A 121,896-nucleotide genomic window follows, 5' to 3' on the forward strand; every position below is an offset into this window, starting at 1 on the left:
GAAAAGTAGTAGGGGGTATTGGATCCTTCCATTTAAGCAAAATGGATCATTTGGCCATTAATGTAACAAAGGCAATCATACAGTTAGCGGAGGCAAATAGATGGCCAGACTCTATCCTTGGTAAACCAAAAATTGCAGTGATAGGATGAGGTTGTAAATCAATCTTCAATACATTTGAAATAATGTTAAAAATATCTTTCCAATATTTTTCCAAAAGAGGACAGGACCAAAACATATGTGTCAAAGAAGCCACATTCGATTTACATCTGTCACATATAGGATTTATATGTTGATAAAAACGAGCTAGCTTATCTTTTGACATATGGGTCCTGTGAACTACCTTAAACTGTATCAAAGAATGTCTGGCACACATTGAAGATGTATTAACTAAATGAAGAATTTTCTTCCAAGTCTCTGTAGGTAAAGATGTCTGGAGTTCACTTTCCCATTCATTCTTAATTTTGTCCAGTGGTTCTGGACGAATTTTCATAATTAGATCATAAATTATTGCTGTCAAGCCCTTCTGACAAGGATTAAAACCAAAATTTTTTTCCGTAATTTCAGTTTTGTAAGGTGTGGGAAAAGAGGGTATAGTAGCTTTTAAAAAATTTCTAATTTGCAAATATCGAAAAAAGTGTGATCTAGGCAAATTGTATTTGTTAGACAATTGTTCAAAGGATGAAAAACAGTTATCAATGAATAGATCCCGAAAACATACTATTCCCTTCCTTTTCCATATGGAAAAAGCTGAGTCAACTCTGGATGGATGAAAGAAAAAATTAGATTGAATGGGACTTGACAGGTTAAATTTATTCAATCCAAAAAATTTACGAAATTGAAACCATATTCGTATTGTATGTTTAACAATTGGGTTAATCATATGTTTACTTAATTTGGTAAGTGCAAAAGGGAGTGGAGCTCCTAAAATAGAAACTAATGAAAATTCAAGTACTGATTGGGATTTAAGGTGTACCCATTTGGGGCATTGAATTACATCTGAATCTTGTGTCCAAAAAATTAAAAATCTAATATTGATTGCCCAATAATACAACCATCCTTTTTTTAGTTTTTGTAAATATTTCTTACTTAGCCTTGGTTTTTTATTCTGCCAAATATATGAAGGAATTTTAGAATCAACAGTGTCAAAAAAAGATTTTGGGACAAAAGTTGGAATCGCTTGAAATAAATATAAAAATTTTGGTAAGATAGTCATCTTAACCACATTAATTCGGCCTACCAATGATAGAGACAGTGGGGACCATTTAGTAAATAATTGTTTAACATGGTCAATTAAAGGCAGTAGATTAGCTTTAAAGCAATTAAATTATCATCCACATATTGCAAAATGCTGCTACTGGTATCTGCCAAGGGGATTTGGGCAACTATCTTAGCCACACATGAAAGGAAAATGGCAGGGCTGTTATGGAAACCCTGGGGCAGCCTTCTCCAAGTGTACTGCTGTCCCTGGACAGTAAGAGCTAGCTTATCCTGGCTATCGGGATGTACCCGAATCGACCAAAGACCATTTGCAATATCTAGGACAGTAAAAATGGAATTGGAATTGGTTTATTATTGTCACTTGTACCGAGGTACAGTGAAAACTTCTCTTGCATACCGTTCACACAGATCAATTCATTACACAGTGCATTGACATAGTACAAGGTAAAATAATAAGAAGACCATTATCATCCTGGTACCAAAGAAAATCAAGGTAACATGCCTCAATGACTACCGACCAGTGGCTCTGACATTCACCATCATGAAGTGCTTTGAGAGGTTGGTCATGGCTCACATCAACTCCAGCCTACCAGACAACCTGGACCTACTGCAATTCGCCTATCGTCGAAACAGGTCTACAGCGGATGCCATCTCCCTGGCCCTTCACTTAGCTCAGGATAATCTGGACAGTAAAGACACCTACGTGAGACTATTGTTTATTGACTACAGCTCTGCCTTCAATACAATAATCCCAAGCAAGCTTGTCACCAAACTCCGAGACCTAGGACTCAACACCTCCGTCTGTAACTGGATCCTTGACTTTCTAACAAACAGACCGCAATCAGTGAGGATAGGCAGCAATACCTCCGGCACGATTATTCTCAACACTCTACTCCCTATACACTCATGACTGTGTGGCCAGATTCTGCTCTAACTCCATCTACAAGTTTGCAGATGATACCACCGTTGTAGACTGTATCTCAAACAGCGATGAGTCAGAGTACAGGAAGGAGATAGAGAGCTTAGTGGAATGGTGGCATGACAACAACCTTTCCCTCAAAGTCAACAAAACAAGAGAGCTGGTCATTGACGTCAGGAAAGGGGGCGGTGCACATGCACCTGTCTACATCAATGGTGCTGAGGTCGAGAGGGTTGAGAGCTTCAAGTTCCTGGGAGTGAACATCACCAACAGCTTGTCCTGGTCAAATCACATAGATGCCAAGGCCAAGAAAGCTCACCAGCGCCTCTACTTCCTCAGGAGGCTAAAGAAATTTGGTTTGTCCTCTTTGACTCTCACCAACTTTTACCGATGCACCATAGAAAGCATCCTATCTGGATGTATCACGGGTTGGTACGGCAACTGTTCTGCCCAGGACCGTAAGAGACTGCAGAGAGTTGTGGACACAGCCCAGCGCATCATGGACACCAGCCTCCCCTCCTTGGACTCTGTCTTTACCTCTCATTGTCTTGGTGAAGCAGCCAGCATAATCAAAGACCCCACCCACCAGGAACATTCTCTCTTCTCTCCTCTTCTATCGGGTAGAAGATACAGGTGCCTGAGGGCACGTACCACCAGACTTAAGGACAGCTTCTACCCCACTGTGATAAAACTATTGAACGGATCCTTTATACAATGAGATGGACTATGACCTCACAATCTACCTTGTTGTGACCTTGCACCTTATTGCACTGCACTTTCTCTGTAGCTGTGACACTTTACTCTGTACTGTTACTGTTTTTACCTGTACTACATCAATGCACTTTGTACTAACCCAATGTAACTGCACTGTGTCATGAATTGACCTGTATGATCGGTTTGTAAGACAAGCTTTTCACTGTACCTCGGTACAAGTGACAATAATAAACCAATACCAATACAGAATGCAGAGTAAAGTGTCACAGCTACAGAGAAAGTGCAGTGCAGGTAGACAATAAGGTGCAAGGTCATAACGAGGTAGATTGTGAGGTCAAGAGTCCATCTTATTGTACGAGGGAACCGTTCAATAGTCTTAGAACAGCGGGATAGAGCTGTCCTTGAGCCTGGTGGTATGTGCTTTCAGGCTTTTGTATTTTCTGCCTGATGGGAGGGGAGAGAAGAAAGAATGACCTGAGTGGGTGGGGTCTTTGATTATGCTGGCTGCTTCACCAAGGCAGCAAGAAGTATAAACAGAGTCCATGGAAGGGAGGCTGGTTTCTGTGATGCGCTGAACTGTGTCCACAACTCTCCGCAATTTCTTGTGGTCCCGGGCAGAGCAGTTGCCATACCAAGCCGTGATGCATCCTAATAGTATAGTTTCTATGGTGCATTGATAAAAATTGGTGAGTGTCAAAGGGGTCATGCCAAATTTCTTTAGCCTCCTGAGGAAGTAGAGGCACTGGTGAGCTTTCTTGGCCGTGGCGTCTACGTGGTTGGACTCGGACAGGCTATTGGTGATGTTCACTCCTAGGAACTTGAAGCTCTCAACCCTCTCAGCCTCAAATGTCCTGTTCTGGCCTCAGGCCATTCAAAACGATAGATGGATTCACCACTATGGGATAATCTTGAGTGACATACTTGTTCAAGGAGGAGATTGATTTGTGTTCGGCTTTTTTCAGCATTCCCCTGACAAAGCAATGTCAGTATTTGTTTGCTTTCACTTATAGAGGTAACCAGTATACTTATACTAGGATGCCGCAGGGGTTTAAGCATTCACCGCACATTTTTAACCAGGTATTGAAGGCAGACCTAGAGGGTATACCATTGGAAAGTGCACTGATACAGTATGTAGATGATTTGTTAGTTTGCTCCGAAAGCGAGGAACAGTGTGAGCGAGATAACTTGGCCCTATTGGAAAGATTGGCATATGGAGGTCATAAGGTATCCAGAAAGAAGCTGCAATTTTGAAAATGGCAAGCAGAATATTTGGGTAGATTAATATCTAAGGGGGCAAAGTCAATAGTGCCGGATCAAATTGCGGCAATAACTAAGGCTCCTAAACCTCAGACAGTAGGACAGATGATGACATTTTTGGGACTGGTAGGATACATTTCAGCCTGGATTGGAGAATATGCTGAAATTGTGACGCCATTGAGGAAAATGATGAAGGAAGCTGGACATACAGACCTGAAGGGTGTTCTGCAGTGGAATGAAGTGGCAGAAATAGTCTTTAACACTCTTAAGCAGGAATTGCAGTCAGCCCCAGCACTAGCTTTGCCTGATTATGAAAAGGACTTTCACCTCTATGTGTCTAACAGACAGGAAGGTTATGCTGCAGCAGTGCTGACACAGGAGATGGGCATAGGGAGAACAAAACAGCCAATAGCATATTACAGTGTGAAATTGGATGAGGTGGCCCAGGGATATCCGCCTTGTTACCAGGGACTGGCAGCATTGCACTATGCTTATGAGAAAGCAACATCTGTGACCATGGGTTATCCTGTAATTCTGTACACGCATCATAAGGTAGCAGAATTATTGGAAAAGGGAAAGTTTGTAATGACACCAGCCAGGATAGTTGCGTTTCAGATGTTATTGACATTCCCAGAGATAACTATACAAAGGTGTACTGCAAATAACATAGCTGATTATGTTCCACTGGGATATGAAGGAGAGCTCCATGATTGTGTGAGGGAAACGATGATATTTGCCAAATTAGGAGTAGACTTACAGTCAGAGCCGTTGGATGATGTAGATAAAAAGATTTTGTTTGTGGACGGCTCCTGTTACAGGGACCACGATGGGAACCACGCAGGGTTCTCGGTGGTGCGACAGGATCAGCCTCAGTTTAAAACCATTAGGCTGGAAGCTTGTCCGCAACCCTGTTCAGCCCAATTAGCGGAGATTAAGGCTCTGACAGCAGCATATGAGATGATGGAGGGTGAGAAAGTTGATATCTATACAGATTCAGCATATGCTCATGGAGTATGTCATTTGTTTGGAGCAGTATGGAAACAAAGAGGGTTCAAGAAAAGCACTGGAGACCCTATACAGCATTGTCAGCAAATTCTAGATTTAATAACAGCGATGATGAAACCTAGAGCGTTGGCTATTATAAAGTTCCAGGGGCATAAGAAGGGAAATGACATGGTGACAAAGGGAAATCAGGCTGCAGATGAAGCAGCCAGGAGAGCCTCTGGATGTTGTTCGGCTGTCATTGCACCTCAGGTAAGTCTGAGCCGAGAACCCGTAATGGAGGACGTAATTGAAATACAAGGTAAGGCAACTCTAGCAGAACAAACAATGTGGAGACAAAGAGGAGCCAAGTAACCAGGAAGGCTTATGGAGCACAGATGACAGTTTGTTGATAGCGCCCACCCCCTTGTTGACTACCCTCATTTCAGAGGCACCTGGGCTGGACCATTGTGCAAGGGGGGGAAGTGATGAGAAAGATAAAAAAGGATGGTTTCTGGTCACCCTACTTACAGGCTTTGGTAGATCACATCTTGTTGCAATGTGAGGTGTGCGCACAAAGCAACATTAGGAAAGGAATTACGACTCCTATAGGTCATATACCCGTACCCAAAGGACCATTCAAACATTTAGTGATTGACTATGTGGATATGATAAAGGCAGTAAGAGGAAAGAGATACTTGCTGGTGGTGATTGATAGATTTAGTAGCTGGGTAGAGGCAGTGCCCTCTAAAGACTTAGGAGCAGGAACTGTAGTGAAATTTTTGACAAACGAAGTAATTCCAAGATTTGGAATACCTTCAGAGATCAGTTCTGACAATGGGTCAGCCTTTATCCAAAAAGTGGTTAAATTGGTCTTGCAAGCTCTGAGGATAAAACAGAGATTTGGATGTGTATATCATCCCCAGTCAAAGGGTATGGTGGAAAGAATTAATGGGACTTTGAAAACTAAGCTGAATAAGATCTGTGTAAGCACTAAGCTTAACTGGGTTGATGCTCTGCCGTTAGCCCTGATGAGCTATTGCATGCAGACTAATCGTACAACGTGCCTGACACCACATGAGATGTTCACCGGCAGACCCATGCCAGTGCCCCAATGGAGAGGCCCATACAAAGGACCTAGTTTGGAACAATTAGAAATGGAACTAAAACAGTATATGCAACAACTAACTATGATACACGAGTCTATCTATACACAGGAAAAACAAAAGGGGCCAAGGACAGATCTGGAAGAAGGACCTGTTAAACCCGGAGACCAGGTTTATGTGCGGATATTCTGAAGAGAGTGGAACGAGCCAAGAAGGGAAGGGTCCTTTATGGTAACCAAGGCATCGTCCACCGCAGTTCAAGTGGAAGGACGGTCCACCTGGTATCATCTTAACCACTGCACCAAGGCTGTTCCTGTGGAACAGCCTGATGTTGAGCCCGCGGTAAGTGAGTGGGGAAAGGGTAGTGGAAGACAAGCAGGAAAAGTAGAGAATCACTACCCCGCCGCAAGACTTTGACCAGCTAGTAGGTGAGATCTTTGGACACACTGATGATTCTGAGAATGATAGTAATGAGCCTGTGGAGCATCACCCTTCTCCAGATAGTGGGGATGGGGATGAGTTGGGGACGACCAGTCCCACCCCCTTTGATAACGAGCTTGTCAACTCCTGTGCAGACTTGGAAACCATCAATTTGGCAGTTGGCAGACCTGGCATGGTAATACCAGGGATTTGCGAGACCTAAGAGGGAGAGCTAAGAGAAGTGCAACATTTACTTCCTTACCATGGCTCCAGGCACACACTAATTATTGGTATCAATGGGCAAATTATACAGCAGCAATAATGAACAGAACAAGCTGCTACCTCTGTGTCATGGCAAAGCCAATACACCATATAGTGCCTGTGCCACATAACTCCTCCACTTGCAGGCAATGGATACGAGAGCATGGGGAACTATGTGAGCGACGGTGTAATGTGAATTGGACCTGTGTATGAAAAAACCCGTGTGCTTAAAAATACATGCTACCAGTCGTGTACTGAGGCAGTACCATACTGTCCTTTCTATTGTATGTTGTACCGGGGATCCTCCCAATATGACCACTCACTAAAAGATGTAATTACAGTAGGCCCTGGGCAACCATCCATAATAATCAGACGCTTCTAGTTGATAGGGGACATCTAACAGAGGGGTTGAAGTTTGAATGTTTTACGTGAAAGGGAAATGTCCCAGTTGGTAATTTTACGGGCTTCTGCAGTATTACTTGGAATGTAAGCACAAGATATACAAGTAGTACCCCGCCACCTGATGGCGCACTGGATGACCTGGATGACCAGAATGTCCCATTGGCCGACACCTGGTGGTTGTGCGGTCCAGGGGAGGGGTTGCGACCGACACTTCTGTTTGGATGGGATGGTAGTTGCACTCGTGTCATGCTACTGCAGCTGCTTACTTTATGCCCAAGTATAGAACTGGACACAACACCGCAACAGACACTACAATGTAACAAGATAGAGCATACCCCTGACCCAGCAACTCGCATTGATAGTATAGGCCAACCTAGGGGTATCCCCAATGAATTTAAGGCAAGGAACGAGATTGTGGCTGGATGGGAATCGATAATCCCTGCTATTGGGGTCAGTAAAAACGCGGAGTGGATAAATTATATTTATTATAATCAACAGCAATTTATCAATTACACTGATGGTGCCCTCTCCACATTAGGAAAGCAATTGGACGCAGCCAGCGAAATGGCTTGGCAAAACAGACAAATGTTAGACTGGTTACTGGCAGAAAAAGGTGTCTGCGTACTGTTTGGAGAACATTGTTGTACTTTTATACCACATAACACCAGCCCAGAGGGATCCTTTGCTAAGGCGATGGATAAACTGAAAAATTTAAGGAAAGAGATTAAACAGAATGCCGGGTTTGGACATCAGTTTTTTGATTGGCTGGAGAGTAAATTAGGTGGTTGGGGGGCCTGGCTAACTAAAACTGCAATGGTTGTGGGTACTGTTCTGCTTGTCTTTACAATTGTGTTGTGCTGCTTCCTTCCATGTCTTAAGTCCCTTTTAGTGCGGGCCACGGCGAAACAGTTTCTGATGCCTCTGGCACTGGCTGAGATGAACCCCCCCCCCCGAGAAGGAAGTCACAACAACATACTTCCATGATCTGAGTCAGGGCGATGTGCCAAATGATTATGATAGCACTGCAGAAGACAACTATGCTTATGTTGGAAGTGGTTTGTGAGGGCCTTGGGGTCTTTTTTCCTGTCTCCATTGTGGAGGGGTGGGTTTTTGGCCCTCTGGCCCAGGAAATAGAAGGTGAATCCATGGGGCCCATGCACGAAAAAGTGTATTATACCCAGTTTTTTGGGATGATTGGCTTTAGTCTTTAGGTGCCGTGCCCTTGGAATTCCCTCTCTATGTGAGACCGTTAGGTCTCAAAGGGGGGAATATAGAATATACCGAAAATAGAGGCTGCACACATGTTTATTTATAACCAGTTCTGTGCCTAATATGGCGCTGGCGCTCAAATTTATAGATGGTGTTTGAGCTGTGCCTAACCATGCAGTCATGAGTGTAGAAAGAGTAGAGCATTGGGCTAAGCATGCATCCTTGAGGTGTACCTGTGCTGATTGCCAGCAAGGAGGAGATGTTACTACCGATCCGCACTGACTGTGGTTTCCCAATGAGCAAGTTGAGGATCCAGTTGCAGAGGGAGGTACAGAGGCCCAGGTTTTGAAGTTTGTTGATTAGTACTGAGGGGATGATGGTGTTGGACGCTGAGCTGTAATCGATAAACAGCAGCCTAACGTATGTTTTGTTTATTCTTTTGTATATATTTTTTATTATGAATAAAATTTATTTTTGAAATAAAAAAGGACCTACATCTAAACTATCTACTGTCCCTAACTGGCTAGCTGCAAGGCTTTTGCAATAAAATGTTGTTCCAGGCCTTTGACCACACCCTGTTCTTGGATACATATATCCTTGCAATGATTTCAATGTTTAAAGATTGTGGCTTTGTCATTCTTGACACTGCTTTCTGCCTCCTTCCCTGCTGGCCCACTGTGGTATACACCGCACCCTTCTCCTCAGTCAATCTCTGTATAACTGAAACTATCAGACATGGCTGTCAGTAGTTACTGTGTGGGCAAGGGGGAACCAGCTGGGTAACTTGTCTCAGGATCACAGGCAACAGGTCATGTTCTATACCATGACAGAAGATTGTCAGAGTAATCACATCTCTCAGTCCCTTTGATCCATCTACAGGAGAGTTTGGGGTGGTCTCTATTTGAATGTCTGTAAGGACCCCACCCCAATGGCACTCCCTCCTGGAGTGTCCTTCCGCTCGCTGGCCCCACCACTGTAAGGGCCGAGCTCATTTGGTTCACTCCCATCCAGGCTGGAGTGACTGCCTTCTGACACTGCACTTACCTTCTCTCTCTCTCTCCCTCTCTTGACTTGGTTTGCCTGGCCTTCGAGGTTGTGGAACTTATTGCCTCTGCCATTAACTCAGATCCCTTCCAGTCTATTTTCCCAATACCTTTCTATTCTGATTTATATTGTTAAATATCTAATTCCCAGAATCAGCCTTCACTACAGAGTATATTTGTACTTTAATGCTTTAATCACTACTTGCTGATCTGTGCTCCGTGTCTTCAGCATTCATGTTCCCATTCCCTCTCATTCGTAGGTCTGCTTCCATCAGGAGCGGTCCGATGTGAAGCAGCAGGCTGGTGTTCATTTAAATTCTCTGTAATGACCTTGTTCGTGGGCGGACTTGGCCGCTCGGTCTGCCTGTGTGGATGAGAAGAAGGCAAGTCACACCGTTTGACCCGAGTCCAGTGTTCTCACTGGCTGTCTCGCCGGGTCTGCACACAGACACAGGTGTCATTTGTCAGTAGCACCTCCTATGGTCCCATCCACCTGGGAGCAAACCCTGCCTTTTCGGGCAACTATCTTACCCTGACTTGGTCACCCGGCTTGGGAGGATGACCTTCTCTCCCTCTGGCTCTCCCTGGACAGCTATGTGTTGCTGCTTTCTTGCTCGGTCCCTCAACATTTTATGCTGGTCACAAAGGTCCTTCACATCTCCACATAATCTCACTAAACTGGCTTCAGTAGTTTCTTTTCAACACTTGCGATTTCTGTTGTTTCCTGTTCTTCTGCTGCTCTTTTTGCCCCGAGATCTGTGTGCCTTGGTGTGTGCCCCTGAGAACAGCCCATAGATCAGAGAGCCCTCTGTCATTGCAGCTTCTGGGGATGAACTGAGACAAGGACCCTTGCATCCTTCTCCGCACCCTCTTAGCAAATTCAGTCTGCAAAGAGGTGGGTGACCGTCTCTTCCCCACTACAGCTGTCCCGAGGGCAGCAGGCATTGGGGATGATATTTCATCTGTTCAGGAAGGATCTGTGAGGGCCCATCTCACTGCCAGCCAGGCGAGTGTTTCGGTGCTTGTTGGTGGATTGGTCGGGCCAGTTGCCGAAGGCCATGGCCTTGCTTTTACAACAGCTGACTCTGGCCCCTAATGCCAACTCAAACTGGTCGCAGATGCTGATCAATCTGCGAACTGACCATGGATCCGAGCGGAAGACGGTGACGTCATCAATGTGCAGGGATGATTTAACCTGGGTGCCTCTCCTGCTGGGAATGTCACCCCTCTTGTGCACTCGTCCTTCCTGATGGATTCAGAGATATAAAAGTTCTTTATTCAAACCAGCAGAGCTTCTGGAGAGAATCTAGTTTTCCCTCCACACAATGTTTTGGACTTTTTAAACACAAAGACAAAAATAAATGAATAACCACAGTTTCAATGGCTATAATTACCTACTTAACTTTAACATTTTGAATACAGACAGGTAGCTTTGTAGAATTACATATTTACAATGGTAACACATTCCAACTAGCAGAACCGCTTTGAATATTCAAATACTGGTGGCTGGTCCAGGAGCATCTGAGCATAAACTCCAGACATCCAAAATATACCCCTTTTGTTGCAGTGTTGAGGGATGGCTCCTTGAATAAATTGATGGCCAGAATATTAAGTGACCAAACAGATAAGTCCTGAACTGTGCATTATTGCCAGAGATAAGCCTTTAACAATGTGCTAATACAAGAGATGTCCACTTAATGCCTTCCCTGATCTCATTCTGAAGGCATCAAATGATCATCAATTATCATGACCTATTGTTTTCCCCTGCATAGTTTCTATGGGACAGAATCAGAACGTCCCACACCCAATGATTGGTTTCAACACCCTTAAAGTATCAGTTGAAGTTAAATCGTGAACAGGTTTTATTTCCAGAAGACTGGTTTTCATTTTAATTAATATCCACTATCCATAATTTCATAACTCCAGAATAACCCTTAACAGTTGTTTAACTAGCAAATAGATTAACAATAGCACCTTCATTTGATAATATTTGCGGAACACTTTTAGAGAGTAGCTTTATCTAGCAAATAAATTAGGATAAGATGCTATCTCACAAGGGGGAGAGCTTGAACCGTCTAATAGTTTTAATGTCAAAGCTAGTCCATCTAGAATCTAGAGAATCATAACGTCACTCCGAAGACTAGAACAAAAACAATACTAAAGAAAAGCAATGGGATCTATAGATTTTTAAAATATGACATTTGTGCAAGGGCAAATGGGTGGTGTAGTGGTTAAGTTACTGGACTGGCAGTGAGAGTGCTGGACCATGAATCCACAGTAATGAGTTCAAATCCCAACATTTAAATTTGTACAATAAAGGAAAAAAAATATCCGGAACCTTTCAAAACAAAAATAACCAGTCCCTGTGACAATAACTATGAAATTGCTGGATTGTTGTCAGAGCCCACTTAGTTCACTAGTGTCCTTCAGGTCAGAAAATCAGTCATCCTTTCCTGCTCTGATCTGAAGGTGACTCCAGTCCCATCAAAATGGTTGACTCTCTTCAAGGTCAGTTAAGGGCTCGAGAATAAATGCTTACATTCCTAGTAATGTTCATGGGAAGTAGAACTAATTGAAGGGCAATCCACACAGACTTTTCTTATGTTCATCTTCCTTTCAGTTGGTGGTTGGGAAACTCATATTAGGTCAGGAACCGGAACAGGCTGTTTAGCCCTCCAACACTATTCTGTCATTCAATGAGTTCATGACTAATCTGTAATCTAACTCCATCTCCGTGTCTCCATCCGATTCCATATCCTTCAATAGCTAACAAATACCCACGGTTGTTTCTGGATGGGGCGGGGGATCTGGGTTGGGAACATGGAAGAGGTGCTGTTAACCCACTGATAGTTGTTAAGTGATCACTCTTCATGTACGAGGCTCAGGTGTGGTAATGACGTGGGGTGGGGTGGGGTGGTAGAGGAAGGAGTTCAACAATTGATGCAGATTCTCCTGTAAGGGCAGAGGAGAGGGGAACAGGGGGAAAGAGGACATGACCAGAGACTCTGGCATCTTCTATCTCCCACCAGTACCTCCTCTACTTTCCCTCTACCATACTGAATTGGCAGAGTGCGCCCACGGATGCAACGTGACCACTAGCAGGCTGCTGCAGGATAGTTCCAGGCCGACAGAGTGCAGTGTTAAGGCAGCACTACACCACCAGAAGATGCCATCTTTTGGAGGAGATGTTAAATGAAAGTCCTATCTGCTCGCTAAGGTCTATATAACTTTCTAAATGAAGAGCAGGTGAGTTACCTGCGGAGCGCAGACTTATGCCAGTCCTCAAATCAACTTCACCCACACCGCTCCTTGTGGAAATATCCCGCTGTGTGCCCTAAGGCAACAAATTGACATGATTTCAATTTTCATTTTTCAATAAAAAATTCTTTTCTTAAGAAGCTAGCAAGAGAGGATCGCAAGGTATGTGGAGATGGAGCAGGTTTACAATAATCCAAACCACAGCTCCACAAGTTCCCCAATGGATGCCGTCTGTACTGTGCAGTGCAGAAAGTGGTTGCTTCCATCGCACAGTCCGATCCCGATCCACAGAGGTCCTATCCTAAGGTGGAAGGCCTCTGGCCCATTGGGTTTACGCCGTTCTCTGACCAAAAGATCTCACTGACAGCCCCATTAACCCCACTTCACTCCCAACCTCCTCACCCACTCCTCTCTTCAAACCACAAACCCTCACCCACGCCCCACCCCTCAACAACCTCCCCATCCCTGCGCTCTTCACCCCACACATTCCTTCCTTCCCTCCCTCCTCTCCTCCTCCCCTCCCTCCACTCCTCCTCCTCCTCCCCCTCCTCCCTCCCCCCTCCTCCTCCCTCCCCCCTCCCTCTCCTCCTCTTTTTCCTCCTCCTCTCTCCCTCCCTCTCCTCTCCACCCCCTCCTCCTCCCTCCCTCCTCCTCTCCCCCTCCTTACTCCCTCCCTCCTCCTGCCCTCCTCCCTCTTCTTCCTCATCCCTCCCCCTCCTCTTTTTCCTCTCCCTCCCTCCCCTCCTCTTTTTCCTCTCCCTCCCTCCCCTCCTCTTTTTCCTCTCCCTCCCTCCCCTCCTCTTTTTCCTCTCCCTCCCTCCCCTCCTCTTTTTCCTCCTCCTCTCTCCCTCCCTCCCCCCTCCTCTCCACCCCTCCTCCCTCCCTCTCCTCTCCACCCCCTCCTCCCTCCCTCCCCCTCCTCTCCACCCCCTCCTCCCTCCCTCCCCCCTCCTCTCCACTCCCGCCCCCTCCCTCCCCCCTCCTCTCCACTCCCTCCCCCCTCCTCCCTCCCCCTCCCCCCTCCTCTCCCCCCCTCCTCCCTCCCCCCCCCTCTCCACCCCCTCCTCCCTCCCTCCCCCTCCTCTCCACCCCTCCTCCTCCTCCATCCCTCCCTCCCCCCTCCTCTCCACCCCCTCCTCCTCCTCCTCCTCCTCCTCCCCCCCTCCTCCTCCTCCTCCTCCCTCCTCCTCCTCCTCCCCCCCTCCTCCCCCTCCTCCCTCCTCCTCCCCCCCCTCCTCCCCTCCTCCCCCCCCCTCCTCCTCCTCCCCCCCCCTCCTCCTCCTCCCCCCCTCCTCCTCCTCCCCCCCTCCTCCTCCTCCCCCCCCCTCCTCCTCCTCCTCCCCCCCCTCCTCCTCCTCCTCCATCCCTCCCTCCCCCCTCCTCTCCACCCCCTCCTCCTCCTCCTCCTCCCCCCCCCTCCTCCTCCTCCTCCCCCCCTCCTCCTCCTCCTCCCCCCCCTCCTCCTCCTCCTCCCCCCCTCCTCCTCCTCCTCCTCCTCCCCTCCTCCTCCTCCTCCTCCCCCCCCTCCTCCTCCTCCTCCTCCCCCCCCTCCTCCTCCTCCCCCCCCCTCCTCCTCCTCCTCCTCCCCCCCCTCCTCCTCCTCCTCCTCCCCCCCTCCTCCTCCTCCCCCCTCCTCCTCCTCCTCCCCCCCCCTCCTCCTCCTCCTCCCCCCCCCTCCTCCTCCTCCTCCCCCCCCCCCTCCTCCTCCTCCTCCCCCCCCTCCTCCTCCTCCTCCTCCCCCCCCTCCTCCTCCTCCTCCTCCTCCCCCCCCTCCTCCTCCTCCTCCTCCCCCCCTCCTCCTCCTCCTCCCCTCCTCCTCCTCCTCCCCCCCTCCTCCTCCTCCTCCTCCTCCTCCCCCCCCTCCTCCTCCTCCTCCCCCCCCTCCTCCTCCTCCTCCCCCCCTCCTCCTCCTCCTCCTCCCCCCCCTCCTCCTCCTCCTCCCCCCTCCTCCTCCTCCTCCTCCTCCCTCCTCCTCCTCCTCCTCCCCCCCCTCCTCCTCCTCCTCCTCCTCCTCCCCCCCCTCCTCCTCCTCCTCCCCCCCCTCCTCCTCCTCCTCCTCCTCCTCCTCCTCCCCCCCCTCCTCCTGCTCCTCCTCCTCCTCCCCCCCCTCCTCCTCCCTCCTCCGCCTCCTCCTCCTCCTCCCCCTCCTCCTCCTCCTCCTCCTCCTCCTTCTCTTCTCCACCCCACCCCACACCACCCCACACACCACCATGGACACCGGTGGCGATGGGCCGCAGCCGCCTATGCTCAGACAGACAGCTTCCGCAGCCAATGGCAGGGGTCCGGAACGTGGCAAGCGCCCAATGGGCGGCGGCGCGGGCGAAGGACGGTGCCGCCCATGGGTTGTATCTATTTAAAAAGCCGGGGCCGCGACTTCTGTTGGGTTTGTGATTGTGAAAGGTCCTCGCATGGGGAGCTTTCTGCCGCCTTTACCGCTGTGATAGAGGCTGGGCTGGGTTCAGGGCGCTGCTAGCGGCTCGGGCTGAGCCGATGGTGTTTGATCTGCAGCCGGGACGCAGCTGAGACATGAGCGAGAGCCTGGAGACAGGATCCGGGGGTCAGCACCAAGGGGAGGGAAGCGACGGCGTGTCGGCCCGTCAGCCTCTGTCAGAGAGCAAGGAGCCGCTGAACGGCGAGGCGGGGGCGGACCCGGAGACCCGGCTGTGTCTGACGGGGGGAGAGTCCGCACACAACCATGACCCCGGTGGCGGGCCTCCCTCTGCCCCCGACCCGGCGACGGTTCCCGGGCAGTTCGTGCCTCCCGAGGGGGGCTGGGGTTGGGTGGTGATGTTTGCTTCCATGTGGTGTAACGGCTCGGTCTTCGGCATCCAGAACGCTTTCGGGCTGCTGTTCGTGTCCCTGCTGGAAAATTTCGGGGACAAAGAGGACAAACACCTGCAGTTTAAGACTGGTAAGAGACGGGGAGCAGCTCTTTCTGTATGACCATCACCAATACCCCCAGCCTACCCCTGTGCGGGGAGCACGCATTTCCTCAGCCGGTGCGCGTTCCCGTAACCCGCCTCACACTTTTATATCTGCCGCTCTTTCCGATGTGTTGGCACCTTTTATTGCAAGGCTCTGGGCCCGCTCCTCTGGCAGGGTGCCCGCGGTGTTTGTGGGGCCGCTGAGCCGGGCAGCGGATAGCATCATAGGCGTGCATGCTCGGGGTTCGCCTGCCGTTGGGGATATGACCCCCCCCCCCTCCACTTTCCTGAGGTCGATATTACAATTAATAATGGAATAGGAGTTCAACCTATATTTTTCAAGAGCTTTACTTTCATGCCTGAGGCTATCATCCGAGTTTCGTCGGTGGTTCACATTGCCGGCACCACATTATCCGTGAAGATATTGGCGTTAATCCATTTAGTTAAATATTAATGGTTTCCCTCTCCCTGGGCACTAGTAGGGTAGGAATAACTAGTGGGATTGGCATTTGTGTATTGGCATAACTGACTGGGAATACAACCTGACTGGCTTGGTACAGTTACAGCATTTGAGATTAGGAAACCCAGCCCTGTGGTTCCTCTGTCATCTGTATGATGTTGCTAATTGAACTGATTTGAAGAGGCATCCACTAATGTGGATTTATTTTAAAGAATCATGCAGGAAAACAGATCGTGGCCACTGTTAGTCTGAATCTAGTGATAATGAAGGGAAAATTCAACCTTGTGGTGTAGTATTGGCAGTCCCACAATCTGATTGTGAACACCTTTGGCCTCTTGTAGGTGTGACCAGTGTGTGTGAAGCTCCAAAGTGGCTTCTGTAGGCACGAGACTGCAGATGCTAGGATCTGGGGCAAACTGCTGCAGGAATTCATTGGGTCAAGTGCAGCATCAGTGGTGGCAAAAGAGGATCAATGTTTCTGGTGGGGACACTGGTGACTGATGCAGGGTTTTGACCTGAAACCATGATCATCCCTTTTGCTTCTGCAGTTTGTTTGGATTCTGGTGGTGTAACTTGCATCATATACAAATTGGTGGTGGCACATGAGCCACATGAGTGGTGAACACTTGTCAGAAGTCAGCAGAACAGGCACTGTGTGATTCAGTGTCCATCTTGATGCCAGTACTGACAATTTAGAGCTCTGGTTTACAGCTGGTGCTGCATGGGTTTTATGTGCTTTGCAGCACCCCACCCACTTGGGTCTTAAAGGGTGATCATTGACTTGCAGTTGCTGATTTTCCTGCCACTACTTGTCATGATTTTACAAATGGTCGAAGCTTTCTGTAACAATCTCAAGTTGCAGAGTGGTGAATGTTTTTTCTTTGGTTTACTGACTTCAAGGCTTCTGCATGAACCAGTGGATGCATTGGGAGACTAAAACGTTGCTTGTAGCAGGATGAGCTGCTGAAAGAGAAGATTTCAGTCGTCCACATCTATCCAGGTTTTTCAGAAGTGATTCTCTCAGCTGACTCTTGCCAAGGAACAATCTGAGCTGTTGATGCTCTATGGATGTCCTCACTGAAACAAGCTGCAGCTGTAACTGCAACTTCTGAGCAAGCAAGGGACTGTGCAAACAGTTACATTAGAACTGTTCTGACAAAGTGTCTTCAACTTGAAACATTTACCTTTTTTCTCTTTCCACAGATGCTGTCTGACCTGAGTGTTTTCAGCATTTTCTGTTTTTATCCCAGATTTTCTGCATCTGCATCTTGATTTTTTTCCCCAGCAAGGGACTGCAGTGCCAGGAGCTGTCAAGGCCATCACTGCAGTGGACCTCTGGCTCCTTCAAGCCTGTTTATAGAAAATACCCAGTGTTTTGCCACTGCTCCACATTATGCCAATTGCTGATTAACCTTTGAGTACTGAATGTCTCTTTGCTGGGGAGGTTTGTGAGTTCTCACAGTTTGCTGTTCATTGTTGTGTATGAAAAGTTCCCATTGCTGTTTTTCTTCTACAGAGTGGTGGGTGTGTGGAATGCACTGCCGGGAGAGGTTGTGGGGGCAGATGCATCAGGGGCATTTAAGAGACTCCTTAGGTAGCCACAAGAATGATAGAAAAATGAGGGGCTATGTGGGAAGGAAGGGTTAGATAGATCTTGGAGCAGGATAAAATGTTGGTACAACATCATGGGCTGAAGGGCCTGTACTGTGCTGTTTTGTTTTATGAGAAAGTGTAGAATATGTTTCCATTCTCGTTGAGCTGAGCAGAAGAAAGAACTTGTGGCTTTATTAGGATTGTAGGCATACCCATGATGCACCTTACCATTGGCCAAACACAACCCTGTGCCCCTTGTGTGGCCATAGGTAAGGTGTCAGCAGTTCAATGCCCACAATCATGGTGCCACTGTGCCTTGGCAATCTCATGTGCCAGCTGCAGATTGTACAACTTCAGCATGGATGGTGGCTGGATGGCTGCCCAGTAATAGCAAGGGCATTGGTGGGAGAACATGAGGCATGAGTAAGTTCACGGCTAATCCTTTACCTCAACTCCACTTTCCTACATTAACCCAATTTCCTTAATACCTTGGTCTCTTTCATGAATATTCTCAGCAACTGATCATCCACTCATCTCTTGGTTAGAAAATTCCAGAAGTTTACCAGCTTCTGAAGTAGTTTCTCAGCTGTCCTGAATGGCTAATCCTTTGATCTGAAGCTGTGACCCCCTGGTTCTCAACACCTCAGCCTGGGGAAAGATTATCCTTGCATTTATCCTGTCAGGTCCCACTGGGCAAGAGGACAAGGTGTATTTAGGAGAAATTACACAAGGGCTATGTTGAGTGGAACTGCTGCCATTTAGATTATTGGTAGTGGGTGTAGATTTTTTATAATAAAATCATTCCAATTTTTTTCTCAACTATCACGTGATTAATTTAGAGTATTGTGATCTCAAGTATGATTTAACACAATGTATTCAGTAGTATTTTTACTCTTTTGATGCATGTACTCTGTATATTTTTTGTAGCATTAATAAAAGAACATAGTACAGTACAGCAGTGGACAGCCCACAATGTCTGTGCTGACTATGTCAGTAGATCCCACCATCCCCTGCCTGTTCATGTGCTTCCTTAAATTTGCTATTGCACCTGCTATCATTTCTGGAACGGACTCTGGAAGCACTGACACCTTGCCAACCACTTGCATGCTGTAACTCAGCCTTAATGGCAGACATTTGGTGTTGTGTGACAGTGGTTTGAGCCTCCAGTGCAGCACCTGGATATTTGGGTGGTGGCTGCAGTGGAAACTGCAATATTAGCTGTAGTTTTATTCATGGATGTGATAGTAGTCCACTCCTCAACCTTGCAGTCTGAAACCCAAGCTATCTCAAACATTATGACCTCCATGTTTGCTCATACCAGCTCCAAGCTTTTCAACCAAAACTTTGCCGATTATCCTGTTTGCTGGTCCAAACGAGCTCCCAGAGAAGTATTGGACTTTTTTTGTTTCCAATCGAACTGCAGTCTTGCCCTTCCTATCTCTGTGATCTGCATTGCAAGTGGGGCTCCTTTGTTATTCCTGAATTTAACTTTCAACATTGACTATTTTTCACCTGAAAAGGATTTGAACTGGAATTGCTGATCTAAACTCATTCTCTGTGATTCCTCCTTTTAGATTTTTTTCTCTTTAAAACCTGCCCCTTTGTCTAGGCTCTTGATCCAGTGCACTCATCTTTTGTGGGGGGATACCAGTTTTATAATTCACATTCTTGAGTAGAATAGAGCACTGCCTAGCAGAAGAGTTGAGCAAGAAGGAGCTGTGGGTGGTACTGGTAGCAATAATGACCTTTGTCAATGAACTGCAAATATGCAGGCAGCACTTGCATATGCACACACTAGGAGGTGAGCTCCAAATCATCATAGACTTGTCAGCAAGTGCATGAAAGAATGGGCTTCATGCTAAATATCCACATAACAAAGGTCCTTGGTCAACCTGTCACTGGTGTATAACACTTCCGGCATCCTTCCAGGGTAACAAATATCCTCCATGAAACTTTGGAAAACCCCATTTCTCAGGGGGTCATCTGTCAGTGAAGGTGGACATCAGTGACAAATTCAGCACTCTTCAGTATGCCAGCTCAGGTATTATTTATCTGGGCAAAAGAGTTTGAAGATCAAGACCTCAATCCTAGCACAAAAATGGGGGGGGGGGGGGAAATAAGGTGGTACCTTTTCCTATTTAATCAAGTGATCGGCCTTTGCATCTAGTTATTGTAAACTTATTGCAGGTACAGATACCTCCCAAACAAAAATAAAATGCTGTCCTTGTGCTTTTTATTTGGTGTGGGGCAGATAGCAGTATCTCACCATTCCCATGCACCATTTTGACATGAACTAGACTGTGTGCAGAGAATGGCTCCCTATCATCTCTAATAGACCATCAGAAGATAAAGTCTGCAACCCAGCAACAACGTGTCTGAAATAAAATGTGAATGATATAGTGGAGGAGGCAATGCACAGCACAGAACTGTAATATACCAACTGTTGTGCTTTTTCACTGAGTTGACAGTTCTATGACATGAGGTTAGGGCAGGCACAGTAGTGTAGCAGTTAACATAATGCTATTACAGCACCGGTGACCTGGGTTCAATTCCAGCCACTGTCTGTAAGGAGTTTGTATGTTCTCTCTGTGCCTGTGTGGGTTTCCTCCGGGTGCTCAGGTTTTCTCCTACATTCCAAAGATGTACCGGTTAGGAAGTTGTGGGCATGCTACGTTGGTACTGGAAGTATGGTGACACTTGTGGGCTGCCCCCGGAACACTGCACAAAAAGTCCATTTCACTGTGTTTCAATGTACATGTGGCTAATAAAGATCTTATCATGCGCAACTAGATTGTTCTTCATGCTCCCATCCTTCAAACATTACTCAAAAGCTGACTAGCCAGTTCTTGGAATGCTGTCACTTTTGCATCACGTGTAAAGTAGATAAAATAACTTTATTTGTATCCTGTATAACTTGCTGATGGAAAATAATTACAAAAAACTTGTAGATTGTTGGAAATCTGAAATAAAAACAAAATACTGGAAATACTCATCAGGTCAGGCAGCATCTGAGGAAAGAGAAACAAGAGTTGCCATTTCTGGATGCAAGTTCTCAGACCAGAAATATTAATGGAGATTTTAAGAGGTGTCCTTGCCTGTTTATGTCTGCCAACCTAGAAAACTTGAAAGTTGGAGAGTAACTTGATTTTTAAAAAAACCTTGGCCTTGCTCCAAAACTTAGTAGTAATTTAAATGAGGGCAAAATGAAGAAAAACAGTGAAAGAACATGTATACTTGTCCTTCATGTTCAGGATGTTCCAAGGGGAAAATACTGCAGATGCTGGAAATCTAAAATAAAAAAAACAGAATTTTGGAAATAATCAGAGGTTCTGAAGAAAGACCTTTTGATCCATTGGGTAGAAGATACAGGAGCCTGAAGGCATGTACCACCAGACTTGAGGACAGCTTCTACCCCACTGATAAGACTATTGAACAGTTCCCTTATATGATGAGATGGATTATGACCTCCTGATCTACCTTGTTGTGACCCTTGCACCTTATTACACTACACTTTCTCTGTAGCTGTGACACTTTACTCTGTGCTGTTATTGTTTTTACCTGTACTACATCAATACATTCTGTACTAACTCAATGTAACTGCACTGTGTAATGAATTGACTTGTACGATCAGTTTGTACGACAAGCTTTTCACTGTACCTCGGTACAAGTGACAATAATAAACCAATACCTTGAATCATTAACTCTTTTCCTCACCACTGAGGCTGCCTGGTCTGTTGAGTGTTTCCAAAATTTTGCTTAATTTTGTGAAATTCCAAGTCAAGACAAAAGTCTTGAGGTAAACGAGCACGGCTTCTGCCTTGCTCATGGTGAGTGAAGTGTGTGTGCAGCTCATTGTTCTGCTGAAAGCAGCTGACAGTAGAATGTCAGCTAGGATGCATGGGGAATGTGTTCTTATTCTAGTTTTGCAGAGTAGAACAAAAAAAATCTCTGACCAGGTTAATTTTCATGCATGATCTATCAGTATTCATCAGTTACTGAGTCTTTGCAGTTTATGCAATTTATAACAATAGTTATGAAGTTGTATAGCACAGAAATGGGCCCTTCAGTGTGTGCTGTTAAGCACCCATTTATACTACTTGGGTCCCATTTTTATTCTCCCCACATTCCCATCCACTCACCCCAGATCCTATCACTCGCCTACTCACCAGGGGCAATTTCCAGTGGCTAATTAACCGACCAACAAGCATGCCTTTGGGATGTGTGACCTGGGTCACTGGAGCTGCTCTTGTCAGGCGATGTGGAATTTGGAATGTGCTTTGGAGTTATAGATATGAAGTGTTATAAGACAGAAATTGCTCATTGAAGTTGGAAAGCTCTGACCATTTTTTGGTTGCCATGTATAATCTGCAGACTAATGGGTTTCTTGACAATGTTACCTCGTTTTAATTAGGCAGATGGTGGGTTATCAATCACTCTGCTTGCTTTATGCAAATGTATTGGGCTGTGCCTTATGATTAAGACTGGAATGCAGATCATGAAGTTGTGGGAAAATCCATGGTTTTTATTGGCTGTCTACCTGGAAACTTGGTAGTTGTTTATTGGTGACAATTATATACAACATCTGGAGCAAGACACACGATGCTGGAAGAACTCAGTGGGTCAGGCAGCATCCATGGAGAGAAATGGACAGTCACCATTTTGGGTTGAGACCCTTCACCTGCAATCAGGATGAAGGGTCTCGACGCCAACTATCCATTTCTCTCCGTAGATGCTGCCTGACCCGCTGAGTTCTTCCAGCGTCTTGTGTCTTGCTCCAGACTCCAGCATCTGCAGTCTCCTGTGTCTCCATATACAACACCTGACCCCACCTGTCCCTCTCCCTCTGAGTGGCAATATGCCATGTCAGCCCTTTTCCGTATGAAAACATATTGCTACGTGATTACGCAGTGTGATACTCCAGAGATGGGTGTACCAACTTTATGTAAGAGTTTGGTTCCAGAAGCCATTCCATAAGGCAAATTTTAAGCAAGCTTGATTTCACTGGAACTGTGTGTGCATTTGTTTTTTTTTATTCTATACTTTGGCCATGGGTTCCTTTCCTATCATATTCTGTGCACTGCAAGAGTACGTGGTATTCTTCGGTAAAATGAAGATAATCTATTATGGTGAAATAAAATTAAATAGTAATAAAACATTAATCTTGCATGTCTTAATTCCTGGTGTTGGCTAGCTTGTACAAAGGGGTTGTGGTGCTGGAAGGATGCTGACCAGATTACTCAGATGAGGAGGAAGGAGTGGTGGGTAGTTGGTGCTGCCAAAGCTGAAGGTGTTGGTGCTGTTGAACCTTCATTATGAACTTGTCCAGGGTGGCCTTTATTCCCATTAGATGGACTTGTAGTGGGACATATCATCTTGGATGATCCTCCTGATCTCCTTGACCCTTGTAGTATTGGGGTCCATCTTTTCAAAACATTGCAGTCCTGCATCAAAGTGCCTGAATGCCTTGGCTAAATCTTTTGGTGGTTCAATCTCAGGTGATTCATCAGTTTGGGTCCCTACACTGACCTCCTGAGTCTCCAACTCCATTGCTTTCTCATTCATCAATTCTTTGAGAATGGGATTCCAGCAATGTTTTGACATTGTCATCTTCCATGACAAGCTCGAGTTGATGAGTTGGCTTTAACATTATTGGATACTTCAACTATTTCCTTGAAGCCCTTGAAACTGGACAGACCAAGGGTATGCTTTATTTCCAAAACTCATTCATCTTTGACTTGACCACTGCCCAGAATGCTGCAATATTCTGGTTGATTTTGTGGAATATCCTTGTAGATATTGAGGAATTCCTCAAGACTTCCCAATTGCCCCTTCCTGGATAGCTTAAGCAAACCTCCTAGATGGTTAATAGGACTTGAAGGTTGCAAAACCCCCATGATCAATCAGTTGCAATAGTGAGGTTGGATGTGGCATGGATGTGACTTTAGTGACTGATTGGTAGTTAGCCAAATGTGGGGTCCCCAGGGGGAGTATCAGTCAGCAAGATTTCCACATTCCCCCTGGGCACCCCACATATTTGGATATCTTTTGTCCTTGTAATGCTTTTCACCTGAGGGATTAGGTGGTGCCTTTGAGTATGATGATAGTAACCCAAGCCCTCCGGTGAGATGTCCATACAAATGGGTAGAGAGCAATTACTAGTTCCTTTCAGTGCCTGAGGGTTTTGGCCTGGTACACCAGAAGGGGTCTCATTGCCCTCCCATGGCAACAGAGTTGGCTGATTCTTCAAATCTGGACATTGATTTCTCCTCCTTTGTTTATATGTGAGCTGGCATGTTCTCCCAAAGTAAGTCTTGTCACAACTAAACACTTGTACAGGGAAATGTCCCCCTCACAAATGATTTCGGCAAACACTTTTGGAAATTCCTTCAGGAGGCCTCCTTGGTGCCGAGAGTACCACCACTGATTTTTTTCACATGATGTAATGTGTGTAAGCTTAAACTGAGGGAACCACCCATGACTGCCCTCCTTGTCTTTCAAGCCTTTTAGCCTTGTCCTGTCTAAGCAGCAGATGTGTTGATTTTGATCCTCTAGCCACATAATTTTTTTCCACTTTGGAAAACAGTTGCTGCTCTGTAATCTCTTCATTGGCGTTTGAGCTTTTCATGAGTTTAATCCATTTTTTGTTCTTCACTATGGTGTTCACCATGGATATGGCCAACCAAGGAGTCCGCAACACAGGTGTCCCCACGTTACGGGGGGTGGGGGGAGATTCCATTCCTAGAAAATGGGCTGTAATGCAGCTTTGCCGTAACCTGGGGAGGATCAGCATTCTGTTCTGTTTCCATTTGCCCTCAGGTAATACACACACAACTAGTTTCAATCTGACACCAAATCGATCTTATTTTCCTATCTCCCTTGGAGCAATTCAATCCTGACCTCGGGTGGTGTCTGTGTAGTTTGCACATTCTCTCTGTGACTCTGTATGGACCCACCCCTAGAATCACTGACAATTTTTAAGCCAAGTTATGCTCTAGGGCAAATGTGTTAACGTGGCCTCTTGCTTTCACAAACATTGACAAAAGAATTCCAAAAGTAAATGCTGTTTAAATAAATAATTATAAACTTTAAAGTTGAAAACTAAAAGAAAATAATTAAAACTACAAAGGTACATTGACCCTGACAATTCAGTACATTTAAATTGATTCAATTAATGAAAATGTAAATTATCTGAAACTTGCCTATCTCCCTTGGAGCAATTCAATCCTGACCTTGAGTGGTGTCTGTGTAGTTTGCACATTCTCTCTGTGACTCTGTATGGACTTCCCGGGTGCTCTTGTTTTCTCGCACAACACAAAGATGTGCTTTGTATGTTAATTGGCCACTGTAAATTGCCCCAATGTAGATGGGTGGCAGGAGGTTAGTGCTTTGCTGCTGAGTGCCCATGTAGTCTGAATGCCAGAGGAAAGGATCCCTGAAAGTTTGGACCGTCAAGTATCCCTGAAAGTGGCCCTCAAGTGACTCGTGTTGTGAATCTTGTCTCCCCCACAAAAGGTGGTTCATTGATATAGGAACTCATCACTTTGGACATCCTACCTTTTAGGTACAGGCAACCCCTGAGTTACGGGGGATTGCATTTCCTGAAAACAGTCCAAATCATGATATTCTATAGTGTGAAGCAGCGGTGTCTGTGTGCTCCAAGATACGCAAGTTGAAAAAAACATTGTTTCTATTTACTTTTTTTCCACAAATCTCATGAGCAAATTTTATTCTGTATCTCAATTTTGGGTAGTGATTTGTGAATTTCATAAAGGTGAACTTTTGTATCCTGAACAGTCTTAATGCAGGGGTCGTCTGAATGTACCCTCTGAATCACTTGCTGAATCATAGCAAATATAATTAAAGTGAATCTGTATGCTACAGTGTTGCTATACTTTGCACCACTTGTTAGAACTGCAAGCAGCAACATTTGTGAACTGGAAGCTCCTTTTTGTGGAGATCTTAAATGTGAAATTTGATGCAAGTATTTTATAATGGAGGGATTTGAAGATTTGATCAATCAAAATTAAAAACATTCAAATTATTTTTTCTCAAACTGAAATTTCTAATGTCTTGTATTATCAAAAAAGATTTTTCACAATTTCCATAATTTTGAAATTATAAATTGTTAGGAATTTCAAGAGTTTAATGGTAGTAGTTTAATTATGGTGGTGAATTGTATTCACCAGGATATAGCCTGGGATTGGAGAGTATTAGCTATAAGGAAAGATTGGACAAACTTGATTGTTTTCTTTGGAGTGTCAGAGCCTAAGGGGTGACCTGATAGAAATGTATAAAATTATGAGATTTAGATAGTCAGCTTCCCTGCCCCCCCCCCATAGCTTTAAGATGAGAAGGAGAAAGTTTAAAGGAGATTTACAAGGCAGGTTTTTTTTGCACACAGTGGCAGGTGCCTGGAACATGCTGCCAAGGGAACTGGTAGAAGCAGATACAATAGTGACATTTAAGGGGTATTTAGACAGGCACCTGAACAGGTCGGGAATGGAGGGATGCAGAGCATGTACAGACAGGTGTGCAGTTTAAATTGGCATCATGGTTGAAGGGCCTGTTCCTGTGCTGTACTGTTCTATAAAATCTGTTAAAATGTAAGTGTAACTGTGTGTGATGGAAAGTGGGGGTAAAAAAAATCACATGGTTGACTGCATACACAGTGTAACTGTAGTTGGTGCTTGACTTGTAAACACAATAATGTAGTAAGCTGTGACCTCCAAACTAAAACTCTGTAAGTTTGGCATGCTTGGGACTTCTGGTGGTGCTGGACTAGCAGATTTTCTGGACTTTTGGATATTGTCCCCATGAAATGCCCCAACACTTTTAATTAGTTTTTTATATAGTGTCAGACAGCTTGGAAACTGGCCATTCAGCCTACAGTATGTCCCTTCTTTATAATCCTCCTTCATAATCCATTCTTCAAGTACCTGGCTCCTGCTGAGTTCCTCCAGCATCATAGTGTTTTTCATTGTAGCCTTCTATGCCTGAGCAATTCAAGTGCTTGTCAAGACACCTTTTTAAGACGTGGCACAGGTTTATAATAACTTCTCCAGTGAACCTTGAGTCTTTGGGGAGCATGGGAACAGGGGTCCCTGTGAGTCTTGGGCAAGTGTAGGCTGGTGAATCGAGTGCAGGGACTAGTGAGTTTCAGAAACGTTACTTGGTAAGTCAGATGCTGAATCATCATTAGGATTTCTGAATGGTTGGATAGTGGATTATTGGAGTTTTACTCTTAACACCTCTCCAGTACTGGTGCTACCATGCCCCTGCCAACCCTTCCAGGTTCTTGCAACCTATGCTTCTTTCTCCATGGGTGAATCCACACCAGAATGATGAAGGTCAAAGCATCTGCTTGGTGCCCCTGTGGCTCCAGCAGCCTCACCCCGTTGATAATAAATTCCTAGACCCCATCTCCACCCCCTCCCCTACCAAATATTCCTGGTGGTGTTAAATTTTGTCGCCAGCAACATACTCTGAGATGCAAGATATCTAATGGTGGCTCATATACTAGTATGGAGAGTTGTGCATTCAATCTCTGAAACCTCAGAGCAACCCCCACAATACTATGCAATAAATCATCTAATTTGATTTATTCAGTAGTGTCAATCAATAGATCTGGTTTTCCCCATGGCATGACTGTCACTTGCCACATGTAACGCTGCGGGGGGACTTGCTTGTAATTATTTTGTATTGAAAGCTTGGTTTGAGGAAAACAGAAATTAAGAGCATATTCTTTAAATGATTGTGTAAATATTTTGGTTATGTCATTGCACTGTTAGGCATCAAAGGTTGTTTTTCAGGAATTCTGTTTACCATCTGTGTTAAGAATGTGGATATCAAAGTTCCTGAAAGCCACTGACATTGGAATCTCTCTGCTGTGTGCGTGAAAAATATTAGGCATGAGATGATCTGTTTGGTATTGTGATGTTTGTTATTCAAACAACAGTGACATGGGGGGGTGAATGTAACTTTACTGGATGGGTGTAAATGTGTGTAAATTGGCCAGAATCTTCTGGTGTTCTAGAGATTTCGCTGTCTAACTGGTTTAGAGCTCAACCAAAAGTGAAGATGTGAACTTGATTTGGAATGGTGCTGGAGGGATCTGAGGTCTGGGGGGAAATAGGTAAAGATGGGGCCATTGTAGTGCATTGTGTAATTTAAGTTGTGCAATGTGGCCATGATGCATGAAGGTCATATATTGAAATCCCTAGTGTCACTGAACGTCCAGCTTTGCATCCCTCTTTTTTTTACCCCATATATATTTCCTTTCCTGCCCTGTGCCCTGAGTGATGTGCAGGGATGGATTGTGTGGATGCTGGCTACCTTGGTCATTCTTCACATGTGAATCTAGTCTTACAAGACCTGCCATTGGACTGGACCCAAGATCCCAAAGTGAAGTCGTGCACTTCTCTTTGGTGTCCTGGCCAGTGTTTACTTTTGAACCATTGAAACATTATGATCACATTTGTGAAAGGTGTTAGCTAAATGTCTATCTTTTGATCTTGTTGCTTGGCTCTGTGAGGTGGCATAGACTCAGTGGGATGAATGGCTCCTATTTCATACAGAAACATGAAAACATTATTTATTTTATATCATATAATCAGCATGGACATGGTGGGCTGAAAGGCCTGTTTCCATGACTCTTATACACAGCAACCATTTCCTTATCTCATTATTCCCTTAGTGCCCCAAGTCTTTCCATCTTAGTTCTCAAAATACTTGATGACTGAGCATCCATAACTCTCTGGGGTTTGAAGACCTTACTGCCTGCCTTGTGCAGAAAATGTTTTCTTCATCCATTTCCTGAGACCCATGGAACCTCTCCCCTTGCATGCTGCCCCCCTCACCTCAAAACCCAGTTCAAGGCTGTCTAACCATTGGAACAACCTCTCACTATTTACTCTTTTCAAGTCTTCTCAGAATTGTATACATTTCAATGAGATTGCTTTTCCACTTCTTTTAACTCTGGAATGTACATCTTTTAGTTGGACAATATTAAAGTAATGCAAGAAGACAGAACCTCTAAAGCATTACTTGAGTTAAATTTATTTGCATGTGTAATTTTATCAGGAGGGTTGTGAGGATACCAAATCACTTCTGATATCTCCTGCAGTTGTTTGTGTTCAAACTGTAAGCAATCCTTTTCCTCAAATGAGATGTAAAATGTGACTAACCGGTGGGTCAATTTGACTGTTTATGGAAATCCACTCGTATGCAAGTTGAAAGTTGAATTTCACTAGGTTTTCACTAGAAGGATTTTGTTCTGAGTCAGATCAGAATCATGTTTATTATCACTGACATGTTGTGAAATTTGTTGTTTTGCAGCAGCAGTACAGTGTAAGACATAAAAATTACTATATAAAATAGGGCAAAAGGGGCTTAAGACTGATAAGTCTCCCGGACCGGATGAGGTGCATCCCCGGGTTCACAAGGAGGTGGCTGTAGAGATAGCGGAGGCATTGGCGATTATTTTCCAGGAATCGATAGATTCTGGCATGGTTCCGGAGGACTGGAGGGTAGCGAATGTAGTTCCATTGTATAAGAAAGGTGGGAGGCAGCACAAAGGAAATTACAGACCTATTAGTCTGACGTCAGTGGTGGGAAAATTATTGGAATCTATCCTCAAGGAGGAGGTTACCGAATACCTAGAGGCGCAAGGCAAGATTGGACCTAGTCAACATGGTTTTGTGAAGGGGAGGTCCTGTCTGACCAACCTATTGGAGTTTTTTGAAGAAATCACAGGTAGGGTGGATAAGGGAGAGGCGGTAGACGTTGTGTATTTAGACTTTCAAAAGGCCTTCGATAAGGTGCCTCACAAGAGACTGATTAATAAGATGAGAGGTCATGGAATTATGGGTAGGGTAGCAAAATGGGTGGAGCATTGGCTGGTTGGCAGGAAGCAAAGGGTGGAAATAAAAGGATCTCGTTCTGGTTGGTTACCGGTTACTAGTGGTGTGCCGCAGGGGTCGGTGTTGGGGCCGCTCCTTTTTACCTTGTACGTCAATGATTTGGATGATGGAATAAATGGTTGTGTGGCTAAGTTTGCGGATGACACCAAGATAAGTGGAGGAGTAGGGAGCATAGAGGAAATAGAAAGGATGCAGAGGGACCTAGACAGTTTAGGAGAATGGGCAAGGAAATGGCAGATGAGATTCAATGTTGAGAAATGTGCAGTTGTACACTTTGGAAGCAGAAATAAGCGGGTAGATTATTATCTAGAAGGAGAGAAGATTGAAAGTACGGTAGTACAAAGGGACTTGGGGGTACTCGTACAAGATACCTTAAAAGTTAACCACCAGGTTGGATCGGTGGTTAAGAAAGCGAATGCTATGTGGCATTCATCTCAAGAGATATAGTGTGTAAAAGTAAGGAAGTGTTGATGAGGCTCTACGGGGCACTAGTGAGGCCTCATTTGGAATACTGTGCGCAGTTTTGGGCCCCACATCTTAGGAAGGATGTGCTGACGTTGGAGAGGGTTCAGAGGAGATTTACGAGAATGATTCCGGGAATGAAAGGGCTTACGTATGATGAGCGTTTGTCGGCTCTTGGACTGTACTCACTGGAGTACAGAAGGATGAGAGGGGACCTCGTAGCGACATTTAAAATGTTGACAGGTAAGGATAGAGTAGATGTGGCTAGGCTGTTTCCCTTGGTGGGTGAGTCCAGGACCAGAGGGCACAATCTTAGAATTAGAGGGTACAGTTTCAAGACAGAGATGAGGAGAAATTTCTTTACCCAGAGGGTGGTGAAATTGTGGAACTCCTTGCCACGCACAGCAGTGGAGGCCAGATCAGTGGGGGTGTTCAAGGAGGAGATAGACAGATATCTAAATAGTCAGGGTATCAAGGGATATGGGGATAAGGCTGGAAAATGGGATTAGAATAGTTTTTTTTTCCCCACCCCATTTCTTTTTCCCTTTTCCTTGGAGCAGACACGATGGGCCAAATGGCCTGCTTCTGCTCCCTTGTCTTGTGATCTTGTGAATAATGAGGTAGTGTTCATGGACTGTTCAGAAATCTGATGGCGGAAGGGAAGAATCTGTTTAAAACGTTGTGTGGGTCTTCAGGCTCTTGTACCTCCTCCCTGATGGCAGTAATATGAAGAGGTCGTGTCCCATACCTGTGATTGTCAGTGAGGAGGAGATGTTATCACCGATCTGTTCTGACTGTGGTCTCCCGATAAGAAAGTTGCAGAAGGAGGATTGGTTATAGGAAAAACGAATTGTTTCTGAGTTTTAAAATTAATCATTTCACAATATAAGACCAACTATGTCACCAGTTATTACTGTTTTTTGAGAAAATAATTAGTTCCTCTATTATGCACTTAAGCACTTTGAATAATTGCAGCTACTGTTCTTGTAGAGTAAGAATACAACATTAAGGTGCTGTTTACATTTAAACCAAGGTTGAGATCTGGAATTGAGTCAATAATAGGGTTTGCCCATGTTACCCTGGTCCCCTCTTCTAAAGCTGTGTGGTCCCAACATCAAGTTCTGTTATGCCTTAGCTCAGTGGTGCCAGTTTAAGCCAGGCTCTTGTTCCCCTCCTACTTGCAAGCCCCATGCAGCTCCACTCACCTATCCTCCCCCCACTTTCTCTTGTCTTCACCACCCTGTACAACCCTAATCCTACCTCAGCAATGGAACACTGCAGATCACCTCTTGTACTACCATGGACTTGTCTCTGTTTTTTATTTTGCATGAATGTCTTGTTTTTCAGTATTTTTTCTTCACTGTCTTGCATAATCTATGTTCTGTGTGTTGTCTGAATCTATGCCTGTGATGCTGCTACAAGCAAGTTTCTCATTGTACCTGTACATGTGCATACAACAATAAACTTTATTCTGCATCTTCCTTCTCTGTGCTCTGCAGTTCACCCTTTTCATAAGCTTGGGGTGTAGATACCAACACCTTTGAGCCTCTCAGGAGCCAGGCCAATGCTATTGTGCTCCAGCAAAATCTCCAGTACCTTCCCCAGCCTATAGTTGGTGACTGGGATGATGCTGGTGTACCTCCATCACTACTAAAGGTACTAATTAATGCCAAGGCTCTATACATGAGTGCTGCCGATAATAACAAAAACAAGGGGTGTGTGAATACAGGAGAACAAAAGCTGGGTCTTACAGGGTATTTTAGAGGCAGATGAAGTCTGCTGCCTCTGCTGAATCTAAATTGATCTCTTCATAACTTTTAACAATGACTGGCAGTATATGTGATGGGAAATTTAATGCAAAAATATCAGTGGGTTCTGTTGCTTTATTTCTTCAAATACACATTAGCATTTTGTCTATCTCATTACCATCTTGAGTGTGCTTATAAACAGTGGGATCCCATAAGCAAGTGTTATGTGGTGAATATTCTAAATTCATCTATAGTAGAAGATGAAAAGTGAGTCAAAATCTAACTTCAAAACTTGAGTTTGGCTGGAATTTGTAAATGTTGCCTTGTTATTTCTAACAGCAACTGCTCAGGATCAGTCAGCCAGCAGCATTGACTCAATAGGGTTGTGCTTTAAAAACCAGGTTGTGCTGTGGAAGCACCAGGACTGTTTGGAGAAGAGCACAAACTGTAACTGTCCTTTGCTCTGCATTTATTACAAAACACATGTATATCTGGGTGATTTAATCTGGATGGAAATAATCTATCGAGATAACTGTTGCAATTGAGGAAGTATTCTCGTTCAATGAGGAGATAAGTGAATTATCTCGGAACTAAGCAGTGGATTTTTGCACGGCTGTCAGGTGGTGTAAGAATATTCACAAAAGTACCATCCTCCTCGCAACTGACAGGTCTTGGAGGAATGGAAAGTTTGCTGTGCTAGCTGTGTACACACAACAGGAAAGATGTCTAAAGAAGACCCATAAGATTTCTCCAGCTTTGAGTATTTCAAAGAAAAGCTCAGCCCTTTAGAATTATCTTTCCCAAACATAACTGGTGGAATTGAGTCACAATGAGTACATGAGCAACGCCTCTGGAGCCAGGAACCTATCATGGCAGATTAATAACCTCATTGATTTTGTAATTTTTCAATTCACCCCATTTTCATTCCAGTTTTTTGGCCAGAGTCCCTGTAATCTCAATGCCACACTTCATTATTATGGTGACTACTGGCGGTGCTGCTGTTTCTCCTCTAGAACCAAGCAACATGGACTGAGTTGTATTGTATATGGTTTGCCTGCAGTGGCTGAGGAACAGGGAAAAGAATGAGTAAGATTACAACTGATCTGTGAATCTGTCATGGAGGTCATTTCCCAAGATCCTTTGAATCTCAAATTTCAAACCAGTTGCTGTTTGCAGAAGAATTCTGAGCTTCCTCAAGGTACTTAGTGGTCAGTGTGGACGTGGTGAGCTGAAGGACCTGTGTGATTCTGACATCCTTGGTGTTTGGAAGTCTTTCCTGATGTCTCCTCCAGAAATGCTTGGCTCCCATTTATAATGGCTCTAATTTTTAATCTATGCACTTAGTCCTGGACTTGAGCTTGATGTTTAAATTTATTGTCACGGGCATATATATTGGATTCCCCAGCCAGTGGAAAGAACTTCTGTGTCCCTCCACATTTAAATCAGCCCTTTTTAATTCTTTAACTCCCAGGGTATATGAGACTTTTTGTGTAATCTCTCAGCATTATTTCAAGATATCTTTCTGGTATATTTATGCTGTGCTCATTCAAAGCCCAATGCATTCTTCCTAAGGTGCAACTAAAACAGTACACCTGGTGTGTTGTAACAAGGGCTTTGAATAGCTGTGCTATCAACTAATGTCCCCTTACATTCTACTTCTGCAGCTATAAAGACTAGTATTCCAGTGTTATAATTATCATCTGTCCCTGTCTGACTATTTAATGCTTTGTGTACGTGACCTCCAGATCTCTTTGGACATCCTGTGCTTCTAGCTCTTCACCATTTTGGGGTGCTTTGTCCCAAGCAATGACCACACATTTGCTTAACTTGCAGTAATTTGTCATTGTTATAACCATTTGCTCAGTTTATTAATGCATCTCTGTAATTTCTGTCTTACACCACTTGCAAGGCTGTCTGGTTACCTTGGATTGTCTCATTTGCATTAAGTCAGCCTTGAATAAATGTACAATCTTGGTATTTGTTTAGCATTTCTCAACTTTAAACACTGCATTGAACTTGATGATTGCTATTAGATAAATATTCATACACCATTAGACTACTAACTAAATCTAGCTCCTTAGTCATTGTGAAATTTAATATAGCCTGTTCTCTTGTCGACTTGAAAGAGGCTTTGTAGTTGAAAACTATCCTCTTCAGAAATTCACCACTTGAGACATGATATAGCCTGCTTTTCTCACTATCTATGAAAGTTAAAAATCCTGTCCTTTTAAAACCGCCTTGACTTTGCTACACGTTTGTCTACCTCCATTGAGGTAGTAAAAGGGAAAAATAATAGAATGCAGAATAAAGTGTACTGTTACAGGGAAAGCACAGTGCAGGTGCAAGGCTAAAACAAGGGCTGCTCAAAGCACTTTATAGGCAATGAAATAGTCTTGTGTATATAGCACAATAACTGTCATCTTCAACCAGTCTTTCCCACCCCACCAAATGTCTATTTCAACTATCAAGTATTCATCTGTACTAATCCCATTTACCAACAGTTTGTGTGCAGCCATCTATGCCTTGGCCATTCAAGTGCCAAGATATTTAAATGAGACAGTACTGGCATCCATCACTCACTCAGGTAATGTCTCCAGATTTCAACGGCCCTCTGTGTGGAAAAAATTCTTCCTCAAATCTTTTCTAAATTTTCTCGCTCTCTCGCTCACACACACTTACTTTTCCAACCCATGCTCTCTGGTGATAGAAACATCTGCCATGGGGAAAAGTTTCATGCTGTCAGCCCTAATTATGTCCCTCCATAATTTTGTACACCTCAGTCAGGTTTCCCCCCCCCCCCCCCCCCCCCCGCCGAGCCTTTTGAAGTGTAATTACTGATGTAGGAGTTGCAGCAAGAGGGTAGTGTGCCTCCTGACTCCTGAAGTGAGAGTGCCTCTACACCCAGCAGAGCTGAGGCCACTGTTTGTGCCAGAATGTTGGATTATGTCGGGACTGGAGCCCGGTTAATGATCGGGGCTTGTTTGGCCCCAAATATGTTGGCTTTTGCTCTCCTCTGGTAGAGTGTTTGGGTTGGGACTTGACATGTTAGTCAACTTGGCATTTTGTCTAGTCAGGATTATTCACTTAGTATTACTGTATCTCTGTCTCGGACTGTTACCACTGCATGCACGTGGTGGCAAGTACTTTATTCTCACCCCCCCCCCCCCCCCCGCGCACACACACTTATCTGCAATTTCCACCAGGTTGGGAATGGGGAAAATTAATTTCTCAGTTTGGGCTAATGGGTGACTTTGTGCTTAAGCAGGCCTCTAATTGGGATCCTAATTCTCTCGTTTCTTTTTGAGGTTAATTCCCTCCTTTTCATTAACTTTCTGAGTAGTGTAGTCACTAAAAATCAGACTGTGGTGATTTTTTTTCCGAGCAAGATCAGCATTTTTCTAAGCCAAGATTGTGTTTCACTTTGTCACACAGCCCTTCATTGTGAATGTGTCTTGACATTGGATCGGTCACTCAACTGTGAAACCTTCTCAAAGCATTTACCCCACAACCAGGCTACAAAGTTGTTATTCTGAATGAAGCCTGAAGCAGTTTCCTGCATTAAGCATGCAGTTTAAATCATTGAGGCTATTGGGTATAGAGTGTGACTGTGTTAGAGTTTAGCATCTGTTTAAAGTCTGGCTATAAAAGAACACCTCTGACATTCATGAGAGGAGAAATTTCACTTGATGCTCGCCAATTATTCTGCCCTGAGTGGGTGTCCCACTGTAGCCTACTGGCTGTGAGCCAGCCAGATATATCAAAAGGTCAGGACTGGGACGGATGTGGAAGGGGATGAGAGAATTCAACATAGTTGAAGTAAGGTCATAGCAGAGACAGAAGGGCTGAGGGGGCGGTGTGGGCAAAAGAGTTAGAACTCTGTGGAACTTTTGAAGAACACTTATTGACTGCAACCTACTTTTAAGTTCGTAATCATAACAACAAGGAACCAGGTACTAGGGCACACCGACTAACCACCCATTTACAATAACCCTGTTTTATTCTCCTCGCACTCAACTCTCCCCGGATTCCACCACTTGCCTACACCCTAGGGGCAACTTGCAGTGGCCAATTAACCCACCAACTGCATGTCTTTGGGATTTGAGAGGAGACCGGAGCACTCCGGTGGGGAACCCATGCAGTCACAGGGAGAACTCCGCACAGATAGTACCAGCGGTCACAGTTGAACCTGGGTCGCTGGAGCTGTGAGGCAGCAGCTCGGCTGGCTATGCCACTGTGCTGTCCTTCCTCGTTATGAGGAATCATGAATCAGTATTCTTGCTCTTCTGCCCAGTTCCATAAAACTGAATTATTTTTTGCAGCAAACACCAATGGACCATCTGAAGTCATGCTGAACATTGGACATACATTGGGGCTATGCAGAATGTGTGCCTAGCCCATGTGTGCCTGAGGATTGCAGTCAAGATCTTAGTTACTCATTCAAATTAGATTCCATTTTGCAATGGCCTCCTGCGTTGGACACAAACAGGCAGTCTTATTGCCCAAGAGAAAGTTCCTCCTAAGAATAGTGTCAGCTGGAATCTTGACAATATTGGGATGGTTATTTTCTCCTTCCTTCAGCAATAACGCTCTTTTGATACAGTGAAAATTAGCCATGTGGTAGCCTTGCACTGCAGGATGGTCTGAGCGAGAACCCAGAATCTATATACTGGTAAAACAACTGCTGCATCACTGAGATAGAAATGAACAAACATTTAACTCAAGAAATGGTGCAGAAAAACTGATCTATTAATGCTCAGAAAAGATCCATTCCACAAAAGCCTCTCATAAAACCTTCTGCTACCTCTTGGTGACTTGCAAGTCCAGTACTTTACCAAGGGGCTATCACAATTTGTTGCATACAATGAAACCTGCATACGGGGTGGTTCCTGCAGCACTTATTGGGAGACTAGAGACCATCCAATGCATCAACCTTTACACTTAGATTTTTAACTGGTACTATGATCTGCATTTTGCAGCCTTTAGACTTCGGTTGTAATGTGAAATCATATACTACAGCAATGTGGTTGAACCTATTTAAATTGGCTCTCAATTGTAAGTCCATACCATCAGCAGTGAATGTAACTACCAAAGTCAGGTCTGGGTTACAGAAGCAAAGGGCAGTCAATGTGCTCAACCCATCATAGCAGCTAATTCCCTGTATAATTTGTATTTTCCTCCATGGGCTGTTGATGGTTGATTTCATTTTTTTGCCGTGCCTACATAATCAAAGTTCATAGTAACTTGTTGATCCATGTGGTAAGACAAGTTTTAGTTGTATTGAACCTTTTTATTGGTTTACTGCTTGTGTAATTTCTCATCTATATGCAAATCTGCTTACTATGCATTTCATTCTGGATTCCAGCCTTGCTGATTATAACCAGAGACGTAATGTCAAAATCATAAAAAATGTAATAAAAATAAAATAATGCTGGAAATTTTCAGTTGGTCGGGCAGCTTTTTGTAGAGAGAAACAGTTAACCTTTCGGGTCCATGACTTTTCATCAGAACTGGAAAAGTGAGGAAAATCTTCTCTGGTGATGTGCTGATTAATGCTGCCAGTTCTGATGAAGTGTCATTGACCTGAGACATTGGATCTGTTTCTGATGTTTCACAGCTAGTACCTGACCTACTGAGCATTTCTAGCCTCTGCAGTTTTTTTCCATTTTCAATTATAGAAAATTGTGCTTTGTGTAGTTTGTGAATCAGATGGCTGGGGGCTTGCATAATGAGCTGTATGCTGAATCTTTTTTAAAAATACATTTGTTATCTTTCAAAGGCACAAGATGTTAGAGTGAAGTTAAAGATGACTAAATTGCAGTTGGCTTCAAATTAACCTTGTCTTGTAAGACTGAATACTTGGCAGACAAATGTTAATCATTTCATTCTAAGTAAGTTGTAGACTGCTAATGTAATAAACTGCTCCACAAGACAGACCTTGAGTTTGGGTGACAATCAGTAGCTCACGTTAATATGTGCTACCCCACCCTTTCATTAAGGATTTGCTGACGTTTTAACTGCAACTTTTATTACAGTTGCTGCTTGAACTTTTTCACCCATGAGATAATGTTGGAGCATTAAGAGCAAATTGCGTGTGCGTTGTGCCTTTTTTGAAGTGGTAAGCTGTCATTAAGCTTTGCAGGAGTATTATGAAACAATTCACAAGCTGAATGGCTGTATGTAAATATGAGACTCTCTGGCTTTTACAGAAGACAGATTGTGAACAGGTGGTGTATTCACTGGCTTGAAACTTGCCTGATGCTGGAAGTCTTTCTACTGTGTATTTGTGGTGAACTTCCTACAAGGCCATGGATAAATCCCACACCCAGCTGGTGCTTATTTGGGAGCTTCCCTCGGTGTAATGCATCACTTATTTGGTAACACTTTTGCCTTTTGAGTCTGAGGGTTGAGAGTTCAAGTCACACTCTGATAGTTCAAGTGCAGGTTTCTGGTCCAGCACCAAGGTAGTGTGGCACTGTCAGAAAATCATCACTTAAATTGCTGCCTCCACTCTCAAAAGGATGTTAAAAATTCCACAGAATTATTTTAAAGGAGCATATTGACCTGGCCAATATTCCATTATTTATCAGACAACTAATTGTCGGTTGTGGGACTTTGCATTGAGTTGGCCCCTATGGTGCTTGCACTACTGCAGTGACAACAGTGAGGAAAGAACTTTACTGGCTGTAAGTGGCTTGGGTTGTGGAAGGCACAATAGAAATAGTTCTTTTGTGGTTGGCGTTGGAAAAAGAGAATGCAGCCATAAAGGTTGCTTTGTCATTCCCTTCTTAGTATGTTTCTTTCCACCGATTGCTTGAAGGCAACGTTTTCTTCAATTTGATTCCATAGATATTGCAGCAGCCCAAATACCATGCCATCAAGTAGCATCCTCCATGTGACTGTTGACAAGCGTATAAACTGAGGACATCACAGGGCCCGATCTGTTTGGACTTTTCCCCTCTTATTTCCTACTCCCTCTCCCTTCAGCAGCTCAAGGGTCCTCAGGAGAGCTTGGGTGTCCCATTATCTGCTTGAGCTAAAATCAACATCCACCCACACAATCTGGAACCAAGATCTGTATGTCTCAGTACTGCAGTTTATTCACTTATTGGTGAGGTAAATCATGATATTCTGACATGGGGAACCAGAAGCCCATTTCTGCTCTGTGAAAGAAGCCACAGCTTGGGGACACTTCTGGGCATGACTTTTTTTTTCTGATCATTGCACATGACAACCCAGCTAGCATTCAATAATTCCAAAAGTGCTAGTAGTCCTGTCTCATTGACCCTGTGAAACTTGCTTCCCGTTTACAATTTGTTTTCGGGGAATTGGCAAGATACTGCACTGTTATACAAGCCAATTAATATCATGTTTCTTTAAAAAAAATGATTGTTGCATTGCTGTTGATGGGAGCTTGCAGTGCACAAATTAGCCAAGTTTTCCACATCACAATAGTGGCTAATCTTCAGAAGTATTGCTTTACCTTTGGGATGTCTTGGATGTTGTAAAAAGCATCCTAAGGGCAAAGTATAATACTATTGTGAGGTGCATGTCTATACTAGTTTCAGCAGCTGCTGGAATTTATTGCGTTTTATACAAGTAGCTCCAAACTGCTTGTATTTTTGTTCTGCCAAAATCTTTGGTCAAATGACCCAGAACCAAGTTGACTAATTGAACAGTTGATTTGATCCATCAGTATTCTATGCTGGGGGTAAATTTGTGTGGCCTCTCAAGGGAGTGGAGGGCCTAGCTTTCTGGAACAGGATCTGTAAGACTGAAATATTGATGTGCTGAGAAACTCTTGAAATTTTGCAGGAGACCTTAAACGGCCAGTTTTAGCCTGACTTGCCCCGCAGGTATAGGGTGGTAGTCAGCCGGGACCAGAGTGACTTGGGACAACCACAAGATCGGTGCACATGGGTTGTGATCTTGCCCTGTTCCTCTGCTTCAGGGAAGGATACCTATTGGAAGGCAGCTGGGTCCTTCATCAAATATGGTCATCAGACTTCGATCAACGTTGTCAGGGTCTGGCTGCAACTTTAACTGTCGAGGCTCCTGTGGAGTTCTAAACTAGTCTGAGTGTGTGGCTGCGTGATCTGCCTGCTGTTTGACCGATATTGCGGCTGTGCCTCAACCACTGGGCAGAACTCTTTGCGCAGTTAAATTGGCCCCAGTCTTGTTGGGCCACTGTCACATATGCCTGAGGGACCTGTAGCAGGCTTGTGGCAGGGACCATGTACAAGACCTGGGCCCAGAAATTGATGTTGCACTTGTTTACAGGGGCAGCATGTAATAGTCCCCCTTCCATCACTCCTCTGTGGTGGAGGAAACGTGACAACTAATAGCTGGAGGAAGATGACTGAACTATCTGCCCTGGATGCTGTTGAACTGCACTCATCCAGAAAAGTGGATAGTATGTCTTTATGTTATCCTCCATGTTCTAGCCAATGAACATTGCCAAAACAAAGCGCGCTGATTGATTGGCACCTTATTCACCATCCTGAACATTCATTCCCTCCACTTCTGATACAGAGTGGCTGCAGTGTGCACCATCCACATAAAAGAATTCTAAATGCTCTGGCACCTCCCAAAATCTGATCTTTTGCAGGAATGACAAGGGTGGTGTGTGCATGGAAACAGCACAACTTCCAGATTCCCCTCAGAGTCTGGCAGGACTGATGAATGAGGAGAGGTTGGTTCAATTGGGCTTAAAGCCACTAGAATTTAGAACCATTGGGATCTCAAAACAAACAAAATTTAAGATATCTTTATTAGTCATGTGTACATCGAAACACACAGTGAAATGCACCTTTTGTGTAGAGTGTTCTGGGGGCAGCCCGCAAGTGTCGCCACACTTCTGGCACCAACATAGCATGCCCACAACTTCTTAATCTGTATGACTTTGGAATGTGGGAGGAAACCAGAGCACCCAGAGGAAACCCACGTAGGAGAATTTGGGGGAATTGAACCTGGGTCACTGGTGCTGTAATAACGTTATGCCAACCGCTATGCTACCGGGACTGGAATGATTGTATTCAGGATGGATGTTTAGACTGAGTTGGAGACGTTTCCCAGAGACTGAACTTGTGGAATTCTGACACAGAGTGGAATTGAAGCCAAATCAGTAAACATATTCTAGAAGAAATTGAATATTTTTCTTAGAGGGAGCTAGGGATTTGGAGAAAGCTGAAACGTGGTACTGAATTGAGATGATCACTATGATCAAATTAAATGGCAGAGCAGATCTGATGGTCCAACTGCTATTGTTCTATCTTTCTAAGTCGCACACTTTCTGACCTAGAAATGTATCGCTAATCCTTCGTGTCACTAGGTCTAAATCCTAGAACTCTCCATTCAATAGCACTGGGACTATCTTCACCACAAGGATTGTGGTTCACAAAGGGAGATCACCATCTTGAGGGCATTGAGAAATGGACAGTAACTGCTGGTGTTGCCAGCGACTGCCATATTCCAAAAACTTTAAAAAAAACCCTTGTTCATCTTCCCTTGGAGCCATTTGAAAGAGCAGGACCTAGGTTTAACATCACATCTGAAAGACTGCACTTTCAACAGTGAACCTACAGTACAGATGTAATGTGGCAATCTCCTGTCTTGGTGAGAGAAATACACAAACACAAGAGACTGTAGATGCTGGAATTTGGAGCAAAAATCAAACTGCTGGTGGAACTCAGTGGGCTGAGCAGCTTCAAGACCCTGTATCAGGACTGGGTGAAATACATACCTGGCCACAGCTGAAAGTTGTGCAGGAGCCTGGGTGCATCTTTGAGAGGAGTTAATTTTTCTTGATTATGGAGCAGATCTTTCCAAACCTGTTCAGGAGTTGGGATATGCTCAGTCACTGCAACTAATTTTAACTGATTATTAACAAAGCAAAGAATGGCAAGTGTGTAAAAACTTGCCACACTATTAAACAGTGATGTTTGGATTGCTGCATAAAGGAACGTCATGCACCATTGATGCTGTTGCATGACTGGTGGGAGTGAGCTGGTTGCATTTTCCAGGAGCAGTCCCGAGGAGGGTGGAAATTGGCTGGAGCAGCTCCCGTATCATATGGGGAGAAGTGCAGGAGGGAGAAATGACTGGGATCAAAATGGTAAAGCAAGAGTTGGAGGGTGATTCTGACAACTTCAGGATGGACGGGAGAAGGTAAGTTAAGGGTGGGTTGGTTAAGTGTTAAGTTTGAGGTGCTCACAAGGGAGGGGGGAATTTGATGAGAGGATGAGTTTAGGAGGCTGTGGGCATTAAGTGAAAGGAGAGAACAGTTCACAAGTTGGGGTTGTAGGCTGCAATTTTTGGTAGCAGCTGCCAAAAGGCATTGAAAATAAGCTTTCAAGATGGTCATCTGAAAGCAAATACGGGGCACAACAGGCAGTTTAAAATGCACACTCGTTGGCAATACACTAATTTATATCAAAAGTCATGATTGTAGCTGCCTGAAGCCGGGTGGGACCTTGTTGTGCCATCAGGACCTGGCATCACCCAGAGCTGATGTAGTGATGTGGCAGCACAACACTCTACTGAGAATATTGTTTCCCTCTGTGGCTGGTGTTAGCAGTGGGAAGGAAGTCTGAGATGTACCACTGCATTTGGGAAGTGGACTTTGACCTTTCCAAAGATATTAAAACTTCCTTAGCCACAAGTGAGGCGCTGGAGGACTGGAAGATAGCTAATGTTGTTCAAGAAAGGCTCTAAGAATAAGCTGGGAAATTATAGGCCAGTGAACCTGACGTCAGTTGTGGGTAAATTATTGGAAAGTATTCTAAGGGACAGGATGTATAAATATTTGGATAAACAGGGCCTGATTAGGGATAGTCAACATGGCTTTATGTATGGTAGATCACGTCTAACCAATCTTGTAGAGTTTTTCGAGGAGGTTACCAAGAAGGTTGATGAAGGAAAGGCAGCAGGGGTTGTCTACGTGGACCTTAGCAAGGCCTTTGAAAAAGTGCTGCATGAGAGACTACTCCAGGGGGTTAAGTCACTTGGCATTTGGGGCGATGTAGTCAATTGAATTCAACATTGGCTTCGTGGGAGAAGCCAGAGTGGTAGTAGATGGTTGGCTCTGACTGGAGGCCTGTGACTTGTGGTGTGCTGCAGGGATCAGTGCTGGTTTGTTGTTGTTTATCATCTATATCAATGATTTAGATGATAACATGGTGTCATCATAAATTTGCTGATCCAGTTTACCAAGATTGGGGGCGTAGTGGACAGCAAGGAAGGCTAACAAAGCTTGCAGCGTGATCTTGACCAGTTACGAAAATGGGCTGAAAAATGGCAGATGGAATTTAATGCAGGCAAATGTGAGGTGGTGCACTTTGGGAGGACAAACCAGGGTAATATGTGCACAGTGAATGGTAGGTCTTTGGGGGTGTGTGGTAGAACAAAGGGACCTGGGAATACAGATCCATAATTCCTTAAATGACATCATGGGTAGATAGGGTCATAAAGGGAGCTTTTGGCACTTTGGTCTTCATGAATCAGGGCACTGAGTACAGGAGTTGGAATGTTATGTTGAAATTGTACAAGATGTTGGTGAGGCTGAATCTGGAGTGTTGTGTGCAGTTCTGGTCACCTACCTACGGGAAAAATATCAATAAGCTTGAAAGAGTGCAGAGAAAATTTACAAGGATGTTGCTGGGACTTGAGGACCTGAGTTGTAGGGGAAAAGTTGAATAGGTTAGGACTTTTATTCCCTGGAGCGCAGGAGAATGAGGGGTGATCTTGGAGGTATACAAAATTGATGGGTACAGATAGGTCTTTCCCCTCAGGTTAGGTGAGACTAGAACTAGGACATGGGTTTAGGGTGAAAGGTGAAATATTTAAGGGGAATCTGAGGGGAAACTTCACCACTTAGGTGGTGCAATTGTGGAACGAGCTGCCAGCGGAAGTGGTAGATGCAGGTTCAATTGTAACATTTAAGAGAGGTTTGGATAGGTATGTGGATGGGTGGGGTTTGGAGGGATGTGGTCTGGAGGGATGTGGTCTGTGTGCAGATAGATGGGACTAGGCAGAAGATCAGGTTGGCATGGACTAGATGGGCCTCTTTCTGTGACTGACCTGGGCCTCGCATCAATTTCAAGTGCACGTCCTGGATAGCCTTGGGGCACCCAGACCAGCTTGACATGCGGAGGTAACCCAGCAGGACTTGGACCCAACAGTTCCTATTTTATCAAACCCTCTGTCCCACCCTCAGTGAAATGTTTGCTGTATGATCCAAATTCTTAACTGATAAGATCAGATTGAAATTATCACAGCATGAACTTTCAGAAATCAAGCTTGTCAATATTATTTGATTTGTTTTACATTGTCCTCCCTGTTTGTTTATTATTTTAAACTCGCCAGGTGACTGAAGTGTTGTTCTTGAAAGGGGTTTGCATTACGTGCGTCCTGTGAAAGAGATGAACATCTCTGGGCACAGTGGTGCAACATAACCACACATGACTTTTCAGACTCAGTACTGTAAGGATTTTTGTTTATTTGTTTTCAGTGTTCCAAGGGACAGCAGAATCTATTGAACTGGGTTTGGCAGTGCACTAGCTACAAAAGGGAAATAGTTTGTTTTCCCCCACCACTGGCCTCTCCCCTTCCTGCTGGAACCAGCTAGAGCCCCTTTCATCTGTATAAAACCAAAACAAAGTGAAGCTGTATTTTGTCACTTTCTGGAAGAAAACACAGCCCTTGAAGTTAGCCACAGTGAGCTTGGAGTGGAGTGCTTGTTTCTGGGGTCTGGTGTTGCGTCGGTATGGATGATCTGACCTGCCCGTGGGAATGGACTGGATGTGCTCAGAGCCTCAATGCTGGTGGTAATGGTCTGGACAAGGCTGTTGATGATGGTTTGCCTCTCTTGCCATTGGATTTGAAGGACTTCACAGAGATGGTGTTGGTGATACCTATTCAGTGCTTTGCCCAACGACTATGTGTTGTCCACCTCTCTGAAGTTTCCAGAAAGCCCAGACTAACTGCTGCTCAATAGACTGTTTGTGGGTTTATGTGATGACACAGCTTTGCATGACTCCTTTGGGATTGAGCCTTTTGACAGCTGTTGGTTAGGGGCATGGTTTGTGTGATATATGTATATATACATATGTGTGTGTGTGTGTGTGTATATGTATGTGTATGTATATATGTATAGCAGATATAGAATAGTTCTGAGGAGATATGATGAGATATTAGTCGCAACACACCGTGAAATGAGTCCTTTTGGGTTACTGAGAATGTGCTGAGGGCAGCCTGCAAGTGTCGACAAGCTTGAGGAGGATTTCCCATAATCCCACAGTCGAAGGCTCTTATGATTTTAATGAAGACTCCCTGCAATTCTCTTGTATCTGTTGCATGGTCCATTGTGCCACCTTGGTGGGTGAATGTGAATCTGCGAGGAGCTCTTTCCAATTGGAGGAGGTGGTTGAAGAGATTTTCGGTGTCATCAGCAGGGAAATTTTTCCGTAATTATCACAATTGGAGGTTCCCATTCTGAATATGGTCATGATTCTAGCATTTCTGAGGTCAGTGGAATGTTCCCTTCTTCCCACATGAAGGAAAGAAGGGCATGAATTTGCATCGGGAATACTTCTGTTGTGCTTTAGTACTTCAGGGGTTTCTCTTGCTCTGGAGTTTTGTTTTGCAGCTGGTTGGTGGCCTATTCAGTTTCTTGGGTTGGGTAGTGTGGGATTGGTGGGGGCAGAGTTCTGTGAATGGAGGCGAGGTCCTCCAAGTCAAAGATGGTCTCAATTGAGGCCTTTTGAAAGTGATCCTTCCAGTGGATTTTGACTGTCATAGGTTGTACGGCATGGAAACTTGGCCTTTTGGCCCAACTCATCTATGCTGACCAGGTACCTTCCTGCGCTAGTCCCATATCCCTCTCAACCTTTCCTATCCATGTTCCTGTCCAAACGTCTTTTAAATATTGTAATTGCACCTGCCTCAACAACATCCTCTGGAAGCTCATTCCACATACATTTTGCCCTTTGTGTGGAAAAACCTGCCCCTCAAATCCCCTTTTAAATCTGTCACCTCACCTTCAATCTATGCCGGTTAGTTTTAGACTCCCCTTCCCTGGGGAAAAAGACTGACTGTCCACTTCATCTATGCCTGTCATGATTTTGTAACCTCTATATGGTTAGCCCTTTGCATCCTTTGCTGCAGGGAAAACCAGTCCCAACCTATCCAATCTCTTCTCATAACTCAAGGCAACATCCTTGTGAAATGTCTCTGCATTTTGTGCTTTTGTTCTTGAGCTCTCCTGCATTCTTTTCTCTTCTCTCAGCAGCACAGGCTTTTGGGTGTTTGGCTTACAGGTGGTCTTGACATTAAGAATTACCACAAATTGCTGAATCACTCTTTCTGTCCACCATCTAATCTTTTGATCACAACTTTTTTGGACCTCCTACCACCCCAATGGATTGTGGACTTGTTCTTTTCTCCCTTGAGACACGATGGTCTTCCTTGTAAGAGTGCCTTGTTTTTGCAGTAAATTAGTTCCTGGAGCTGCTTGTCATTCTTAAACCATTCTTGGTGTTTTCTGGGAGGGAATCAGTAGAAAGAGTCGAACCCATGCAAATTACGGTGAACCTAGACAGTGCAGGGACTCTGCTGCCTGTTGCTTGGAAGACTGAAGTTCTGACTAAGTTGAGCTTTCTTTGTGCAGGGGCCTTGAATCATTTGACATCTATCTTTTTCCCTCTGGCAATTTTTTGCGTTGCCATCATTGTTTAGGAACTAAGCTGAGGGAGATGACATTGGATAATGAGGTGGGTGGTCCAATTGTCAACTGCACTTCTCATGGTGCAAGTAATGGAGATGTTTCAGTAGTCCCTTCACCTGAGGATGACTATCTTGCAGGATTAAGGCCATTGCAAAATGCCTTGCACTTGGTAATGAGGATCAGCTTGAGTCCATGTGGGACTTGGGCCAGAGGTTGCTCAAGGTTGGAAAAGAATTCTTCATTGGGCTTGTCTATTGATTCCAGGATTGGGCTATATTTGCATTTAGCAAGTGTCCTCTAATTGTATTATGGTAACAGCCAAGAATTCTGTTTCAACGATGTTGGTTGAGGAATTGATACTGGGCTAACAAATCTTCATATTCTGCCATGGGACTTGCCTGTGGCAGTATGTGAAGGCAGATTGAGTGTCTGTCAACTTCTCATCCAAAAGATGGTGTTCCTGCCAGTGTAGCTCTCCCTCAGTACTGCAGTAGGGTAGCATCAGGCCTATGAGGAGACTCTGTGCCTCTGCAGACATTGGGGTTGATCTTGACCCATGTGACTGTGTTAATTAGATGACAGCAAGGCAGAAGCTTGTTTTGCATCTTTGGGTTTTTGTTCAACTTCACTCAAGGAGGAAGGACCCACCTCAGTGCCCATAAATCACAATGTGTGACCCTTGATACAGGAGGCCTGTGTTTTGCAGGGTTTCTCGAATGGTGTGACCCAATCACTAGGTAACCCATTAAGTTCACCACCTGCAGCAGAAAGAGGGGTTCACGAGAGAAGAAAGTAGAAAAGTTGTATTTTTTTTAATGTTTTAATTGTTAAAATTTCACAGCGTTTGTATATTCTGAATAGATAAACTATTTTTCCTTTTAGTTTCTTTGGGGAATCTTGACTATAGTGATTGGGTCCACTGACATATTAAAGTACAGTATCTGCTCTTTCCCTCCATCTCCAGCACAATTTGCGCAATGTTTGCATATTGCCTGTCGACAGTTGCTCAGTTTTGCTGGCTCTAAGGAACTGACACCTGGCCTCGTTTGCACACAGCTGCTGCGGTGGCCAATTGCTAAGTTCAACGAACAGAAGCCCAGTCATGTGAGGCAGTTCAGTGCTGCTATCCGCTTGAAAAGTGCAGTAACTTATCTTGCTTAAGATGCATCTTTTCTGTGTTTGAACTGGTGCTTTGTGAATATACCTTGTGCTATTATATGCACATGAACTGTACTGGCCTATGCCTATCAGTGGCCATGTGCAAGATCTTTGTTCAAATGCTAATCATTGCCTACTGACTCTGGCCTCAAAGTAGCACTCCAAGCCACAAAAGCATGTTTGCATTAGGTTATATAATAGCTGTCTGGCTTTCACAATTCCTTTTGCTGGACATGAGTGTCACTGGCAAGGCCAGTGTTTATTGCCCTTGAACTGATTGACTTGGTAGTTAAGAGGCAACTCCACTGCTGTGGCGACACTAGAGACTGCAGATGCTGGAATCTGGAGCAACAAACAATCTGCTGAAGGAACTCAGCGGGCTGAGCAGTATCTGTGGGAGAAGAGGAACTGTCAACTTTACAGGTCGAAACCAGAAAGGGCAACAATTCCTCGCCTCCCACAGATGCTGCTTGACCCGCTGAGTTCCTCCAGCAGATGGTTTGCTGTTCCATTGCTGTGGCTCTGGAAGTTGCACAAAGGCCAAGTTGACTAAAGACAGGAAAACCAAATGTTTCTGTTAGTCCCATGGTCACAATTACTGAGACTGTCTACTTTTATTCCAGCTTTATTCAATTAATTTTGCACAGTCGTTGCCTGTTTGCCCTACTCAGGACTTGGTCACAATGCTGTGGTTTGTATATACATTACTACAAGGAACTACTCATTTATGAAACAGTGAATCCATACTTCTCCAAGCAGTTTCACATAACATTGGGTCTGGTTGTTTGTGCCTGGGTTTTTAAAGTGATGATTTAGTTTTATTGGCAAGCAGCCCACTGTCACTAGTTCACCAAGTTCAATCTTTTGGCTTATTTACATTTCCAGTGATGATTTTGATGTCCATTTTCAAAATGGGTGCAATATGGTTGTAACGTATGAGGAGCATTTGACCTCTCTGGGCCTGTACTTGGAATTTGCAGGATGGCGGGGGGGGGGGGGGGGGGGGGGGGGGAGGGGGGGGGGGGGGGGGGGGGGGGGGGGGGGGGGGGGGGGGGGGGGGGGGGGGGGGGTGTGTGTGGTGGTGGTGGATCTCATTGAAACCTCCTGAATACTGAAAGGCCTGGATAGTGGACATGGAGAGGATGTTTCCAGTAGTAGCAGTCTGGGATTAGAGGGCACAGCCTCAGAATAAAGAGGTGTCCCTTTAAAATTGAAACTGAAAAAAATTTCATCAGCCAGAAGATGGTTAAATCTGTGGAATTCATTGTCACAGAGGGTAGTGGAGGCCAAGTCATTAGGTGTATTTAAGGCAGATTGATAGGCTTTTGATAAATTAAATTTTTTTTAAATTTTAAATTTTACTTACAGCGTGGTAACAGGCCCCTCCAGCCTAACGAGTCCACACCGCCCACTTTTTTTTAAACCCAATTAACCTACCCGTACATCTTTGCAATGTGGGAGGAAACAGGAGCATCTGGTGGAAACCCACGCAGACACGGGATAACGTACAAACTCCTTACAGACAGCGGGAATCGAACCCCGATCGCTGGCGTTGTAATAGCGTCGCGCTAACCGCTATGCTACCGTGCCGCCCCACTGCTAAGGCGGGAGAAAAGGGTTGAAAAAGAAATCCACAATGATTGGATGGCAGAGCAGACTTGATGGGCCGAATGGCGTAGCTCTGCTCCTATGTCTTATAGTCCTGTACAGGAGAAGTGGAAAAAAAACAGCCAGATTAAAGTTGTGTGGAGCCATGTCACAGTTTTGTGGGGGACTACTGTGACGGATTTATGGTTTCCACCTTTGTTCAGGTTAAATTTCCTCCAGAACTTGTTTTTATTTTTGTTATTCTTGTGACTAACTTCAAATATCGCATAACATTTAAGTATCCCTTTTGAAAATTATGAAGTGAATTATGTAGGGATTTCAAATAATTTGCTCCTTGTGGGCTAAATTTATTTGAAACTCAAGGAGCCTGGCATAAATCTCCTTTTCAACTTTTGCATTTGACACAAGGTCTTAATATTATTTAAAACACAAAATTACTTTATGGTGCTAGCCCATAAATTATCAAATTTATTGAATTCTGTTTCAAAATTTGCTAGGTTAGAATTGACTCCACGTCTGGGTAGTTAATCCAGTGACTACTTGAACTGAACCTTTTATTCTGCAGAGCTGTCCAAATTATATGAAGTGCTTTATTTTAAATAACCTGTTTTCTCTTCCCTGTATGACACTATCCTTGTCTAATCAACAACATGGCCATTCAGCCCATCACAACTATTCTTGAATTATTATAGCACAATTATTCAATGATGTTTCCTCCATGACATCTGCAAAAGTCTACCCTTCAAATCATCATCTTTGCATTGCAAGCAGGTGAGCTTGTAGCACTCTGCTGTTTCACAGCCCTCTGCAGCCTTGCTGCACCTTGTGTTTGTAACCCTTTCCAGCTCTGTAGACTGTCCCTCTAACTCTGTCATTCTGGACACCTCCCTTTTTCCTCCCATCCACCCACCCATTCTTGTTGGGTAATCCCTCATGGCTATAGTTGACTTTGAAAATGTTCCTGAATTGTTTCCTCTGTGCACTTGGCCATGATGGAGATTGGAATAGTGTCTCTTTTGAGAGTCTGGCATGCAAATGATTTGTAAAACCAATGGATTGTAATTGGGTCTTCAGTGCTGAGGATGCTCTCCTGAGAGAGGACATTGACATTGTTTCACTTCACCGGCCAGTGAGGTTCTACGAAGACATCTTTTGTCAGTATCTCTCCAGACCTTTGAGGAATCTGCTATAGCAAATCCATGCCTCTTGAAGTGTAATGAAGGGATTCACCACTGCTCGGTAGAACTTGAGCTTTGACAGAGGTCTTGATCTTCAGTGCAGCAGCGTAACCTGGCACAGATTACTTGAAGTCAGTGAATTTCATCAGTGTCTGGCTTTAGTGTGGGAGGCTCCCAAGATAAAGGGAAATAGTACATGTTTGTCACTGACTACTGTTGGGGATGGTGTTGTGCAGTGGGGCAGGTGGAACAACATTCTTAATTTCGCAAATGCGTGTTGGCTACTGTTCCTCCAGGAGTCTGGGCCCTAAATTACGAATCTCCGCCCCCCCCCCCCCCCCCACCATGTCTGTCTCTCTTGCTCACTTGCTCTCTCCTGACTTAAAATATGCCTCATTATCTAGAATTTAGCCACCTATCTTAACGTGTGTGGCTTGGTTGTTATTTGTTCTTTTGTTAACACTCCCATGAAACACTTCAAGTAGTTTGACCACATTAAAGCTGCCATAGAAAATGCTAATTGGTGGTTTTTCCAATTAAATTCTTGAACTGATCCAAAGCAGATTTGGCATCCTGGGTCCACCAATCTTGGCACCACAGGTGTGCTGTTTGAAGTCTGCTCTGCCTCTACTTGGGTATAAGCTTATGCTTTTCAAGGACTGGTTTCAAAGTGGGGGAGGGAACAACTCAGTCCTCAGATTCCAGTTACTTTTGTTGAACTATTTTTGAATTTTTTTTTACTGTGCATTTTATTCAATTTTGGATGTATTTACATAAATGGCTGATGCCATCTGGTCATTTCCGGTCCAGTCAACTGAAGAAAATATTGAGTGGGCTAAATATTTCTAAAAACATCATTGACTTAAGAATCCTAACACCTAGAAAACTAGCACATGGATCTCAATTAAATTTTCTCTTTTATTAACCTTGTTCTTAAAGTTCAACTGCAAAACCTGCATAGTGATTTTATTGGCAGTCTGCCATTCATCAGAAGTATCCCATTGACTTCTGCTTCAAGGTCAAGGTTAATATTCTCTGGATAGAGCGGTATTTCCTTTGATACCTGGAGGCAAATCGATGGCTCAGTTTGATACCACACTTATCTCACATGTTACCGTAGATTTGGCCTAACTAATTAGTACTGTAGTTCAGACTCCCAACAATGCAGCTGTTCAACAGTAGTCCTTTGTTCATTCAGTCATCTGCTTCATTGCAGTAATTGGCCTTATTTAAATCATCAGTTTAAAGTTGACTTGCCTCCATCACTTCATGCCTCTTAGTCCACATTTAAATTGTGCCCTAATGATAAGTGCATAGTCATTAGTTTTCTTTCATGTGAAATGTAGTATAAGAGTTGTATCTAGTCAGGAGCTGTAATGTTCCAAATAGTGTCTGTAACTTGTGGAATCATCTGGAAGTGCATTTTTGCCAAATAAATGAGTGGAAGGGAATATTAAGAGATGACCAAGGATGTAGGCTTTAAAGAGCACAGGTTAATGGAGAGAGGAGTGCTGTGGGAAGTCCACAGTCCATCTCAAGTTGTGATGGCCACTGGCAGATGGCTTTGGAGTGAAGGGACTGGAACTGGAGGAGCGCAACACTCTTGCTGGTTTGTGGAGCTGGGCGATGTTACAGATGGTAATTTGAGAAACCACAGAGGGATTTGAAAAAAAATCAAGGCAATGCTTAATCCAGAGCCACTGTAGGCCATCAAGAACATAAGATTCCTTTTCGTGTTTGTGGATAGCCTGTGTGAGGATATGCTATTGGCCTTAAACTTGATTCCTCTTTTTCTTTTACAGTTGTCCCAATATCAAGAAGCTAACCTTTCTGAATTGTGTTTTAATGACATTCTGAAATGGCAGGGACAAGTTTCACTTTTTCCTCTGAGTGGCAAATCAATGGAGAGGGTCGCCCATATGTGACAGAGCCTACTTGATATCCCCTGGGCTTTCAGGAAAATTTGGGTGTGTCCTGTTGAAAGCCACTGATCTGTTTGTTTACTGCTGTAGCAAGGATGGTGAACTTCAATGTCCAGGAAGCCTTTGATCTTAGAAATTGAGGAGACCAATGAATTCTGAAATTACCAGAAGAGGAAAGATGGTTGGGAATGCGTTGAGGTACAATGCTGAAAATGGCTGATTATCCAAAACTCTAGAATTCATCGTCAAATTTGTAAGACAGCAATGGGATGAGTCAGAAGATTAGGTGACATTCTTCATGCGTCTTGAGCTTCATTGGAACAGCATAAGAGGCCAAAGGCAGAGATGTGAATAAGGATGGTAGAGAATTAAAGTGAGAGGCAGCTGGCAGCCTTGTAGATGGAATGGAGGTGTCCTGCCTGAGTATTTTGCTATTGGGTCATTGTGTAATGATGTTCCCTGCCCCTTCCTGCATGACTGGCATTTATTGCAGATGATATTTTATCCTGCCAGTCCTGATCATAATTTAACTGCATTTAACTAGATCAAGGTGCCTTTTCTCACTGTTCATGTGGGGCTCATTCCCTCCCACATCGAGGAACTTCCAGAAGTCCAATTTGGTTAGGAGTGTTTGTTTCTAAAGCATTGATCTCAGAAATGCAGCTGATGAAAGAGGCAGTCTTTCTCCAGGATTGTCATCTGTTCATTTTCACACTAAATGTGACCTTCAATTTTTGTCAATGGCTTTTTTAATGACCACCTGTTTTAATAACCACGGCACTACATAGATTGCAGGAATTAATCATTACCTGTAGATGTTTAGAATGGGACAAGTGCAGCTGCTGTAAAGGCATTAAAGTACTAAAACAAAACTGAAGTTATGGATGCTTTGAACAATTGTCATTCCCCAGGGTTACTGACTTTCACCTTTTGAAATCTTGCTTGCTTTTGGAAGCTTTTCAATAACTTTTACAACTAGTATAATTTGAATGTAAGAAACAGGAGTGGGTGTTGACCATCTGGGGTAGGAGTGGGTGTTGACCATCTGGGGTAGCACAACATGCAGCTCGACCAGGTTTGATCCTGATCTTGTGTGCTGTCTGTGTGGAATATGCAGCTTCTTCCTGTGACTGTGGGTTTTCCCCTGGGGGCTTGGTGTCATCCCAAAGATGTGCTGGTGGGTTGATGGCTGTTGTAAATTACTCCTTTAGTGTAGGCAAGTGATGAAAGAAACAAATAAATTGATGGCCGTGTGGAAGAAAATGGGCTGCAGAGAAAGGGTGCCTCTGTGTCTGACACTTTATTCTGAGCTCTGTCACAGGCGAAGGCAACCAGGTGGAGCCCACAAAACTGGAGTGAACCGATAATGATTGAACTTATCAGCTGAGAACATGAGGATGTGACAAAGGACCCTGCAAAACAAGTTTCTTATTTCTCGGTAGATTTGAGTTTCCATCTCCTACTCCAGATATGGGAGTCATTCTGGTACACTGAACTCAAAAAAAAAACCCAAAAAATCTATATTTGGAGTTTTGTTAAACACTACCTTAGAGCCCCCAAGAGCATTCCACAAAGGAACCTTGCAGGTCAATCTCCAAAATGCTGCCTTTTTGCAACAGAATTATCCAACTTGTCCAGAAGTGCAGAATGTTAGGGAGAATAGTAAAATTAATCAAGTAAGATTGACCCTTTAAAAATATACTAAAGCATTTTCTGCAGGTTCTCCTTCCAAATTAATGTGCATCAGTTAAAGCCTCACAATTAGCTCCAACCACAAGAACAACATCTTTTTACAATGCCACTCTTTTACAATTATCTTGAGGTTTTACTGAAGAAAATTCAAATGCATGGGGGGAAAAACTGCAGATGCAGGAAATCCAGAATAAAACTATAAAGTGCTGGAGATATTCAGCAGGACAAGCTGTATCACTGGGGAGAGAACCAGTTAACATTTCAGATCTTTGGCATTTTCTGTTGTTGATTTTTAGTTTTCAAATACCTTTTTAGCAAGTGACACATTACGTTCCAATGGTATCTGGTAGAAGCACATTGGAGCAGACATTGGTAGATCAATGTAAGCTTGCAAGACTCCATTTGGCAAGTATCTGAGCCACCAAGCACCAGACTAGTTCAGGTGGTGCTCTGCCTTTCCCCTCTTTCACCTACCCACTGCCAAATCGCAGTTAACCACCACTCCTTTCACTTGCCTCACAATGAGGGATGTTACAATGATGTTCTCCTGATATTTTTAGGTTATTTATTGGAGCTGAAATTGTGTTTTTATAGAGCTGGTTTTCAATGCTCAAAATCCAGAATCAAATTATCTACTGGCAAGGACACATGTCTGTTCATTTTTAAGCCAGGCTCTAGATACTAAATAGCACATTATAGTAGGTAAATTCAATTAAGAAATTACATTTTCCATGATTATGGGCTGAGAGCAGCCAGTATCTCAATGGACTTGCATTCGTATTGCTTTTGACTGCAGAGGTTACTCTTCAAACTGAGGAATGGGGCTTGAGACATGGAGCACCTGCCTGTTAGTGTTGACCTCTGCTCCTCCAGTGATGGTCTTCCATATGCAAGGCCTCCCTAGGTCATGATCGCCTGACTTGGTACAGCCCATACATGTGAGCCAATGTCTGGGAGACCAGGGGGATGGTTGCTGGCTGCTGTGGGACTGCAGGCATCCTTCTGCCACGTGGGAACTCTGTTCGCTGTAATATTTGAATGGTTGAGTTAAATACCCTGGCTTAGCTACATGTTGCCTTTGGTTGTCCTATGTTTTCATGTAAATATATTGCTGTGTGGTTGCATTTCTGACTTGAACTCGGGTACAAACCATTCTCTAGAATGGTGCTCTGTCGTAACCTGGGGAGGACCTGTACCTAATTTCCAGCAATCCATCTCCCCCAGCCAGGGGACCATGCTCTAGTTGTTTTGGCTCCTAACTCGCATAACAGTAATTCCTTCACCATACCCTTGAGACTCTTGTGCCATATAATGCACAGTGCATAGGCAGGTGCTGTTTGATTTAAATAGTTCAGTAAGCTGTCAATTCAATATAATTGAAGGATTGTAAAATATAAGCAGTCCCACTATTCATGGGTCCTGTCTCATCAGTGATAGATAACCACCCTAGATGACATCCTAGGGAGGTAAATATAACATTGGTCCTTCCTGTAAGAGGGATGGAGCTCACAAAGTAGAAAAGTCTTGCTAGACTTGGTGAGACCACACTTGGAGAGCTGTGTATGGTGTGATCTCCTTAAGAAAGAACATACTTGCCTTGGAGTTGGTGCAGAGAAGATTCACTTGATTTATTCTGGGTGAATCCTGGGATGAAGGTGTTGTCTTGCAAGGAAAAATTGAGCAGATTGCACCAATACCCATTGGAGTTTAGAAGAATGAGGTGATCTCATTGAAACACAATATTCTGCAGGGGCTAGGCAAGACAGATGCTGTGAGGATCTTTCATTTTGTGGGGAATCTCAAATCTAAGGGGACATTCTTGGGGTCACCACTATAAGTGAGAGAGGAAGGAATGTCTTCCCTCAGAGGGTGTAAACCTTTACCCAGAGAGCTGTAGATGCAAAGTATACTCAATGATAAGACACACAAATTTTTGGACCATGGGAGAAATAAAGAGAGGTGGAGATCGGCAGGAAGGTACTATTGAAGCCAATGACAACTTCAAATAGGGAAAGCAGGCTTGAACGGCTACTTCTTACTATAGTGACATGGGCAATAAAGACTCCACACCTTTTGGGACATTCCAAGTACTTCACAGCAAATGAGGCTCTTCAAATGGTAAGAAACCTAGCAACCAACTTGTAGAGGGTTTGTATTTTTCATATGACATGGGAGGCAATTCAGCCCATGGCTCTCAGAACAATCCCATTCCCTGCTTATTTTCCTGTAACCTATTCTCTGTCACATGCTTAATAAGTCCTTCATGATTCTCCTGCCACCCACCTACACTGGCGGTAACTTGCAGCAGCCAATTAACCCAACAACCAGCATGTCTATGGGATGTGGGGGGAAAATGGAGAATTTTTGGGGGGGGGGGGGAGAGACCCAAACACCCAAAGGGAGAGAACTCCACACCTTCCATGCCGGTGGTCAGGATTGAGTCTAGAGCTGCGAGACAACTGCACTATCTTCAGAGCCACTGTAGATTCTGTTCTGGAGTTGTTCTCCTCTTCCTAGGCATTCCCTTCGGATCGAGAATGACTTGCATCCGTTCCAGTTTTGTGCACTGAGGTGCCTGATGAGACTGCAGTGTTAAGCCACAGACTCCTCGACAGATGGGGCAGGTGGTGGATGATGGTGTGGTTAGCTCCTTGTGTTGAGCCCATCTTTACCCCTCACGTGGCCTCAAAATTCTCAATACCATCCTGAATGCTCCTTCACTTGGAGTGGTCATGGGACAGAGATTCCCAGGAGTCGATGGAGTTTTTGCATTTTTTCAAGGAGGCTTTCAGCACGTCCTTGAATCTTCCTTTTGTCATTTGGTAATTTGGATGTTGGGTATACAGTTCAGCCAATGCCTCTATACTGGGGATAATGGCCCAGGAGAGGAGATGGACATTACTTCACTTATCCTTCCAGTGAATTGGGAGGGTTTCGCAGGCATGGCACTGATGCTAATTTTTTTCGGTGTGTTGATGCCACGTCTCAAGCAGCATTTAGCATGGCTGCCTAGTAGACTGAGTATTGTGTCTACTCTGAGATTCTCACATAGCCCCCCCCCCCCCCCCCCCAAAGTTCTGTTGCATTGAAGGCAGTGATGAATTTCATCATCGACATCTGCCTTCACTGAAAGATGGCTCCTGAGATATAGGAAGTGGTCCATGATTTCCAAGGTCTTGACACTAACCCTATTGTTAAAAGGTGGTGTGGTACAGCAGTGGAAGACCTTTTTAGTCTTGCATTTGTTGAGCATGAGCTCCATCCTTTGAAGCTTCAGTGAAACCTGTCCCTTTCTCTCTCCTTCTCCTGATCTACCCAGGCCCTCACAGACCCATCATTCTCTCCAAACCTTGCCCCTCCCCACCTACTCCATCTGCCCATCAGCCACCCCCTCGTCCCACTGGGTCTCCTCCTCCCCCCACTGGTCCCATCTGCCCTCCCAGCCTCCCTTATTTAGTTCCTCTCCAGATTCCATCATCCAGATAGGCCTCCACCTATCACCTCTGAACCTCTTGTCACTATCTCCATCCTTCCCTCCCCCATCTGACTCCCACTGCCAATCAACCCCTCACCTGGATCCACCTATCACTTGCCAGCTTATGCCCTGCCCTCCCCCTCTCCTCTTTATACTGGCTATCTTCCCTCTACTTTCAGTCCAGGTGAAGGGTCTCTATTGAAATATTGACTGTCCATTTCTCTCCATAAATGCTGCCAGACCTCCTGAGTTTCTCCAGCAGCCCTTTTTTTTTTGTTTTGCTTCAGATTCCAGCATCTGCAGTCTCGTGTCTCCACCATTTCCCATCTTTATTTAGCACATATCCCTGATTGACCCTTTACTGGGATATCAGAATATTCTGTCCCACTGATTAACTTCAGACAATGACTAATTTTTAATGGGTACAATTTGAACATTGTGAACCAGGCCAGAGTTCCAATTTGCTTTTACATATATGCTTAAATCAGATAATCATCTCATTGCTATTTTGTTTGAGCAAGCCTTAATTTCAGCCTTGTGTGTACAGACTATAATCAAATTGCCACTAAAACTACATGTCATAGAGTAATACAGCATGGGAACAGACCCTTTGGCCCAACTTCACCATGCTGACCCGGGTGACATCCTGAGCTAGTCTGATTTGGCTCGTATCCCTCTAAACCTCTCCTATTCGTGTACCCGTCCAAATGTCTTTTAAATATAATTGTACCTGCCTCTACAGCTTGCTTTGGAAGCTCATTCCATATAGCAACACCTTCTGCATGAAAATTTTCCCCTTGGGTCACTTTTTAAATCTATCCCCTCACCTTAAGCCTATGCCCTATAGTTTTTAGGCTCCCCTACCCTGGGAAAAAGGCTGACCATCCACATTATCTGCACTCATGATTTTGCCTACCTTTTTATAAGGTTGCCTCTAAAGCTCAGGTGCTCCCCAGTGATGGTGTATTGTGTGTAATTCTGGTCTCCCCATTACAGGAAGGGTGTGGAGGCTTTGAAAAGGGTTCAAAACATTTCACCAGGATATTACCTGGATTAGAATGTTTGAGGGGAGACCTGATAGAAGTTTATATTTTAAAAAAATCGAGAGGGATTGATAAGGTAGACAGAGTCTTTTTCCCAAGGTAGAAATGTCAAGTACTAGAGGAAATGCATTTACGGTGAGGGGGAATGTTTAAAGGAGATGCGTGGGACAAGTTTTTATTTACAGTGGAAGGTGCCTGGACCAGGCTGAGTGAATGATCATATTGTACAGAGAAACAGGCCTGTAGGGCCAAAAGGCCAACACCTGCTTCAATTTTCTTTGTAAGGTTATCGCTCATTTTGTTTTTGCATTGCTGCAATTTTTTTGCTAGCTCCAAGTGGGTTAAGACTGAGGAAGTGCTTTAGATGTTGGTGAGGATGTCGATAGTTGATCAGCACGTAGTTGAATCTGAGATCAGCAGTTACTTCTGCTGACATATTAATAAGTAACAGCAGCAGGCTTTCAATCAGTCCTATTAACTGCCTCTTCAGCAAGCTGTTTTTGTAACAGCTATTTCTTTAGGTACTTTTGTAACTCAAAAGAATGGTAATAAAGTGTAATCTTGAAACTGATGAGGTAGAAAAAGTAGGAAAATTCAAAGGGAGCACTTAAATTTTGATATCTTTTGCCTGAATAAGCAATTTGTAGATTAACTGTGGAACAGTAAAGCTGATGAAAAGTGTCCCTGGGACTTTGACCAACGTGAAAAGAAGGAAGTCTGATTCAAATTAACCTAGGCCATGGCTCCAATATCAAGTCTGCACTAGATGTGCATGCCAACCTCTCCCCACTGCCCTTTCCCTCCATGCACAGCTGTGCAGTATTTTGCAGAGTTAATCATCCTTCAATAGGATACTACACTGTTGAGGAAAGATCCTAACATGCTACAGCCTGTTTGCCCCCCCCCCCCCCCCCCCCCCCCCACTCTCCCCCAGGTCAGTCTTCTTGCAAACTAATAGTGGCACTAGCTAAGATGCCACAGTTCAATCCCTGGGCTGGGTTTGAAAAGGCACACACCTTGTGTTCAGAGAAGGCAAATCATCTGAGCATTTTGTTTATTTCAGAAATGTGCTTTATTTTTTTAGTGCATACAGTAAATGCAATTGGTGCACGTCATGCTCTTTTTTTCAGTGTACCATCAGATTCTTAGTTTGTCAGTGCTACTTGTGTTTCCTTAAACCATGCATGCATGAAGCATTTGAGTGACTGCTATACAGGGCCCAGCCCCTCAGTGTTCAGTGGTAGCAGAACCCTAGATTGTGGTCTTTCCCCACGGTCTTTTCGGTGGCTGCCCTGAGCTTCGGTGCATCCCTCAGCATGTACTCCTGCACCTTGAACATCTCCTTGCACTGGAAGCTGGACAAGTTTTGGGCACATCAAGGTGTTGCCTTTCACCAAGTTGATGATCTTCCAGCAGGAGTTGATGTTTGTCTCAGTTTGTGTCCCTGGGAACAATCAGTAAATCAGGGTCGTCTTGTGGAGATGCTTGGGGCGAACCTTGACAGAGACCATTGCATCTTCCAGATCTTCTTGATAAATGTACAGTCCTTGAGGAGAAGGACTCATTGCATTGCAGCCATTTCAATACTTTGCAGTAAGAATATGTCCCTGGTCACTGACGCTGTATTTGCTTCTCTGTCATGCACTTCCACACATTTGCCTCCATTAAGGTTGATGTGAATGTGCACAGCTGTATGCAACTGATACACAGGCACACAGATCATGGATTAATTTCTCCCTGCTTTTACTTCAGGACAAGGTTGCAGCTTTAATGGAATTCACTCTTTTTATGCATTTGGATCACCCTTTTTATTCCCCTTTTAGCCCTGGGATTGGCCGGGTGATGCATTTTCTCTGCCCTGGAATTTGTTATTTCAACCTAGAGTCATAATCATACAGCACAGAAACTGACCCTTTCGCTCCACCAAGTCTGTGTCGACCATCCATTTATAGTCATTGCAATCTATTCCCATTTTATTCCCTTCCCATTCCCATCAGCTTCTTCCCCCAACCCAGATTCTAACATTAGGGGCAATTTACAGTGGCTAATTAACCTACCAACCCTCGTGTTTTTGGGAGGTGGGAGGAACCTGTGGGGAGTTGATGGGAATAGATTCCAGAAAAATTAGTGAGCAATAGGATTGCCCTGTGAGCCAGCATAGACTTGATGGGCCAAAGTAACCTCCTATGTCATATGGAAATGGCTACCTTCTTTAGGCTGTGCATGGCTCCCATTCTCCTGAATGCGGTTGCTTGGAGACATCTGTGTTCAGGGCAGAACAATCTCTTGCATAGGAAGCCTCAGAAGGGCTCTGGCTGTCTGATTTTTTTTCAGGTGCAAAGGCCCTAATGCTTGCTTGAGTCACGGACCCTGGGAGCCTCCCCCTTTGTCCTTCCTAAATCTTGGGCAATGGACCTGATGTGTCACGTACATGTTCCTCTTGGATACAAAGTGCTGGGTAGTAAGGTCTGGACTAGAGTGGAGCATCTTGCCATCTGTGGAGGACCTTCCATGGAGGTTTAGAGGAATGTCAGAAGTTGAGGGTGGATGTTCGAATCGGTTCCGGTGTTAGTGACAGTGGGAAACAGGAGGAAAGGTTCAGAGGTAGCTTTACCAAAGAGATGTCAGGGTGGCCGAGGGCCGGAGCAAGTACGGATGGGAATGGAGGGGCCAAGGCCCAAAGGCATTATTTAAGAAATCACCTCCAACATTATATTGTGCATTCTGTTTATTCCTCCCCCCCTCCCGCCCCCTGTACTACTTTGATGTGTATGGGATGATTTGTCTGGATGGCATGCAAGCAAAAACTTTCACTGTGTCTCAGTATATGGTAACAATAATTAAGGCAATATTAAAAAAGATCACCTCAAACCTGAATACTAATCTTGAACTCACTGACTTATGTTCACTAAGTCAGGAAGCAAGCAAATAGTGACCAATCAACTCAAGAGATGGGTTTATTTAATTATCTTAAGGCTGCATGTCTTAGACTTTGCCTGTGTTCCAAGGCCCAATCCTAGCTGGTTGACTAGTCCAGCCCTCTGGAAACTCAAAGTCTTAAGGACTGTTGTGTGGACAGTGGGGAGGAATGGGATTAGAGGGTGCAGAGTTGGAGTGGGGAGGGTAGGACTGGGGCAAGGAGGGATGGGAGTAGAGGGGGTAGAGCTGGAGAATGAAGGGATGGGAGAGAAGGACTGGAGTGGGGAGTAATGGGAGTGGAGGGAGGAGGGCCAGTTCAAGGAAGGGCAGGTGTGAAGGAGGGAGGGTTGAAGTGGGAAGGGACGAGAGTGGAAGGGAATGACTTGATGAGAAGTTACTCCATGCGGAGGATGTCTTCGAGGTCACCAAAGGGGTCTAGGGAGGTGAGTGGACGGAAAGGAGTTTGTGAGTGGACGGAAAGGAGTTTGAAGGAAAGGAGGTGGTGAAGGGGAGAGAAGGAGCTGGGTAGTAGGTGAGACTTCCGCACCAGTGTTGCTGCGCAGCTGGATGAGATGGAACCCTCTTCTTCCACAACCTCCCCATTGGTAGCTGATGTGGGCAGAGTCTTGACTTCCCTCACTGCAATGACTCCATGAGCAGTGCGAAAGCATGGCTTCCCTTGAGTTGCTATAGTAACACCAGAGGACTGCAAGGCGTCTGGTCTGCTGCTGTGCAGCTTGTGCCTCTATTTTAAAAAGACGATTTTTAAAATTGTCTGTGGGCAGTGATTCTTTTGTTTATTTGGTTTGTTTATTTAGTTGCCTGCTTGGTGTCCTTGTGCTGTACACATGGATTCAGCTGCTGATGGTTTAGGAATCTGTGCTGCACTCAGCCAGCAGTACTTCTAACTCTAATTGCATAAAAGGTATTGTCTTTTTGGGTGATGTATTGTCAACTGAATCGCCTCCTGTTGCTCTGAAACCTTCTGTACAAACCATTGAAGTTTTGGCACAGAGAGAATTCATTAAGCCCACAAGCTTGCACTTGATTCCTGCAATGTGGCACTAATATCTTTATCCACTTGCTTTACTAAGTTTTACAATGCCCAAGGTTGTGACTGGAACTACATAAATGCATGTCCTGTAGCCAAATACAATGCGTTGCTGAAAGGAAAACTCAGATGTGGAGGCTGAACGGAGCACACTTTACTGCCACAAGCTAAACACTGCACGTGTGCAAAAGTACCCGAGAGCCTCTCCGGTGAACGTGATGTAGGATTTCTGCTAGAAGGCCCGCCCCGCGGTTAGTCTACGATGCGCTCCTGCGCAGCCGCCGATGGCGGTTCAAGTCCTCTGAGTATAGGCCACTACACATTCCGTCTCCTCCCCCCCCCCACCCAGAAACATCTGGTACCTTCACCAGCTGCTCAATGTCCAAATGCGCCGGTTTGAGGCGATCCACTGTGAAAGTCTCCTCACGGCCACCCACCTCCACGACACACGTAGATCCGTTGTGCCGGATCACCTTGAAGGGTCCTTTGTATGGCCTCTGTAGAGGTGACTTGTGCATGCCCCTGCAAATGAAAATGTACTCAGTCCCGGAGGTCCTTAGGGACAAAGGACAGTGTAGTGCCATGTCTGGAGGTTGGAACTGGTGCCAGGGTCCCTACCTTGTCTCACAGCCTTGTCAGCACTTCTGCCGGCGTTCCTGCTGGACCTTGAGCCTCTGGCACGAACTCACCCGGGACTGTCAGGGGAGTGCCGTAGACCAACTCCGCTGAGAAGGTGCCCAGGTCCTCCTTGGGGGCCATGCGGCTGGCCAGTAAAACCCAGGGGAGCTCGTCTGTCCAGTCGCACCCTCTGGGAGGGCTGACTTGAGGTGCCTGTGGAACCGCTCGACCAAACCATTGGACTGTGGGTGGTACGCTATGGTGTGATGTAACTGGGTGCCCAGGGGCTGCGCCAGTGCTGTCCACAAACCTGACGTGAACTGTGCCCCTCTGTCGGAGGTGATGTCCATTGGGAGCCCGAACCTGGTGATCCAGTTTGCAATGAGCGTCCTGGCACAGGATTTGGTGGACGTGTCTGCTAGTGGCATGGCCGTCTGGCCACCTGGTAAACCTGTCGACCATGGTAAAGATATACCTGGTGCCCCGGGAGACGGGCAGGGGGCCGACGATGTCCACGTGGATGTGCTGAAACCTCCCAAGTGTCTGCTGGAACTGCTGGAGGGGGGCCTTCACATGCCGCTGGACTTGGCAGTCTGGCAGTGTACGCAGGTCCTGGCCCAGTGCCCGACCTGCTGCGCAAACCGTGCTAAACAAATTTGTCCGCTACCAATTTGATAGATGCCTGGATGGACAGGTGGGGCCAGGCCGTGTAGCGTGTCGAACACCCGTTGCCGCCATTGCTGCTGGTACCACAGGCCGAGGTCTGCTGGTAGACATGTCGCACAGGAGCCGAACCGCTGTCGGGCCGTCGGGGACGTCCTCCAACTGGAGCCCCGAAATGGCGGTGCGGTAGGCTGGGATCTCGGTGTCCGCCTGTTGCGCCTGCACCAGCGCTGTGTAGTCGATCCCTGGGGCTGAGGTGGTCACTGAGGTGGATGTGGGGGCGGGACAGCGTGTCGGCGACTACGTTGTTCTTCCCTGCGATGTGGCGGACATCTGTGGTGAACTCCGAAATAAAGGAGAGGTGCCCCTGCTGCCAAGCCGACCATGGGTCCGATACCTTTGCAAGGGTGAAGGTGAGGGGCTTGTGGTCTGTATACATGGTGAAATCCCTTCCTTCGAGGAAATACCAGAAGTGCCGGGTAGCCAGGTAGAGCGCTAACAACTCCCTGTCAAAAGCGCTGTACTTAACCTCTGGTGGTCACAGGTGTTGGCTGAAAAAGGCGAGCGGTCACCACTGGCCCTCGACGAGCTGCTCCAGGACTCGCCGACCGCCGTGTCAGAAGTGTGACTATGAGCGCCGTGGGTGTACTCCTGGGTGTACTAGGAGGGCTGCCTTCGCCAACGCCTCTGGCCTGCTCGAAAGCCTCCGTGGACTCCACGTCCCATGCCACCTCTTTGGCCTTGCCGGCCACCAGACCGAACGAGGGTCTCATGATGCACGCCGCCGCCGACATGAAACGATGGTAGAAATTTATCATCCCCACAAACTTTTGCAGGCCCTTGACCATGCTGGGTTTGGGAAGCTGGCGGATGGCCTGGACCTTATCTGGTAGAGGGGCTGCTCCATGCTGGTTGACCCTGTGGCCCAAGAAGTTGATCTCCGTCAGCCTAAACTGGCACTTCGCCGGGTTGATTGCCAGTCCATGGTCGCTCAGGCGCCGGCAGAGTTGGTGCAAATGTGCCACATGCTCTTTGCGTGCCTTGCTGGCCACCGGGATATCGTCCAGGTAGATGAAGAGATGAAATCCAGGCCTCGCCCCACTGAGTCCATAAGCCTCTGGAAAGTCTGGGTGACGTTCTTGAGGCTGAAAGGCATCCTTAAGAATTCGAACAACCCGAAGGGGGTGATGAAGGCTGTCTTGGGCACATCATCAGGGTGCACGGGGAGCTGATGGTACCCTCGGACCAGATCGATTTTTGAAAAGATGGTCGCCCCGTGGAGGTTTGCCATGAAATCCTGGATGTGGGGCACCAGCTATCGGTCAGCAGTTGTGGCGTCATTGAGTCTCCTGTAGTCCCCGCAGGGCCTCCAACCTCCTGCGGACTTGGGCACCATGTGCAGCGGAGATGCCCAAGGGCTGTCTGAGCGGCGGATGATCCCTATCTCCTCCATCTTCCGGAACTCCTCCTTGGCAAGGTGGAGCTTGTCAGGTGGGAGCCCGTCAGGTGAGAGCCCAGGCTCTCCATGTGCAGAAGCCGTGCAGCTCATTTGCGGCGGGAGAGTCCGAAAGTGCAGATGAGGAGCGCCTTGATCTTATCATACCTGTCCTCCGTTGGTGGCTGGTGCAGGAAGTCGATGATCTGGCCTGCCATGTCCTGGTCGAGCGCGCTGACCATGTAGTAGTACCGCGTGGCGTCAGCTGTAATGCCTCTGATACTGAACTGGGCCTCAGCCTGCTCCAACCAAATGTGGGGCTGAGTGGCCCAGAAAGTCAGGAGCTTGAGCGAGACTGCGTTGTACGAGTCGTTGGAATTCATGTCGTGGGTTCCAGATGCCATCTGGAAGCGTCGGGGTCACCAAATGTGGCCGAACGCAACACATTGTTGAAAGGAAAACTCAGAGACGTGGAGGCTGAACCGGAGCACACTTTACTGCCGCGAGCAAAATGAGCGCGCGCGCAAAAGTACCCGAGATCCTCTCCGGCAGACGTGAGGTAAGATTCCTGCCGGAAGGCCTGCCCCACAGTTAGTCTACGACTGCTCCCGCCCGTCTGCCTGCATTCGCCAATGGCAGTTTGAGTCCCGCGAGTACGGGCCGCTACAGTCTTTTATCCTCACACTGGCTTCACACTGGAATGATGAGATCTCATGTTATTTGCTGTTTCCTCCCCCTTAATCCCCGTCTCCAAAAAAAAATCATTATTTTTCCAAATGAAAATACTGTCTACTTGCACTGCACTTTCTCTGTAACTGCAACACTATATTCTGCATTCTGTTTTCTCTTTGCTACCCCAGTGTAATGTATGGCATGATCTGGCCGGATGGCACGCAGAACAAAAGCTTTTCACTGTATCTCAGTACATGTGGCAATAATAAACCAATACCAATTGACCTGAGAAGATGCTTTTATAATTGAATTACATTTTTATGTGGCTCAAACATGTAACTTTGAGGCATTTCCAAATGTGCTTCCTTCCTGCTGTTTCTCCAGCCCACACATTCCCTTATGCAAAAAGGGTGCATCGCAGGGAGCTGTGAACTTGGGAATAGCTCAAACATCCAGGGGCTGTTGCAAGGGTAGTGTTGGCAAGGGAACAAGATGTGAGACAGGATTGACTCCGGATTCCTCGGAATGTGTGGTGACTCAGGAATGAAGTCAAAAGGAGACATCAGAGAGTGTAGGTGCTGGAATCTGGAGCAACAAGCAATCTGCGGAGGTCGATCATAATTCCTCCTCAATCTGAGGAACTCGATGGGTTGAGCAGCATCTGTGGAGGAGGAGAAAGCAATTGTTGACGTTTTGGGCCAAAACCCTGCAGAAAGGTTGACAGTTTCCACCCCCTTCTTCACACACTCAACTCAACTCAACTCAACTCAACTCAACTCAACTCAACTCAACTCAACTCAACTCAACTCAACTCAACTCAACTCAACTCAACTCAACTCAACTCAACTCAACTCAACTCAACTCAACTCAACTCAACTCAACTCAACTCAACTCAACTCAACTCAACTCAACTCAACTCACTCAACTCAACTCAACTCAACTCAACTCAACTCAACTCAACTCAACTCAACTCAACTCAACTCAACTCAACTCAACTCAACTCAACTCAACTCAACTCAACTCAACTCACAGATTTTTCATTGATCAGGAAGGAAGTCAAACAGCTGTGAGCTGGGAACAACCGTGTACTACTCACCGACCCCCCCCCCCCCCCCCCCTTGGTTCTTGCTCCCTGTTGCCATATGGTAGTGTATTTCAGCAGGGTTTGTGGTGTGCCAGTTGGCCAGGGTGGAGGCATGTTAGTGCCAGTAACTGCATGGTCACAGTCAGTCGTATTTTTGGGGGCAACAGAAGATCAAGGCTTTGCTCCTTGCAGTATTTATTCTGCAGGAAGTTTTAACTGTTGGGCTTTTGCCTGTGGGTTTGGGAACAGTGGGAAGTGATAGGGTGGGCACAGTCACGTGGAACAGCAGTTGGGTTTACTCGGATGGGTGGGAAGTAGAGCACTTCCACCCCTCCCTGCCTCCTGGCAATTGGGAAGATGCTTGTCTTCCACGCAACGGTCCTTAACACTTTAGGTTTCGAGAAGGCTGGACTAGTCAACCAGCTAGGATTGGGCCTTGGAACACGGGCAAAGTCTGAGACATGCAGCCTTAAGGTAATTAAATGAACAACCCATCTCTTGAGTTGATTAGTTACTATTTGCTTACTTCCTGACTGAACATAAGTCAGTGAGTTCAAGATCAGTGTTCAGGTTTGAAGTGATTTTTTTAAAAAATGCCTTTATTATTGTTACATGTACTGAGATACAGTGAAAAGTTTTTGTTTGCATGCTATCCAGACAGATCATTGCATACATAAGTACATCAAAGTACTACAAAGGGAAAAACAGAATGCAGAATATAATGTTGAGATGATTTTTGTTAAATAGTGCCTTTCTAACACCCACTGGACATCCTGCAGTGTCTCACGGACAAAAATCACTTTATGAAATCTTGTCACTGTTGCAATGTGCTGGTATCCCAGTGAGTGTTACACCACAGTGCTCCTGGTGCAGGAGTAAGTTTGTGCCAACCATACGTTTAAAAAGATGTCCACCCTGGCATGATATCCATCCTCGTCCTCTGCTGGTGCTCCTGTACCAGAGATCAACCTACGGGACAGTGTGCAGTGGCTACCTGTGAGGGCTGGTGTGTGGTCTGGGGTGAGTGGTGTGGTCACTCACTGCTCTGATGTGGGGCTCTTGACTGCATTACAGCCCACAAGGTGTGTGAGGGCCATTGGTGGGGCTGACAGGGAACACTGCATGTGTTGGCAGTCTGCTCGGATGCCACAGTCTCTCTCGTAATCCCTAGTTGGGTATGATGGAATCTGCTGAATCCTTCTTTGGCTGCACAACCCTCCCCACCTTGGAGATTTCTCTACAGTAATGGTGCTGCAGATCTTGACAATTGTACTATTTGCATTGATTTACTATTGAGGGTTGTTTGGGGGGGGCTGGGAATGGGGGGCTCACTGGAAAACGTGAAGCATTGATTTGGAAGATCTCCATTAAATTCTGCCTAGCGTCAGGGTTAATGGAGTAAACGTGTCAGAATAACTGGTGGGAAAGTGGAAGCTATGTCAGCACAATAAAACCAAGTTGGAGCTCAGTTGTCTTGTCAACAAATAGGTTCTCTAATCTTTAGATAAGATATAGGAGTCTTGCTTTGGGTACAGGTCAAATTGTTTGTCAAATCTTAATAGATGGGCAAAGTCTGCAATGCATTTGATATTAATTTCTGTTCACTGGTAAAAGCAGGTAATCCAGTGGCTGACTGCTTATTAACCACTTAAATGTTGGACATGGTTCAGCTATACTGCTCTCCCTTTGTAGTGGATTTGAGACTCTCTGGAGAGAAGGGCAGTGCTGAGAGTGCTGTACACTCAGAGGTCTAGTCCCTCCAATATTAAAGTCTGCTGTCTAGAATGGATTGTTTATAATTTCAAAGATGAAATTTATTCATAAATATGTACAAGAAATACAAAACATTATATGGCTTACTTTATATTCATGGTGTTAGCCTGTCTATACATTCCCAATTCTATCCCACTGTTATAAGAATCTTGGACCTCTTGCACAATAAAGATGAACTCTTTGATCTCTCAATCTACCTCATCATGGTTCTTGCACCTTTATTGTCTACCGCAATGTACTTTCTCTATAACTGTAACACTATATTCTCCATTCTGGTTTCTTTCCCTTTTGTACTACCTCAGTGTAATCGTATGGAAAGATCTGCCTGGATGGCACGCAAACAAAAGCTTTTCACTGTATCTTGGTACACGTGACAATAATAAACCAGTTACATCCATAATATCACCAAGTTAATACATTTTTTGTACAAATTAGCAATGCCACTGGTAGCCTCTTAGAACACAACAGATCCTATTCCACTATTCCATTCCAGAGGAGATATGAACCCTTGAACAATCTGAAATTTATATTTTAATATTTTCTTAAGTTCTTCTTTCATATCATGGTAAGTGTCCCCACCTGTCATGCTGCTTTCAGTTCAATGGGGAGGCTTCCTTTTAAAAAGGGTAACACAGCTAATTGAGCTGCTGCAGTCATAGCTTCAGTGACCCAAGTTCAATCCTGACCTCCGGTGTGTGGAGCTTGCACGATCCCCCTGTGACTGCGTGGGTTTTGTTCGTTCAGGTGCTCTGGATTCCTCCCACATCCCAAATATATGCAGGTTGGTGGATTGTAAATTGCCCCAAGTGTGAGTGATGGAATCTTGGAGTTGATGTGAAAGTGAGGAGAATAAATTATGATTAATATAAAACGGGAGCCTGGGTGCTGGTTGATGTGGACTCAGTGGGTGAAAGTCTGTTTCCCTGCTATGTGCCTCCATGATATAGAGGGCTATTTTGGCCCATCGAGCATGCTGGCTCACAGGGCAATGCCATTCCCATAGTTTTCCCAGTAACCTATTCTTCTCACACTTCTAAAAATGTCCCCCAGATTCTATAACTCACCTACACACTAGTAGCAACTTACAGTGGCATATTATTAAACCAACACTTCTGTTTCTCTTTCCATAGACTTTGCCTATTTTGCTCCAGTAGTCCAGTTTCTGTGGTGTTTTACTTTGAGTTATCTCTGGTGGCTTGACTTGTCTCTTAATCAGCATTTCTGGTTGTTAGAGGAATTGAGTGATAAAATGGGATGGGGCAAAAAATGCTGTTCTTGGGGGGGGGGGGGGGGCGGGTGCCCGTAATCTTGTTGACTGGTAGAGCAGGCTCTAGGGGCTGGATGGGCTACTCCTGCTCCCACTCTATGTTCTTGAACAGATCACCTGTGTCTGGTAGCTGTGTACAAATTAGCTGCTGCATTTTCCACAACACTGGTCAGATGTGAAGTCATTCCCTTTGGTAGGAAGAACTGGTAAAATAGAACGTATTTTAGGTAGTGAGTAGCTACTGAATGGCAGTTCTGCTGAAGTGTCTTTGCCCTAAACATTAACTGTTTCTCCCTGCACAGATACAAACTGACATGCTGACTGTTTCTAGTGTTTTAGATTTCCAGCATTCAGTATTTTTAAAGAAGGTGGCCATTCAGCACATTGTATTCATGCTGGCTCACAGGACGTCGATCTCAATAGTCCCATTTTCTTGCAGTCCTGCAACTTATTCTGTCACACATCCCCTTTAACTCTCTAATTATCTTTTCCCCATTTAACCTACACCTACAGTAGTTAACAACTTACCAGCGTGTTTTTGGGATGTGACAAGAAATTGGAGCACCCAGCAGAAACCCGTGCAGCCATGGAGATTAAGTGCAAACCACCCAGACAAGTCGGGATCAGACCAGGTCCCTGGAATTGTGAAGCAGCAGCACCAGCTATTGCCTCACAGTGCTGCCCAGTGCTGAGAGTTTTGGGTGCCCTCTTGGATTAATCTCAAGTTTGAATGCATTCTCAATGTGCAGTTAGGCAGGCTAGCAGCATGTAGACCTTTGTTGCAAGAAGTTGTTGAAACGAAAGGAAGTCTTGTCTGCAGTGGAGGAGGACTGTGGTGAGACCACACTTGGAGTGCAGTCTATCTTATTTCCGAAAGGATATACTTGGAGGAAGTTTACTAGACTGTTTCCAAGGTTGAGAAGGCTGCCTGTAGGGAAATACTGAGCAGAGTTGACATATTCTCTGGAATCTGGGAAAAATGAGCAGTGATGTAATTGGAACATGTTGAAAGGGCTTGATTGGATGGATGCTGAGACTTCTTTCCATCTCCGGAGCCAGGAGACATAATTTCAGGGTAGGGGATTACAATTTGGATTTGAGGTCAGAAAGTTCTTCACTTAAAGAGTTGAGAAACTTTAGAGTTCTCTACCCCTGGACAGTGGATGCCCAGTCACTAAGTATATTCAAGGGTGAGATTAAGAATTGAAGATGTTAGAATCTGGCAGGAAAAGGCAATTGAGATGAGGGATCAGCCATGATTTTGAATGACACAACAGAAGCAAGTGAGCAACTGCTGCTACTATCTCTTGTGTCCTCGACTACACTTCAGAAGTACTTCATGTGGGATGACTTCAGAGGGATGCAAGGAGAGCTGTATATATGCAAGTCTTTCTCTTTTATGCAGATGTTAAGTCATTCTTTCAATTAATCTTTGCCAAAACCCTCGTGTAACATTTGCCATTTTCCCTGTGAATTAAACCTCAAATCAGAAGTCTTCCACACATTACCGCTGACAAATCTCATTGTGTCTTTCACCTCCCTCTGTTTTAAATCCATGAATACCTCTGCCTGACAAAACAAGAAGTTTCAGTTCCTGACTGGACAGAGTTGAACTAATTGAAAGGGGTGTTGTGAGGAATCGCAATGCCCCTTTTGTTTGGGGTATATCAGATCTGCTGTCTATTCTCTTCTGATGCTTTTCAATATTTTGACAATAAGTGAAGTCTCCTTCAGCTATTTGAAGTGGTTGTTCTTGATCAAAGAGCTCTGAAATTGGTCCAGCCATTTTGCCATCTCGAATTTTCCTGTGAAGTTCCTCACTGGTGTTTCAATTTATGGCGTTTGCCTGGCTGTATGTACATGTTGTACGTGGAGGTGAAGGAAAGACTTGGCAGGCCATCTACTGGAGTTAGAAAAACGAGAGGGATCTTCATCGAAGCTTAAGGTGCTGAGGAGTCTTGAAAGTGTGGATGTGGTGAGGATATTTTCTCTTGTGGGGGAGAAATCTCGAACTAGTTGTCACTTTAAAATAAGGGGTAGCTCATTTGACAGAGATAAGGCAACACTTTTTTTTCTCTGAAGATTGAGTCTTTGGAATTCTTAAAAGGTGGTGGAAGCAGAGTCTAAATATTTCTAAGGAGGATGGATAGATTCTTGTTATGAAGGGTTACTGGGGATAGAACACAAGTTTGGGATTCTAATCAGCTGTGATCTTATTGAATGGTGGATCAGATTCATGGGGCTGGGTGACCTGCTTGTTCACGTGTAAAGAATTGCTGAAATCATTGAATGGGTTAATGATCCTATGTTTCTCTTTCTCTCTTCTGAGTAGAAGGAGGGGGGGGAAGATTTTCATGGTTATGCTTATTTAGGCCACCCAGCTCAATATATGAAGACTTGGATCCAATGACCAGCTGGGCTTGTTGCTCTTATACTTTTGGTGAGCAGTGAGCCATTACTATTTAAAGTGCTGGTGACCTGGCCAGTACTGTGATCTTGTAGATGTTTCTGCCAACTAGTCTGCCCATATCCTTTTAACGTGTGTTTTATTGCCAACTTAATAACAAGGCAGAATATGCAGGAAATGCTCAACAGGTCAATAGCATCTGTGGAAAGAGGAAAAGAGTCAACCTTTCAGGTCAAAGATCTTTTGTCAAAACTGGTTTGTTTTAACAAAGGGTTTTTGACCTGAAATGTCAACTGTTTCTCTCTCTGTGGATGCTCTCTTGACCTGAACGTTTCCAGCATTTTCTGCTTTAATTTGATTTCCAGCATCTGAAGGTTTTGACTTTCGTTAACGAGAAGGCAGTTCTTCCTCCCCAGACTTTCCTTTTTTGTCTCCTCTTGCTTATTCTTATCAATTGCACCTTGCAAGTTTAATTGATGTTTCTTTTGAAGATTCAATTTAAAAAGTGAGAGTTGTCTTGACTTGCAGACCCTAGAAAATCATTGAAAAATTTGGTGCTCTACTCTGATCGTAGATGATTTGTACAAGTCTTCCACCCAAGCTCTGCTTTATTATTAAGACAAGGCTGATTAGTTAAGAGGATTAGTGTCCAAAGTCTTTACATCAAAGTTGTTTTAAGAACTTGGAGAGATTTGATTTTCCTAGGCAGGCTTCTGTTACTCTGTGAGGTTGAGTCTTAAATTGTCAGATTACTCCTCCCTCTGAAGCCTTTCTGCTGGTGGTAGCTGGGACCCATTTGCTTGTTACCAGTTCAAATAATAAACCTTGAACTTCTGCAGAGTTGACCTACTGCCATAAAGAATTTTTCATCTGTGATGAAGGAGCAGCCCTGATGAAATTCCCAGCAAATTCTACTACGTTGTAGTAATTATGTTCTCATGTCCGTGCGTTGTAAGGTGGAGTTTCTAGGTACAGATGGTCCCCAGGTTACAACAGGGTTCAGTTCCTGAGAACTGTTCGTAACGCTAACTGCTCACAAGTTGAAAATGAACAGAAACAGTGTACGAGAGGGGGGTCAAGGAAACAGCTGTGACAGGAGAGTGAGCGGGCATGGGATGACCAGTACCCCAGTTGTTGTGGCTCTTGGGTGATGGTGGTTTGGAGGTCAGAAATGTCCCGTTCCCCACGCAGCAGCAACCTTCAAATCCATCCCACCAGTCTCCTAAGTGCTTGTTCATATGTATGGGTGTCCATAAGTCAGGTGTTTCGTAACCTGGGGAGAACTAGTAATGGCTTCCTCCCATTTGCAAGGTTTTTTGTTACTGTGCACATAAGATGGTTATGGTAGTTTCTGACTGTGACGCTGGACTAGTAATCCAGAGCTCTGGACTAAAAATCCAGAAGACTTGTTCAAACCCTAGCACAGCAGATTGGATAATTTAAATTCAGTTAATTAAATAATCTGGAGCAATGGTGACACTTAAAACTGCCGTTGCATTATTTAAAGAATCCATCTGGTTCCCATGTTCTACAAGTAATGACAATATTTGCAGTTGATTACCAAGAAATATGAATCTGGCTTTGTGTTATAGACAGAAATGCAAATAGTTGCTTAATTTACATGTGGCCTTTTGTTTTTGGATAACTAGGATTCATTCCATGACGTGGCTTTTGAAATGTGTTTCTCCTCCTGTGTTCTGAGGTGTTTTTCAGTGCAGATTAAACTTTACAAACTGCTTCATTGTGGTGTTATGTTCAGTTGATGCAAATGTTTCCTCCTTTTAACCTCCAGCTCTCAATTGCCTGGGGCTCCATCAATTTGGCTTTCCATTGGATGTAGTGTACCACCTTTAAATTGGCAGTATGAAGACAAAAAAATGAAGGGGGTTTATTTCCTGCCTCTCATTCATGCACTTGCTGACGGCCTTTGATTGGCCTGAGTTTTAAAGTGGATTGTCGCTGGTTTTTTTGAACGAGTGGACTTGGAGGAGCCTAAGGTTTTGCTGAAACCAAGGTAGTCTGGAAAGCTGAGTGAGAGACCTTAACTTGCTTGCATACCTTGACACTAACTTCTGATTCTCCTGGTTACAAAGGAATGTTAAAAACTTAAATAGCAGTATATCAGCTGCTCCACTGGCCCTGATCCAGACCAGTGGCTGAGATTGAAGCAGAAACAACCTTGCTTGACATAGGGCATGTACATCCCACTGGCACCATTGACGTGTAAATTTGATATGAAAATTAAGCCAGCTATCCTCTGCCGAGAGCAATGTCTCTGTACTTGAACTTCAGACACAACCAATTTAAAATCTCTCCTGTCCAAGACATTGTTCCTACCTCAAAGAAACATTACCCATGCTGATGCTGCCTGACCTGCTGAATGTTTCCAGTATTTTCTGTTTATTTCAGAATTCCAGCATCTGCAATTTACTTTGGTTTGGGTGATGCTTCTCTGAGGTAGGATATGTCAGTAAAGATTTTAAATTGGTGGAAAGGAGGAACAGTTAACTTTTCAGGGTTGAAATCCTTCAGATTGGTTGGGGAGGGAGTTCCAGGACTTACACCATCCTCACTTGGAAATATATCCCTCTTTCCTTCATCAACACTGTGTATGACTGGAAGAGGAATTTGCAGGTGGTGTGTTCCCCTGCTGTCCTTCTCCTTCAAGATGATAGAGGGTAGAAGTTTGTTAGGAATTGTTAAAGGCACCATGGTGACTTCTGTTTCTCCAGTTATACTGGTGCAGAAGGTGTGAACTCTGGCAACGTTACAATTGTCAAACTTCAGTAGTAATCATTATCTGAATTTCAGATGTTTTATTATTGTGGTTGTGTTTTACAATTGCAGCACATTTTTTCCTTAAGCTGTATCATAATTCAATAACTTTCTAAAATTGGACAGCTCCTTGCTCAACCTCAAGATAGCAAAACCCAGCTGAGAATATTTGAGTTGGTACGACTAAAAGTATTTCTAAAGTAACTTCTGGAACACCCTGAAAGCTGTTGTTTACCCATGTTAGTGGTGCTGTTGAGCAAGGCTGAGCTCTAAGCTCAACTTGGCCTGTCAAGTGAGTTTTGCCGGGTGCCGTTTGTTTCAGAGTTCCTGTCTCTGTGTGGGAGGTGTTTTATTTGGGCTTCTTCATGTTTACTCTGCTCGTACATTCTGTTTGTATGTTGAGTGCTTGGGGGAGAAGATGTGAACATTCTGTTCAGATATCAGTGGAATATTGCTGCAGAGCCAAAAGCAGCAACTTGACTTTCGTTCAACAAGCTCACATTACTTAACCAGACTCAACCCACTCTGCTGCTGGTAACTGCTGTCCTGGTTTTGACCTGGGTCAGGCACATGGGAAACAAAAATGGGAGGGTAGTGCGCAGTGCAGTCCAACCTGCTTTAACCACTGCCTCCTACCAGTGACTCCAGCCCAAGGTCCTCCCAGGTGACATTGTGGGCCCATGGATTGGAATGGCATTTTTGGACAGCAGGAGCCACCTGTCAGTGACCTCGAGTGGTCCCTGCTGGTCAGGCACATCTTACTGGGGTGGAGTGAGGCAAAAAGTAGGAAATTCCTTCTAGGGGAGGCCCAGGGTTTTGTTGTGGAGTGAGGGGAGGATCATTCCTTGAAGCCAACACAGATGAAAATTGGGTGGGACATACAACTGGGTATTCCACCTGATCCATTCCCCCTCAGTTATGTTAGTGTTGCCTTCACCATAAACTCCTTGCCTTCCAACAGACCAACTTCAGTCTTTATCACAAGATGTTCCTGTGACACAACCCACCTGTCCTTCAGCAGACCTGGCTGCGTACTCTGCAGAATCTTCTAGAAACATTTTTTCTGTCGGGTGTCTTTTTCCTACCAGTCAGAGGCTGTATTCTACCATTTGATGTACCTTGGGTGTCCTTGAAACTTGTGTTTTGCTTAAGTCAATACTTGCAGGGTCATGATGCACTTGGTCTCCATTCAAAGGGTATTACTCCATCAGTATGTGAATTACCAAGTTTAGGGAGCCTGCTGATTATCTGGTCACTCCTGTTGTCCATGAAGTAGCCCAGAATATTATGGGCATCTTTTTAGTGCCAGATTTTGGATGATGGGAGTTGGGAGAAATGGAAGCTGCTGATGGGGGATGGTTCTGTGTATTAACTGCTTTGTCTCCCTCTTTTCACAGCATGGGTAGGCTCTGTGTCCATGGGAATGATCTTCTTCTGCTCCCCTATTGTGAGTGTTTTCACGGACTTGTATGGATGCAGGAAAACCGCCATTGCCGGAGCTGCTGTGGCTTTCATCGGGCTCATTGGAAGTTCATTTGTTACGTGAGTTATCCAGCTTCAATCTTCCAGTGTTTCGTCTGTACTTAAAGCAACTGTTTCTCTCAAGACCATAAGAAGTAGGCCATTCAGCCCTTTTGAGCTTGTTCCATTCAGTAGGATGCCTGATCTCACACCTCTCAAATCCACTTTCTTGCCCTTTCCCCATCATCCTTGACTCCTTTCGATTTAAAAAGAATCTATCCATCTCAATCTTAAGTATACCCAAGTATTCTGCCCCTCATTTCTCTATGGCAGGGAGTTCCAAAAGCATCAACCCTCTAAAAGAAATTCTACCCCATCTCAGTCTTAAGTGGCTGTCCTCTTGTTCTGGACTCTCCCATGAGAGAAACATCATTTACCCAATTTAGCCCCCTAAGACTCTTTCATGTTTCAATAAGATTCCCTCTCGTGCTTCTGAACTCCCATGAGCGGAATCCTAACCTGTTTCATCTTGCCTTGTAGGAGAACCTCACCATGTGCAGAATCGTCCTAGTGAACTTTTTCTGAAATGCATTGAATGAAATAATATCTTTCCCTTAAACAAGAGTCTCACCACTGCCTTGTACTGTTGCAGTCAGACTTCCCTACTTTTATATTCCAACCTCCTTGAAATTACAGCCAACATTCTCTATTACCTGCTGTAGCTTTTGTTCCAGCTTTCTGTGCTTTATGCACAAGATGCCCCAGGTCCCAATCTGCTGGAGCTTTGAGGGTTTTCTCCATTTAGATAATATCCTGTACTTTTGTTCTTCCTTCCAAAGTGATCAACTTCATTTTCATACTCTTCTTGCCAATTTTTTGACCACTCGCTTAACCTATCAACATCTCTCTGTAAACTGTTAGTATCCTCCTCACAACTTCCGTTTCCATCTTTTTTTTCTTTTTGTTGTTGTTGACAACAAATTTGGCTTCCTTCCTCCAGGTCATTAACATGTATTGTAAATGGCTGCAGTCCCAGAACAGATCCCTGTGGCACCTAAGTGGTCACAGGTTGCCACCCTAAAAAAAAAATGACCCCTTTCATCCCTACTTCTTCAACACTGCCCCCCTCCCACATAAGGCACCAGAGACCAAGTCTCTCTTTACATTTAGATTTCTGGGCCCAAGGAGTATGGGGGAAGTGTAGGTATATGGTATTGAGATAGAGATCAGCCATGATCATATTGAATAGTTGAGTAGGTGTGAAAGGCAACAATGCTGTGGTACATAATTTGCCTGCAATTTACTGGTCCCACCAAGTTGTTCATTCACTGCTCCCTGTCCTTTGTTTAATGCAGATCCCTGGGGCCCATGTACTTTACATATGGAATCGTGTTTGGCTGTGGATCTTCGTTTGCCTACCAACCATCTCTTGTGATTCTGGGACATTATTTCAAGCAGCGCCTGGGACTGGTGAATGGGATTGTCACAGCAGGCAGCAGTGTTTTCACCATCGTCCTGCCCTTGCTCTTAAAACAGTTACTGCCAAAGATTGGGCTCAGCCATACATTGCGTGTCCTCAGTGCCTTCATGTTTGTGCTGCTTCTGGCGGGATTTACCTACAAACCCCTCTTGCCAGTGGAGGCCAACAGTAAATCCTCAAAACAAAAACTCAACATCAGAAAGGTCTTCAATGTGAAGATATGGAAATTCCTCGGGTACCGCATCTGGGCTCTTGGAATCCCAACTGCACTCTTCGGATACTTTGTGCCTTATGTTCACCTTGTAAGTATTTCCAATTGATTTAGTGAGGGTGCAGCATCAGTATCCATTTTATTTTCACATGCAAATATTTGACAATAGATTGCATGGGGTTATTTTTATTTCAGTACCTTGCAATCAAAAATGAAGGTGCTGTGGAGAGAGAGAGATGGTAAAGGCCATTTCTGTGTGGGTCCACATCATTCAAGCTATTTCACTGAGCACTTCATGGCTTAAACCTTGGTGGTGTGTCTGATGTCGGTACAGGAGGCAGATGAAATTATCCCCAATCCCGATGGCAGCTTGTTTCCTATCCCTGTCCGGATACTGTCTCAACCTGACCAACTCCAGACTCCTCCTGCCATCTGGTCCTTTTTCTTTCCTACCACTCACCTTACACAGTGAATGGCAGGACCCTGGGGAGTGTCGTTGAACAGAGATACGCGGGGTAAAAGTATGAAGTTTCCCTGAAGGTAGAGAAGAAGGCGTATGGTTATGTTAGCCTTCAGCCATGGTGTTGAGTACAAGAGTTGGGGCATCAGGTTACAGTTGTTGTTTAGGCTGCACTTGGAGTATTGTGTGCAATTCCAGTTGCTGTGCCATTAGGAAGGATGTAATTGGTTCTTTATTGTTACATGTACTGAGAACAGTAAATCTTTTGTTTGCGTGCCATCCAGACAGATCATTCCAAACAAGTACGTGAAGATAGTACAAAAAGAAAGCAATAAGAGAATGCAGAACATATTGTTACAGTTACGGAGAAAGTGCAGTGTGGGTAGACAATGTGCAAGGGACACATTGTGGTAGGTTGGAAGATCGAGAGTTCATCTTTGTCATATAAGAGGTCTGTTATAAGAAGAGATTGGATAGGCTGGGATTGTTTTCTCTGGAATGAGGGAGGCTGTGGGGTCACCTTATAAGGGTTTATAAAGTCATGAGGGGCATAGAGTAGGTAGTCGGTCTTTTTTCCCCAGGGGCTCTAAAACTAAAAGGCATAGGTTAGTGAGAGGGGAATACTCTTAAAGGGGGATCAGAGGGGCAAGTTTTTCCACACAGGGTGTTTGGTATATGGAATGAGCTGCCAGAGGAAGTGGCAGAGGCAGGTACAATTACAACATTTAGAAGACATTTGGACAGGTACATGGATAGGAATGGTTGAGAGGGATATGGGCAAATGGAATTGGCTTTGATGGGCATCTTGGTTGGCATGGATGTTGGGCCAAAGGTCCTGTTTCTGTGCAGCATAACTTTATGAATCTAATCTATAAACCTATGCCTTGTCTTAGATACACCCATCATGGGAAATAGTTTTACTACCTATCCCCTTCATAACTTTATATACCTCAATCAGGTCATCCCTCACTCTCTTCCACTCCAGAGAAAATTAACCCAGCCTATCCAGTCTCTATAATGTTTCGATCCAGGCAACATCTTGAGTCTCCCCTGCACCCTCTAGAGCAGAACTACACAATACTCCAGGTATGGCCTAACCAATGTTTTATGAAGAGGTAACATGATGTCCCACCTCTTGTATTCTTCGCCACAGCCAATGAAGACCAGCATCCCAAATGTCTTCAACACCTTACCCACCAGTGCTGCCACACTCATCCCAAATGTCCTCAACACCTTACCCACCAGTGCTGCCACACTCATCCCAAATGTCTTCAACACCTTACCCACCAGTGCTGCCACACTCATCCCAAATGTCTTCAACACCTTACCCACCAGTGCTGCCACACTCATCCCAAATGTCTTCAACACCTTACCCACCAGTGCTGCCACACTCAGGACTGTAACCTTGGTGTGGTTAAGGTACTGGATTAGTAATCAAAGGCCCAGATTACAAAATGCTGGACATGCTCTCAGCAGGTTAGTCTGCATCTATAGAGAGAGAAACCAGGTTGAGATTATGGGTCAATGAGCCCACATCAGGACAGCCCTGATCTCTAACAGATGCTGTCTGACCTGCCAAGTATTTCTAGCACTTTGTTTTTATTTCAGTTTCCCAGCATCTGTGGTTTTATTTTTCCAATTATTGATGAAGAGATGTGTTCAAAGCACCATGGCAACTGGGACACTTAAATTCGAGTAAATGAACCTGGAATTACAGAAGTGAGCTGGTCTCTGTATTGATTACCATGCAGCTAGCAGACTGTTGTAGACACCCATCTGGCTCCTGAGTCTCCTTCGGGAAGGAGGGAGATCTGTGTCCTTGCCAAATCTGATGTTTGACTCGAGACCCACCAATATGGTTAACAATCCCATGGAATTACCTAGCAAGCTGCCCAGCTCGGAAGACCAATTAGCAATGGTCACTGAGTGATGATCTAGCCAGTGACATCCACATCCCATAAACAAGTGAATTTAAATGAAAAATCACTATTCACACCCCCGAGTAAGGCTTGTAGGGACAAAAATAAGCATAAGTATCAGCGGCAGTGATTGAGTGATGAAGGATAACAATGATGTTGAAGGTGAAATCTGGAAATATGCAGCAGGCTGGGCAGAATCTGTGAGCAGGGAAAGAAGGTAACATTCATCCGAGCACTATTGCCCCAAAATATCGGCTCTGCATCTCTCTGTGGATGCTGCATGACCAGCTGAATATTTCTATCATTTTCTGCTTTTGGTTCTGAGTTTTAGGAGCCATAGGATTTAGCTTTCACCATAATGGTAGTGCTGGACAATTGTATCAAAACCAGGGGGTGAATGTTGAGGAAATGAACTAGTGAAGTATTGAGGAGACCGGAAGGCCCTGGTCAGTATCTGGTTTGGAAGTGTATTGGAGGCAATCCTTTACCTGGTTGGACTCCAAGGGATTGGGATTACCTGGTGAAACTGTAGCAGGGTGATGACATTTAATACACTCTCAAAGGTTTCTATTGATGACGATAAACTGGTTCATGACCAATGGCAATGTGTCTTTGATTGGAGTATTGCCTCTTCATGCTGCTACAGTTACTAGGAATTCAGGGTAACAAAGCCAAGAGGAACTGCTTACCTGCTGGATCATGAACTGTGGTTGGTAAGTGCAAACTAATACGAGGCACCACAGTGACTCACGGCAGAATCTGCAGATAGAAATGTCGACAGTCGAAAATAAAAACTAGTTCTCTACAACCACAGCAGGTCTGTTTAGAGGCCAAGTAGAGTGAGCAAGGAGTTACTGTCTCTTTAAGATGGTGCTTCTAAATTTTGATTGCATTAATGTTTATCTGATGTATTCGGAATCAGGTTTATTATCGCTGACGTATGTCGTAAAATTTTGTTGTTTTTCGGCAGCAGTGCAGTGCAAGACATAAAAATGATAAGTTACAAAATAGTGCAAAAGATGAATAGCAAGGTAGTGTTCGTGGACCGTTCAGAAATCTGAAGGCAGAGGGGAAGAAGCTGCTTCTGCTCGTGGAACAGATGACATGGGCTGTTGGAGTTCATCTTGCATCCTTATGCTCTTGGCTGCTTTTCAAAACCATCTTGGTTTCAATTTTCACAGTTGAACATCGTTTCAGCAGTTGCTTCCCTTTCCCCTCCCCCCCTGACCTCCTGCCTCCCAACCATTCCCTCCTCTCAATTACAAGATGATGTTGCTTAATGATAGCAGATTCCTCTTGGGCACAAGGGATTCTGCTGCCTTTTAAATATTTGTTTTTAACACCACCTTCTGTGCTTTGATTGTAGAATGTTTCCAGAGCATTTCTTTGCTATCCTTTCAGCAAGCATGACTTCATATTATTTCTGGATATTTGCTTCCATGCATGTGTTTGAAAGGCCAGGCTTGGCAGTTCTGCTCTTCAGCTGTGATGCTGAGTTTGGAAGCAATCAGAGGCAACTTTAAGGGGCTTGTCATTCCTCTTTCGGTTAAAGATGTAAAGACCTCTCCAGCCTTGCGACACTTCATTTATGCACACTGCACATGTGCATGAATGAACAGAACTGCACATATTATTAAACTGAAGTCCCTCTGAGGATCCCAAACAGTTTTGTTCTTTTGTCAGCAGTGTCTCTTTCAGATGAGACACAACCACAGCCTAGCCGGCCCTTGAATATGAAAGATGCCTGTGACGTCATTCCAAAGGTTTTGGGAGAGGGGGCACTGTTGCATATTAGCAAAGGCTACGGGGTGGGGGGGTTGGGGCGGAAGGCGAAGGAGAGGAGGCACTGCACTGTTGAGTGAGTGGACAGGTGATGCATGCCAGGACAGGTATCTGCATGGTTCAGGTAGCTACCCAGGGCAGGGAACTCTCAAGGATTCAGCAGTCTGTGAACAAAGAAATTTCTCCCCTCATTTCAGTCTTAAATGGCCTACCAGTATTCTGAGCCTGTGATTGGTAATTGGTTGATTGTTGTGGCATGTACCAACATACAGTGAAAAGCCTTTGTTTGCGTGCCATCCAGACAGATCATTCCATACATACAAGTACTTTGAGGTAGTATGAAAAGGGTGTGGGGGGAGAACAGTGCAGAATATAGTGTTAGTTACAGAGTGCAGTGCAGGAAGACAATAAGATGCAAGGGCTATGACTAGGTACATTGGGAGATCAAGAGTTCACCTTCGGTGCATGAGAGGTCTGCTCAAGAGTCTTGTAACAGCAGGATAGAAGTGGTTCTTGAGCCTGGTGGTATGTGTTCTCAAGTTTTTGTATCTTTTGCCTGATGGGATGGGGGGGGGGGGGAAAAGAATTCTAGACTCTCAGCTACATCTTTCCCCTATCTGCAGTATTGAGCCCTTTAATCCTTCCTTCTCTTTAGAGAACAGAGGCCTAGCCTGTGTGATCTCTCCTTGTATGACAGATCTACCATCCAGGAACAATTGTGGTGAATATTCTATGCACTCCCATCAATAACAAGTATATCTTAAGTAAGGAGACCAGAACTGTACACATTAATCCCAAATGCTGTCTCACAAGGCCCTGCATAATGACAAGGCATATCTTTACTCCTGTACTCAAATCCTCTAGCAATAAAGGCCAACATACTATTTGCCCACCTTTTTTAATGCCTGCTTGTACCTGCAGGATAGCTTTCTGTGACTTGTGTACAAGAACCCTAGGACCCTTTTGAACAGCAGTCTTTCCCAAGCTCTGGCCATTAAAACCTGCTCAGTATTTCTGCTCCCTGTTTGCCTGCCCAATATTTATCACTCAAACGACAAGCAAAACAAAAGATCTGGTTATTATCAGTTTGCTGTACAAGATTCACTTTCCTAGATTTCCATAAACACAACAATTCATTGATTATCCAGTGCTTTGGGACCTCTGAGGTTGAGGAATGCAAGTGACATGCACTCAGTGTCTGAACACGTGCGCACCTATGGCTGGTGTGAAACAACTGGCCCAGAGGCTGAATTCAAATCCTGCAGTCACAAATTGTGAAAGAGAATTCAGTAAATCTGATAACGAGTATGTGAGCTGATGGATTGCAAAACATAGGCTACTTAGCCTCTTAACACCTGTTCTGCTGTTTAATGAGATTATAGATGATCTGTGACCTTAATCATAAATCTGTCTTTTCCTGGTTTTAGCAAATATCCTTAAAGGAAGCACATCTGAAAGGAACAAAACAATCAAAATTTCTGTACGATATTAAGCTCCTGGTTTTCTGAAGCATTTTGGTGTCCTACGTGTTATAATCTATCTCAGAATGTGGTTCACTCTTGGGAAAGTGCAATAATACAATAAATCACATTCTGCTGATGTCTCAAGACATTTTTAAAAAATGACTCATTGCCCTGTGTTCCCTTTTCCAGGAGTCCGGTATTTTGAAATTGAGGGCACTCCCTCATTTTATTTTGTCGTGTTTTTTTTCCCACTCCCCTCACCCTTGTGTTACAAGGGTGGTCATATTGTGGTTAATCCAGATGCTTGCATCTTTTGGTGAAACAGCTATTTTGGAAATGCCTTTCAGTGTTTGACCTAAGCTGTCACAGTGACTCAAGTGCCCATATCTGCAGGACATTACACCCAGCACTCTCCTCCTCTGGAAGTATGAGAAGTGTGTGACTGTCTGCATGTGTGTTGCTGCTTATCCATCTGCTAATTGTGGGGAGCACCATGTAGAGCAGGAGGAGGCTACTTGGCCTCTTGAGCTTGCTCATAGAGAGAAATACAGCACAGAAGCAGGCCCTTTGGCCCACCGAGTCCACACTGACCATCAAACACTCATTTACAGTGATCCTATATGAATCCCCATGAATCCTTTTTTTGTTTTGTTCTCTCCACATTCTCATCATCTTCTTCCCACCACTTTCCCCCCCCCCTCAATTTTCTAACAGTCATCCACACACTTTACAGTGTTGATTAACCCACCAACCTGTGTGAGGAAGTCTGAGCACCCAGAGGAATGTGCAAACTCCACACAGGCAGGACTTGAGGTCAGGATTGAACCTGGGTCTCTGGTGCTGTGAGGCAGTGGCTCTAGTAACTGTGCCACTGTGGTGCTCCTGGTCATCATTCTTTTCCCATGCTCTTAAGAGTCTTGTGCCATAAAATTCACATTCAGTATGTGAATTCAGTATTATAGAAAATACACAAGATTATAAAATGCAAGCTACCTCGCTACTAGTGGTTGTCTTGTATTCCTAATCAGTAGATACCTGTCCCAGACTATACCCCAGGAAGATAAATGTAATATTGATCTTTTTAAGAGGAATGAAATTGAATATTGGAAAGTCTTGCTACCAAATATGCAAGTATGTGAATTAGAAGTAGGTCGCTTAGCCCCCCAGACCTGCCCCACCATTCAATAAGGTCATAGCTGATCACCTCAGCATTCCCATCTACCCCCAGTAACCTTTCACCCTTTTGCTCATTGTGTATCTATGTACTGTAGTGGCTAGCTACACACTACCAAATGAAGACACAGAGTCGCTGGTTTCGAAATCGAAGGTCGAATGCCGACCGGGGCGCGGTGCGCCTTTAATAGCCGAAAAATTCCCACGCTACAGTTCCCACACTGATGTCACGTGCAGGTCACCTGACCTTCCCACGCGCAGGCTTTCCCAGCCCAACACTGGGGAAGAAGGAGGGCCCCGCGCCATCTTGGATCGGGGCCTCTGACGACGTCACGATGTCAGGAGCCAGTTTGATGCCGGTGCGGTGAGTCGCTACATAAACCCCCCGCCCCCAGAACCGGCAATACTGTCACGAAGACCAGAATTAAATAAACTATGACTTGGGTGGCCTGCCCCTGCGCCGCACTTGCTGTACCGCCATGGGTTGATCTGAGTCTAAATGAGCCGGCTTCAGCTGGTCAACCGTAAACACCACCTCACGCCCCCCAATGTCCAGCATGAACGTAGATCCATTGTTCCTGACGACCCTGAACGGACCTTCATACGGCCGTTTGCAGCGGTGATCGGTGCGTGGCCCCTCCTGACGAAGACAACTTACAGTCTTGGAGGAAATTGGCATACGGGTCGGGGCCTGTCCGTGATGCGAGGTGGGAATCGGGGCCAGGTTGCCAAGCCGCTCACGCAGCCGGTCGAGCACCACGGTAGGTCCTTCCTCTGGCCCCAGAGGGGCTGGTAGGAACTAGCCCGAAATGACTAAGGGCATTCCGTAGACCATCTCTGCGGACGAGGCATGCAGGTCCTCTTTTGGCACGGTGCATATCCCCAGCAGGACCCAGGGGAGTTCGTCTACCCAGTTGGGCCCCTTAAGGCGGGCCACGAGTGCCGACTTCAGGTGGCGATGGAACCTCTCCACCAGCCCATTGGATTGCGGGTGATAGGCGGTGGTAAGGTGGATCCGGGAACCCCACAAGTCGGCGGCGGCGGCAGACCACAGGCCGAGGTGAATTGAGCTCCCCTGTCGGAAGTGATATGTGCTGGGACACCGAAACGGGCCACCCAAGTTGCCAAAAGGGCCCGTGCGCAGGACTGGGCAGAGGTATCTGCGAGGGAATGGCTTCAGGCCAGCGGGTAAACAGTCGACAATCATGAGGAGGTACCGCGCTCCTCGGGAGACTGGAAGGGGGCTGACCAGGTCGATATGGATATGGTTGAACCTCCGGCGGGTAGGCTGAAAATCCTGCAAGGGGGCCTTGACGTACTGCTGTACTTTCGAGGTCTGGCAGTGAGTGCAGGACCGGGCCCATTTGGAAACCTGTTTACGCAGGCTAGGCCAGACGAACTTATCTGACACCATCCGGACAGTAGTCCGGATGGATGGGTGTGCAAGGCCGTGGATGGTATCAAACACCCATCTGAGCCAGGCAGCTGGGACGATGGGGCGGGGTCTACCTGTGGAGATATCGCAGAGCAGGATGTGCTCACCGGGGCCTACCGGAAGGTCTTGCAGTCGCAGGCCTGAGACTGCAGTGTGGTAGCTGGGCATCTCCATGTCCGTTCGCTGTGCCTCCGCTAAGGCACCGAAATCCACCCCCTGGGATAAAACTTGGATGGTGGGCCGTGACAGTGCATCCGCGACCACGTTCTCTTTCCCCGACAGATGGCGGACGTCAGTGGTGAACTCCGAGATGTACGACAAGTGCCCTTGTTGCCGCGCTGACCAGGGATCTGAGACCTTGTTGAAGTTGAAGGTCAACGGCTTGTGGTCGGTAAAAGCTGTAAATGGCCTGCCCTCCAAGAAGTAACGGAAGTGTCTGATGGCCAGGTACAACGCCAACAGCTCGCGGTCGAAGGCGCTATATTTGAGTTCTGGTGGTCGAAGGTGCCTGTTGAAGAACGCCAGCGGTTGCCAACGCCCTTTGATAAGCTGTTCTAGCATGCCTCCAACCATTGTGCTGGAGGCGTCGACTGTGAGGGCAGTCAGGACGTCCGTGCGAGGATGCACCAACATGACCGCATCCACCAAGGCCTGCTTGGTTTCAATGAACGCGGTGTGAGCCTCTTCCGACCAAACAATGTCCTTGCTTCTGCCTGACAGGAGAGCAAACGACAGGCGCATGATGTGGGCCGTGGATGGTGTGAACCGGTGATAAAAGTTTACCATACCGAGGAATTTCCGCAGGCCCTTGATGGAGGTGGGTCTGGTGAAATGGCGGATGGCGTCAACCTTCGCAGGCAGGGGCGTGGTGCCGTGTTTGTCGATCCGATGACCCAGGAAATCGATTGTCTCCAGCCCGAATTGGCATTTGGCTGGGTTGATGGTCAGGCTGAAATCCCTCAGGCGAGAAAAGAGTTGGTGAAGGTGCGTGAAATGTTCCTGGCAGCTGTTGCTGGCGATCAAGATGTCGTCGAGGTATATGAAGACGAAGTCAAGGTCGCGCCCGACCGCGTCCATGAGTTGTTGGAAGGACTGAGCAGCATTCTTGAGACCAAAGGGCATCCGGACAAATTCAAAGAGGCCGAAAGGTGTGATCAGCGCCGTCTTCGGAATGTCGTCGGGATGCACCAGGATCTGGTGATACCTGTGGACGAGGTCGACCTTGGAAAAAATGGACCGCCCATGTGGGTTGGCAGCAAAGTCCTGAATGTGCAGCAGGGGGTACCAGTCTGGGGTAGTAATGTCGTTGAGGCGTCGGCAATCGCCACAGGGCCGCCAGCCTATGGCTGCTTTGGGGACCATGTGTAGCGGAGAGGCCCATGGGCTGTCCGACCTGCGGATGATCCCCAGCTCCTCCATTTTTCTGAATTCCTCCTTCGTGAGGTGGAGCTTGTCTGGGGGTAGCCGCCGGGCGTGGAGGGGAGGGCCCTGGGTGGGGATGTGGTGCTGGACGCCGTGCTTGGGCAAGGTGGTGGAGAAGTGGGGCGTTAGTATGGACGGAAACTCTGCCAGAACCCTGGCAAACTCGTTGGTCAACGTGGTGACGGAGTCGAGGTGTGGGGCCGGCAGCTTGGCCTCACCCAACGAGAACGTTTGGAAGGTCCTGGCATGTACCAAACGCTTACCCCACAGGTCAACCAGCAGACTGTTGGCACGAAGGAAGTCAGCCCCAAGGAGTGGTTGCGCGACGGCGGCCAGGATGAACCTCCAAGTAAAGTTGCAGGTGCTGAACTGGAGGTGTACCAACCTGGTGCCAAAGGTCCGAATGGCGCTGCTGTTGACGGTTCTGAGGGTGGGTCCTGGTGTACAGTTGCGAGTCTCGCAGCCTTTGGGAGGCACGACGTTGACTTCAGCTCTGGTGTCCACTAGGAACCGACGTCCGGAACGCCTGTCCCACACATGCAAGATGCTATCCAGGTGGCCAGCCGCCATAGCCATCAGCGGAGGCTGGCTCTGGTGTTTCCCGGAAACCGGCATGGTGGCCGGCATCTGTGGGTGACAGCGCCCCACCGCTGGTGGTAGAAATACCATTGGTCGGTCTGTGCCTCAGACCTGGTGGCGGGTGGGGAGCGTTCGATCGCCGGGTCTGGCCTGCTGGGCCGCTGGGTACGTGGCGTGGCAACGTGCATGATGGACGCCCCGCTCTCCTTTTTCGCCCGCCAAAGGACATCCGCCCGGGCGGCCACCTTCCAGGGTTTGCTGAAATCGGCATCCGCCAGGAGCAGGTGGATGTCATCGGGTAACTGCTCCAGGAAGATCTGCTCAAACAGTAGGCAGGGCTTATGCCCATCTGCCAGGGCCAACATCTCGTTCATGAGCCCAACCCATCGAGGTGGAGTAGGCGGGAGGCTCACTTGCGTCAGGAAAGGCCGAAAGTCTCGAGGAGGAGGGTGTTGAACTTATCGTCCTTCTTCTCCGGGGGTGCCTGGATGAAATCCTCGACCTGGGCGACGGTGTCTTGGTCGAGGGCGCCCACCACGTACTAGTACTTGGTGTCATCCCTGGTGATCTGGCGAACCTGGAACTGGGCCTCGGCCTGGTCAAACCAGACACTGGGCCGGAGGGTCCAGAAGGTGGGCAGTTTAAGGGCTACTGCCTGTACCTCTTGCTGTGCAGACATTGAGGGTCCAAAAACATTTGGGCCCGTCGGGGTCACCAATGTAGCGGCTAGCTACACACTACCAAATGAAGACACAGAATCGCTGGTTTCGAAATTGAAGGTTGAATGCCGACCGGGGTGCGGTGTGCCTTTAATAGCCGAAAAATTCCCGCGCTACACTTCCCGGGCTGACGTCACACACGGGTCTCCTGACCTTCCTGTGCGCGGGCTTCCCCAGCCCAACGCTGGGGAAGAAGGAGGGCCCCGCGCCATCTTGGATCGGGGCCTCTGACGACGTCGCGATGTCGGGAGCTGGTTCAATGCCGGTGTGGTGAGTCGCTACAGTACCTTTCAAAAATATTCAAAGACTCTGCTTTTACTTCCCCGCCCCCCCCCCCCCCCCCCCCCCCCCCCCCACCTTTTTTTTTGAGGAAATGAGTTCCAAAGACTGCACCATCTGAGAGAAACCCTTGGTTAAAATGAGTAACCACTTATTTTTAAACAGGGATTTCTACTTCCACCCCCCCCCCCCCCCCCCCCGCCCCCCACCAAAAGCTCTAGATTCTCTCTCATGGAATCATCCTCTCGACATTCACACTTCAGGATCTTGTATGCTTCAATATAGTCCCCTCTCAACCTTCTGATCTCCAGCAGATACAAGCAGGACAACATGACCATTTCAGCCATTAGTTGACAAAATCTTCCCTGAACTGTTTCCAACACTTAAATACTGTAGCCCAATTGTAGTTTCAACAACGCCTCTCTTAACTGAAACATAAGCTCCCTACTTTTGTATTCAATCTCTCTAGCAATAAATAGTAACATTCTGTGAGATTTCCCAGCTCCCTGCTGTACCTACATCTGAGGGGATTTTTTGTGAATGGTGCACCAGTCCACCCAGGTCCCTCTGCGTACATCAAGGTGGCAGATTTCTGCAGTGTGGAAATGCCAGCAACGTGGCAGGGCCTCTTATTTGGGTGAGCCTATCCAATGGGAATACCCACTGCAGATCAATGAAGGAAAGCAGCCAAGACTAATAGTGGTCTACCCCCACCAGAGTGCAGAAAGTAGTACCTGGTCATACTCTGGGCCTGATGCAATCCATTCAACTTCCTATGTTCACCAATCACTGCGATCAAAGCACTGCTCAGATTGTTGAGTATAACTAGAAGCTTTGCCAAGAGATGTTGCATATGAGGAATGCAAGTCAGAATTCCAAGCTTGCCTTTAGCAAAGATTCCTAGAGAATGGAGACAGATGTTGTACAGTCAAGTATCTCATCTTTCAGTGTAACATCTGCCTCTGTTCTGCTGGAACATCTGCACTTTCTGGCATTTACTAAAATCAGTGCATGCAGCTATAGGTAGCTATGGGGACACCTGCAATTAACCTGTTACTTCACTTGAACAGGGTTATTGTAAGGGGGTAGGACCTGATTATAAACCTTCCTGGTGCTGTTTATAGATTTGTTGACTCTTTAAAGACGGCTTATTCAAAGTGCATAAAATCTTTCTTCATGTGAAAAGATAACTAAATTAAAAGGAACTGGAATTTTCAGCTCATTGATGGCAAGCTAAATTTACTCTAAATACAAGGCATCTTTGAAGACCAACGAGACCGCAGATGCTGGAATCTAGAACTAATGGAAGAATTCAGTGGGCCAAGCAGTATCTGTAGAGGCAAAGGGATGGCCGACTGATGCAGTGTCTCAACCTGAAATATTGACTTGCACCTCTTTGCCTCCACACATGCTGCTTGACCTGCTTATTGTACAGGACGTTTTGTTTTATTTACTTCAGTGCTTTACTTTAACTGCTTTGTTGTTCCATGGCAGTGTTTCCTGAAGCCTTCAGACCATTGGAAGTGAGAGCCAGTTGAAGGCATGTGACTGCCACGTTAAGTGAATCCATAAGTTATGTTCCCATGAGCCAGTTACCCTCCAGTAGATTTCCTGTTCTGACACTGAGCATTGAACACTGGAAACCCACAGCTAGGCTCTCTTCAGCTGGGGGATAAATCCTTCATGGGCTAATTATTTCTACATAATTGAGCATGAAAAATGATGCCGTGTCATGTTCAGGCCGCCTGGTTTAAAGGATTAGGCATTTATTTTTCTAGTTGGAACTTACTGATTTGATTGAAGTGCTGTTTTGTTGGCACTTGCCCAAATCCACGAGGTTAGTTAGAAAAATAATGGTCCCATTTTTGAGTTCCTTGGATATTTCTGTACAGTATGTGCCAATTATGAAATAGCAGATTTAGAGATGAACATTGTTCTGAGAGTCATAGATACAGCACGGACATAGGCCTTTAGCCCATACTGAGCATTAAGCACCAATTTACACCAATCCTGCACCAAACCTATTTTATTCTACCCACAGTCTCATCAACTGTCAACCCCCCTCACCTGCCCCCCCCCCCCCCCCCCGACTCTATCACTTGCCTACTCACTTGGGGCAACTTGCAGTGGCCAATTGACCCGCACCTCTTTAGGATATTGAGGGCAGCCCCCTAGGTCACGGGGAGAACTCCACACAGACACCACTCTAGGTCAGGATTGAAACCATCTGATCATAAGATTATAGGAGCAGAATTAGGCCATTCAGCCCATCATGTCTGCTCTGCCATTCAATCATGGCTGATATTTTAACCCCCTTCTCCTGCCTTTGTACCCCTTATCTTCCCCCCCCCCCCCTTACCAATCAAGAACCTGTCAATCTCTGCCTTAAATACGTCCAATGACTTGGCTTCCACAGCCCTTTGTGACAACTAATTCTCCACCCTGTAGCTGGAGAAATTCCTCCTCATCCCAGCTTCAAAGGATGTCCCTTTTATTCTGAGGCCGTGCCCTCAGATCTTAGACTCTACTATTAATGGATATATCCTCTCCATGTCCACTCGATCCAGGCCTTTCAATATTCGGTAGTTTTCAATGAGACCCCATGTCATCCTTTGGAACTCCCATTGAGTACAGGGCCAGAGACATCAAACACTCCTCATGTGTTAAGCCTTTCATTCCTGGGATCGATCGTGTGAACCTCCTCTGGACCCTCTCCAGGCTCAACACACCCTTCCTTAGATATGGGGCCAAAAATTGCTCAATATTCCAAATGTGGTCTGACCAAGGCTTTATAAAGCCTTGGCAGTAAGTACATCCTTGCTTTTATATTCTCCTCCTCTCGATACCCAAGTTGCTGGTGCTGCAAAGCAGCAGCTTTTCTAGTTGCATCGCTGTTGCCACGTAGTTGGGTGGTAATCACTATTGTGCATTTTCCCACTTGACACTTCACACTTGAAAGTTTGTGCTGGTTAAATTGACAAACTGAATAGATATACAGGAAATACATTCAGTAATCTAAACAATATTCTATATTCTTTACTTATCTGTTCATTCATGTTGCCTGCTCTATTCATGCTATTAATACCACAGACATGAGACGTTGCTTATTAGGGTCAGAGTGACATTTTAAAAGAAGCAGTTTGACATTAACTTTGATGTATTTTTATCAGTGGGTAAAATGATGGGGCCTATGGCTTTGGAATTAGCAGTTTCTGGGATTAAATGGATTGCTAATCCCCAGATTAGTCAATTTTCTACGAGGGGGAGGGATGTTGCTCAATGAACTACCCATAAATTATCACAGTATTGTGCAGAACGTCTGATTATGTGTTGACACATTTCTGTAACATCCTCAATGAATGCTACATGATTTTGCAACATTGTTGCTGAAAAGTTGCATTGTGTCACTGTGACAAAATCTAGGCTGCTGGCAGCATGAATCTTTTTTTATAACGGGAGAGTCTACCAGATAAAACTGTGCCACAGTTGATAGAATATTCCTGAAATCTTGCAACTGGAAAGGCAAAGGCAGATGAGACACCACTGCCTATTGTGGCACTGAATCCATGGAGAAGCCCACTATGCCCAGAAGTGATATTTGAAGTGGCTGTTGAGTTAATTTCTGCATACAGCCAGCCCAAGCAGGTTGGTAGTGTGGTGAGTGTGTTAAGACCTCTGTTGCCACACTTCTATATTGCTGGGGGAGGTATCTAGCTTTGGTCTTATTAGGCTCTTGGAGCACAGGGAACTACTTCAGTCACGGTGTACTTTAGACATCACACACCAACACTCAGACCCATCTGAGCATCTCCTCCTGCAACAAGGGAGGCTGAAGAAAATTACCCGCCACTCTAGTTGTTACCCGGGGGGCAATGTGCTAACTCAGCACTGAACCACGTGTGGAAGCCAAGACTTCGCATCACACTGGTTTTGTAAGGGTTGTGTTTGGCTCCCAAAATTGGGAGTTGGGATTGTGATTAACAAATGCCATTCAAATAACAGAAGCTATTCAGCCGTGACAACACATTAGCCGGCCTGGTTGTCCAACACTTGGCACTTCATCTCTCAGAGAAAGCAGTGTAGGGACAGTGCCAGGTCTGAATGTCCAAACCCAGCCCAAGGAGGAGGAGAGGCTGGCCATTATTGGGACAGCCATGTTCAGTCATGGGGCTGTGGCCACTGAAGATGACTTGAATCCCCATGTGAAATCACACCTACCGCCCTCACCAAGTCTTGCTTCATGCTGTTTGCATAAGGTGCTCCTTCTGGTATTCTGTGTGTTCTTGGAGAGTCATGTGATAACATTATTGCCAAGCTAGTCACAAGCCTGCAATGTTGTCATTCCCCCATCTTGGTTTGACCTGGCAATGCTTGATGCCACCAGTTGTTATTTCACCATGGGATCGTGTTAGATGTTGTCAAGTCACTTACAAACATGATCTTCCATTTGGGATGCTAGGAACTGCAACTGGTATGTTAATAGAAATGGAACAATGAGTCTTAAAGCCACGTTTCAGTTCCTGCACTGGGAGGGTATAGAAGCATAATCAGGCCTTGTGTTCATCTGTGGTCTGGAGTCCAGGGCAGAGACAGCCTTTCTGAAAACAAAGTGGGGCGGTTTGGATTATAGACTTTAATGGGGCAAGCTCAAATAAGACTGTGTTTTTAAATCCATTCACTGGATAAGGGGAAGGCCAAGGTGCGTTGCTGACACCTCATTGTCCTTCAGCAGTTGGTGGGGAGCCAGGTTCTTGGAGCCATGGCAGTCAGTGTGTGGTTGGGAAGGGTCCAGGATGATGAAGGAATGATGACCTTTTAAGCAGTAGAGTTCGCAGGTTTGGTAGGTGGTGTCAAAGAACCTCGACAACATCATAGATTCATGGAGTTGGACATCACGAAAACGAGCCCTTTGGCCCAACTTGTCCACGCCGACCAAGATGCTGATCTAAGCAAATCCCGTCTGCCTGCCTTTGGCCTGTATCCACCCAAACCTTTCCTATCCATGTACCTGTACAAGCATTTTTTAAACGTCGTAATTGTATCTGCCCCTACCACCTCTTGACGGCTCGTTCCATAGACCCATCACCCTCTGTGTGGGAAAACTTGCCTTTCAGGTCCCCTTTAAAACCTAGGCCCTCCACTTTTAGACTCTAGTTACCCCTTTGCTCTTAATACACTTATAGAATCTTTTATGATTCTCCTTTACCATCTCTTCCAGAGGTATCTCATATCCCCTATTTGCCCTTTAACGTACTCCTACATCCCTTTCATTCCTCAAGGGACCTGACATATACCTCTTGAACTCTTCCTATCTCACTCCCACTCCCACTTGCCAGACATCTCTATACTTGTTAACAGCCTCTGCCAATCAACCTTTGCAAATTCCTGTCTAAAGCCATCAAAAGTAGCCTACCTCCAATGTCAGACTTGTGGATCAGTCCCACCTTTTTCCATGACTGGTTTAAAGCTAATAGCATTATGGTCACTTGTCCCAAAATACTCCCCCACTGACACTTCAGCGCTTGTCCAGCCTCATTTCCTCAGAGGAGGTCGAGTGTAGTCCTTTCTCTAGCAGAACCATCTACGCATTGCTCCAGATCATCTGGGTGGACAGTGGAATGCCTAGTGCATTGGAAAACCTGTCAGGAGGCTTGAGGTCAATGGGGTAGAGTGCTGAGGATCTCAGCTTCGCTTAGAGGCTAGACCCCAATCTTTCAGGCATGGGAGAGGTGGGACACTCCATTTTCAAGCTGATGGACCCCAATTGTCTCAATTGTTGGCTGATGTTACAGTAGCTTCCTGGTAGGGGAGCAGCTGGCGCAGTAAACTGCTGCAAGATGAAGGAATCTGGAGAGTTGCTAAGATGATTCCCTGCCTATGCCCACACTTGGTCTTCATTAGTGTTCTTCATTATGTCAGATGGAACGTTGTTTGATTGCTCCATTCCATTCACAACTGCCCAGAAGATGAAGCAGCCAGTGCCTGCAGCAGGGAGGAGATGGACAGTATTCGGCGGGGGAAGAAAATGATGGCAATAGTCTGCAGATCAGGCTCTATCTGTGGAAAGAGAAACAATGTTAATGTTTCAATTTGATGACATTTCTTCGGAACTGGGCTATTTTTATACAAACTGGAAAAGCAGGTTATCTGAAATTCAGTATCGAGTCCTGAGAGCTGTAACCTGCCTGGTTGGGAGATGAAGTGCTGTTCTTCAAGCTAGCACTCGCCTCCTACGCTGTTCCAATGAAGTCCAAATGGGTCAGGCTGGGAGCGAGTTGGAGAATTTAAGTGATGGGTGACTGAAAGTTCGGGTTCAGTTTTGCAAACATTTGATCGCCATTTGATTTAATTTTTCTCTCTCTCTATGGATGCTATCCAACCTGCTGAGTTCTCCAACCTTTCCCTTTTACTTCATATTTCCAGCTTCTGTGTTTTTTATCTCGCATTTCCAGCATTTTTTCTCTCTCCTGTGTCCTCACTCATCACCTCCAGACAGTTTAGCTGTGATTTCCAAGTCTTGACCACCCTTTCTTAGTTGATACCAGTCCTACATGTTATTGGGGGCAAAAAGTTTGGAGAGATCAGTTTAAAACATGTTTGATTTCTGACACTTCCCAGTTCTGATGAAAGGTTAATACTTGTTTTCTCTCCATAGGTGATTATGACCTGTTAAGTATTTCCAGGATTTTTTGTTTTTATTTCAGGCATCTAGTTTTGTTTTTTTTACGACATTCAGGCTGGTTTTGATAACTAGCAAGTTCTATTCATGCTGTACAGGTGCCAGGCAATGACCATCTCCAATAGGAAAGTGTCTAACTATCTTCCCTTGAACGTTCAACAGCATCATTGTCACTGAGGGACTAACCATCATCATTGATCCATGAGTTAAATAGAGCAGCCACATAAATATTATGGCTACAAGAGCAGCCCAGAAACTGGGTATTCTCTAGGGAGTATCTCACCTCTCAGTGCTCTTCCACAAGTGGCAAAGCACAAATCAGGTATTTTGTGAATAGTCTGCATGTGCTTGATTGAGTGTAGTTCCAACAACACCCAGGAGGCTTAACACTATCCAGGACAAAGCATCCCATTCACCATCCTAAACATTCCCTCTCTCCATCACTGTCAAGATTGCAATAATAAAATAATAATAGTTTAAAAACTGAATAATAAAAAAGACTGCACACCGCCTGTACACTGAGGGAGTGAGCACATTTTCGATCTTCTGTAAGGTAGTGCTAAGGTGCACGGTACCTGTGATCTGAGGTTCCCTGCACCAAGGAGAGACTGCAGTTCTAAAATGGCCATGTCCTTTCTTTGTTAGTTTCTAATGGCCAAGAGATCCATTCTATTTAAATGGAAGGATCCTATACCTCCTACCACATTTCAATGGTTTAAACTTAGAAAAAATTAGGAGCGGTACTGTTGATCCTTCACTTAAATTTTTGTTCAGTATTTCCATATGACATAAGCAGACCTCTTTCGAATCCCTTTCAATAACCTTCTATTTGAATATAGAAGAGCGGAGCTAATGACATAATAATGTTTTTAAACTGAAGAAATAACAGTCTGTGGCGACTCACCGTCTAGTCGGGCGAACCGGCTCGGCAGTCGGGTCGCGCGGTGTCGGAGCGACGAGGCCCAAGATGGCGGCAGGCCTCGTCTTTCCGAGCGACGGGGAGAACCCGCGCGCGGGAAAGTCCTGATGACGTAGGACTTACGTCATTGCCGGTTTTTTGGGCGGGAGTTTTCTCCCTTAAAGGGCCCGCGCAAGGCGGGAAAATAAACCAGTTCTGTTTGGCAATCCTCCGAGTGAGTCTTGTTTTATTCCGCGGTAGCAACCGCTACATTGGTGACCCCGACGGTCCAAACGGCTTTTGGACCCGCGAAATGGACGACAGCACAGCAGCCAACGCAGTGGCCCTCAAGCTCCCCACCTTTTGGACACTTCGGCCCAGCGTCTGGTTTGACCAGGCCAAAGCACAATTCCACCTTCGGCAGGTCACCTCCGACTCCACGAAGTACTACCATGTGGTTAGCTCTCTGGACCAGGAGACAGCCGCCCAGGTTGGAGACTTCATCCAGTCGCCTCCGGAGGAAGATAAGTACCCGGCTTTCAAAGACCTTTTGATCCGGACCTTCGGCCTCTCCCATCGTGAGCGCGCCGCCTGCCTGCTTCATCTGGATGGCCTGGGGGACAGATCCCCATCCGCCCTAATGAATGAGATGCTGGCATTGGCCGAGGGACACAAGCCATGCCTGATGTTCGAACAGGCCTTCCTCGAACAGCTCCCCGATGACATCCACAACCTATCCTTGGGTGTCGACTACACGGCCCTGGCTGACGCACAGCAAGCCGACGACGAACTGCCCAGCTACAGAACTGCAGTCTCGGGTCTACAGCTCCGAGATTTCTTGGTTGGTCCAGGTCAGCGGACCCTACTTTGCGACATTGCGACTGGTCAGCCCCGCCCTATAGTCCCTGCAGCCTGGCGGAGACGCGTTTTTGACTCGGTACATGGGTTGGCGCACCCGTCCATCAGATCTACTGTCCGACTGGTCGCCAGCAAGTTTGTCTGGCATGGCCTGCGCAAACAGGTCAGTGAGTGGGCCAGGACTTGTCCGCACTGCCAGACGTCAAAAATCCAGCGACACACCAAGGTCCCACCACAGCAGTTCGAGCCTACCCGTAGGAGGTTCGACCACATACACGTCGACCTCGTGGGCCCTCTGCCGGTTTCAAGAGGAGCCCGGTACCTCTTTTCTATCGTGGACCGGTTCACGAGGTGGCCTGAGGCAACCCCCCCTGACTGACATCACAACTGATTCCTGCGCCCGAGCGCTGCTCACAACTTGGGTCTCACGTTTTGGCGTTCCGGCCCACATCACTTCAGACAGAGGCACCCAATTCACTTCCAGTCTCTGGGCTGCATTAGCGAACCTGCTAGGGACGCAGCTGCACACCACCACGGCCTACCATCCTCAATCAAACGGGTTGGTGGAACGTTTTCACCGCCATCTAAAATCGGCCTTGATGGCCCGCCTGAAGGGTCCTAACTGGGTTGACGAGCTGCCTTGGGTCCCGCTCGGCATACGCACTGCCCCCAAAGAAGACCTCCGCACTTCGTCAGCTGAGCTTGTATACGGGGCGCCACTAGTTGTCCCCGGGGATTTCATACCTGCCCTTCTGGACCAAGGGGAACAACCCCCAGCAGTCCTACAAAGACTGCGCGAGAAGCTTGGCGCCTTGGCCCCGATTCCCACCTCATGGCACGGTCAAGCCCCATCCTGCCAGCCCAAGGAACTACGGGACTGTAAGTTTGTTTTCGTTCGCAGGGGCACACCTCGGGCGCCATTGCAACGACCATATGAGGGACCGTTCCGAGTCATACGGAATAACGGATCCACTTTTATTTTGGACATTGGAGGCAGGGAACAGGTTTTCACGGCGGACCACCTCAAACCGGCCCATTTGGATCTGCAACAGCCTGTCGAGGTTGCCACGCCGCGACGCAGAGGCCGCCCCCCTAAGCGGCAGCTGGCACAGCCCACGGACCTTGGGGACTGTCTCGCCGGTTCTGGGGGGGGGTTGTGTGGCGACTCACCGTCTAGTCGGGCGAACCGGCTCGGCAGTCGGGTCGCACGGTGTCGGAGCGACGAGGCCCAAGATGGCGGCGGGCCTCGTCTTTCCGAGCGACGGGGAGAACCTGCGCGCGGGAAAGTCCTGATGACGTAGGACTTACGTCATTGCCGGTTTTTTGGGCGGGAGTTTTCTCCCTTAAAGGGCCCGCGCAAGGCGGGAAAATAAACCAGTTCTGTTTGGCAATCCTCCGAGTGAGTCTTGTTTTATTCCGCGGTAGCAACCGCTACAAGTCCAGCTTTTTTTTGGAAGTTTTTGGTTTGCTTTTATTATTATTATCATCTTTTTTCTTTGTTTCATTATGATTTTTTTCTTTTTAATTTTGGGGTTCTCTTTTCATATAATCAAATTTCTTTTCAGATTCTTTTGTATTTGGTTCATTTAACAAGAGACTGGGAGGTTCCGATTATATGTTTTACTCCCTGTGTTTGTATATGTCAACTTATTATTGTATTCCCGATCTCTTCGCACCTAGTGTATATTCTTTTGTATTTGGTTCATTTAACAAGAGACTGGGAGGTTCCGATTATATGTTTTACTCCCTGTGTTTGTATATGTCAACTTATTATTGTATTCCCGATCTCTTCGCACCTAGTGTATATTCTTTTGTATTTGGTTCATTTAACAAGAGACTGGGAGGTTCCGATTATATGTTTTACTCCCTGTGTTTGTATATGTCAACTTATTATTGTATTCCCGATCTCTTCGCACCTAGTGTATAATCACTATTGTTATGTGTATTAATTTGAAATTTAATAAAAAGATTGAAAAAGAAAAGAAAGTTTCTGGCAAGGGAGAATGAAAATTTTTAGCTCTCTTTGCATTGGAAGCCTCAGTGATACCAAAGTGCAGGACAAATGGTAGGCTGGAGCAGTAGATATAGGGATGATGCATGAAAGTTAATGGCCAGAAACACATTGACAGCCACTAGGAATGTGGTCACAGCACCGTGACAGGCCCTTCAGCCCAACTCATCCACGCTGACCCAAGTTGCTGAACTGAGCTCGTTCCATTTGCCTGCATTTGGCCCATATCCCTTTAAACCTTTTCTATCCATGCAACTGTCCAAATGCCTTTTAAATGTCATAATTGTACCTGCCTTTACTGTTTGTTTTAGCAGCTCATTCCACATACTCACCACCCTCTGTGTGAAGAAGTTGCTCCTCGGGTCCCTTTTAAATTTTTCCCCCTCTCACTTTATAACTACGCCCTCTGGTTTAGGACTCCCCTACTCTGGGGGGGGGGGGGGTGGATAAAAGACTTCAACTGTTCACCTTTAACTATGCCGGTCATTTGGATTTTTCAGTTTGTAACTGTCTGCAACCACTGGCAGACTTCAATAGAAACCTCCTTAATGAAACGCAGATAACTTGCATGTTATTCCTTGCTGAGTTTCAGGCAGGAGAACTGATTGAACACCCTGGGTGCTTTCTAATGATGTTCCACGTCGCAATGGTCCACGGAGAGTGGTGTGTCAGGTGCTGGATGCTTATGCCTGCCTGCTGAGAGCCCTCCAACCCATCCCTACCCCTCCTCCCTCTTCCAGCAGCCAGACTTAGTCTGTGTGCCCTCTGATCATTTTTACCTAGCCGTGCTGCATTTCATGGGGACTGTTGACTCTTGTAGTCTTCCCTAGGAGGAATTAACTTGTGCAAATGCCTTGAAGTCAACAAAATAAAATCATCCAGCACCTGACACACCCCTCCCCATGGACCTTTGCAATGTGGGACACAATTAGAGAGTACCAAACATTTGTAGAATCATGGAGACGCAAGAGGCCGCAGATGCTTGGATCTGGAACAACAAACAATCTTGCAGGAGGAACTCGGCAGGTCGAGCAGCATCTGTGGGAGGAAAAGAATCGATGCAGGGTTTTGACCTGAAATGTTGACAATTCCTTTCCTTGCACAGATGCTGCTCGACCCGCTGAGTTCCTGCAGCAGATTGTTTATTGCATCTGTTGGATCACAGCAACTGTCAGAGTTACCCAGGCAGTAGGGGATGATGAGTTAAAATGACACCGGTGAGGACCCTTTAGCTGGTGACTACACATTCAGCAGTGCAAGATGTAGGAAGTGTTAACTGAAGCACCAAATAGAGTGGTAGCTCTGGTGTCAAACTTGTGCTATCTGCCCACTCTGTCTGTTACCAGTGGCTGCTCAGAGTGCAGGATCCAAATCCTCATGTGCAAGGCATCCAATGTGACTCACTCCATGTTGTGTACATGACCACAGTCCTTCTGGACATCTGAGAGCTTCTGTGGTGCCAGTCCTATCCGTTTTAACTAGCTGAGCCAGCATCTACATCTATATTTCACTCCTCAGCCTGCTGATTCATGCCTTGTTCCGTCTTGTGATGTTGATAAACTGCCTAGTGCTTGGAAATTATTGTGTTGGCTGCACTTGGTGCAAAGTGTATTAAAGGTCATCCTGTGCTGTACTTCTATCCAGTGTTTTCTGCTGTTAAAACTGATGTCCTTATGGCCTGGTGATCCTGATTCCTTTAATGAATATCTGACAAGACAGGTCAAATTTCTAATGTCCCACTAAATAAAACCAGAGAGGCTGAAAACATGGTGTGTTTGGCTTGGCTGTGCCTGAGGGTTGCCAATTCTCTCCAGGGTTGTATTGGAGCGTCCAGGAGCTAATCTCCAGGTTACTGCTGTGAGCAGTTGGATGAAAGTCATGGGCAAGTTTTTTTTTAAATAGCGTTTTCTTTCATCGTTATACAAATACTGACAGTGGGATAAACGGTAGCTTGACTAATGAGGGATCAAGCCAGAGTAACTCCAAATGGGTTGCTGGGTCGCTGGGGTCTATGGGGTCAGACTGTAGGTGCATACACAGACCTATTGGACCTACGTCTTGATGAAGAGTCTGTCCGGCTTCCACTCAGCTAACAGTTGACTAAACAAGATGGAAAGATTCCATTTCCATTGACTGCCAGTGGTGGCCCTATGCCTATCTGCCACTTGACCGTGGGATGTGACCTTCGCTGGATGGGCCAGCATTTATTCCTCATCCTAATTGGCTCTGAAGTGATTGGTTGCTAAGCCATTTGAGTCAACCGTGCTGTTATGGGTTTGGGGTCATGCACAGGCCATAGAGGGTAAGGATGGCAGATTCCCTTCCCTGAGGAAAATCAATGAGCTAGATGGCTTTTAATAACAGTCTGGTAGTTTAAAGGTTACTAGGTTTTTATTAAAGGTTTGTTTCATTACTGAACTTAAATAGCCAAGCAGCGGTGATGAGATTTGAATTCATGTTTTTTGATCAATAGTCCAATCCTGGTTTCCATTCCTGTGAACTAGTCACACAGTGATACCTTACCCCAATATAAATCCCTCCCCATCAACACTCTCCGGGGCAGAATTGACCAGAAACTTAAGTGGATCAGATACATTAATATTTTGGCAATGAGCAGGTCAGAGATTGTGGTGAGTGACTTAGCTCCGGACAGTCCAAGGCCTTTCTACTGCGTGCAAGTCAGGAGAGTGATGGAATACTCTCCAGTTGCCAAGTCAACATGAAGCTCCATGACACTCAAAGTTTGACCAAACATGGTTAGCCTGTATGTTTGTCAAGCTGTCCTCCACCCTTAACATTCCCTCCCTCCACCAGCGCGCAGTAACTGCAGTGCATGCCATCTACAGAAAGCACTGCAGAAGCTCAGCAAGACTTCTTCAAGTGCATCTGCCATATCCATGATCTCTGCCACCTAGAGGGATAAGGACTGCAGGCACATTGGAACACAACCCTCTCCAAGCTACACACTATCCAGGCTTGGAAATATATCATCATTCATTCATCCATCCATCATTAGAATTCTGGGTCACCCCTCCCATCAGCAACATGCGAGCACCTTCACCGGGCAGCCAGCAGGCGTTTAAGAATGTGGCTCACCACCAATCAAATGCAGGCCTTTCTGCTGCTCTGTATCCTGTGAATTATTATAAAAGCCGTCAGAGCTCTGATGCTCTGATAACGTTCAAAGCTTAGATGGGTTTTTAGACTTTTAGGGGGTTTTGGTTTCCAGACAGGATGAGATCAATCAGTAATGGAGACTTGCAGATGCTGGAATTTGGAGTAAAAAGCAAACTTCTGGAGGAAGAGGTCAGGCAGCATCTGTGGAGGGAAATGGACAGTTGATGTTTCAGGTCAAGAGTCGTCATCTGAGATCAACCGTGATCTTGATGAGTGACTGCATAGATTTCCCCTCCTCTGATTTCCCATGTTGCATTAGATTTCAGGCTTCCCTTTTCCTAGTTTGTTTCCCCAACACCGATCATTAGATTGTTCTCCGTGAAGTCTTGCTGTTGACACATCAGCTGCTGCATTTATGACAAACCAGGGAAACTTCTCCATAAGTAGTTCACTGGTGGAGTGATCTACCTAAGGACCTGCACCATCCGGGACATGCCCTCTTCTCATTACTACCATCAGGGAGGAGGTACAGGAACCTGAAGACCCACACTCAATGTTTCAGGAACAGTTTCTTCCCCTCCACTATCAGATTTCTGAATAGTCCATGAACCCATGAACACTACCTTGTTATTCCTTTCTTTTCCACTATTTATTTATTTTTGTAATTTATTGTAATGTTACGTCTTTTACACTGTACTGCTGCCACACGTCATGTAAGTCAGTGATAATAAATCTGATTCTGATTCTAATTCCACAAGGTGCATCAAGAAGCAAGTTCTTAATAACCTGGAAGTTACTGTCAAAGTCATTTATGTGTAAATTTGTGTCTTTAATGGATTTGCATCACTTGCCTCGGCTGTGTTAAACTGAGGCCTTAAATCCAATTCAAATAATTGGGTTAGATTCCCCACAAAGAATAAAACTGGTTAAGAAAGCTCTTATTGACTGATGGCTTGAGTACATCTAGGGTGTCTGGGTCACACTAGCACACTATAACTTTTAGGTTTTTTTTATATTAACAGATGAAGTATGTGGAAGAAACTTTTAAACTGCAAAATGAAGAAGTTCTGCTGATGTGCATTGGGATCTCCTCTGGGGTCGGGCGATTGGTGTTTGGCAGGGTAGCGGATTACCTACCTGGCGCAAATAAAGTTTTCCTTCAGGTAAGGTGGGTTTGTGTTTTACAGGGAAGGGGGTGGTAGGAAAGAAGGGATCTGGCCTATGCTAATCCACTGCTGAGTACCTGGGGAGGGAGGGTATTGAATAGGTTGCTACTGATGAATAAAATCAGTCGTAATATAACTGACTTGCTATTGAACATGTGAAGATAGTACAGATTGTACTAACTAGCTGAATCCCATGTTGAACGGATGGGCCACAGGGGAGGTTTGGGAATTGCCGGTGACAGATGCCGGGAGGCATTGCCCATCAGCTGGGTCTGCTCAGTTACGGGAGACTCGGTGGCCGTCATGGGAGTGAGGTAACCTGCCACCTGGTGGAATGTAGCCACAGAGTTCAGTAGGATATAGAGTCGTGGAGCGATACAGCATGGATACAAGCCCTTCAGCCCAACCAGTCCATTGCTGACCATGGTGCCCACCCATCTAGTCCCAATTTCCTGCGTTCGGCCCATATCCCTCCAAGCCCCACCCCTCCCTGTACCTATCCAAGTGACCTGCCTCACCCACTTCCTCTGGCAGCCCGTTCCATATACTCACCACCCTCTGTGTGAAGAAGTTGTCCCTCAGGTCCCTCTTAAATCTTTCCCCTCTCTGCCTAAACCTATGCCCCCTAGTTTTGAACTCCCGTACCCTGGGGAGAGACTGTTACCATTCACCTTTTCTATGCCTCTCATAATTTTAAACATTTCTATGTTGCCCCTCATTCTCCTGCGTTCCAAGGAATAAAGACCTATCCTGGCCAACCTCTCCCTATAACTCAGGCCCTCTAGTCCTGGCAACATCCTCGTAAATCTTCTCTGCACTCTTTCCTATAATAGGGCAACCAAAACTGTACGCAGTACACCAAGTATGGCCTCACCAATGTCCTAACTCCTATGCTCAGTGCCCTGACTGATGAAGAGCAGCATGCTAAACACCTTTTTCACCACTGTGTCTACCTGTGATGACACTTCCAATGAACTTTGCACCTGTACTCCTAGGTCCCTCTGTTCCATTACACTCTCTAGCGCCCCACCATTCATATGATGCTTATCTACACCAAGGCCAACAGGAACGTGGTGGTAACATCTGATAGTAATCGTGGATGGTTCGTCATGTTGTTCACAGCCCCTATAGTCACTGAGTCTTAGTGTTGTACAGCGCAGAGAGGCCCTTCAGCCCATCATTATAGCCATTCAACAGTCATCAGCTCTTTGATGGCCAGCAAGTGACACTGGGGATTGGTGAGGAGGAATGAGTTTGTGTGTTCTCAGCTGACAGACTAACTGAAGGAATTCCGAAACCAGTTCTATCTTCTTTTGGGAAAATGGTCAATTGGATACCTGAACCAGGCACTCCATTGCTGCCTGTACCACTACTAATGGCTATCCAGTAAAAGAGCAGAGTTGTTGCCAATAGCTAGGATGCTTTCCATCTCATTCTAGGTAGCCTTGGCCTCCAACTGAGGTTTCCAGTGAGTTTGCTTTGTGCTTAAAGCATTCTGGAGAATGAGCAAGGCATAATTCTACATGTATGTTGGAGTGGAGCTGCCCTGGAATTATTTGAATTTTGAAACCATTAATCCAAGGTGACTCAGGAGGTCACTCCCGTCTCCCTCTGTGTTTTAAAAACACAGCATTGCATCTGATCACAATAACACAAAAAAAACCTCTTAAAAACAATTGAGATAATTTAAATTAATTGTCAATTCAAAATAATATAATCAAGTTAAAACTGAACCTACCTCTCTGGTGGCATAATGCTGGGAAACTGGGAGAATTTCCACTACACTGCTGATCTGTGTGGGGTCCAGTGCTGGAGTAGAGTTAACTTGGCAGCGATGATCAAACGCACAGAAGTTGAAGAGTTTGTGCTTGTGCAGGAGGGGTCCCTGACTCTCTCAGTGGTAAATGTCAGATGGAATGTATTTAATACCACTGCCACGCGGAACAACAATTTATTTGTAGAAATTCCAGGCCAATTTATTTGTCTTTGCAATTACTTGTACTAATGCTCACTCCTTATGGTATTGCAAGAGCTGCTTGTAAGTGAAACTGGAAAATGTTTGTGCTGTTCTTCATGTTATAGAGCGGGTGAAGAGAATGATATTTTTTCCCTTCTTTTTGCAGGTGGCCTCGTTCTTTGTGATCGGCCTGATGTCCATGATGATTCCCGTTTGCCAAGGTTTTGCTGGGCTCATCGTTGTTTGCCTTTTCATGGGTTTATTTGATGGCTGCTTCATCTCAATCATGGCCCCCATTGCCTTTGAGCTTGTGGGTTCAGAGAATGTGTCCCAGGCAATAGGATTCCTTCTCGGGCTGATGTCTATACCAATGACATCTGGACCGCCAATTGCAGGTAACCTCCAACTAGATGGCTCAAGACTGAAAATGTCCTTTATTGATCTTAATAATTACATCATCTGATATTTGATACCTGTAAATAGGTGAAGCATATGATGTACACAGAGTCTTAGACCTGTGCTATCAGCCATTCAAATGAAGAGGAAACCATCTCATTAACAGTCTGGAAATGTTCATTAGTACTAACAGTAATAACAACTGTGTTAAAAGAGACACCTTGTGGTGCTTCATTGGAATTTGACACTGAACTGTATAAGGAAACAGTGGCACATTTGGCCAAGGTTGGTTTTAAGGAGGAGAAAGAGGTGGGGGATGTTTAGGGAGTGAATTTGAGAGTGGAAACTAAAAGTGTGATTAAAATCAAGGGATTAGAATTGGAGAAGTATGTTCACCCCAGGCTGTTGGAAGGCAGTACTGCTGCCTCACTGATCCAGTAGCTCAGGCTCAATACCGATCTCTGGTGCTGTCTGTGTGGCGTTGGCATGCTCTCTCTGTGACTACGTGGGATTCCCCCTCATGCTCTGGTTTTCTCTCCCACATTCCAAAGACATGTTGGTTGGTATGTTAATTGGCCACTATACATTACCCCTGATGTTGCAACAGGTAGAATCAGAGAGGAATTAATGGACATAGGAGAATGAATAAGTTACAGGGAAATGAGTGGGATTGATGGAACTGCTCTGAGAGTTGGCATAGACTTGGTGGCCCAAATGGCCTCCTGTTAGCCTTAGGGATGTAACATAAGGTTAACAGGTTATGGAGGTTAATAAAATCATGAGGGGCATAGATAAAGTGAATAGCCAAAGTCTTTTTCCTAGAGTAGGGGAGTCCAAAACTAGAGGGCATAGGTTTAAGGTGAGAGGGGAAAGATTTAGAAGGGACCCGAGGGGCAACTTTCTCACACAGAGGGTGGTGGGTATATGGAACGAGCTGCCAGAGGAAGTGGTAGAGGTGGGTACAATTACGACATTTAAAAGACATTTGGACGGTGAAGTGGATAGGAGGGGTTTAGAGGGATGTGGGCCAAACGCGGGCAAATGGGACAATCTCAATTAGGCAATTTTGTCGGCACGGACGAGTTGGGCTGAAGGGCCTGTTTCTGTGCTGTTTAGCTCTACAACTCTGTGGGAGGTGGGGTTTTTGGAAAAACTTTAAAGTAACTTAGGAATTTTAAATTTAATGAGTAACATGCCATTTTTAATTGAGTAATGCTGGATCAGTTTAAAGATGTACATACCTTTAGTTTCTCATGCCATTTCTTTGTACATTTTGGTTTCCAGAATGGTTAATAACAAATGGAAAATGTATGGTCTTCATGCCATCTAAGATTCAGAAACTAACTAGTCATTAACCTATGCAAATATCTACTAACGCCTCTCAGAGTTGAAATGCAAATATGAGAGTTTCACAGAATTGGCAGGAATCACTCAGGGTATAACTTGTTAAGAGAAGGAGGCTGATGCAGTTTGTGGTTTCAGACAAGGCAAATGGGATTCAGAGAATCTTTTACATTGATGCAAAGTAACGATTAAAATATAAAGCAGGGGATACAAAGAGGAAAGGCTACTTTATGTGGAGACTGGTTATAATCTGGAACTCTCTGCCTGTGTGGGTGGTGGAAAGAGAGTCAACGGGACTTTCAAAAGGGAACTGGATAGGCAGTTGAGGGAGAACAATTTGCAGCTTTAAGGGGGAAGGAGGGGTGGAATGAATCTGACGGGGTTACACTACAAAGAGACAGTGCAGACTAGACGGACCGAGTGGCCTCCTATGATTGACATAACTCAGTAGTTCCTGCATGCCCCAGAGGCATACAGCTGTTGAGACTGTCGAGCTGCGTCTGGCAATAGCCGTGAGAGGATTTATATTTGAATTTTCTTACTTGCTGATTTGTTTGAAGTTTGTGAGCCTAGCGATTAACATTTTAATCCTGGATTAGAGCACCAAATCCTGTTGGTTTCTGCAGTTTAAAGTCAAATTAATTTGATTTAAACTTCATGCATGACTTGGCTTTTATGATCTGGACATGTGCAGCCCAAGAAGTGAAAAGCTGAGTTACCTTATGTACATCCTTGTTTATTTAACATCATTATTTTAAAAACGTGTTCCTAAAACTTAATGAATTTACTTTCCTGCTGCCTCAACATGGTCACCCTTATGTAAAAAAAGGGCTTCCTCCGCAAACCCGGTGAAGCATGGGAAGGACAGGGAAGTATATATTTGTTCTCATTCATTTTGAGCAGGGAGTTTGATTGCACCCTGGTGTCTGTGTGAGAGACGATAAACTAATCTGAATCTAAATCTGATTGGTAAAGCCAACGTTGCCCAGGACATGGTGGCATTGAGCCACTGCCTTCTCCAACTGCTCCATGCGATGAAGGGCGTTTCTATGTAGCTTGAGGGGAGGGGGTTTGGGAAATTTCACCTAGTAAGAGCTGGAGGTTAGAGGTATGTGCCCAACTCGAGCTGCGCAAGAGTAGGCTGTAGAAAATATGGCAACAATCCTCCAACCTCATGTTACTTACTTAGAGGTTTAGGGATCCTTCCCCAAAACAGTTTACAAACAGAATGGTACAGTAGGGAGAGAAAGACCCAACCTGTAGGCACAGAGCAACAAACAATCTGCTGGAGGAACTCAGGGAGTCGAGCAGGATGTGTTTGGGGGTGGGGGGGAGCAGAAGGAATTGTCGAGGTTTCGTGCTGAAACCTTGCATCCTTCCTGCACACAGATGCAGCTTGACCTGCTAAGTTCCTCCAGCAGGTTGTTTGTTGCTCCAGATTCCAGCATCTGCAGCCTTCTTGTGTCTCCATTTTGCTACCCCATTGCAAAGTCTCCTCAAGGCATCCCCACTTTGGGGGTTCTGTGAGACCCTCTCTCACTCCTCCCCCTCTGTGGTTTCTACTGCTTTCCGGCTCTTCGACCATGCTCTTACCAAGACCTGCTGCTACAGCCACGTATCCTTCCCCCGCAACAGATGCTGCTTGATCCACCAAGTTCCTCCAGCAGGTTGTTTGTTGCTCAAGGTTCCAGCATCTGCAATCTCTGGTGTCCCTGTTAGTACGGCGATCTGTGAAGGTGATGTTGCAGGTTATTGAAGTGTCAGTTCATTGTGGGGTCAATGCCGTGCAAGGTTCTCCCCATCTCTTGCATTAGTTGCTGGACAGGTGTGGATGGCATCACTGATTCTCCAGGATAGTGCCAAAGGGATTCTGGGCTGTATAAACAGGGGTAACAAGACTGCAAACACCAGGATACTAAATCAATAATAAAACACTAAGGTTTAATTGTGCCTGCAGGACATATGTGAGGGCTTGGAATAAATTACACAAGATTCACACAGGATGTGAATGTTGTTGCCAAGGCCAGCAGTGGCCCATATTGAATTGGCCCATAGGCCGAGTTACTTGCTAGGCCATTTCAGGCACCCACTCACAGTCCGTGTCATCGAGGCACAGTAGTGTAGCGGTTAGAGTGACGCTATTACAGCGCCAGCGACCCAGGTTCAATTCCGGCCGCTGTCTGTAAGGAGTTTGTACGTTCTCCCCGTGTCTGCGTGGGTTTCCTCTGGATGCTCCGGTTTCCTCCCATGTTCCAAAGACGTACAGGTTAGGACATTGTGGGCATGTTATGTTGGTGCCGGAAGCGTGGTGACACTTGTGGGCTGCCTCCCAGAACACTCTAGGCAAAAGATGCATTTTGCTGTGTGTTTCGATGTACACATGACTAATAAAGATATCTTATCCTTGCAAGACATTAGTGAAACAGATGGGGTTTTACCGACATGAGGTTTATGATCCTTAGGCCTCTCCTGGTCTTCACCTTCTCTCCCCACCCTGGCAACCCTGTCAGATTCTGTACACGTTTTCACTGATTGACGGAGAAAAATATTGGGAAGGGGGAATGCTTATGTCTGATAAGAGCCTCCACATCTGACTGGCTGAGGTTGATCCAGGATGTTTGCTATAAGGCTTAGGATGGGGGTGGTAGGAGTTAAAGTGCCCCCCAGCCTCCTGCTCCCAATAACTCTCACCCACCCAGCCCTGGCACAAATGCCATTACTGCCTCTCATTGACAAGTCCCGTTTTGCTTAAGCACCGACAGTTAACCGGTTACTCTGTGGTGTAAGTGGAGCTTTGAACTGCAGCCAGGAGCACACAATTAGAGGGAAGTAGGACCTTGAGCTGATAACTTTGATCAACAAAATAGATAAGGTAAGAGCATTAATGTCAGTTAACAACAGGATATCTTGAGCAGGTCTGATGTCGTGCACCATCACCTGTCCCTTCCTGGGAGAAAGAACAACTCCTCTGGAGCGAGCAGTGCCATGCCTGGGAATGCAGCCAGTAATCCTCTGTTCCTGAATGCAAAGGGTTGATGAGTAAATTGCCCGAGCCCATCAGATGTGACTGTTCCTGACGAAGGGTCTCCGACCCGAAACGTTGACTCTGTTTCTCTTCCCGCACATGCAGCCTGACCTGCTGGGAACTTCCAGCATTTTCTGTCTTTTGTTTTCGATTTCCAGCAATTGCAGTTTTTTTTTATTTCCTCACGAATGTTTCAGTCTCTGACGGACGGAATCTACGCCACATGTGTCGGCAGGTTTGCTTCATTTGTAATCACCTGCATCCCAGCTCCAGCTGAGAATGGTGTAAACAGGCATTGACCATGTCAGTCAAGATGGCAACAAAGCCCCAATTTTAATTGAGTGGGTTGCTTGGCCCTGGAGCCCTGGCTGGTGGCGAACTGGCCCGAGCTTGCCAGCAGGCATGTTGACTCTTGGGCCTGACTTGCAAACCTCAAGTCAGTCTCTCATTTGAAGCCCGAAGGAGGAGCCAGTTGGTCAGCAGGCAAGGCAGGGGCTCATTGGGCAGGCGCCTCCCAAGGAAATGGTCCTTAGTACTGGGGTAAGTCAGGGTGCAGAGTATGTTCTGGAGCACTTGGTGACGGGGAAAAGGGGAGTGGGTGAGATGTCCAGAGCAGCAAAGACCTAAGTTTATCCTTGGACTGAGAACAGAACTCCTGATCTTCCCTCCTCTACAACAAACCTCCCCTCATGGGCCTTCTCGGCCTGTGTTCTTCTGCACCAGGTTTTCCTGGACAGAAAACCACAATCTGTTTCCTGCTCAGCCCTTGGTTGAAATAGCAGTGAGACACCACTCACATCCAAGTAGTTAAAAGTCTCTCTGGTTTCTGGCAGGTGCCCTGCACACTTGTTTGAGAGAGTAAGTTAGTGGAATTGGTGTGGGGCCTTGGCTGGTGAGAGGGAGAAGTTTAAAGGAGATTTACGAGGCAAATTTTTTTACACAGAGGGTGGTAGGTGCCTGGAATGCACTGCCAGCTGATGTGGTGGAAGCAGATATGGTAGCATATGGTAGTTTAAAGAGCATTTAGACAGACACATGAACAGGCAGGGAATGGAGAGATACAGACCACGTGCAGGCAGATGGGATTAGATTTGATTGCCATCATAGTCATAGGCAGACATTGTGGGCTGAAGGGCCTGTTCCTGTGCTGTACTGTTCCATGTTCTATAAAAACATTCAAACTGTGCTATTCCTCACTGTGAACTTAAATCGTTGTCTTCTCAGCTACTGGTGGTGACCAACCAGTGAATGTCAGGGAGGTGGTAGTACAGAAAGGAGTCTCGGTGTGTAATGTTAGTTCTAGGTGTGAGAGTGTGGCAGATCTGGGAACTTAGGGAGGGGCATTCATTAATATGGATTTTTACCATTCCTGCTCCTTTTAAAGGTATCTCACCATCTCCTGACATCGTGTTTAACATTGCTGCTCAAAGGAAGGGCACTGCAGATGATCATGGTGATTTCCAGGGGTTGGGGAGCCAAGAATGTTTTTTTTATTCAGGAATTTTCCCAGAGTTATTTGAAATGAGGCTTAGAAGCTGCCACGCTGAGTGACTGCAGTGTTGGGCAGCATGTTACCCCGACCTCCCAGATCACACTGACCTGTGGTAAGTGGGTGCTCTGCTCTTAAAATAAATCAGATCTAACTTACCGTTGGGAAGATGGCAAGGATAAGATCTCAACCATGATTTAAAATGAACATTGGGTGCTGCTTATGCACCAGATCAAATAACCTTGTGCAATCCTGCTGCTCCAGTTTAAAGGGAAAACATCAGAGTGACTATGTGCAGTCTATTACTACAAATAGATTGCAGTAACAATAGTTCTGCAATGTGGACTGAATATAAAGTACCTTTCACTGCATTGTGGAAAGGCATGACTGATCTTCCGTGTCCAGTGCTATTGTTCTAAACGTTACTGTTGAACTGTGCCATAGAAACTAGATGTTATCTCCTACGTAACTTCCACTTTGTCGGGAGTTGGTGAACTGTGTTTATTTCAGTGGTTTGCTTTTTAATCAAGTTCACCTTATGCAGCAAAACATTTTTCTCCAGCAACCTGAAATAAAAGTGTTTTGTTTCATTAAAGCAGGGAATTACGGAAAGTGGAAACGGAAGGAAAATGATGGGAATGGCAGCCTATCACTCTCTGGCAGGGAAGCACAAATGGATGCTGACCCCTCTTCAGAATGGCCATGATTTAGGCACGAAGGTTTCCGTTAGTTGTGGGTTTCCATGGAGTTTCCATGAGTGTTGTGGTAACGCCCCTTTCCCTGCCTTCAGACAGAGGCTCACCGCGGCAGACTGGAAGCAGTTCTCGTGGATCCTATTCCCACTTGTTCTGTGAGTGTGTCGGAAACCTGAGAGTGCCTAGGGAGTGACATTAAAATGAGGAAGGGAAAGCAGATGGCCTTCTGAACCTGAGCAGATGTTGCGGGGATCTACCAGGTTAAACAATGCTTATAATGGCAGTAGGTGGTGAAAGTGTTTAGTTCATGGCCTTTCCATTTCTTCAACCTCCTCTCGCCCTCCAACTACTCACTCACCCCTCATCACCGCCCTCCACACACATTTCCAAGGCTTCACTCCCTTGGCCCTCCCATCTTCCCTCCTTCACAATCTTTAAAACACACCTCTTTATACAAACCTCTGGTTGCTGCCTCATATCGTCTTGGGTTTCTCTCCATTTTACTTCTCTGCTTGTGACTGTCCCAAGTGCCTTGGAAAGTTCTTGTACTCCAAGGTGCTGAGATTAATGCCAGTTGTTGGCACGGTCATCAGCTGGCCTTTTGCTGCTGGTCGAGGTGTGGCGGCTAGGGTGGGGGGGGGGCATCCACCGTCCAGCACGGAAGGTAGCCTCCTGCATGTGGCAGTGGGGGAGCACAGTCTTACCCAGCGGTCTGGCTCACTCATCTGGAGACATGAATCCCAACACCCCCACAGAAACTGGCAAACTTAAATTCCAATAATTAAGTAAATCTGGAATTAAAAACAAGTCTTAGAAACAAGAAGTGGCTCAGTGTAGCTGGCAGAGCTGCTGCCTCACGGCTCCAGTGGCTTGGGTTCAGTCTTGACCTCAGATGCTGTCAGTGTGGAGTTTGCATGTTCTCCATGTGACTGTGTGGATTTCCTCTGTGTGCTCCGGTTTCCTACCACGCCCCAAAGACACGAGGTTAACTGGCCACCGTTAGTTGCCCTGAGCGCGTAGGTGAGCGGTAGAACCTGGTGGATGTTAATGGGAGACAAAAATGGGATTGGTGTGGGATTAGTCTAAATGGGTGCTTGATGGTTGGCTGAATGGCCTGCTTTGTGCTGTATGACTCTATGACCGTTGTCGGTAATGATGACCAAAGAACTGGGATTGTCATTACAAAGACATCTGGTTCACTGCCGTCCTTCAGGGTAAGAAATTGGCTGTCTTCACCTAGTCTGGTTTCTTTGTGGCTCCAGAACTTGCCCCTCTGAAATGACCCAGTGAACCATTCAGTTCAGGGGGCAATTAGGGAGGGGCAATGAATGCCAGCCTTGCCGGTGGCGTCCACACGCTGTGAATGAATTTTAAACACAAGACAGCGAGCTCGATCATGGCAGCAGGTGGTGAAAGGAGTGGGTAGGGGCTTTTTCCCTTCACAGACAGAAAGAGAGGAGAATTTATACTGGGCACAGGAATTAAACAATTACTTTGTGTCTGTCTTCATGGAAGAAGACATTGAAAACTTGCTGGATATATTAGAGAATCAAAGGTCTAGTGAGAATGGGGAACTGAAGGAAATAATTATTAGTCAAAATATCTACTGGAGAAGTTGGTGAACTTGAAAGCTGATAAATCCCAAGGATCTTATGATCTACATCCTAGAGTTTTGAACAAGGTGGCTACAAGGCTGGTAGATGCTTTGGTTATCACCTTCCAAGGTTCTGTAGGTTTGGAATGGTTCCTGTGGATTGGAGAGTAGAAATGTGACTCCACTATTTAAGAAAGATGGGAGAAAGAAAACGTTGAACTACCAACCTGTTAACCTAATGACAGTGGTAAGGGGGCAGGCACAGTAGTGTAGCAGTTAGTGTAACGCTATTACAGGGCCAGCGACCCGGCTGCTGTCTATAAGGAGTTTGTACATTCTCCCCGTGTATGCATGGGTTTCCTCTGGGTGCTCTGGTTTCCTCCCACATTCCAAAGACGTACCAGTTAGGAAGCTGTGGGCACGCTATGTTGGCGCTGGAAGCGTGGCGACACTTGCGGGCTGCCCCTAGAACACTCTATGCAAAAGATGCATTTCACTGTGTGTTTCGATGTACATGAGACTAATAAAGAGATCTTAAATGCTGGAGCCTGTAATGAAGCACTTACTAACAGAGCAACTTTAGAAGGACTAATAGGACTGAGCAAAGTCAACAAGAACTTATGATATGTAAATTCTGCTTCATTAACCTGTTGGAGCTCTTTGAGGATGTGACAAGTAGAATAGATGAGGGGAACCAGTGGATGTGGTGTATTTGGATTTCCAGAAGGTTGGTTAAAAAAGGTTAGGGCATGTGGAATCTGGGATAATGTACTGACATAGATTGCAAAGAGAGCAGAGTGACAATAAACAGATCCTCATAGGCCTGGCAAGCTGTGACTAGTGGGGTGCTGCAGAATCAATGCTTGGGCTCCAACTATTCACGATTTGGTGGAAGGAGACCAAATGTCATTTTTCCCAATTTGCTGAATTTGCAGGACTCCAGGGAAAGAGTAGTCAAATTGGGTGGATGGAATTGGTGGGTCAAATGTCCTCTAATGCTGTAACAATCCTCTTGATTCTACAAAAATTACTTCAAAAGAGATCGGGGGCTGAGAGTGTAGAATTTAGAAACTGTCCCAGTAGATGAATGAACTAAGGTGGGCGAAATGGCCTATCCATCTTGTGGTCCTGTAAACTCATTGACTCGTCCCTCTTCCTTCCCTTCCCAGGTTTTCTGCGCGACTCTCTGGGAAACTACAACCTGGCCTTCTACCTGGCTGGTGTGCCGCCGCTGATTGGAGGAGCAATCCTTTGTACCATCCCGTGGATCCAGTATAGGAAACGCAAGCAACAGGAAATGCAGGTGGCAGAAGAAACCACAACCAAGATGCTGGATCAGAATTCCACAAAGGTCGTCGTGCCTGGCAGCGGTGAGCCTCAGAAAGAATGTGCAACCACTATTTGACAGCAACTTTCCACTACTCAGACTGACGATGTTTTAAGGTTTTACAAATTATTTTACGTGAAGTTTTCTTTTTATCACAACAAATCTGAACTGTTAGGAATCCACGGGAAGGAAAGCAAAGGCAAATCAATGCCAATGAGAAAATAAAAAAATTATAATTCTGTTTAGAGAAGGACTTTAAGTCATGCGGGATAAGTTGCACATTCAGCTATTTTTGTTTTCTAATTTAACTTTCTGAAGTTTCATATTATTCTACAATCCAAGCTAAGTTTGTAATAGTACCACTGCTGATCTGGTTATACATGATGGTTGCCTCCAAGCATACTGAGGAGAGACCAATTAAAAAGAGCTGCAACATCCTCAGGAACATTCGGTCCTGTCTGTGATCTACCAGTGAGAAGCTATTTTTATCTGGAAGCCACATTTTTAAGTTTTCAAAGTGAGTATATTGTCAATGATTTGTTCTTGCAAACATTTAAGCTCCATAAATTTAGAATGCTAAATATTGTTGAGGAATTGTCCAGGGTCTCAACATGGCTCCTTGCTCCCAGTAGCCTCGGGATAACTGGAAATCCCTGATTTGGTTTTATTTTCCAATGTAACTCTATATGATTTTCAAAGTGTTAGCACTGACCTCTCCCAGTGGGAGAAGGAGTGGTTAGTGGTGAGCAATGAATATTGCTGGATTATGAGATGGTGAGCAGGGCTGCATATGGTGGTCACAAGAGGCTGTTCAATGCTTCAGATGGTTGAAAACCTCATATAACACCACCACAGTACTTCGCTCCCTGCTTCCCACCAGAGCCCACTGCCATTGGTCTTATTTGAGCAGTGTTTGTTTTTAGCATAAGTGCAGCTTTTAAAGTGCAGGTGCTATTCTGAAAGAAACTCGCTTCAGGTCTGAGTTCTGACTGAGAGCAGGCTTATCCTAGCATGCAGGGTTGGTGACAACAGTGGCAGTTAACATTCAGCCACGCCGTGCAGTGCACAAAATGAGCCAGGTTGCACACCAGCCATTATCTCACTGAAGGGAGAACAGGCTGGAGTGGTGAGCTGTCCCACTGCTGTTCCCATCTTCTGCGGCCCTGCCAGTGAGGCTGCCCCAGCCATTGTGGAGCAGCTTGTGCACGGATAGAACCAATGCTGGAATCACTGGCTGCTATAAAAATGCAGCCGAGAAAATTTGATGTGGAACAAGACTGGGAAACCACTACTTCCACATGGATTAAAATGAAGGGATGCAAACTTTATTGTGACCAAACTACTTTTATTAAGGTAACACAGTTGACTCACTAAAACGTTTACACAGAACTATCAGTTGGGCATTCATTGTAGCAGCAGCAGTCAATTTCATAATTTATAATATGCAAGTCACTTGATTCTTTGAAGACCTTGTTTTTCTGTTGTAGTTTTGTAGCAATTTGCTGTTTTATTCGAGGTAAGCAAAGTTTTTAGATTGGGTACAGGCTTTGAGGTTCATCTTCCCCTGGTCCCACCCAAGCCTCAGCCCACCACTCTACCCTCCCCAACTTTACCTCTAGAATGCCGCTGATGTATTTTAGTCTCACAAATAGGTTTGGTATTGTTGTGAACTTGTTGTCTGACATAACTGACCCATACACTTTCTGAACAGTCCCCATACAGCATCAATAGACTACCTCATCTGATTTGTGCAATGCAGTTACTGCAAAGTGAAGCATTTCATTAAAGTAACGAATGACTGTGAGTGCACAAGATGTTAGATTGGGTGGGGAGGAGGAGAGCAAGTTTTTTTTTGTGTCTGTCTCCACACTTGCATTACAGCCCAGTATTTATCCCTGGCAGAACTGGAATTGGTCCAATTTTCTGCAATTGCATCGTAAGCACTGTATTGCACACTGATTATTTCTTACTCCTCAGACCATCCGACTGACATGAGTCTCCCCTATAGATCACCTGCCAGAAGGTGAAAGGGACAATCAGAAGCTACAGATCTTCAAAAACTTACTAGGTAGAAAATAACTCTACACTGCTGTGCGATGTCATCTGTTGCACTGGCATGTTCACAGATGGCCCAGAGTGCACAAGTTTCTTTAATACACTAGACTTTTGTTTCATTACCTCCCCCAAACAACTCTTTCTGAGATTTGTACAGTTCTTAAATTTTTGTTTTTAAATTAACTTATATATTACTGAAGTTCTGCTTTTTAAGTTAGTATCTAACATATTCCAATGTACATTGGCATCTATAGACAGTAGACAATAAAATTCACCAATGTTGGATGGGAACATGTGGATATCTCACCCTTGCTGAATCTATCCTGGGACTTGAACCACGATATTTGAGTTCATCTCATATGAAGTGTAAAGGCAGAATACACCAAAAACGGATACCAGCAACTCTCATCTAATTGAACGTGCGGACTCAAGGGACAGAGTGCTCCTGTATTCTTTGATGATCCCAGCACACTCATATCATCAGTTTTGGGCCTGCTGTGGAGAGTCCTTTCTCGCTGCCCTCCCAAGCTGCTCCCTTCAATTTGCCTGGGACTCTGTTCTCACATCCTGTTCCAATCTTTAACCTCTCGTTGACTCCAAATCCAAAAATCTTGCCCTGAACACACTTGCCTAGTGTAACCTTACCTAATCCATCACTGCACCCTCCCAACACCATTCATCCCAGCTCTTACCTTGGGATCTTTCTGTTCACCTCCCCAGCGCTCTTACAAACCAAAGCTTATAGCCATCTTGGGACTACTCTTTGGAATTCCTTCCATTAGCCTCTTTATCCCTGCACTTAAGACCGTGCTTTCAGTCAGCTTTACACCACCTTAAGCTCAGGCCCTGCTACAGAAAAGCCCCTTGGATGATTAATTGCAGGTCACTTTGCAGGCATGACATGTTAGAGGACACCTAACACCTGCAGATGGTGTGAGCAATGCAAACAACATCAACCATATTCCCCCTTATGCCTGAGGCAGGCTTGTGGCTTTATGTAATCCAACCAATCCAATCTCAACGATGCCAGTGCACCTCCTGCACTTGTACTAGAGTGCAGTCTAACTGCAGTGCAGGATCTCAGCACAAATGACTGCAAGAGGTTAAATATTTTCAGTGTTTTTACTTTTATTTAAACAGTTACCATTTTGAAACCTAGCCTTGGGGTGAGTTTTACTTTGGTGAGAGGTTGCCACAAATTGCAACATTCCATACAAGAAGAGTTTTGTTTTAGATGTATTCAATGAAGAAGCAAATAATTACTTGTTTTCCAATGTGTAGACTGTACCAGAAATCCTAGAGCATTTCAAAGTCTGTGTCTTAACTGCCCGGGAAATTAAAAATGGTAATTGATGAGGTTCCTAGACCTACCCAGGTGATCTTTGGAGACTAGCTGTAGTTATGAAAGGATTGTTCCCAATTAATATGGTTCCACATGGAAGCAGCAAACCAGCAACCTGTGTTTGGAAGAGAACAGGAGGTCTCATCCTAGCAAATGCAAGTCTTTCTAACTTCGGTGACTGGTAAATAATATCAGTCACACTAAGCAGTTTGAAACTCAATTTAAGCTGCCAGGGAGAAGGGTAGAAGTCTTCTCCCGCTTTGAGGAAGTTCTAAACAGAACAGAACGCAGATGTTGCTCATATTAAGTGGGTGTTGTACCACGACCCCAACATTATTTTGTATTGCACAATGGACTATTCTGGCAAACATGAAGTCACAAGGCAGAGGGTGATGATTTCTGCCATGGGTGAATGCATGATCCCACGATAGGTTGGCAGCACCAAGAGGCCACATATTCACCTGCTTTTGCATCTGCACAGAAGTGCAAGTTTGAGGTGTGCTGGTATCTGAGGATTTTTCTCTGTGCATGTTAGTGTGGAATATCTTTATGATGTTATCAGAAAGCATAGAGTGTGACAGTTCAGACCTTTACATAGATGCTAAAACCAATTACAGTGTTGTGCAGGCAGCCAGAGTTTGGCATTTCAGGGTCTCCATTCTAGTTATGTTCTCATCCATCCAGAAGCTTAAAGACTGGAGTATAATGACAACAACTGTGTTGGAATAACTCAGATTACTTTTAATCTGACATTTTAAGGAGCTCATTGCTGATCTATTCCTAAATGTTATAGAGATGCACTTGACTCTTTGTAACGTTATTGTCAAGTGTTGCAGTATCATTTAGATGTTTGAAATGCTCTGTCATGCCTTTAGCAGTGGAACTGGTTTCCACACTGATAATATTTTACTTTGCATCCATTTAGGAATTTTGCTTTATGTATAAAAGTCCTGAATTATGTGCAGGTCCTGTTGAAATTACTTGTTAACCCTTTCTCAAAAGCTATGCAGCTGTCGTCAGTTATTTTGAATTACTGTTTGATCAAGAAGATACGCACTTTGATCAAGCAAATTCTCTCTGTAATTTGTTTTCTTTTGCTTTTCCTTGACATTCTCATTGTCAAAAGCTGCAGTGTTGTGAACACCTGTCATCGTGTTTATTAGATCTGTAGTGGGTTCCTGACCTATCCACACTGACGATGAAGGTGCCAATCATTAATGTGCCCCAAAATTACCAGCAATGTGTTCACTAGGCCTTGAGTTATTTGCTGAACTCCACATTCAGATAAGAGTTCAGGGCATAAGTTGCAGGGAACTCCCTGAAAGTGAAAGACTGAATTTGTCACTCAATCATTAATTAATTGTTGCTTCTTTGCTATTATGCGAAGTTTGAATCTGCTAATGCAAGTTTTAGGAAAAATCTATTATATACAATGTATAATTGCAATAACTTTAATAAAAATAAGTTTACAAGGGAAGCAGATTATTGATCAGATTCTCCATGTACTGGTAAAATCGTTTACCAGCTCTGTTTTCAGCATGTGTTGTAATGTGCAGTGCTCAAATCATCTTTGTAAATCATACCATATATCATCTCCACATCTATGAATTCTTTTTCATTGACTTTTCAAAAATCCAAACGTGTGAAGAACAATCTGTTTAAGAGCAAATGGAATTCAAGGAACTTTTCAACCAATGTTTCCAGTTTTTAAAAGAATCACCTCTGAATTAAAAATATGCAATAAAATAATATTTGAAGTTCAAAATGATGTGCATGTGTAGTTACTTGCAGTAAAACTAATTGCAATCCTGACGTAATGAGATGCTGAGGTGAGTGTAATGGAATTACTTGGGTCGCATTGACTTTGATGGAGTTGGTAGAAGAGTGGAGCAGACACTGTGTGCAACTGATGCATCCTTTTATTTCACAGTCTTACCTCCCTGAGTGACATACCTTCAAGAAACCAGAACGGTTGTAAATATCACATTGCCCTTTGTGTAATATTTTCTCTAATTCACCATTCAAAAGATCCCAATATTGTAAATCTGCTAATAAGATGTCCCTGGTACATACAATCAGTTGATGGAATACAAGTCGACTCAGGCATTGCTGGCAGCACACTGCTCCACCAGTGTTGCTTGTGATCATTTGACATAGCAGTGAGAGTAGAGGTAGCTGAGCCAATTCATAAGCATGAAGAGATTGCCT

General features: G+C 45.4%; 1 protein-coding gene across 1 annotated transcript; it reads left to right on the top strand.

Moving 5' to 3' along the window:
- The first annotated feature begins 15,163 nt into the window (after positions 1 to 15,163).
- Positions 15,164 to 121,449, top strand: slc16a10 (solute carrier family 16 member 10). The gene is made up of 6 exons (XM_052024210.1): positions 15,164 to 15,699; positions 76,750 to 76,894; positions 78,169 to 78,595; positions 104,321 to 104,461; positions 106,588 to 106,816; positions 116,134 to 121,449. The coding sequence occupies exons 1-6, from the start codon at positions 15,315 to 15,317 to the stop codon at positions 116,367 to 116,369; spliced, it is 1,563 nt and encodes a 520-aa protein (XP_051880170.1). The 5' UTR covers positions 15,164 to 15,314; the 3' UTR covers positions 116,370 to 121,449.
- Positions 121,450 to 121,896: the final 447 nt, after the last annotated feature.

This window comes from Pristis pectinata, chromosome 10, assembly GCF_009764475.1.
Source record: "Pristis pectinata isolate sPriPec2 chromosome 10, sPriPec2.1.pri, whole genome shotgun sequence".
Taxonomy (NCBI): Eukaryota; Metazoa; Chordata; class Chondrichthyes; order Rhinopristiformes; family Pristidae; genus Pristis; species Pristis pectinata.

Excerpts from the sequence above, each read along its gene's own strand:
- slc16a10 (XM_052024210.1), top strand. The coding sequence starts at position 15,315 with ATGAGCGAGAGCCTGGAGACAGGATCCGGGGGTCAGCACCAAGGGGAG. Across the intron at positions 76,895-78,168 it reads ATTGGAAGTTCATTTGTTAC|ATCCCTGGGGCCCATGTACT; the intron begins GTGAGTTATCCA and ends TGTTTAATGCAG. Across the intron at positions 106,817-116,133 it reads ATCTGGACCGCCAATTGCAG|GTTTTCTGCGCGACTCTCTG; the intron begins GTAACCTCCAAC and ends TTCCCTTCCCAG.